This window comes from Taurulus bubalis (genome assembly GCF_910589615.1).
Source record: "Taurulus bubalis genome assembly, chromosome: 11".
Taxonomy (NCBI): Eukaryota; Metazoa; Chordata; class Actinopteri; order Perciformes; family Cottidae; genus Taurulus; species Taurulus bubalis.
In genome coordinates, this window is record NC_136599.1 from 26,389,260 (window position 1) to 26,533,438 (window position 144,179).

General features: G+C 41.1%; 4 protein-coding genes across 5 annotated transcripts in view; 1 reads left to right on the plus strand and 3 right to left on the minus strand.

The window, feature by feature from the left end:
• Positions 1-21,448: 21,448 nt before the first annotated feature.
• LOC306743747 (paired box protein Pax-7) lies at positions 21,449-82,468 on the minus strand (the record flags this gene model as incomplete). 2 transcript variants are annotated; one of them, XM_079226298.1, is made up of 9 exons in its annotated part: positions 21,449-21,564; positions 30,251-30,518; positions 50,086-50,285; positions 51,193-51,358; positions 57,509-57,708; positions 80,772-80,900; positions 81,085-81,214; positions 81,477-81,712; positions 82,384-82,468. In XM_079226298.1, the coding sequence occupies 9 exons, from the start codon at positions 82,466-82,468 to the stop codon at positions 21,449-21,451; spliced, it is 1,530 nt and encodes a 509-aa protein (XP_079082424.1). The 2 variants fall into 2 exon arrangements, with proteins under 2 accessions (XP_079082424.1, XP_079082423.1); XM_079226297.1 differs by having other exon boundaries at positions 81,070-81,214.
• Positions 82,469-102,059: 19,591 nt separating this feature from the next.
• Positions 102,060-117,048, minus strand: mfn2 (mitofusin 2). Its single transcript, XM_079226293.1, has 18 exons — positions 117,002-117,048; positions 115,461-115,642; positions 114,801-114,936; positions 114,094-114,256; positions 113,844-113,968; positions 113,309-113,417; positions 113,035-113,142; positions 111,694-111,847; positions 111,218-111,285; positions 110,583-110,704; positions 110,253-110,379; positions 109,947-110,051; positions 107,863-107,965; positions 107,452-107,672; positions 104,296-104,451; positions 103,625-103,821; positions 103,321-103,455; positions 102,060-102,264 (listed from the first exon to the last, which is right to left on the minus strand). The coding sequence occupies exons 2-18, from the start codon at positions 115,636-115,638 to the stop codon at positions 102,195-102,197; spliced, it is 2,277 nt and encodes a 758-aa protein (XP_079082419.1). The 5' UTR covers positions 115,639-115,642; positions 117,002-117,048; the 3' UTR covers positions 102,060-102,194.
• Positions 117,049-125,454: 8,406 nt separating this feature from the next.
• Positions 125,455-126,753, minus strand: LOC306743238 (zinc finger protein PLAGL2-like; the record flags this gene model as incomplete). The annotated part of the gene is made up of 1 exon (XM_079225738.1): positions 125,455-126,753. One exon carries the CDS (start codon positions 126,751-126,753, stop codon positions 125,455-125,457), a length of 1,299 nt encoding a protein of 432 aa, XP_079081864.1.
• Positions 126,754-144,018: 17,265 nt separating this feature from the next.
• asxl1 (ASXL transcriptional regulator 1) overlaps positions 144,019-144,179 on the plus strand; it is an 18,299-nt gene continuing 18,138 nt past the window's right edge. The window contains exon 1 of the mRNA XM_079225759.1: positions 144,019-144,122. Coding sequence (XP_079081885.1) covers positions 144,042-144,122 — 81 coding nt within the window. The 5' untranslated portion in view covers positions 144,019-144,041. The remainder of the gene's footprint in view (positions 144,123-144,179) is intronic.

Here is a 144,179-nt window from a genome sequence, read left to right on the forward strand (position 1 = left end):
AATCACTGAAACGGACCTCTCCTCCATAGTCTCCACCTGTGCCCTCGACCCCCTCCCCTCTTCATTAGTCAAGGCCTGCCTCCCCTCACTCTCCCCTCATCAACTCCTCACTGTCCTCTGGTCTCATCCACCCACTTAAACTCGCTGCCGTCACCCCTGTGCTGAAAAAACCTGGTCTTGACCCCGACATCCCCAACAACTACCGGCCCATCTCCAACCTCCCCTACCTGTCCAAAATCCTTGAAAGATCTGTTGCATCTCAACTCCAATCCCACCTCAATCTCCACAACCTCTATGAACCCTTCCAATCCGGCTTCCGTTCAAAACACAGCACTGAAACTGCCCTACTGAAAATCACCAACGACATACTTCTCTCTACTGACTCTGGCTTCCTCACCATCCTCATTGACCTCAGCGCCGCCTTTGACACCATCAACCATAACTGGCCCTCTCCTGGTTCACCTCATATCTCTCAGACCGACATAAATTTATTGCCATAAATAACTGTAAATCCTCCACCTCCCCAGTCACCCACGGTGTCCCCCAAGGTTCCGTGCTTGGTCCCCTCCTCTTCATCTACATCCTTCCCCTTGGACAAATCATCCGTCGTCATGGTCTCAATTTTCACTGTTACGCTGACGACACCCAACTCTACCTCTCTTCCAAGACCATCACCTCTGTCACCCACTCCACTCTCACCATCTGTCTCACTGAAATAAAATCATGGATGCAACAAAACTCTCAAACTCAACTCCAACAAATCTGAAATACTCATCATCGGCCCCAACTCCCTCATCCGCTCAGCTCAGACCTTCCCCTTGAACATTGATGGCTCCATCGTCACCCCCTCCACCCAGGTCCGCAACCTCGGCATCATCCTTGACCCCACCCTCTCTTTCCTCCCCCACGCCAACCATATCACCAAAACTGCCTTCTTTCACCTCAGGAACATTGCACGCCTCCGGCCCTCCCTGTCCTGTGCCACCACCAAAATACTCATCCATGACCTCATAACGTCCAGACTCTATTACTGCAACAGCATCCTCTACGGCTCACCCAACAAAATCCTCAATAAACGTCAATATATCCTAAACTCTGCCGCCCGACTGCTCACCTCCACCCGCCGTTATGATCACATCACCCCGGTCCTACACAACCTCCACTGGCTTCCAGTCAAGTACAGGATAGACTTCAAACTATTACTCATCACCTACAAAGCCCTAAATAACCTGGCCCCTCCCTACCTTTAAGACCCCCTCCACGCCCCAACCTGTTGCTGGTACAAACACTCTGAAGACCATCAGGACCAAGCGCCGGACCTGGGGGGACAGGGCCTTCTCAGCTGCTGTAGTCTATAGTCATGCATATATATATATACACACATATACACACACACGTGCACAATTATAGTTATGCGGTTATAATCGCTGTCACGATCCAGAGAGGTTGGCATGTTCAGGTTTACCTGGTGGAAAGATTATTCCAGTGTTCTAGACTGTTCTGACTGACGTCTCCTCAAAGTAAAGTGGAATAACAGTATGGCATAATATGGTCAAATAAAAAGGCTGGTACATTATACATGTTATGGCATATAAGTGTAATATTATGAAGTGAAACGTAGTAGTAGCAAAACTATATTCAGCAAAGTACAGCAGTATTGCATATTGTAAGTATTAAGTCTACAAAATATATATACATACATAAATACACGCACACACGTTCAAATGTTTGGGGTCACTTAGAAATGTCCTTGTTTTTCAAAGAAAAACACTTTTTCAATGAAGATAACATTACATTAATCAGAAATACATTATACATTGTTAATGTGGTAAATGACTATTCTAGGTGGAAACGTCTGGTTTTTAATGAAATATCTATAGAGGCCCATTTCCAGCAACTATCACTCCAGTGTTCTAATGGTACATTGTGTTTGCTCATTGCATAGAAGACTAATGGATGATTAGAAAACCCTTGTGCAATTATGTTAGCACAGCTTAAAACAGTTATGCTGGTGAGAGAAGCTATAACACTGGCCTTCCTTTGAGCTAGTTGAGTATCTGGAGCATCACATGAGTGGGTTCATTATACTCTCAAAATGGCCAGAAAGACAACTTTCATGTAAAACTCGCCAGTCTGTTCTTGTTCCTAGAAATGAAGGCTATTCCATGCAGGAAATTGCGAAGAAACTGAAAATTTGTTTGGGTGACCCTAAACTTGAGCATCTTGATGTTTGTCATCAACCTGGTTCAGCTTTAGAATGTACAAATTGTTAAATCTTGAGTCTTTTTTTAGTGTACACTTGGGTATTGCCAGAAGAAATAAAAACCCATAATGATTAGTTTGTCAGCTTCTTGACAAGTGACGCTGTTCGGCACCGACTCCCCCCCAAACCCCCGCTGGAAATAATTCAACTTTGGCAAAAAAGCCAATATTCGCAACGGCTCTATCGCGCCACCCGGTGAAAAAGCGAATTTTTCGTAACCATTCGTGCATTGACTTAACATGTAATCTACTCGCGCAAATATTTCACAACTCTTTTGGTGTGAACAATCATGTTTTCTCTTTACACTTTTGCCTTACGACAAAGGTGCCTCATTATATAGAGAGCTGAGATTGTTGTAAAACATGGGTATGTATCTTGTATGCAAGTGCCTTAAAAGGTGAATCAGGATGATCAGTGGGAACAGGATGCAACAGGAGGAAAATTAAGACACTTTTCGGTCCTCCTCATGTGGTTGGACATATTTATCTGAAGACTGAATCTTTCCCGAGAGTCGGCGATTACCTATCAAATAGGTATGAAAGTCCTTGCAGGTCATGTGTTTGAAATTGTACTGGGTGCACAGAATCCCCTTCAGTGATTCAACAGACAAGCGATTCCTCGCCTTGGTACATTGGGCTTGCATCAGTGAAAAAATTCGCTTAACATTTGCATTGTGAGCAGGTATTGCAAAAAAACCCTACAATCTTAAGGAGCTCTGAATGAAATCTACACTTTTGGATTTTTCAAAGAATTTGGTCCACCTCTGGTGTACTTGTAGATCACTGAAATCTTCATCACTGTTACTCAATGCATTTCTTAAGATTGGTGACCTGATCAAAGCACTTTGCATCATCAATTTCCACCCCTTTTTCAGCTAGGTGCCTGATACAGCCCTCAACTTAGCACTCAGATCCATCCACATGAAAGTGGAGAACTCCTCGATGGGCGGCATCCATCTCTCCAAATAACCAAGAAACGCACTGTACAGGCCCTGTACTTCAGCACTGAAATGGTCACACCTTTAACCAAATCCATCCTTTTGCTTTTGTGCCAGCATACCCTTGACTTTAAGAGGCATGAATCTATTTGTCTTGCGTTCCTGAAGCATGGTGTGGACCTTGTCTAGAATTTTCTTGACTTCCACAACTGAATTGTTCTCCCTCTCCATCTCCTGAATGTGCATCTGAAATATACACATGAGTGAATGCATTTGCCAGAGGCAAATCTCACTGAACTCATCTTCAAAAAACTTCTTGAGCAGCATGGGTGGTTTTTCCTGAGACAAAAAGAAAGCTTCCAAAGCTGGATGCATCTGTAGCAATCTCTCGATTCCTGGGAATAATGAAAGCCATCGTGTCTTGCTGTGAGAGAGGAGAGTTCTGTACTCAACATCAGCAAACTCACAGTAGTCCTTCAGACTCTCTGTACGCACAGTGTAGATGTGGAAGTGTTGATACATTTTAAAGATGATGAAAAACATTCCTTCCTTCCTCAGGATGCCGGATTCCCCCAAAGTTTGTATTGCAGTTGTCACCTGTAAATGCAATACATTTCGAAAATATCCCTTTCTTTTCTAGTGTTTCTCTGATGTATTCTGTAATAGTGTCAGCTGATTCATTTGGGGTGCTTTAATTTCAATTAATTTACTTTGCAGACCACCATTTTTCCAATCAAAATATTGAATGAGCAGAGGGAATAGTTTTTCTCAGCTCCATGATTGCTGCCATCAGTAGACACGCCACAGTAAGGGATTTCTACAAGTGCTTCCAGAGCAACTTCGACAGAATGTGGGGCTATCACGGCATTAACAATGGCTTCTGTCTTAATGCGAGCACTTGAGATTTTTTGCGCTGTGTCCGAATCTGGGAAAACCTTTCTTAGCATACCAGATGTGCAGTCTATTGATCTGTAGCTGTTGTGATGCTTTATTGCAGGGGTCCCCAAACTTTTTCCTGTGAGGGCCACATAACTTTTCCCTTCTCTGATCGGGGCCGGGGTCAGTTTGTAACAGAAAAAGTGTGACGATCGCAGGGGTGCTTAAATGTAAACATTTATTGTTTTCCAGAAAGCCACACAACCAAATATTAATAACCCTTTCCGGGATCTTCACAGAAAAAAAAGTAAAATTCTTTCGTCTTCTGCTGCAGCTGGGCATATACATTACCCCCGATTTCTTCAATGCGTGTGGTGATTGTACTCGCCGACAGACTCACGGCATTAAAGACATCTTTCTTCTCGGGACACACTTCTTCCGCGACAGCATTCAAACATTTCTTGACAAACTCTCCATCAGTGAAAGGTTTACCGCCGCTTGCTATCAGTTGAGCAACCCGCATACCTGCAAACTTGTCACCTTTTCGGCGAAATTCGCCGTTTTGAAATGAAAATATGTCATCCACGTGAATTGTGTAGATCCGAAGAGTTTTTGTTTTTGGGAGGGGGGAGGTAAACTCGCCCAGCGTTTCTGAGATCAGAGTGAGACACGAAAAAAAAAAAATGAAGAGCTCTCCAAATTCTCTCAGACCTGAGGGCATCGGACCCTGCAGTCCCAATGGTGACACGCCTCGAGGTGGAGAAGAAGCTGAAGAAGAGGGGTTTCCAGAAAAGGCGTTGCGCAAAAAAGGTTAAAAAGATAAAGAGACTGAAGGTGCAGCTGGTAAGGCTGGAGAGGGAGTCTCTCTTGTCATTAAGGACCACAAAGAAGCTGGCCAAAAAGCTCCGCCGTTATAAGCGTGTCCTAAAAGTGGTGAGTGCGGCTGGCTGGAAGGTGAAAAACATCATACTGGTTGTCAAAATAATTATAAAAAGTTGTGCTCTTCGACGTGTCGAGTCTTGGCCAATCAGCGTTAAGATGTCTACAGCAGCTTCATTTCCCTCCCACCAGTTTTTTTTAATGGCAAGCTAGTCAGCTAGCTAACACGTTAGCTAACGTTGTTGGAGAGACAGCGAGTGAGATTACTGGCAGCGGCGAGTCCGTGGCAGCGTGTGACGTCAGACAGGAGAGCGGCGAGTCAGCAGCACTGCAGTTCTACCTACCGACACCTGACTACATATAAGGAGAGGACAATGGAGATTTTATCCAACTTGTATTTTAATTAAAAAACAAGTGGCCGAAATGAGTTTCCTCCGTAGGGTAGCCGGGCTCCTGTTTATATTTAAGGGTTAAGATCTATGAGTAGAAAGTATATCCTCCAGTTAATTATAATCTACATATATATATATATATATATATATATATATATATATATATATATATATATATATATATATGTTAGGCGGTTTTAATTACTGTCACACTGGAGAGAGGTGTTCAGGTTTACCTGGTGGAAACATTATTCAGTGTTCTAGACTACTTTGAGGAGACGTCAGTTAAAGTGGTATAACGGTATGACTTAATATGGTCAAATAAAAAAGCTGGTACATTATACATATTATGGCATATAAGCGTAATATTATTAAGTGAAATGAAGTAGAATAAAACAATATTCAGTATAGTACAGCAGTATTGCATATTGTAAGTATTACGTCTACAAAATACATTATATATTAATATATATATATACACACACAAGCTACCGTTCAAAAGTTTGGGGTCACTTAGAAATGTCCTTCTTTTTCAAAGAAAAGCACTTCTTTTTTTTCAATGAAGATAACATTAAATTAATCAGAAATATACTATACATTGTTAATGTGGTAAATGACTATTCTAGGTGGAAACGTCTGGTTTGACCTGATGGAGGTCAAGAATCCATCACAAAATAATTAAGGTTGACAAAAACATCATGTAGAGCCGTAACAGAAATGTTTGTTTTACTCACAAAAAAGTCTTTCACTTTACTCTGAGCGCTCTCCTGGCTGCAGATGTCATGTGCTGTTGTAAACAATGCAACTAGTGGAGGTGGCAAGGTGCTCAGTGTTGCCAGATTGGAAATGGCGAAGTATCATACCAAAGGCTCAAAATGACATTTTTAGGATAATTATCGTGCATCTGGCAACACTGAGCTCGGTCAACCCATGACAGTTCTCTCTACAGTCAGAGCTCGCGCAAGAAGGTGGAACGTAAGGGAGATGCCGTTTCCAAAACTTGTAAGGGCGTAATAACTAGTTTGTGAAAGACCCAGAGAAACACAAATATCCAACGAGGCAAAATCCCGGACGTTTTTGGAATCCCTGCCGGACGCATTTTTTAGGTCTCGAAAAGAGGACATATCCGGGAAAAAGAGGACGTCTGGTCACCCTACTGTATGCTAACGGTTATGGGGGTATCGTGAAGATTAAAACACTGAGGTATAAATTGTTTATTATCTTGGTTCGTGTGGTTGTTTATTTTCTATTAGCAAATGAGTATATGTATAGTTGTCATTTAGACAGATAAGGGAGTAAAACGGGGGGAGAGAGATCTACACTTTTTGACAATATATTCTACATAACAGAATTATGTCATCCCATAGATGGCTTTATAATGTATATCCAGAAATCCACAATTGAGATGCAATTTCTTTACAAATAACAGCAAATAGTGCTCTTAGCTGAAAGACTCACTCAGGTTGACAGTAGTATTCCAAGATATACTTTTTTTTTTATTGTCATGCACAAATAACAGGCAGTTATTCTGTACCATGAAAAGCTTATTTTGCTGGGTCCACCTAATGCATAATTACAATAAACTGAAGGCTAAAAATATGGCACAACATAGTGACAGTCTTGCACAAAAATATGTATAAAGTGCATTGCTACAATATCCAAAGTATGGCCGTGACATGAAGTCACAGCAGCAGCCGTTCACAATTCAGTGTGTGTGAGCCGTTCACCAGCCTGATGGGCTGCAGGTAGAAACTGTTTGTCAGTCTCGTGGTTCTGGACTTCAGACTCCTGTGCCGTCTGCCTGATGGCAGGAGCCAGAAGAGTCTGTTCTGGGGCGGTGTTGTATCCCCGATGATGTGGTGTGCTCTCCTGGTTACTCTGGTGGAGTAAATGTCCTGTAGAGAGGGGAAAGCTGCTCCTGAGATGTACTGTGCAGCACGCTGGAGTGCCTTCCTGTCCTGGGAAGTGCAATCGGTGGATTGAGCTGGTATAATAAAAGTATGAATATCTCTAATTATAACACGGGTAGATCAAATCAAGCATTCTGATTGGTTGAGAGTGAGTCACGGGGTGTACTTTATTCAGCCATAAAAGTACTGTACAGCCTGTTTACATTTAGAGCGTTCCATATCAGTGCACACTTAAAATAACAGGTAGATTTAAATTGCGCGACCGTTAGTTGTCATTTACAGCTTGACAGTTACCAAACATGTTTCATGTAAACTTTGATATTTTGGGGGGAATGACTTTTGATGAAAATGTCAGCGGTGAATAATATATTTGTGGTCCCTGTTCCTGCTGAACAGTCAAACGTTGATACGGCTCACAATCAGGAGAGCAGAGCAGATAACGCTCTGAGAGCAGACTCCCCTAGCGGGGAGCGAGTGCATAAAACCGGAAACTAAGATGAGGAATGAAAAGGGTTCGATCACAAAATCGTGATAATTTTCAGTGAGAGATAATTACGTCGCTAATTTCCCGACGCGAGGCAAGTTCTCTAAAAATCAGGAGAAAAATGACGGAGAAAAGACGGACAGAAGCAGTGAGAGCACTTCTTTACATCGGTGGCTGAGTATCATCCTCCACCCTGCTTTCAACTTAATCATTTATTCAACGTAATCACTGCAATGCATACAGGCCCCTTGAGTTTGACAATATTAAACATACACATGTGTCATGTTTCTCTATGTGAAGTGTAGACCACATAATGTAAATTTCAAGTAAATCGGATGCCGTTTGGCCAGTTTCGTTTGGACAGTAGGTGGCGCTATGACAAACCGAACATTTCTTCATGTACATGTGCTCAGGTCCGGACCTGCATCATGTACGAGGAGTCTTGGGCAGATTGCATTGAGTTACAATAGCTTCCTCTCACATAGCAAACGGCAGAAAATGGGTGTGTCTTTGGGTCCACGCCACGTCAAGGCCGTTGAGCGAAAATACAAACAAAGCACACCCTATACTCATGAGGGTCTTGAGATCATCCTTGAACAGAATTGAAGTCGATTGCATAAAAAAATGTAGGAGTAGGCATTAGAAGAAAGGCAAATAAATGACAAAAATGGCCCAAAAATCCCAAATTGCCCGAAATACTGTAGCGTCCCCTAGTGTTTAAATCGCACGACTATATTAGATATATATAGACTTTATTGCAAGTTAGGGGATGCAATGTGCACATATACACCAAGTTTGGAGTCCTTTGTCTAAATAGTTTTAATGTTATGAGTGTTTAAAAACAAGACACGCTCCTAAGAGGTTAATTGGCCGATATCTCCTAGACGCAATGAGATTTTAAAGAAATGATACAGCTCAAATCATGATGCACACCAAGTTTGGTAGGAAAGGGACCAAGCGTGTAGGAGAAAAGTGCAAAATTGTGTTTTTCACTAAATTCAAAATGGCGGAAAATTTTCATAGGCAGCCTTTATGGGCCTGAGAGGCTTTTTTGTAGAGCAGGTGGAGATGGACATGTGTGAATTTGTTCAAGTCAATAAAACATTCTGGGTGAGGGGTGTTGCCTGTCCAACTTCTAGGGGGGCGCTAGGGAGACATTTTTGGGTACTTTTTTTCCCAGCTTTATCAGATGGCTATTTTCACCAGGCCTGACAAGTGTTCCAAATTAGTATTTGAGTATGGCAAATCCCCCCAAACGGCGTCCAATGTACAAAAATAAAAATCAGAATACCCAATACAATATCAATAGGGTCCTCTCGAATGACTACGTCAGTCGCTCCGGCCCTAATTATTGCGGGCCGGATAATATGATCATTTTGACATTATGTAGTGGGCTGTAGGGAGGGGTACGGCAATTTGAGACCCCTGCACCAGAGTGTCTCCGAGCTGTCTAGTCGTTCTCCTGCCAGGCTCCACCCATCTGGTCTGTCCTACATACAGCTTTCAGCATCTTGATCGCCCGCCACTGGAGTTTCTGTTGATCTGCCCTGCTCCAAGGCCTTTGATTTGTTTGATTACATCTTATTTAGTCTTTGTTAGTTTGATGGTTTATTTATTTATCATACCTTCACCGTTTGATTACATATTTATGATACTTGTTTTTTTTTTTACCAATACCTCTTAAAAAAAAGCCGATCTTTATGAGATCTCCGTGAGGTCGCTTTCTGCTGTTGCGTCTCTCAACATTGAGCATGAAATGAGAGTCGTATCAAATCTCCAACCTCGTTTTAAAAAGATGTGTAGAGGAAAGCAGCTCACTACAACCACTAATACTGATACAACGTGATGCTCACACATCTGCACTCATTCTGTTTTGAAAAAAAATAGCTTATTGTTCTCCACAATAAGATATTTAGTAGTAACTAAATATTAGTTATTTTTTGCATAACTTAATTTTAATTTTTCTAGCAAAAAGATAACACTTTCTTTTTTGTCTGATGGAGCGATCTGGTTTACTTGAAACACTGAATACTCTTCCATGCCAGTAGGTACCGCAATAAGGACCTACCATATATGCTGTTTTATGTTACATTTTGTAACTTTTTGGGTTGTTGGTGTGCCGTGGGTTTTTTGATTGTAGAAAATGTGCTCAAAAAACACTGTTGTATAGTATACGTGCTACCTCAGATGTAAGCCACATGCATTTCATGCTTGGACTTGTGCAACTATATTGTGTGAACATATTGCTGACAAATAGAGGCCAATTTAATAGACACTCGTAGTGTGAGAGAGATGCCTCATCCATACTAAATCTGGCAGAAGCTGCTTTTGCTTTAAATTTCCTCCATGTGTTGAAGGCATGTTGCGTGGCAAACCAATAATCCTGTCCTTATTGCCACTCTATTGTAGTGTGTTCCACCCCTGATAGCTGACATTCACTGTGCCTGCTTACACATGTTCGTCTGAAATGAAGGCCTCCCCTGATCTTGCAGAGAAAACAACTGGAGTATCAAGTCCCACCGCTTTACTATCGGAATGCAAAAGGGACTTGAAGCCAAAGGCAAGGAACACAAAGAGCAGAAGGACATGTTTTTTTTTGTGTGTGTAGGTGGGGGAGGGAAGGGGGGGTGACTTGACACAAGACAAATTCTAAATCACTTCTGGCACTTGAACAAAACAATCAAAATGTCCATACTCGAGAGACATGATGATTACGAGTAAAGAAACACAGACATGAAATTTAATTAGAAGAGATAGACGGATGTTGCTTTCTTCTTCTTTGCACAGCTTACAAGACACAGGGGAGATAGTTGGGAGATTCGCTAGCAGTGGTGGGCCGTCAGGGCCTGCTAAGCCTTCTCTGCTGGACTAAACAGCATCACAAAGTTATAGCTATTTTATAATTTTATCGTTTTTCACAAACTACATGTATTGTAATTATTTTTCCCTATTAGCTTATTTTCTCATTGCACATCTCTTGTCTTCCTCTGTTGCTTTGCGTTTCAGCTAGGGCTGCAACTAACGATTATTTTAATAATCGATTAATCAGTTGATTATTTTTTCGATGAATCGGATAAAAAAATGTTTTTATCAAAAAAGCGTTCATTTCCAACCCTTTATTAAAAAACAGAAGTGACAGTGCAAAACATCTTCAGAAAGTGCACAAACAGGTTGTTCCTTGAACATCCCTGAGCTGTTAATTAAAACAACAAAATGGACTAACACTAAAAACATACACATCTATGCTTTACATCTGCCAAATGTGAGCCCTTTTTACTGTAATTGATCCCTCCAGAGGCTGCATTTACATACCCTGCTTTATCAATATGTATGAAATACTGGGACAGAGGGAAGCTGTACTGCTCCATATAGAGCGTCCTCTTCCTTAAACTCGTTCATTCTGGGTCTCTTATGACCACGACGTCACGTTGTTGGCTAAGCCCAACGACGTGATTTGCTTCATTCTACTTTGAGTAAAAAAAACAAAAACCTGCAGCCAGATCCGCCGGTGTGCCGGTTTAACGTTAACGAGTGACAGCGTGAACTGAACCAGACCGGGGGGTGACGGCATGTTTCATCACGTTACGTTTTTTTACAAGCAAGACTGAACTGTAACGGAACATAACGGAACTTTAACGACAATACACAACCCAAACACGTTAGCTAAGGCGATAGCAAGCTGACTAGTAGCTTCCATTGAAAACAAGTTTGAGGAACATGAAGACGCTGATTGGCCAAGACTCGACTTGTCAAAGATCTTCTATTTTTGAGAACATCACAACCTCAGCTTTTCTCGTGTCTCACTCCAATCTCAGAAACGCTGGCCGGCCAGTTGCTCTGCGCCGCTCTTTTTTTTCTTCTCCGTGACTTATTGCCCGACGTAATAATCGCGCGACACAACGAATCGATAATGAAATTCGTTGCCAACACTTTTGATAATCGATTTTTATTGATTTTATCGATTCGTTGTTGCAGCCCTAGTTTCAGCACTGCTTCCATTGCAGCTGGTTTGAAAGATGGTTTCATTCAATCAGATTTTTTTTCTCCTGTGACTCTATGGAAGCAAAGCAGTTTAAGCAGGCCTTTGCAGATTAAAGTACACGGGAAGCGGACGTTGTGGTTGATTGTCATGGACTTCAATAAATCAGATCTTTAGTTTGACAAGCTGACAAGCTGCTGGGTGTATTCTTTGACGTGCAGCGCCTGCGATATGGCGTGGATGTATGCTTGGTCAGTGGCCCGGCGTGACCTCTGTCAATGAAAGAAGGAGAAGAAGAAGCTAGAAACTAGAATCTTAGGCTGAAGCCTGAGAAACGGACTTGCTGGTGGACTTACTGATGACGCCTTTCGCACAGAGGGTTACGGGCATGTGGTGAGTGAAATGCTGGTTGTGTCACATTTTTTCCATCTGGAGTAGTATTTACTCATAAACAAGCCACAGCCCTGTTGTTGCTGTTGGTCGAGCCGGGCCTGGGGCTGGTCCCGCGCCTGTCCCCTTGACAAGGTGCCAGCAGCTGCACTGGAGATGTCTTGTGTGTGCAGTATTTTAGTGCCGCGGTTTTGTTAGATTGTTTTGTTACAACTAAATGTGACTGGTTGTTGATTTGCACAACAAGTTAAAGCGTCAATTCAATTTGAAGGCCCAGGCAGAGGAAGAAATTCAGCCAACAACCTTCTCTCGTTCCTTTTGACTTATTTGTCAAGTCACGAGCAAGTACAAGCGCTGCGATTGCAATGGCAGGAGTGATCCGACCAGCCCTCATGCTGGGGGAAGCACTAATTTTATGCAGAAGACATCACAACCAAACCTGCCTGTGTACTTTGTACTTTTGTAATATGTGAAGCCAGCAGGCTCTTTGTTGGGTAGAAGACACAAGCACTTTGGCTCGTTTCGCCTGGAGCAGGAGAGCTGCTCCGGGTTCAGAGAGCTGCTCCGGGTTCAGAGAGCTGCTCCGGTGTGAGGAGCAACTCCGGTGCTCCTCACAGGAGAGCGAGTGTTGCCATCTTCACCCTGAGAGCGTTTAAAACGCAGATATAGCAGTCTGCTTTTCACGCAACATATTTTTTCCGACGCTCTCTGCCCGCTGGTGTGTGTGCTCAGTGCTTGTGTGTGTGTGTGTGTGTGTGTGTGTGTGTGTGCACGTGTCTGTGCGCATCGTGGCGGAACTCCGCCGTGCGCCATACAGAGAGCAGAGAAGCGTTAACGCAACCATGTAGAGACCGAAATGACAAGCTGTCGTGTGGATAAGATCAATAAAATACGGCCGTTGAGTTTGTTTGCTAACAGAACAAAGTGTAGACCTGTTCTATAGGAAAGAGAACCTTACTGTGTGGTAGTGTTTCCCCTATTGTTATAATAGGGGGGCGACCCGCCCCCCCTATTATAACAATAGGGGAAACACTGCTTACCCTTCAGAGAGGAGCAGGAACTAAAACTAAAGACTCTAGTTCTTTAAAAAAGTCTAATCTTCTTCCCCTGTCCTAAACATGTGTGATACTGAGGTGATGACCGACGCTATGAAGGCTTTGCAGTGTGTCTAAAATGTGTATTTATTTAAATTGTTTATTTTGGCAAGCACCAATGAATCCATTGGTGTCTTCCTCCATGGTGGACCACCAAAAGCGTTGCCTGAGCAGCGCTAGGGTGCGTCTGATCCAAGGATGAGAAAGCCAGGTGGGAAGAGTGACTCCACTGGAAAACCTGAGGCGTGAGATTGGCAGGAAGAAACAAACCTCCACCTCCCAGGTTACTGCACCGATAACGCATTCAACTGACAAGAAAGGGTGTCGGGTTTGATGTTGACTGTGGGTCGGTGGTAGAGCAGGGTCGTCCTTCAATCAGAGGATCAGGGGTTCAATCCCCAGCTAGTCCATGCCAACGTGTCCTTGGGCAAGACACCAAATTTCCCCTGTAGCTGTGCCTACGGTGTATTAATGTTAGTTAGTCCTAATGGGCAGGTGGCCCCTTGCATGGTAACTCTTCCCATCAAGTGGATGAATGATGACAAGTAGTGTTAAAGTGCTAAGTGGTCGGAAGACTAGAAAAGTGCTATACAAGTACAGTCCATTTACTTGCTTTTCAATAATCACCAATAAAAACCCAGCAGTTTTGCACGTTGTGCTGCTTCAAGTACATAAACCAAAATGCGCATGAAGATGTCTTCACTGTCAATGGGCCTACCACCTTGCACTTTGCATTTATTATTCAAATTTCAACTGATGTTGCAAGATTTTAAATTGAGGGTGCAATGCATGATTTTGCATCCTTGTAGAAACTGGCCTGTCTCTTCCTCTCCATCAGGGTGGAAAGGGTATTACCAATTGTGGCAGTCACAATTGGTAATACCATAGTCAATAAGGAATGTTCATCAGCGATTTATGTTTTTGCTTTGTGGAACCAGTTGTTCATCAGCGAGTCATGTTGCTTTTTAAAGCCAAGGTTTTCAGAGGGTCCGTCAGCTCAGACATGTTGACTCAGATGTGCTGAGGTGTTTTTTTTTCTCACAATGAGGCTGATTGAGGGCCTGGTGTCACAGAAGAGAGGTTAGTAAGACACCCTGCTTCCTCACAGCTTAATTTCAAAGTGCTACTGGAGTGAGGAGATTAGAATGAGTAGGGTGCTGGGAGTGAGGGGGCAGGGTGTGAGAGCGAGGCGCCGAACAACAGAGGTTGCTGCAGAGCTCAGTAATCGTATGCTCAGGGGACGACTGTGAGAAGACATAAAAGACACCAGACTTAAGGAAAACCCTCACTAAATGAGAGGAGGAAGAGGTTATAATAAAAGACACTATGTCTCACTTTCCTTTGTTGTCAGGGAAAATTAAATCTGTAAGGTAAATAAAAGATATAACGTGACAAACTACAGCGGCCGAAAACAACAGTTGGGGAGGAGAGATGGGGATCCAGACATTTATTTCAAATATATTCTTCTGTCTGTTTCGCACAGCTTAAGCACACTACTTACAAGCTGATATTATTCGCCAATCATATCAATCTGTCTCCTGTAAGCTGATTGTAGAAGGTGCAATCCCCTCACTGTGGGGATCAGACAGCTGGGGCCCAGGTACATAATGTATCCTGGAATAATTAGGGATTTAGTGAGATGTTAGGCTTTGTAAGTGCTTTCATTGTGACAGCGTTGAGTGTTTGACATAGCTGTACTCCCAGTGCACAATACCTTTGGGCACCACTGTCATGTCACTGCAATCCTCATGGTACTTTATTCTCTCAACAGAGGAAACATTTGGTGTGTGTGTGTGTGTGTGTGTGTGTGTGTGTGTGTGTGTCTGTACCTGGACAGTGAAGGGTCTGGGTGGTTGTGTATTTAGCTTCTTCCTTAGATCCTCCATCACACAGTGTTTATCAGTATGGAGTATGGAATTATTCAAACAGATCAAATAAAGAAAATATTAATCTTTACAGAAATCATATGTTGCAACCATGTTATAATAGCAAAATGTTGTTATTCAGTGGTAGAGCAGGGTCGTCCCAGCTCCACTAGCCCATGTCGATGTGTCCTTGTGTCAAGACGCTTGACCCCAAATGGCTCCCGTAGCTGTGCCTGCGGTGTATGGATGTTAGCTGGCCGTGATGCGTGGGTGGCACCTTGCATGGTAGCTCCTCCCATGAATGGGTGAATGACGACAAGTAGTGTTAAAGAGCTTTGAGTGGTTTGAAAGGCTAGACTAAACTTTTACCATGTTAGTTCTTAATAATATAATATGGATTCACCGAACAAGATTCTAGGCAACCGCAACAAAAAGCGGCATCTACCATTCATTTTGTCATGATTAAAATCTATTTTTATTTCAGCCGTCTTTTACATTGTTCTGCTCCTGTGAGAGACAGTCCAGCCAGTGGGCCTGAGGGGCATATTGCACCATCCTAAAAATACCCTGCTGTGGTCAGGTCTGGGTTATAAGCCCTCAGGCAGTGCCAACACTGATCCACTGTGGGCTCATGCAGCTCTCTAAATTAACACGAATCCATTCATTCTGTTGAGCTTTTACAAAGGATGTATATTATCTTCAAGCTGTCATCAAAGGCCTCAGAGCCTAGAGTTGCACATAATTATAGGGATTACTTACTGTACTTTTCCCTGTCCTTTGGCCCTCAGACAGTGATGGGCATCTCCGCTTTTGTGAAAGTTTGTTGAAGCTCAGCCCTGCTAAATATGGCCTGTGTGAGCGTGCAGTTGGTGGGACCACCCCCAAACCTACATTAGCCTGCCCCCCTCCGTGTTAAACACAGGCCATGCATCATGAATGTTGCCACATCTAGATAACAGACAAATGAGAAGAACAAAAAAGATATGGATAAAAATATACAGTAGATGGGGAAGCTGTGGCTCAGGTGACACAACGGTTATCCACTTTACACAGCGTTGAAAGTTTGATCCCTAGCAGCTGCAACCTGCCTGTCCACATGTACTGACATGTAGATGTGGACACTGGTCCCTGGACAACACACTGGCAGCTTGGTCAATGACCGTTCTCGTCAAACTATGACGCTCCACATATCCCTCCTTCTGTTAGTTTTGGAGGTGCAGTTCTGCTTCTAGTGGCAATAGTAATTATGATGAGAAGGAAGTCAGGTCATGTAGAAAAAGAGCAACACAGTCAAAATGGAAAGGAGATTGAGTTGGATGGACGGGTCACATAAACACAGGCCTTTCACAGAGGAGATTGCTGTATGTGTTAACGTAATGTGACAAACTAATATAACGTAACGCAATGTAATTAGTTGCGTTAAGTTTGTTTCATAACTTAAGTATGATATAAATAACGTATTTAGAACTTGTGTTGCATACGTTACCAACTTAACTTAATGTAACCAATTTACATTATTTTGCACTTGAACAACTAGGGCAACAATACTGGTATTCAGTATTGTTGCCCTAGTTGTTCAAGTGCAAAAATAATGTACTAATACATTCTCTAGTCTCACCATTGTTTGCTGTTAGAGGAAGAGCCTAATGATGTGTGATGCGTGGTGATCTGTCATCTGTCCTGGTGCTGTGGAAGACGTCGTGCCTTGGAGCCGGTGACACCAACAGACTTAACAAACTGGTGAAGAAGGCCGGCTCCATCATCGGATGTAAACTGGAGTATCTGGAACAGGTGGTGGAGAGGAGGACGCTGAAGAAACTACTGTCCATATTGGACAACCCGGACCACCCTCTCCACCTCTACTGCAGGACAGAGGAGCATTTTCTCCAAGAGACTCATCCAGCTCCGCTGTCACAAGGACCGCTACAGGAAAACATTCCTGCCCACGGCAATAAGACTTTATAATAAGTCACCTCTTGCTAGATCTTCTGTGGATTAATTATCACTGTACACATGTATGGGTATTACACTTCACATACATACTTTGCATTTTGCACTCTCTATTGTTTACATTTAATTTGCTAAATTAATGAATACACTCTGCAGCTGTACATATATTTCATTCCAGTTATTTGTATTGTATTTTATTTGTGTATATTTATATATATATATATATATATATATATATATATATATTAATTTAATTTTGTATATATCTTTCATCCCTGTTGCTTTTTTATATATTTTATTTTGTGTGTTTATTTGTATCTGTAAGCTGTAAATTGTAAGGCGCTACTAGGACAACAAATTTCCCTTGGGGATTAATAAAGTATTTATATATATATATATATATATATATATATATATATATATATATATATATATATATATATATCTCCAAAACTCTGGTATTTAATAAGGTACACATTTCAAACATGATGAACTGACTATTTTGTCCTCCTTACTTCCTGCAAACAACAACAACAGGTTCAGTGTCTATTAATGAAGAGCAGGCAGCCGGCACAACACTGCCTTGGTCCAGTTGTAGATCTTTAATGAACAGACAGTTACGCCAGTGTTACAATTAACACACCAAGAGGCTGAGGGGAGTAAATGCCAATACAAATTTGTCACTAGTCTAATACTTAATACAGGTAGAATAAATTATACTATGGTAACATACACACATGCCAAACAGAAAGCAGAACAAAACAAGCAGAGCTTGGGCCAAGAGGAAAACAGGAGGGGTTTGGGTGAATGAGCATATCTGTACATTTGATCCTTAATGTCCTCCTTGGTCTATTGTTAGTGGAAAAATATATATACAAGGTAGAAGGCTAACACAGCCAAATACAGAACAAACAAAGAAAGAAAAGAAGGAAGAAAGATAACTAAATAAATAGTGTAGGTGTACATTTTTATTTGTTCAAGTTTTTTTTATGGAATGATGCGATGGGGAATGATTCTCTGTATGGTCTCTGTTTTTCCTCCTGCCCAGGTTTTAATTTTTTGGAGATTGACATTTCAGAAATCTGTAATTTCTTTATGACATGTCATAGGCAAATGCATCTCTAAATATATTCTCAGATTCTGAAGTGATCCACATTATCACATCAAATCACTTTTGATTATTTGACATTAATTCTATGTCCAAGAATTTAAAGCTGGTTTTAAATGAATTAACAGGTAACACTCTGTATTTCTACTGTTAAGACATTAAACGGTTATCACTCATTATTTCCAGTTTTCCTCTACTGCAGTTTTTTTCACCACTGTTAAGCTACTGTAAATAAAACACAGCTCTTCCTGCAGTTGTTCATATTATTGTTAATATTAATATCATTATTGTTATTATCACATTGAATGGTAAGGATTATGCTATTTGCTGAACGGTGTGCTTGAAGGTTTTAATTTAAAACATTGGCAAACCCTTGGCATACGGCTCCCCCTGTGCTTTTAGAACTAGGGTAACAACCTTGTAATCTTTTTTCTAACCCACACTGTATCCGCCCTCTCATGAAATCTATGGGTACAATGGGTGGAACCCAATACATACCATCGACCCAACCTCACTGATCCTGACCGACAACAGGCCAAGGAAACTTCCATGTTTAGGCTGGATGAGCCAGATGATCTTCTCTACCTCTTAGCCACAGCTGCCCCCAGTCGAGTAATAATGTGTGCTGCCTTATATATTGTGGTAAGTATTCGGATTGGCATCTCCTGATTGGACGGTTACGCTAATTTTTAGTGGCCGAATGCGTGCTCGTGGTTGGGGAGAGTATTACCCATAGAGTCCAGTAGAGAGCGGGGCTTGTGGGAGTTTGAACTCTACATTCATGCTTATCAGTGATCAAAAGAACATTGAAAAATAATGTTTCAAGACAAGTGGAGGGAATGTTGAGTTTGCATCAACTGCAAATTAAGACCAGAACAGATCAGAAAACAGGGGTGCTTCTTTTACTAAAATATGATGAAATATACTCATAGGGAAGTAACAAAAAATGTGTATCCAATGTAAGCCTGTACCAGATGAAAGCCAGGTTCTCTTTGTAGTTGATGTCAAGTCTATTATTTGAGAACTGACTTTTATCTTCATTTACTGATACACTCTACTGACTTTACTTAATTCCCAGTTTTTCCCCTAGTTCACTTAGGAAACCTCTGGATTTCAGAGATAGGCACTATCTAGGCGCAATCTGTAACCATTGTAAACTAGTTGACATGGGCAGAGGAGTGACAACATTGATGGTAAATGCAGTGTAAATGGGAGCTTTTGGTTTGTATTCAATCCATTATTACAGCAGTGGTCATGGCAGACACATCTGGCAGAAATCTGCACACCAGTGAGTCCCCTTTTCTACTTTGAGTAGGGTCATCCTTCAATCAGAGGATCGGCGGTTCAATCCCCGGCTCCGCTAACGCATGTCGATGTGTCCTTAAACAAGACACTTAACTAACCCGAAATTGCTCCCGTAGTTGTGCCTACGGTGTATGAATGTTAGCTACTCCTGATGGGCAGGTGGAACCTTAGCCACTGCCCTCAGTGTGTGAAGGATAACAAGTAGTGTGAAAGCGCTTTGAGTGGTCGGAAGACTAGAAAAGCTATACAAGGACAGGTCCATTTACCATTTACTCATCCAAATGAATTTCTTACACAAAGAGTCATTAAGGACAGTTAGCGAGTCATAGTACAACCCAGTCGTTGTGTCCTTAGGTATATGCAAAGAGTACATATAAAATTAACCAGAATCAAACAAAATTAATTGAAGAACAAAACTGTAAAGGTTTGTACCAAGCTGCCGGGAAAATATCCGCCTGCACTCAAGTGGGAATAGAGCTTGTTTGACCTCCAACTATTGCCAAAGCTCTTCAGGAGGTCTTGTTTAAATCATCGTCCTAAAAATTGTATAATGCACCAATTGCTGAATCTGGAGTTATTTTCCTTCCTCCATTCAAGGGAATGAGCCTGTGAACGAGGCTGGACTGAGGGCTGGGAGGCCCGGTTAAAGAAAACACTGGTGCACATGATCTATGGGCCACATAATGCAGAGGTTTTTTTCTGAATTCTATATCTTGAAGTTGACATTTTTTAGCATCATGTGCCATGGAGTTTTATTAACTTTTATGGGAATGAATGGGATGCCGCCTTCAAAGCTGTATCCAGTTCTATGTTTACATCAAAGCTCTAAACTGGGAGATGTCTGAGCCAGGTGCTGAGAAGATAACGGTGCTAACAGCGTGAACATAACTAACAATTGCAACAGTGTTGACAGAGCTAACCATGTTAACTTGGGAGGTAGGGGGGTTATTACGCTTCAGCTACAACACTGTAAATCGGTGGATGGTGTTATCAGCAGTAACTAAGCAGTGGAACACATGCACAGCTTGCATAATTAACATGATGGGTATCAAATTAAGTAATCATTGTAATTTTCTAAACGATACCTGGCCGTACCAACCTATTTGGGTCGCAGTTTCTTCAAGACAGGAGTTTAAAATCTTTTTTTTTTACTGACCATCAGTTGTTAAAATTCCCCCTACTCATCTGTGATGCAGTGTGTGGTCAGAAGTACAAGACACTTGAATTTGAGGTAGAATTCATGAGCTGTAATCAAATCACACATGCAGTTGTCTTACAACACAACGAGAAATATGTCAATGAATGAAACTCAATATTAGTGATCATGAAGGTAACTTAGCAGAGAAACCGGACTGTGTTCCGTTATGTTGTGTTCAGAATGAATTTAGGATTGTATTTAATATCAAAGACCTAATAGATCCAAACCGATGGGAATTCCTTCTGGATGCCATGGATTGAGACAGAAAAAGAAAAAGAGACATTATAAAATGACATTATGCATAATTTTGTTAAGTTTGCGAACCCACAGAAAAGCTGTTTTAGTCTAATATATTTTAAATAGAAAGTAATTGATTACACCCAGTCCAAAATACTTTGCTCATGGTTCACGAAGTAATTGTTTATATCAATAGTTTATTGTTATCCAGTTAAGTTAGAATTCACCAATGCTGTGTAAAAAATGTACTGCAATTAAAACAGTGTTACAGTGGAAATCCTTGTTGTGGATTTGGTTGGTCCCATGGGGAATGTTTAAAGCATTATTCAATCCTTAACCACTGGAGAACCACTTTCATGAAATATAGTATAAAAAAAAGCTAATTATCAGCCCAATGCACTGTATAGTCAATCTATGACTGACACACACACACTGACACACACACACACACACACACACACACACACACACACACACACACACACACACACAGGGTATCTGGGAGATTTGTATGGATGGTAGCAGGAGGTGCGAGTTGTGCTGGTGACCAGGTGTCAAGTTGCATGCATGTCTGGTAAGTACTAGTAGGCCTGGCCAGTCTCGACCTGCAGCAGTCCCAGTACAGCTGAGTGGTCGGCCAGCTTCATCCTGCGCTGACTGGACAGGCTGACGTTCTTTGCCAGGTAATCCACAGCAGCTGGAGAAGATCGGAGACAGGAGACAGAGTTAATGTATATACTACCACTTGAATCATTCCATTTGTTTTGCTTTGGGGCCCAAACTATTTCAAATGTAAATAATACATTTGATGTCTAAATTAAACTTTTCGTTTCTCTCAAAATAGTCATTATTGAAGGAAAGAAGAGAAATATAAACGATTGTTTTGCACGGGGTGTGTGGACCAACCTGCGGAGGTATTTTAACCACTTTGACAAGAAAAAAAGGCGCTTCATGAGACAGCGAACACTCCGTGGAGCAATGTGCAATTACATAGCGCTTCTCGGTCGGATGCTGGCTGACCCACTTGAGGGCTGGTTAGTTATATCATGACAAAACAAAACAATCTAAAACTGCAGAATAAAACACTGCACACTCAAGACGTCACCGGCGCAGCTGCTGCGTGGCACCGTGGCACGAGTAACAACTGCTGCCCTGCACACTATTTGAATTCTAGTAAATAACACGGAAAAATTCAGCACAAATATAAAAAGCGCTAGGTGCAGCAGCTAGCTCCCCAACAACCACCAAAGGTAGCGGGACCAGCCCCGGCTCGACCAGCAGCAACAACAGCGCTGTGGCTTGTTTATGATTAAATACGACTGCAGATGTAAAAAAAGTAACACAACCAGCAGTTCAACTCACCAGATGCCCGTAACCCTCTGTGCGAAAGGCATCATCAGTTAATCCACCAGCAAGTCTGTTTCTCAGGCTTCAGCCTGAGCTTCTAGGTAGCTTCTAGGTTCTAGGTAGAAGCTAGAGGTTTCTAGTAGCTTCTTTGGTTGACAGATGTCATGACCAATCACAGCGCATGTTAATGGTCACACTGGGCCACTAACCAATCATACATCCACGCCATTTCGCAGGCCCTGCACGTCAAAGAATACACCCAGCTTGTCAGCTAAAGATCTGATTTGTTAAAGTCCATGACAATCAACCAAAACTGTCCACTCCCCGTGTACTTTAATCTGCAAAGGCTTAAACTGCTTTGCTCCCATAGAGACACAGGAGAAAAAAATCTGATTGGATGAAAATAGGCTACTAGGGGAAAATAATTATAGTATGTAGTGTATTTGTGAAAAACAATTACATTATAAAATAGCTATAACTTTGTGATTCTGTTTAGGCCAGCAGTGAAGGCTTAGCAGGCCCTGACGGCCCACCGCTGCTCTATCGCACAGAAGAAGCAAATGTATCAGGCTGATTCGCAAAAAAATACTTCATAGCAGATATATTCTATTTTGTGCTGCACAAGATGTGTTGACAAGAAGAAGAAAAAACACAGAATATCACTATACTTGAACATGCATTGTATTGCAGCAACATTTGTCCAATCATACTGACTGACAAGAGAACAATATGTTTGACAGACACACAAAAGGACCCAACAGTGTGGCTACACAGACAGAAAGACAGGCAGTCACCAGAATAACTGAGGTTCTGCAAAGCTGGCATTAATGCTCAGCATATTTTTCTGTCTGAGTGGTGGATGTCGCCCCTCCCTGGTTTAGCTGGTGATAACTTCTCTTTCAGGGCAGGAGGAGGGCTGACAGCAGAAATGATGGTGTGTTTGGGTGTGTGTGTTGTGGCTATCAGGGCAAGATAAGCAAAGCATTTCAGTTAGGATGCTAGCGTGCACAGAAAGGAAACTGTCACTCTGTGCTGAGAGATGAGAGAAAGAAGAGCACTTATGGGTGGGAAGGTCTGTCTGCCAAAATGCCAGTCAACTCGACAGCAAGTGTGGGAGCAGCATGTGTGTGTGTATGTGTGTGTTTCACAAGGGTTTAGTGAGGCCCTGTAAAGGAAGCTGTTTTTCCTGTCAACCAGCTTTATACCTTAAATCCCTGTTGAGCAGTCACGCTGAGAGTCCTTTGCCTCCAAGATTGAGCCTATCTGATAACACACGCAAACACACATGAATGCATGCACAAACACAGGTGCACACACTCACACGTCTCAGCTATTTTGACAGTATATACTTTAATCTGTCAGGAGCTTCCTGCATTAGAACAAGAGAAGAGTCAAATGTCTGAAGTAAACTGTTAAATATGTCTGCAGAAGGAAGAGGTGGGGGTGGAGGGCCACAGCCAAACCACAAACATCACAGAGGATCAGTTGTAGCATCAGAGATATTTTCTTAAAGAAATGCTTTTATATATATAACTTGAGTTGTTTTGCTGTAGTGTTTTAGCAATCGTACTGGTTATCAGACTCAGTTTGAAGGAAAATCTCAGCAGTTACTTTGGTGAAAAGGATGTGTGGCAGCACCGAAGGATTGGACAATTCCACATCTCATGATTTACATTCAATGCCAAGTAGAGGTTTAAGCCTATAGGGACGTCTCACCGTGACATCTTACATCAGGTTATTGTGAAGACGTGTGTGCCGACTTAAACATTGTGTACATACGAATAGGCAAAACATGTCCTCCTAACGTCTATTCCCAACCAGTTTCATTGACCTCTGTGGAAAACGTTACTGGGTCAAGGAAAGATGGGAAAGAAAATTCATGAGGAGTTAGGAAAAGATAACCACAGGGTTTAACAAATCCGACTCCACTTTTACAAAGCTACGTAGTTATGATGTGACGCAGGCGGATGTCATACAGACGGCATAAACAGGGACCAGGTTCAAAGTATTACTGTATTAACGAGGTTGGAATTGAAATTAAAGAAGGAATATAAAAGTGAAACCAAGGTACTAAACCGTCTCATTGTACAGTTTCAAACATTATCAATGTCTCATAACCCTTTTTGTTGTTATGGTTTATATGCAGACTATAATCTAATCATAAGAATATGCAGACAGTTTATGAAACACCACACAACTCAGTGTGACCTAGATGTGTTGACTTGATAGTGTTTTAACATTGTAACGTGACAAAATAGTTGATTTAAAAGATGATGATCAAAAACATGACTCAGACGTCCCACTGAATAGCTCGTCCAGTTTGGTTTCAGCATCTGTAAGTTAAGTCAAATAAAAGAATGAGGGCTGAGGCTGCAGTACAACACCAGAGAGCAGATCAAATACGTCAGTTGATCAGCAACAGCAATGTAACGTTAGTAGTTTGCCAGCAGGTTTAACAGATTATTGAAAGTTCACAACATCTAAACAATATATTGGCAACGGTTATTGACATGATCTGCGTTTGTCGGTCATGATCGTTTGTTCTCGTAAACGGCGGAATGGTGTGTCACTATAAATGTTCCAGCCGCAAGGAGTTCTGCTCATCAACTGGATGATGAGCAGAATATGTTTTAATGCAGGCTTGTTAAGCTCACATTCACACACTTCACCCACTCTGATTCCAAAATCCAACGACTGCCTGCACCCTCCACCCCACTGATCCCCACATTTACTCAGGATCAGTGTAGAGGATGTGTGTCAGCTCTTTCAGAGCCGGAAGGTCAAGAAAGCACCTGGCCCAGATGGCACGTCTCCCTCCTTTTTCAAAAATGTCTGTGCTGACGAATTGGCCCCCCATCTTCACACAGTCCCTGTCCCCAAGAAACCCACTATCACCAGATTAATTGACTAAATGTATGCTTCCTTTAGCCCAGTGGTTCTCAAACTATGGGGCGCACCCCTCTAGTGGGGCGTGGAGGTATTACAGGTGGGGCGCGGGGGGGAAATGCAGAATGTATTTATTTCAAGACCTTTATTGAGAACTTCACATATTACACAAGTATACGGACACAAAACGTCATAATAAATACATGGCGAAATGCCTGTACTTTCGTGGAAATGTTTACGTTACGCCGTTAACAGGTTATGTTGCGCATGTGCGAGCGCGACGTCCAAGATCCTTTGCGAGTTGCGACTCACACGTGTAGCTTAGTGTGCAAAATGAAGAGACATTTGGCAGGAGAGAAAAGAAAATCAACCGCAGGCGATGCATCAGAGACCAGCAGTAAGACTCCAAGAAATTACGCTGACGCCTATCTTGCTCTGGGTTTTACAGTGAATGCTGTAGGAGATGAGGAGAGACCAGTCTGTGTTGTATGTCTGAGAACTTTGGCAGCGGACAGTAGGGCTGGGCAATATACTGGTTCCATACGGTATGATTTTTTTTTTTATAACATTACACCGCCGAACTGCATGCTGGGTACAGCTCGACCACTATCACAACAAGAAGAAACTCCGTCGCTACATAAAAAAACGGAAAAGAGCGATGCAGGAGGAACAACAAGAGACCAGAGATGCATCAATACAACTAGACACATATGCAACGCTGATTACTGTGTGGTATTTGTTATAAATGTACGTTGGTACATAGAGGGTGATAAGAAGCTGAACCTGGAGGGACTTAGGACCCAGGGGAATGTAGGTGAAAAAAACAGGAAGAGACAGACTGGAAGACGCGCCACACAAACAGCTGTTCCCGCCCGCTGGCCAGTTGTGAGCGGTGAACAACGAGCGGCGAACAGCTGTATAGTTGGCCGGCGGTCCTTTTTGGCGATGTGTTTACTCGAAAAAAATACCGTGAAAATTCCAGAATATTGCCTAATACCGTGATATGAATTTTCGGCCATAACTAACGGACAGTATGAAGCCCAACAAGTTAAAAAGACACTTGAAGACATTACACATTACATTACACACATTCACGTAAATAAACCACTGGAATTCTTTCAAAGGAAACTGGATGAATACCGCAAGCAGGCTAATCACTTTTTAAAAGTGGCATCAGAAAGCAACAAAGCACAACTGGCGTCATACAAGGTCGCATACAAAATTGCACAATACAAAAAAACGCACACCATCGCTGAGGAGCTCATGCTCCCCGCAGCTCTCGATATGGTTTCAACGATACTTGATGAGAGTAGCACCGCTATATTGAAGACTAGCCCTCTGTCCCAAGACACAATTGCAAGACAGATAAGTGACATTTCAAATGATCTCGTGGAAGAACTCAATGGACAACTGGCAGACACATGGTTTGCGAGGCTACTGACAGCAATAAAGACTGCTTACTTATTGCTTATGTTTGCTTCGTTACATCAGAGTCACTGAGTGAGGATTTGCTGTTTTGCAAGTACGTAGCAGGCAGAGCAACAGCTGATGAGCTCTTAGGCTTCTGGACAGGTACCTGACAGAACACAGGCTGAAATGGGAGAATTGTGGGGGTTTCTACACAGATGGTGTGCAGACCATGGCAGGGGAAAATAATGGCTTGCAGGCACTGCTAAAGAGTGTCTCTCCAGGACACACTGCGTCATAGGAGGGCTAGCAGCAAGACAGATGAGCCGTGAACTAAACAAGGTTTTGACCGACGCTCTCAGTGTGGCCGCTACATAAAAAAACTCAACGCTGATTGGCTGACGCAACTTTGCGTCACGCGATTTCTCTGCCGGAGTTGGGATAATTCAACTCACGCGAATTTGCGCCGCATCCTTTACTCTGTTCGCCCCGCCTCAAGCGTGTCTATCGCGCCGCCCCGTGGAAAAAACGCTTTTTCGCGAGACGGCACGTCTATACATTCATCCGGCGCAGCATCAAAACGGACGCGTATTTGTCCTCCTTTTTGCATACCTGCAAACTTGTCACCTTTCGGCGAAATTTGCCGTTTTGAAATCAAAATATGTGAACTGGCCGACCAGCGTTTCTGTGATTGGAGTGAGACACGGAGAAAATCTGATGTTGTGATCTTTGTAATAAAATATCTTTGATGTGTCGAGTCTTGGCCAATCAGCGTTAAGATGTCTACAGCGTCCGTTTCTCAATACGCGTTCTTCTCTGTACTTGATGAGGAAACTCATAACTGAAAGTTGACGTTCTCTGAATGCTACTGTTGTTGAGTCACAACATGTACTTTTAGGATGTTTTCAGGCGAGAAGGTAGTTGTTCAAGCATCAAATCTGTGGTCGGTTAATCAAGAATCAGCTTACTTTAAAAGATACGCAGACGAGTTGAGGTCCTGCTCGCGGACCGGTGAGTCCCGTCGGCACCGGGCCGTCAGCGCTCTGCTGCCCGCCGAGAGCAGCCTGATCCCGGCAGGACTTTTTGAAATGATCCGCTGGCTCCGATTTCTCCGTAGTGGTTAAACTTGAGATATAATTCTGTTTTGAGGGTCTAACGAGCAATCTTTATTAGTTTATTATTTATTCACAGTAACGTTACATCAGTTTGACGGAGGGAAGGGTTAAGATTCATAACTTAAGATTTTAATTGAACTTTTACTTTGAACTACAGCGGTCTTATTACTTTTTACCGAATTGATTGCAATTATATAAAAATATTTAAGTATATATATATATAAAAATACATATTAATTCATTGTTAACTACAATTACAGTTGTCCCTCACTATATTTTTTTTTTTTACTATACTAAAAGGTTCACCTTTTTCGCGGCCTCGCTGTTTCGCAGATTTTTTTCCGTGTAATTTTGCATGTTTTTTTTTTACAATTCAATTCAGTTCAGTTTATTTTATATAGCCCAACATCACAAATACAAGCTTGCCTCAGAGGGCTTTACAATCTGTACACATGACATCCCTGTCCCGGGACCTCACATCGGATCAGGAAAAACTCCCCCAATAAAGATAGTAAAAACCCTTACACAGGGAAAAAAAAAGGGGAAGAAACCTTCAGGAGAGCAACAGAGGAGGATCCCTCTCCCCGGATGGACAGAAGCAATAGATGTCATGTGGCCAGAATGAATAACGTAACAGAGTTACAGCACATTACATGAATGTGTTACAGTGTACAGTATGAACGCGCATTGTGTTCTGTGTCCTGATTGGCTAAGGGACTGTACTGTACACCATTGTCAATCAATCTCCTCCGTGCAGTGTCTCCTGTACAGCACAGAATGCTTCTGCTAGCCAGATTTACATACATGTTCAATCGCTAGCAGTGTGACTCTGAAGTGCTGTATTTTTGCAAGTTTTCTATCCGAAAAAAAAAATCGATGAAACGAACTGCAACAAAAAAGGCACCTGCGGTCGCACCCAAAAGGCAGAGGAAGATGCTAGCCATCACAGAAAAGTTGGACTTCTGGACATGCTAAAGGAAGGTAGAAGTTACGCGGAGGAAAATAACATAAGGACGACAGCAGCAATAAGTTTTAACAGGGATGCAAAACGTGTTGTAACTGTCCGCAACAAGACCATCGTAAGGATGGAGTCTGCTTTAGCTCTGTGGATCAGTGACAGCAGGAAAAAGAACATTCCGCTGGACACCAACATCATCCGCACAAAAGCTAAAAAACTTTATGAAACCTTTGCTTTGAGAGTGTTTAAATGAGAGAGAAATGTGAGAAAATGTTAATGACTGTCTGAGAAAAGTGTATAAGAGTGTGTGGTTAGGGGTTTTACGGCCTTAAAACATGTATAATAATTGTAAAAAATAAAACTTCACGGATTTCGTGTATTGCGGGTTATTTTTAGAACGTATCCCCCGCGATAAATGAGGGACCACTGTAATAATTACATATTAATAATATATAAGATATATATATATATATATATATATATATATTACATATACATATACAAAAATACATATTAATTAATTGATAAAGCAGGGTATACTTCAAGGAGATCAAATACAGTAAAAAGGGCTCATATCCCCTCTCTTCACAATAAAATCAAACTGCACCCATCCTATGCAATTATTCACAGCCTCACAAAATACCGCATAGTGTCCTCCTTTTTGTGTTATGGATATGGTCACTCTAGCCTAGACAGCTTTTTGACTTCGTCTACAGGGCCCATGTGAAGGGATCTGTTGCTTCTGTCTTGCTCCCCTACTTGACCAATCCTGTTTAACAATGAGGTTCGGACCGCCCCAGCTCATTTGCATATAAGGACACAGAAATACAGGCATAAATAAATGAAGAAATACATACAGACATATAAATACAGACATAAATAAATGAAGAAATACAGAAATGTAGAAATAGAGTTAGTTAATGATGTCCTGTTTAGGTATCAACTTATATTTAGTCATTTTCGGTCCTCCATATACGGGGAGCCAGCAGGAAGTCAGCTCGCTATGATCCAGAAGATGACCCTAACGTGCATGCTCACAACTGCCTTGGTTAGAGAAGAGCTGTGCATGATCTATGAGGCGGGCCGCCAGGCTTACAATATCACTGCCTGATCTTCAGAGCATTTGTAAAAGTGGTTGTTGGAAATAACTGCACCTCATTAAATTGAATGGAATACATTATCAAATTATGTTAGCAGGTCTCATACCTGTTATTTGCTGGTCCTAACTGAAATATGCAATGAGGATCAAGACGCTCCGTCACAAATGACACACAAACTGTGACTCCAGCTTGGTGCATCTGGTTGATAAAATAAGTAAATGTGCATGGGACAGAATGTGTTAAATCTACATCTGCAGTAAATCTGCCTCAGAGCGCAGGCAGCACACTAGTCAGGTGTGTCGTGCCCAGTGCACCGAGGACCTGCACTTGGTATTTTATATGTTTGTTTCACAGTGTATGTATGATGCACTTGCTGATATAAGGCAGGCGGGTAGGAAGAACCCACTGTGTGTGAATAAGTTCAGTTAAGAAATTGAATTATAGCACTACAGCATTTAAGCCAATGAATGGGATACTTGTGCTATATCAGTTAGCAATAGACAGTCTGGAAAAACATGTTCTATATCAAAATGTTGCCGTTGTTTTTTAGTCTGAACTCGTGGGACTCACTCTGGCCATACTGACTGTACTGGTAGCCGGCAGCAGCCACAGCTGGGTCCATGCTGTAGCTAGTGGTGCTGTATGTGGGGGGGCAGTAGGACTGGGATGATGAAAGGCTGTCCACGGTCTTAATGGAGGCCTCAGCTGAACGCTGGCTGCAGCTAGCTGAGATGGTGTTGGATTGAGAGGAGTCCAAGGCACTGTGGAGTGGTGAGATGGAGAAGTCATGTTGTGGTTGTGAGGATACACCGCTGGGGTTGCTCAGGATGCTCATCACCTGCAAACATAGAGAAGAAGACTGCTGTCAGGCAAGCTTTTTCAGTCTGAAACTGGTGCAGCACAAAATATCCCTACAATCACTGGTCACATCACCAGTGATCTACCGGTGATCTACTCTGAATATTCACAACAATCATTTTAGTGTCAAAATGGCAACATTGCTCTGAAATGATCTGAGAATCTTCTCCCAAGTTGATTAACTCTTTTGATCTTATGATTACATGGCCTTTTCTCAATCTCTACCCTCAGGTCACTTAAGATTGTATACACACATCCAATCAAGCGTTAAGAATAGTAAAATGCACAGTTAATACTGTGGGCTAGAGGGATAATATTGGCTAATTTCTAAGGTCAAGGGGTGGGGCAAGAAATTGACAGACTATCAGACAGGTTGGACACAAAGCATCTGGTTACACAAACTTACTTAAAAGTGAAAATAAAGGTGAACAGTAAAATAATAACCCAAAGTCTGAACTGTCGATAAGTGTCTGTTGTAAACATCTGTCAAAGTTACAGATGTATTTCCTGCTTCAACTTTGACCTACTTCCTATTCCTAGCTGATGTAGTATATTTGATACCATTCTGATAGTAGTGCAGTCAACGGGAGTCAATAATCAGTAAATGTGCTAGCAGTGTGGCTCAGTTTGGTCTCTGTTCCCCCAACAGCAGCTCGATGATAATAACTCGACTCCGTCAGTGAACCCTATTTTACCTAATTTGTTTAATCATTCTTGGGATTTAGTTTTGGCATTATTTTGTAACTGTTGGGTTAACATTGTACTCAACAAAGTCATGTGTATGAGATCTGGAAACAGTGACATCAATAAAAATGAAGCACTTATTGCCCAGTGGTGGCTGTGGCTCAGAGTTGGAGCAGGTCATCTACCAATCAGAAGTCGGCATCTCAAGACACTTATGCTGCGTTCACACCAAACGCAGTGCGAATCTGATGCGCGATCAGATTACATGCAAAGTCAATGCACAGACGCGACAGGTTGCGAATGACGCATTTGAGGCAGTGTGAATAGCGCATTTGACACGGGGCGAACAGAGCGTTTGATGCAGAGTGAATTCGCGTGAGTTGAAATATTCCAACCAAAAAAACATCACCGCCATCCTGCCGTTGCTGAATCAAACTGATGCTGGTCCTGAAGTAGCGCTGGTAGCGGCTTCATTCAGACGCTGTTGTGGGACTACGGATAATATTATGAACCCAGACACCATGGAGGTTGATGTTCCCACGTATGTGGAATTTACTCAACAAGTATAAAGCAGAACTAGTGGTTATTTCCATGGTGGTTGAAGGAAACGTTAACTGTTTTTATGGAGATAAGCCAGACGCAGTTCCTGGAGGAGTCGGTGAAATTCACCGAGCTGTGTGCGGCTACGGATGATGTCATGAACCCAAACACGACGGCGTTTGATGTTCTGACGATTTGGGACTTCCACAACAAGTATAACAAGTAAATTTCTTCCATGGTCGATAGCGGAAAAGATAGCTCTTTTCACAGTGATATGCAACAGAGATAAGCCACGCCCCCTTTGACGCAGCACGAATATTTGCGCCGCTTTTGGTGTGAACACACTTTTATTGTCGATCGAGTAAACCGACGCAGTAAACGTTTGGTGTGAGCGCAGCATTAGGCCTAATCTCAATCTCCACCTTATGGACTCACAGACTTTGCGGTGCGCTCCCGCTAAGTCCGTGAGGGTTTAGGGGTGTCCCATTGTCACATCGTAGAGTGCTTGAGGTGCTCTGACAGACATTTTGAGCCCTTTATGAATCCTTTCCCTAAGTCAGCAAAGGAATTACCCACAGTTCATAGCAATGGGATGTTAAACACGCAGTTCCCAATGGAAGAATGGAGACGCACAAAAAAAAGGTGAACAAAGAGACACGTGGGCGTTCAGCCCGATAAAATACCTTTACACTACAACATTACAGATTAAAGATGGAACATAAAAACACATGAAAACGGAAGCAGAAATTGTATATTTATTTTGTACATTCATCAAACATTTCTTTTTGACAAAACGAGTAAATAGATCATTTATAATGACTTTGAAGACGTTCAAATCAGTGAATAAAAAGTATAAAATAAATACACAACTGTACACAATAGTTTGTTATGTAGTCACGTGGTATGTTGCAGCAAAGTGCTGTCCCATTCATATTTACACCAGTTCAAGCCCTCACAGCCTCTCACACTCAGCCACTCAGCAGCTGACATCAGTAAATCCCTGAGGGTTCAGGGTTTGAGGGTTTAGGGTAGAAATTGGGATTGGGCCTTAACCCCAGATTGCTCTCAAAGGCTGTGCCTTTTGTGTATATGTGGTGTGAATGGTGTCACCTTGCATGGCAGCCCCTGCCATCAGTGTATGAATCGGTGTGAATGGGTGAAGGACTATTTCCTGCCGTTCACTCCCTTGCACGTCCCTCCACACCTCATATTTATATTCATATTTAAATACACTTGCTACTTTATTTTACACTTGTCACTTTCACATAATCACTTCAGTCCGTGCACTTTATTTTTATTTTAACTTTAATTTTTATTTTCTGTAGATCCAACTGTAAACATTCAGTACACCCAATTGTAAATATTAATGCTCCCTTTTTATTGCACTCTGTTTTATGTTTATCGTTAAATGTTTATTGTTAAATGTTATACACCTCCCGCCAGGACAAATTCCTTGTATGTGTAAACTTACTTGGCAATAAATGGTTCTGATTCTGAAGTGTGGTTGGAAGAGAAAGGTGCTAAACAAGTACAAGTCCATTCCAGTAAAACTGTGAGCACCCAACTGTGTAATTAAGCCGTAGTTCACATGTGTGCTAATCGCGAGTGTGCTGAAGCTTTGAATGTCTACCATCATATTTTATAATGTTATCACTTTTAAAAACCTGGGAGAATATGATTTTGTGTTATTGTGATTGTATACATGCCATTTATTACTGTTAGAACAGTATTTATTGCTGTTGAACAGTTTGTTTTGCTCAATGTTGTTTTTTAATGGCTAAACGCCAACACATTTGTATTGAAACAGAGTTTTGCTTGCTGTGTGTGTGTGTGTGTGTGTGTGTGTGTGTGTGTGTGTGTGTGTGTGTGTGTGTGTTTGAGAGAGAGTTACAGAGAGAGGGAAAGAGAAGGTGGTGGGTTACACACAATGGACCTAATGTGAGTATATTTTTGGATTCTTATCTTAAAATTGTCTTACTTTTATTTATATGTTATCATATATGTTGTCTAAATGTTCTTTTTTAATATATTTTGCACTTTATTATTATTATCTGTATTCACTTTATGTTGGACAGGAGAGAAACGTTTTTTCAAATCTTCTGTACATTTGCACATGTGAAAGAAATTGACAAATAAAGCTGACTTAGATTTATACTATGGGCTTTACGAGTGTGCCACGTCAGATTCAACAAACACTTTGATATGAAAATTACCCTCGTTTTTTTTAACAGCTCGCCATAGCAAGGTGATCGAGGAGTGCAACAGGAGGGGGTCCCGGGAAAGTCTCCATCACGGAGATGGACGAAATAATGTATGCTATTATAGATGATGTTGCAGCTATAACAATAGAGGATGTGCTCCTGGACCATGCATGTGGAGAGACATTAATCTGTCCCTGTCCATGTCAGGATGCTGTCTAAAAACACACTCTCTCAAGGGCCTGATGCTAAGGTTTCCAAAAAGAAGTAAGTTTGCCATGATACGCCTGGTTAGACTTCTCACTGGCCTTATTAAAGACTGGTACAAATGAACCTTCAATTTGTATCACATTTCAGTTGTTTTCAGCTTGAGATCTTCATATTGATATTGTAGTATTATACAATAGCATCAATTGCCAATTTTGAATTATATTACATTTCAAACTGCAGAGAAAAACAGGTTATTGTAACCATAATCATGAAGTGTTATTTCTATAGGATTTTGTTATGCAAAATTGTAAATAAATATACAATCCATTAGAGAAAAACGTAGGCTGGACTACTCATACATTATGTCCATACCTAAAATAAAATTAAAAACACGAGAAAATTAAAAAAGTACCCCTCAAGATCATTCATAGCCACAACCGCAAATGCAGTCCAACTTCTGAAAGACGTGTCCACTTACACAGTCCACAAAAAGACTTCTGAGAGCAGAGTATCAGCAGACAGGGCAGACACATACAGTGCATGATTAATAATCTTTCAACTTCTAAGAAGCAGCTAGTAGCAGTAAATGAAGGACTGAAGTGTAAATGAATACATGTGATGCATATCCATCTTTCAGATGAATCAACATTTCAAACAAAGAAGTTGCCTTTTATATAATTTGAATGTCCTCAGCTGTTCTAATGAAGCTTTGTTTTGTTTGTGCTCATGTCAGAGGAAACTCACTTCTTTGTTAGTTCCTAAGCTCAGTCTGCTTTTGAGGCTGCAGCCTACTGATAGCAGTATCACTTACAGATACTGTAGCCAGGAGCTAATGCTAGGGCTTCTTAGACATTCCCAGCAAGCATTTCAGTGAGACAATATCCACAAGGTTTCCAGTGGCGTCAAAATATTTACACAGCAGCACACATTTTCTCAACATGAATAAGCTCAGTTCTATCAATGGAGACATCCACGTTGAGTTTTTTTACAACCTAGGAAATATTTTTCTGGTTTTAACCATTCTTTTGGATGTTATACCAGTCTAACTGCAGTGTTCTTAATTTACACTGAATACGATAACCTTACCAGTGCCACCCCTACAATTTGATTGGCCATCCAAGATACCAATGCAAAATATTAACTGTACTAACTGGAACTGATGATCCAATTGCTGGTCTTTATTTTGTTTAGTTTTTTAACTGACAGCATTCTCTAACTGCTATTCCCTCCCAGACAGACCTCTTATTTTGTGGCCATATATGCTGGAGCACCCATCCATCCTTTGCTGAGCCCCGCCCCACAGAGATGTGGAAGCTAACGGCTCGTTCCAGAAGAGCCGGTCCTGAACACGTGGGCCACGATAACCTCATGAGAGCGAAGCGGCAGCAGTTTTTTTTTTTGGTAGTCAAGGACTTGTGCTTCCAATGGTACACATACAATGGGCCCTCCAAGCACATCTATCTATTAGCAAAACATGTTCAACACTGTTCAACAATTCAAGAAGCTTTGTTTGAACAATGCTGAGGCCTTAAGATATACCTGAAGTTTTACACGTCAATTCAGGAGCAAGTCATTCTTATCTGGATCGTGGTCCATGCCTACTACTCATTATGTGAATAATTTCTGTCATATTCATTGAATTGTGCTGTTACACTTTTACATTGGTCATTCTGGTCACATGACATCTATTGCTTCTGTCCATCCTCCTCTGTCGCTCTTCTGAAGCTGCCTTCTGCAGGCACATTTTTATTTTTTGATGTTGGGCTATACAAAATAAAATAAACTGAATTGAATTATTAACTGGGGTAATATACAATACATACCAGATTGAGGGTACAGTGTATAATGTAGTGAACAGTAATACATGTTTAATGTGATTGTTTGGTTTTCCAGCCGCCTGCCAGATTTAAGCAATTAAACTGTATCTACACGTTTGCTACTTACACAAGATCAACCTGACCAGAAATTGACCAAACCTACAGTAAGAGTTAATAAGCAAAAATCTGAGCTATTGTAGATACATAATTAATTTGAGATATTCTGTAAAGACAGAATAAGGATTGGCTGTATGTCAATGGCGGGCCGTGCATTTCCTACCTAGGCCTGCTGTCTGATATCGTATACATAAATACGCACATGACGGGATGCTGTTCGGCGCGCACCCAGGGTGCTTTGCTGTCTCTGTGAGGAATCACATTATAAAAGTTAGCTGGCCGTCACCATGTGTTTAACCGGCGGAGAGAGAGAAGAGAGAGACACATAGACAGAAACAGAGGTGAGATCTGATTGGATAAAGAGCGTTAAGGAGGTGAGGTGGTCAAGGGAGAAAGAACAGACAACACTCATTCTTGGTGTTGTGTTAACTACACTACATAACCGTATAATATTTGAATATCAGTCATAATTTGCTTCATTATGATTTACCTCACAGTGTCAGGTTGAGCTTCTGTTGTGGGCAAATACAGCTATTCCATGCAATTTTAAGTTGTACAGTAATTGCAAAGCACACTGAGCATGTCAAAGTAGGATGCAGAATATCTGATGCAATCAGAGGTTCTTATGTGATCATCTATTGCTATTTTACTGTAAGCAGATGTGTATTTTGTCAGAGGTCGTAATCCTGAAAATCCCAACTTCATCAGTGATGAAAAGAGAAATCAAATTCAATGTCTTAAATATATAAATATGCAGAGCTTTCATTAAAAAACAAGTGCATTCAGAACCTGATCAAACTGAAATATCATATTTCATTCATTTTATCTGAGGAAATGAGACCAGCCTAGAGACAAGTGACTTTGGTGTGTGACTGTATGGAGGCGCTGAAAACAATGACACAGGCACCCAGGTTCACTACTTGAAAATAAACAACATCACCCTTGATTAGTGATCGACTACTGGTGGTTAATTAAACATGGATTACGGATTACAGGCATTGCTGATTTTGTTGTCTATGCTAGCAGTTTGCTATGCAGCTCAATTCTGCATTTCATAATTCTCCTACTACCTACATGTGCAAGAGGCAAGCTATTTTTGGAGCGCTTTATGTCTTATCAGCCCTACAGAGGATTTTCCTTTTGCTTATGTTGTTCTGCATAACTATTGTGGAGTTTACGAAGAAACTGTAAACGAAAAGTGCTCTCAACTACGACACGGAGTTGCCATCATCAGAGCTGTGATGAGAGAAGAACAGACGAGTAGCGTTGACCTAATTCTTGACCCATAATGTAGTAAAACTTTGATTTGTAACTGATCATTTTTAAAGCAAATGTGATGTGTTAGTGAGGGATACAGAGCAAGACCTATGGGTAGCCTTATAACTACATTTGAAAAATATAACTTGCTTTTTTTCACTAAAACGAAAATGAAAACGGAAACGTAATTGTACGGATGTAACCCTATCCATGTGTGCTTACACAAACTTGAAGTTCGTGTCAAACATTGAGATGGGAAACAGTTACTTTACCAGAGTGAAAAGTAGATATGCCATAGTTAGTAAGAGAATGAAAACAGTAGATCTGTTAAGAAAATAAACTCAGTGCAGGTGAGTGATGAATGGCATGACTCTTAAAATTAGTTCCTAATGTATCATCACAGAAATTATAGACTTTACCATATATAATTATACTCATCTGACAAATTAATCAATTAAAAAAGCTATTATAATAAAAATGTATACATTTGCACCAAAGTGATGCCTTTAAAAACCGTTTGACTAAGAATGTATTCACTTTTAATTGTATTACTTCCATAGATAAAGTTCAGCCCACAGAGCAAGAAGGTTGGCCAGGCCCCTGTCGTAATCAAACAGCTGGCCAATCAGAGCTCTGCTTCTTCTCCTGGTTTGGACTTCAATCATTAGGCTCTATCGTTAGAGCTGCTTCTCGCCTGGAATCCAGACGACAGCAGCGGCAGCAGCAGGAGGTGTTGACAATAAACTGTGGTCAAGTCGGACAGTTGTCAGCTGCCTTCAAAGTACACACAGGAAGTCACAGAAAAAATGACTTCCTGTTAGTTCCGAACTTTTGGCTACTTGTAGTTTACAGATCACGTTTGGATTTGTTCATATGTGTTTATAACTATATATTTATGTAGAAATGTGTGTGTAGCTGCATCCTTTGTTATTTTTATATCTGCCTGTGAAATACATTACTACTGGTTTTGATGTGTTGTATAAATAATATTTTGTAATAACAACCACACAATATATGTTTTCAGATTAAACATGAGACTAATTGTCAACAATCCAGCGTTAAATATTACAACTATAGATAAAATAAGGATTTTCTACAACACGTGGTGTTTGCTGTCAGATCTAAGAGCCAATCAGTTCTCTGATGTGGCGACAGCCAGGCATTTCCCATCATGCACTGGGCCACGCAGTTGGTGGAGAGCCGCTGCGGCGCCTGAGTCTAAAATCGGCGGCGGAGAGTATTGTTGACCACGTGTGCATGACGTCAGAGCAAGTCGGGACCAAGTCGGACACAAATCTAACCAGCATGCATTGTGCACCGATCGCCGCCGATCGATTCTGCGCAGAGCTCATCTGGAACGAGCGTTTAGGCAGGACACGGTTTACACATCTTGCTTTAATTACACATTAAAGAAAGCTGTCTAAATATATATCATGTGACATATTAAATTGTTATAATAATTGTTGTGATGTTATAATAGCTTTTCCTTTTTTAATTGGTCAATGTATTCTCTGATTGTGATTAAATATGATAAATGGACTGTGCTTGTATAGATCTTTTCTCGTCATCCGACGACTCAAAGCGCTTTAATGTCATCATTCACCCATTCACATAGTGATGGCAGGGACTACCATGTAAGGTGCCACCTGCCCAAAAGGACTAACTGACAGTCATACACTGCAGGAACAGCATGTGGGAACAATTTAGGGTTAAGTGTCTTGCTCAAGGCAAGGGTCGATACATTATGAATTCTCTGATTGAAGAACGACTATGCTCTACCACAGTCGCCCTAAGAATTTATAATTATTCCAGTGGCATCCTCCAGACTTCATATTGTCGTACTGAGGGAATTAGTGCTGCGGAAATGTATCAATACATTACCATTACCTTTGTGATTTTACCTGGGCTTTTATGAGACCTTTGTTTGAATATTACACCGCCATTAACTATATCATAACCGTAAAAACATTTTGTCTTTGTTTGTTTGTGTGTGTTTTTTGACTGTTGTTAAGATATTGTAGTCAGTTCTCAAAATGATCAGACTCAACCACTGCTGCAAAATGTTTCACTGCATGCCTCACTTTCAGTAACTGTTCATACACATTTTACAGGTAACCATACGTGCATCATTACATCCAATATTGGCTATTTCCTAACAATGTGTAGCTCCCACTCCTGCAAGGCCTCGAACTGAGCCTATGTATACTGACTCTCACTACCCACTGCATTTCTACCCTGCACCAACTTCAAAACCTAATGGTGACCGTTATTGATTTCTGGCCAACAGGCTGGGCTTGAGTCAGAGGATGGAAGCAGACAGAAGCTGTTTTCTCAAGCAGGGGAAGCCTATTGAGGGATGTCAGGTCAAACAGCTGCTGACAGTGTTTTTATCAGATCCTCCTCACCATAATGACATTTAAATAAACAGAGATGGCTAGGTCCTGAATGCACAGTAACATGCCTACAGGTAGACAGTGCAGTAGGGAATACTTGCTTTGAAATATATAATAACATATAACGGTATATAATAACACAACTGTAAAATAGATCTCATAATAGGTCAGCAAAGGAAACACAGCCTCATGTTCCCGGCTTTGTTCTGTTTAGTTCATCTTATTTTGCTTATTAAATCTTAATCTGTCAATCTGACTGCAGTTCTTTTTTTCGCTTTTTTTATGTGAATGTAAAAATGTCGAAATAACACACACCCTCAATCAAAACAGTAAGTATTCACTGTGGCAATGGCACAGGTGTTTGTAAAAATTGATCACATAATTAAAACAGCAGATGTGAGTTCCAGGTTGTAGTGCGCTGCAGCCAGTCAACGCCTACATTTCATTCAAACCACAGGAACTAAAGGGGCTTAACACTTTTCTACCTACTCCTTCAGTCAGACAGCACCCTGGGCTCTGTTTAGTTTCCACTGAGGGAGGAGGAGAGGAGAGAGAACACTCTGAGTGATAAATAAAGAAAAAATATATATCCTACAAACATTCCATCACTGGGTATGATTTAAATTCCTCAGCTTTCTGGCAGCTTTCTTGAGTAGGTCTTGTCTTTTATTTATTTATTTGCTATATAGCTCCTTGCTTTGCTTCTTGCCAAACTGAAGCAGCATCTGTTTTTCAGGCGATTTCTAATTAACATCTACCCCCCTGCCCCCACTCTATTCCTCATTATGGGAATGATGTAAATATATGTGCTCATCCTTTTTGATTTGTTGACATGGGAGCGTGCCAGTTGACAGCATGCCCAGTCAAAGAGCTTAGTATTGCAAATTTTAATAGCAGCTGAGACTAATATTAGGCACCACACTCATTGACATTCAGGTGCAAAAAGCCATGTCAACACACTGAACTGGGGGGCTGCAGGAAGAAGGGCAAATGAATAGAGAGTCTTATATTTGTATCCCCTCTCTACTCAAGCTTCTTGAGTATAATTCAACACATTTCCTCATTTTGAAATAGGTTGTTGTTAATGTTAATGGCAGTGTATGTGATAGTGGTGCAGTGTGAAGGGGGCGCATGGAGGGTGTGTGTGTGTGGGGGGGGGGGGTTGAAGAGCCCCCCCCGCCTCCCCCACCCTGCCTCCTTATCTCAGGCCGACAGTTGTCAGGAATCACGGGCAGAGGCCTGAGTTAGCGAGGCAGGCAGGCCTGGGGATATGGATCAAAGAGACAGAGCTGGAGAACCAAAGCAGCTCTGATCCCCCAACACTGAAACCCACTCTGTTCTATCCTTACTTGCCTGCCCGCCCTCTCTCTCTCTCTCTCTCTCTCTCTCTCTCTCTCTCTCTCTCTCTCTCTCTCTCTCTCACCCTGACATCAAATAGCAAGCTAGAAAACTCCACCATTCCAAAGCAGGCTAAATCTTCCTCTCACAACAAACCGGAGAAGAAATTAGAACGCAAGAGGAGAAATGTGTTCTTCTTTACTCGTGTGATGTGTTGGGGTCACTGTGGGAAGTAATAGTTTCATCTTCATTGGCAAGTCACTAAGTTGTCTGACCTGACAAAAACAGATTAGTGGTCCAGCGTACTGACTGTCTCATTGAAGAAGAAAAAAAACTCCTTACCACTTAGAGGGCTCTGAAGCAAAATAGATTCATGGGAATTTGTCAAAAAGTATCGCTGAAAAAAAAAAAAGCTTTATTTTTTTAGGCTTTCTTAGGGTAGAGGGGGGTTGTAACAACTCTGATGGTGAAGCTGTGAAAAGGGTTTCTATTTACAGGGCCAACATAGGGATGGAATATCATACTGTCATTTTGTCTTTCTGTCAATAAGACTTGGAATTGGCTGCACACTCCATCTCCACATGAAAGTCAGCCTCTAATTCTTTCCCATTCAATTTGAGAGGAGGAGATGCAGAAATGGCGTGTGTGAATTACATTTCAAATGCAATATAGCTGTTTCAAATTGAATTATTGCCTGTCAGACGTACGGCATATGGTCTTCCTGTAATTTTGAAGTGCGATCTTAGGAAATTCATCCGACATTGTTATCTCATGTAAATGCCTGGGAGCATGATGAAAGGGTCAATGGCAGTGAACCCATAATGGAAAAGCTTCAGCTGAGACTCGGAGCCATTCAGGAAAGACTGAGAGTGCAATAAACACAGAATGCAGCAGCATTCACTGAAGATGCATTTCATGTCATGAATGAATACTATTTCAATCAAATGAATTGACTGGAGCTGTTTTGACTTAAATTTGATGGGATTCCTTCCACAGCCAACTCATATGTTGGTGCGCTGTCCAAACATAGAACAGTGGATGGTAAAAATAGTCTCGCCTTCAGCTCATAAAAATGCCTGACATCTGTACAGGAGGATATAGCCATGAAAGTCAGTTTTTACTCTTTAAAATAAATCAACAGCAGGAAATTAGAAACTGCAACATATGATGAATGGTAATAAGATTGTATTTAATTTTTAAAGGTAGTACACAGTATAAAATAAAAAAATATATACTGTTGTATATATATATATATATATATATATATATATATATATATATATATATATATATATATATATTTGGAGTATCGCAACAATGGGAGAAGTAAAAACTCTTTGCAAACATAATAATAAACATAATAATAAAGGAAATAAAGGAAAACTACTATCCAAATTGTGCATAATTTATATCTAGTACTTAGTACTATATATATAAATATATATATATATATATACTAATATGTACTATATATATAATAATAATAATATGTACTATGTATATATATATATATATATATATATATATATATATATATATATATATATATATATATATATACTAATGGTGCACAATTTTGATAGTCGTTTTCCTTCATTTCTTTTCTCCAAATCTAATCTGCCTGTTGGGAGGATCTTGTTGCTTGGGGTGTTCTGCACTGCTCTGTGTTTGTGGCTAATTGCATCTTCTTCTGCCAGTGATGTGTATTGATATGAGTCAGTTGTCTATTTTACCACAGAAAACAATCCCTCCTGAGCACAAAAAGTCTCATTTGGAATGGCTATTGTTCAAGAGACCAAGACGGGATAACACATGCAATCCTTCCCTCCAATACTCCACTACTGTTGGTGTGGACACACAAACACATTGACTGCTGCCAACTCTTTGTAAATGAGACAGGCTGTGTTAACATCTAGCAATGAGGGATTTAAAGTGAAGATTCATGACACTGCAGTCACACACTTCATCAAAACACAAACCTATCGGCAGACAATATCATTTATATTAAATTATTCTTTAAAGTGCTGTATATGCCCCTCATTGACAATGGTCCGTAATGTTCAGTCTACAATTTTTGCATGACAAAAGCATTGGGGGTATATAGTGAGGTCAAAATCATCCATTATGCATGTACTTCCACAGACCCTTTGAAACGAATGAAAGAAAACTACTCAAATGCACAAAAGAACATAATGTTGATATTGATCATCTCATACAATATGGCAAGATATTCCAGCTGGGACCAAAAAAGCTGCTGCTTTGATTTAACCCTCAGAACAAGAAGACCGAAGCCAGAAGACCTACAGAGGCCTGTACTGCAAAGCAGGATTAAGGGTTAGTGAGGTAACTTCAGGCTACCTCTGGATTTTCCGTCCTACGACAGAGGTTCACTATTTACCGGAGTGTATCGCCATGGTTACTTATGCTGAACGCCTAACCTGCTCTTGTATAAAAGCTCCGCCTACTGACCAATCAATGCTCAGTATGTGGATTCTTGGATAATATTCCACAAGTAAGAAGAAGTTAAAGCCATAATTCAGACTAAAAGCAATTTAAAAGCAAATTATGAAAGGAAACCTTCCTCCCACTTTTTTCAGGCACGTCCAACTGGTCGGAGACCCCGCGGAAGACCCAGGACACGCTGACCCAGGACACGCTGACCCAGGACACGCTGGAGGGATTATATCTCCCGGCTGGCCTGGGAACACCTGGGGGTCCCCCAGAATGAGCTGAAAAGTGTTGAGGGTGAGAGGGAAGCCTGGGTCAGCCTGCTGGGCCTGCTGCCACCGAGACCCGACCTCCTTATCAGGATGATAATGGATGGATGGAGGAAACCTTCCTACTGCTTTGAATTACGTTTTTATATTTATTTTTTATATTTAAGTCCTTTTCACACCAAGACTAAGAATACAATTAAGCAACATATGAACTAAACAGACTAAACTCATGTAATTATAGTCAGATCTATCGTGTTCTATGAACAGATCTGTTCATTTACACATTCACACAGTCGGTGATTTTTCTCCAGCTGTCCTTTCTTCGTTTGTCAGTTTAAACTGTCTACGTATTTCTCTCATATTATAGTTTTCTCTTTATTTGTAAAAAGTGACAGCAGGCTTGTTCATGGTTGTGATTGGTCAGAGGCTGCAAACAGGCACTTGATTTACCGAGTTGATAACCATCTTTGCCCACTTAGCAGGATCATGGTTAAGGTTAGTTAAGCCGGATAACTTTAAGATATTCTCGGTATCTCGAACTAACTTGATAGTACAGGCCCCTGGTCTGATCGGTTCACATAAGTGGGTCAGAAAGTTACTGTGGAGCAAGGTGGAAAATGCTGTAATAAATTGTGGAACTAATTGGTAGCCAATTCAGAGATTGGAAAACAGCCTCTCTTTGCCTCTCATTCATCCATTCACACACACAATCGCACACCGATGGCAGCGAGCTATCATGCATTGGGCAGGCCTGACTATCAGGAGCAATTTAGATTAATGGCCTATATCCTGAGCCACCGCTGCCCCATACCTAAAACAAGAAGCCTCTCAATCTGGATATATTCATCAACTTTTAAAAGGCAATGTTTGTGATGTTGATAAAATGGCTCTGGAAATGTTAGGTTAGAATCAGTGACGACAATGAGTTATGTCCTGTGTTGCCCTATTCGGTGAGAAAGAGGCTAAATGGGAGCATATTTCCTGCTGCAGAGGCTTAGCACCAATGACAATGATTTCTGTCTTGTCACTGTTAAGTTGGAGAAAGTTGTGAGGTATCCAGTTGTTTATGCAATGTTTAAAAATAGCTTTACTTAATGTCAAATCATTGGTATTTTAATCATTTACCTGATAAGGGATTTGAAGGAATACAACAATGACACAATGACCATTTCGTGAAAAAACTCTACTATTTTTAAATTCAGACCTAGCAACCAGGTTTGCAATGGTGGAGAGGGACATTTTGCGTCTAGTCAATTCAAAGCTAAATCATCCAGCAACTTACTGTTGTATCATATTTCATAGTCTAACCTGTACCAGAATATACATGCACACAACACAGCCCAACACAGCCACTTATGTCGTTTGTGCTGTTTTTGGTCTAAGCTGCTGATAAATGGTAAATGCAGAAGTTTCTCTGACGACATGTCAAAATTCACCCATTCACACATAATCATACACTAATGGCCGAGGCTGCGATGCAGGGTCCAATCTGCCCATTAGGATTTAAGCTAATGCTCATTGAAGCACACTCACTCACCAATTTGGGAGAACCTTGGGGTTCTGTATCTAATAAACACTTTGACACAGAGGAGCTGGGGATCGAGCCACAGCCACCCCGGTAATTCTTCAAGAAAGCAAACGGGCCCACTATTACACCAAGATATTCTGTGAATGTGGGCCGTCAGAATCACAAAGTTATAGCTATTTTATAATTTAATTGTTTTTTACAAATACACTACATGCATTATAATTATGCTTCCCTATTAGCTTATTTTCTCATTGTACAGCTCCTGTCTTCCTCTGTTGCTCTGCTTCCAGCCTGCAGTGCTGCTTCCATTGCAGCTTCTTTTAAGGAGAGCTTTTATTCCGTCAGATTTCCCCTCTATGGAAGCAGAGCGGCTTCAAGCTGGCCATTGCAGATAAAAGTACATGGCGACATTGTCGTGATTGTCATAGTCTTCAACCAGTCAGATCTTTAGTTTGACATGCTGGGCAAATTCTTTGACGTGCCAGCGCCTGCGAGGTGGCGTCAGCAATAACATGCACTGTGATTGGTCACTGGGCCAGCGTGACTTGTGTCAACAGAAATCTACCTAGCTGCTAGCAGAGCTAGCAGGTAGGAGTAAGAACAGTTCAGGCTGAAACAAGTTATGACATTAGTGTTTTGCTTGGTGTAATTTGTTTAACACTAAATGGCTGAAGGAGGAGGAGAGACGGACTTGGTGGCGGATTTGGCCTGTTTGGTAGTGACGATCCTAATATCGACTGCCACTGTCGAGTGGACATTTTCAGCCCTAAAACGGGCGGCTTGAGTGTCCTTACTGGCGTGCATGGCCATCGAGAAGGACCTGGTATTGGGACTGAGGCGTACCGATAAACTGTACAACCACTGAACTGTTTAACAAAGAGAGGAGGATGGACTTTGTCTTCAAGTGAATAGCATGTGGTGAGTGAACTGCTGTTTGTGCTACTGTTTTGTTTTTAGATCTGCAGTCGTATTTAACCATGAACAAGCCACGGCGCTGTTGCTGCTGCCCATGTCGGGCGTCGGGCGTCGAGCCGTGGCTGGTCCCGCTACCCAGGAGCTAGCTGCTGCATCTAACGCTGACAACACTTTTTATTTTTGTGCTGAATTTTCAGTGTTGTTTACTTGAGCTCAGCAGCTGCTACTCGTGCCGCGGCACCTCTCACCCTGCCACGGTGCCACCCGGCTTGGTTCTCCACGGAGAGGCTAGTGCTGTGGAGGTGATGGGAGAGGCACGGGTTCCCTCGCCACCAGCCTATCTTCCATCGCACCTACTTGGGTGAGCATGGTGGCGAATTTTACGGTAGTTAATATCGTTCCTTCTGATCGTGGCTCGTGCTCTTGGGTGTGCAGTGTTTTAGTGCCGCAGTTTTGTTGGATTGTTTTGTCATGTTTTGTTATAACTAAATGTGACTGGTTGTTGATGTGGACTACATGCATTGTCCGCAGCGTCGGAAATACACGAGGGCAAAGGGCAAAACTGCCCCTAAGAAATATAATTTTGCCCCTGATATCACTTGGAGAGGGGCAAAAAATGCCCCCATAATTTCCTATAATAATTATGATAATTTAATGAATTTAGAAATGTAATGAACTTAGAAATTAGAAATGCGCCGTCCGCGTTTAAATCAACCGTCTGGACTTCCTGTCACTCGTAGCGCCGCTGCTCTCACAGCTGTTGCGCAACACACAGGACAACATTTGGACACGCCTCTGCTCAAAGACGTTAGAAAAAGCATCAAACTGGCTGCTGGTCCTCTAGCAGCGCTGGAAGCAGCCATCTTTCAGACGCACATCCTCGCGTGACATCCACCTAGCTGTGTGGCTACGGATAATATTATAAACCCAGACACGAGGGCGTTTGACGTTCCGATGTTTTTGGGATTTCCACAACAAGTATAAAGCAGAAAGAGTGGTTATTTCCATGGGGGAAGGCGTAAATGAAAACTGCACAGAGATAAGCCCCGCCCCCTCTCCAGCGCATCCAGCTCAATGACAACATTGATGACATGTTGGTCATTTTGTCTGCTTGACAATCACATTTTGCTGCAATAAAAATGATTGAAGTGAGATGAAACTTGATCTTCTTAGATACAATATGTTGACGAAGTTTTCCTTAGAGGACAATTTGCGGTTGAAAAAAAGGGAATAAATCGCAATACTCAATATATAAAATAGAATCGTGGGACTTCTGGTAATCACAACGTGATTAAGGTAATAAAACAAATCAATAAATATAATTTTGAATTATAAAAAAAGAAAGAAAATTATTGTTAATAGTTGTTTAAAAAATGTAATAACAATGAATTACCACGAAGAAATAAGAATACAATTGATTGATTGTTATGTTTTCTGTAAACACTGTAAACACTCCGAATCTGTAGACTACTGCCTAATAGTCTTATTGTTGCCATTTGATGACAATTGCTCATATACTGTAAGCCTAAATAAGTATATTTATTATTTTGAACAAAGGTTAAATGTTATTTCACAAGTTTCAAAAAGTGCCCCCAATTTTTATTGAAATGCCCCTGAATTTCAGACGGTAGGGGCAAAAATTGCCCCCTAAAAAATATGTAAATTTCCTACCCTGATTGTCCGTTAATAACGCAGAATCCCGTCATGTGCCTATTTATGTATACGATATCAGACGGCACAGAAGGCCTAGGTAGAAAATGAACGGCCCGCCACTGGTGAATAGCATATCTTTCACCTCCACACGGCTCTCAACATGGCAACCCGCTGAGCCAGCAGCTAGACAGCACGAACAGTGCAAACAAGAGCTACAGTGCTTACAGAGGTAACAGTGTTTACTTGGGGGGGAACTGGAGGGTGGTCTCTACACTTCCGCGGCAACAACATGGGTCACTGTATCTTTACATTGCAAATAGTTGTTTTCTGCTATATTAACGTTGAATTGTAGCACCTTTGCACAGACCTGTATTTAAATGAAAATCTTCAATATAATTACTTTAAACAAGGTGCCACATAGTTTGAGCCTTTTAAGTGGTTAATAATACAATTATTAACCACTGTGCATCTTGAAGCTGCATTTATTTGGGGCATTTGTCCTCACAAATTGTTTTTATCCACAATTTACTCTACAGATTTTAAGGCATTTTTTCTAAAGACAATCAAAAGATAAACAACATTATCGATGTTATTGTAAACCAGTTATTTATTCAAGAATGCAAAACATTTTGCCTCATATTCTGTTGCTGTAAAATTGGTTAACTTGAGACCCAGATAAATCATACCTTTTTGAGGGGTCATTTTCAGCCAAAGAGTTTACCAATGCCCATGGGTGAAACAAGGGACAGGAGAGCTAAAGACATTTCAGTACCTGAAAGACAATAGCTTAAAATCCTGAATAAGTCTAATGTCTGTAACCTTAAAGTGTCCTGTTCAGTATGAATGTCCAGCTTGAGTCTTACAATTAAAAACAAATTTCCCTTCAAATTCATGAAAAGAATCTGCAATAAGGTTAAATGCTCCTGTAGCTGTTCCTACGATGTGTGAATGTTAGTTAGTCCTGATGGGCAGGTGGCACCTTGGTAGCTCCTCCCATCAGTGTATGAATGGGTATGATAGGGTGAATGATGACAAGTACTGTTAAAGAGCTTTGAGTGGTAAAGAGATGTACAAGTACAGCCCATTTACCATTTACCCATGTAAATCCAAGCTATTATGACTAACACTTGAATACAATAATAAATGACTGTATTATTTTAACTTCACTTCAGCAAACGGGTATTGTGTCCACAATTATGACTGCACCCTAACACCTCTGTAACAGCAAACGTTACTCAGCAGAAGCACGGTTCACAATGGTTAGTTAACCAATAGTAACGGCCCAAAGTGGTGCAGCCTGAACAGGACTTCTCTCAATCCACGACTGCAAGAATTTACTTGGCTAAAATCAGTAAACTGATCCATTGAATACTAAATGAAATGGGATGCTGTAAATTACAGAAAGTTGATTGCAATACATTTTTTCAGCTCTATATAGCCACCCAAGTATAATTGGTCCAGTGAAAAGCTAAACATATTTGACTCAGGGAATCAAGTTCACCACTGTCAATGTCACTCTGTGTTCACATAAAATATCCACTCATTTGTAACAAACCAAATGTGAAACACAAACAGAAGGACTACAGGATATGGTTCTTGGATATCAACTATAATTCATTAGACCAGCCTCTAGTCTATGCTAACCTTTTTAGGAGCTGCCATTGTTGTTTTGAGCCAACAGTCTGTGAGGTCGCACAGCACTCGTAGCTGCCAGTAGCTCCTCAGAGGAGGCCGATTAGTCTGTGCTCTAGCTTACCAGACACAAATGCATTACTTATCATTAGCCTGATAAGAAGGATTTTTCTGTCATATGTGTCCCCGCGATTCTCACATGATCTTGTGACAAGGTAACAACCAGCCTACCCTTTGAAGCATTGATTTTGGAGAAAGAATTGCAAACAAAATTCTTCTTCATGTGGAGGCTAGCCACCTCTTCCCACCCTCAGCCCATGTGCTGAGGGCCGGGAGACACATCACTGAATGCACAAAGATGAACCTATAGTATGAATTGTCAAACCAACTCTCTGCAAGGTGGCCCACCAAGATGTCAGCGCAACAATTATGCATGATTGCCCAGCACTGGTGAGGTTGAAGTTTAGTTCTATCTACTTTACTTGATTCACTGAGTTAATATTATACATCCTCATGCTTAAGTATCATAGTAGTCCTGCAGGTCTTACCTGTGGGGAGAGTCCGTTGCTGACAGGGTTAACGTGGTTGCTAGGTGCTGCAGAGCTCATAAAGGAGTCAGAGTAGCTGGAGAAGCCGTGGCGGTTCGAGGCCAGACCGTAGCCAGAGCTATTGTCAGTGCTGGACAGACCGCTCTGGTGCATGGTGGACGGAGGCAACGGCTGGGGACGGTGAACTGTACCACCGCCGTCTGAAGGGAGAAACACAGCACAGCACATAGCTGAGCACGTAAAGATACACTGGTCAAAACCTTCATTCCCCAGTCTGTTGTTGGGTGAAATAACACAGATCTATTAGGCTAGCAGTTTCTCCTTGCTACCAGTCTGTGTGCTAAACACAACCAGGATATATCGATGAACGGCAGCAGATGACAGCATTGTTTTCAGGTGCGAAGGGGACCTAGCATCTTGATTTGCAACATGTTTACTTGTCTTCCGATTTAAGATGGAAATGACATTCTCAACCCAAACAGGTGCTACCTGACAATCAAGGTTTTTCAACAGAGTATGGAGTTTCTAACGTCACAGAAAGAAAGGGCATGTAAAACACTGCAGAGTATTACAAAGTACAACTAATTTACAAAGTAAACATAGGTGAGTAAAGGGAACCACACAGGTGAACAGGGCTCACCGAGTGGTTTGATGAGTGAGACAATTATATCATATACTAGTATGACCTTCACCAGTCATCCGACCATTCAGTAGGTTTAAATTATGTTGTTTGTGCATTTCTGTATTGTGTACTTGTTTGTTTCGAGTTTGAGTTATCTCAAACAAAGTGTTATCTCCAACAAAGTGCAAATAATTATGACAAGTGTAAACTATGATGATTTTAAAATTATCAAAAGATTTTGGAGATGTGAGATTGTGGAGCCACATGTTAAACAGTGCCCTCCACTACCACCATCCCCTAACACCAAAACAAATGGGGGATTTTTTGGTTTTGGAAGAATGCTGTTCATTGCTCCAGTAGAGTTCCAAACTCCTGGAGAATCTATGACGAGCAGCACTGATCCTTCTAGTGGATCGACGATCACTCTCACTCAAGACACTGCATCACTATCATCTGTCACCCATCTACAATGTTGTCTTCTCTACCTTGGGACAGAGTGTTGGATGGGTAACTGGACTCTGGCAGCTGGTATGTAGGAAGTGTTGGCATCCCTGTGGGAGGGAATCCACCCGGCAACAGGTGGTTGAAAGCCGCTAGCTGATTAGCTCCTGCTTGTTTTCGCCACCTGGCCCTTCGATTACTGAACCAAACCTGAAAAGAAAAAGAGCAAAAAACAAAATAAATCTGTTTTATTAGTCTTTCAACTTTATCTCAGACTCAGAGTGGGATTTTCTGTTTCATTTTAATTCATTAGAATTTAACTGGCAGCTGAAGTTGTGTCACAGTCACAGTCACAGTGTGGTTGGATGCACACAATATGTGCTCTTTTAAAGGAACCACTGGAGGACAGCAAACAAAAAATATGTTTGGCTGTATTTCAGTAGCTATAATCATCATAGTTGTTTCAGTTTTACTACATCAGAAGAATCAAATGAGGAATTCTGAATTTCCACCAAATGGTAAAAACTAAAAAAAGGTGAGTGATTGTTGGCATGGAGGTCAATGGAGTGTGTGTGTGTATCTACAGCTACAGTAAACATTTCACACATGACTGATCAAAGCAACAAACACACTTAGTTTTACATTTGATAGAGAGGAATCCCCTTATTTTTGGAAACTCAAATGTAGTTTAATTGTGTCTGACTTTCAGACAGGGACCCGCATTTGAGTCCAATATCAGATGTATTATTTACATTGGCCTATTTATGTATAGCAGGGGTGCCCACACGTTTTTGGCTCACAAGCTACTTTTAAAATGTCCAAGTCAAAAAGATCTACCTACATTAATAATGCTTATATCTATATAAAGCATTATTAATGTATGAATATACAGAGTATACTTTATATTTACAATATTGGTGTACCTTGCATAACTGCATGAACCCTTATGACACAATACAATTTTGTACATTTTTGGTCATTACATTTTGCTCTGATGACTTCACTGCATGGAACCAGCAGGGCTGCATAGTCCGGACAGTAGCTGCTGGTAGTCAGCGTCAGGCAGACCAAAGGGTCATCAGTCATGGTGGAACGGTGTTTGGACTTAATCTTTTTCATGTGGGAAAAGGCTGACTCTAGGGCTGCAACTAACGATTATTTTCATAAACGACTAATCTATCGACTATTTTTTCGATTAATCGACTAATCTAATGACTATTTCCCATAGCAAATTAAGAATAGTAACTCAAAATGTTGGAATTTGAACTTCAAATGTATTTGAGTAACAAGATCTGAACATCAGAACATCATCATAACAAATAAATTAAATAGTAATACAAATTAAAGTGCAAATATGCTTTAAAAGTAAAGAAAAAGTACAAATAAAGCTTTAAAGGTAACTCAACATAGCAATCAAGCCTCTGAAAGTGCAAAATAACTAAAGAATAACTGGGCTGCAAGTGCCATTCAAAGTCCAAAAGTTTAAAAAAATTGTCCATCCTACCCGATAATAAAAGCGCAAGGGTTTAAAAGTAAATCAAAATGACTCATTACAGTCCCACGTCTTGCTGCTCCCTCCTTCAGGGGAACACACAATTGACACACGTTTTAAATTGTAATTCAGAAACGTGAGCATATTGACATGCTCTTAGTTGGTTGTATTCTGCATGTTTAACAACATGGAGAAACTCCTGTATCTCCGGACAGAGCTCTATAAGCCGTCTCTCATCAGTGTGCAGCAGGAGGTCAGAGTGGCTGCAGTCCTTCTCCAGATGCGCACGGAACATCCGTCTTTGAAGAGCTCTCGCTCGATTAGACGATCTTTGTTGCCACATCCGTGATCTCTTTCATGTTTAGCGTTGTAGCGCATAATGCTTGTTGGTGTATTATGCAGTGGTAATTAAGGAAGTCGGGGAAAACATCTCCCTGTACTTGGCAATACATCCATTCAAGCGGCCAACCATTGCGGGCGCAGCTTCCGTAGTGATTGACATTAATTTGCACACTGGGAGCTGGGTTTTGTCGCTAAAGTTTTTTATTATTTTTTTTTAAATGGCATGCGATCTACCCGCACTACCTCCGTGATCGACTGGTAGATCGCGATCGACGTATTGGGCACCCCTGATGTATAGCATAATAAAAAATAAAAAAACCTCACTTGAACAATTTCTTAGTGGCAAACCTGAACCATATCTTAAGCATAGTGTAGTAGCCTTAGATATGTACTGTAGGAATAAATGTGATGAATTAAACTTGAAGTCACAGGTTCTTTGACCAAACACCATTGACTCATTACATGTACATATAAAGTATTCTCTCCCTAAGTTTAACAAAGGAATTTTAAAAAGCTCTGTTAGTTTTTGTGTTATTACATAATGCATTTAGTGTGAGTGATATTGGGAAAAGGATCAATATAGTTGTGGTCACCAAAAATCATCTTTTGTCTCAGGACCATCAACTTCCACTGCCTTTACTGTAAGAGCATTAGAATACCCCAATTACGATAACGCCAATGGGCTAAACCCAAGCCAAACAAGTCCATAGTACAGCTGCTGTTTGAGTTGTTCTAGTGAAGTCAAGGCAACAACTGAAGGCAACCTAAAAGTACACATGCATGTAATACAAACTCAAGTCCAACCAGCAGTAGTTGAATCAGTGCTGTATGGTTTTACAGAGATGAGATGATTACCTGGCTAGATGATCATAGCTGACCACCTGAAAAAAATACATAAAAAGACAAACCCAAAACATTTGCTGTGCAGTGTACTGGTTTCAAAAGAAGAAGAAAAGAATGTCAAACATGAGGACATGTCTACCACACACACACACACACACACACACACACACACACACACACACACACACACACACACACACACACACACACACACACACACACTCCCCAGTCCAGTAAAGGGAGCCAAATCAGGCAGATTGTGAAATGACAAAGGGGTGTGTATTGCCAAAAGCTAGACTGTCTTCTTTTTCAACTCAGCAGGGCACTCATTTCCCAGTTCTTAATTTAAGCCAACAGAAAGACTGAAGCTCAGGGCAGGTAACAGCCTGTCTCTTTCATTTGAACCAAACCATAGCATACCAGTCACATGCCACACACACACACACACACACACACACACACACACACACACACACACACACACACACACACACACACACACACACACACACACACACACACACACACATTCAGAACAGTGGCAGGAATCTATGTATTGCCTCCAGCTTTCAACCCGCCCATTTTCTCCAGGAATCCTCCTTTTTCATTTGGAGCAAATGGAAACATGCCTTTCAAGTGGAGAAGACCATTTGGACTGCTATTTCTGTAGAGGAGACTCAAATAATTAGAACAGGTGTTGTCCCCTTGAGGTACTACTGCAAGAGGAGCAGAAGAAGTGGAGACTGACAGATCAACTCAACAGAATGTCACCGCTCACCACCTCCTTTATGTCTTTGGTTCTGGAGGAGAGCAGAAACAATGATTGGACTGATTGATTATCAATCATCAGAAAATAATTGGACTGTAATGGGGATGGACATGTTTTTATTATTTCATACAATAAATAATACGGATTAATCAATAATAAATAACACCAGTAAATCTGTGTTGAGGTGCCTTTAATGTTAGGACACTATGTTTGGTGAAGCTCTCTCTATGGAACTATACAAACACACACGTCATTTTGATTGACACACCTCTTTCTGTTGAATGTGTGCACAATTATTTCTTCAGTAAAAGCCTCTTTCATCCTTCTATTTTAAAACCTTTATACAACCACGTTGTCTTCATTTTTTTTTGCTTTTGCTACCACACCTGCTATTAGGTTTGTTGACAGGGGAACGAATTCCATCAAATATCTGCATTCTATCGAGGAGACAGCTGCGTCACCTGTCACTGGCATAACATAAGCCAAAGATTACTGACACATGCCCCTCAAACTACTATGTGTTACACATCATTTTAAAATCATTCGGAGTCTACTTGAATAGTAATGTACACTCAATTATTAAAAAGCTTCTTATAGTTGGCTAATTATGTATTTTTAATTTTGCTACATATATCTGGCAGCCTATAAAAAGTAAAACTGTATTCTGTAATACAGACAAATAACAGGAAACACATGAACACATGAGTGTTGAAACATTCTGAATACTCAATAGCTCAGTTGGAGCTTTAAGGAGGATGACAGTGACTACGTTTACATGCACACTCATTTTTCCCAATATGTCAATGTTCTGCATTTTATATGGCTCATGTATACATCATATTCTATTTGGATATTCAGAATTAGACTTCATTCTGAATGGAGCACTTCCCGAATAAAACATGTAGGACATGCAGATATTAATCAGGCTTTATGAGGATTCTTTGGACATTTATACAGTGCATTCAGAATATCAGTCTCAATATTCTCGGTTTTTTAATGTTCTTTGCAACACTAACCGTAACCAAAACCAAAACCGTAACCCCTAACACTAACCCTAACCCTCTTTCCTGTTTACGACCAACTCTGGCCAATAGTTTGCAAAGCTGGAGTAGTGATGGATGCAAAACAGAAAAGGAGAAACACACCTACTTTTAAGCATCATGAAGGACTTGGATATCAAAAGGTTTCGGATAAATGCAAATATCTCAACAACGACCTTTTCAAGAAGGTGGTTGAAGGAATGAAGAAGGGAAGCTGTGTCCAAAAATATGAGCATTCGTTCACAAAACGAAATGGAATGGTGCAGAACACACTGGTGAGCTAGCACTATGCTACTGACTACGAATGCACTATGCAAAATCAACCCTGACCACAACAGGTACACACTCTCCTCCTCTGCCTCTGTGCATTAATTATAATGCATAGAGACACCAGCACTGTGACCAAAGCTTGTTTATTGTTTGTTACATATTTCAAAACATGAGAGCACTGCAGAAGAATGACGCAAGTTGATGACATGTCTCAGCTTGCATCAGTTTTTCTTTTACATTTCCATCAAAGAGCTACATTCATTGCACCATGTGAAACTGAAATGGTCCAGTTTGACACAGACTTTATTCAACCTGTCTCGCCCTGTGAGAGTTTTGTTGAGGCGTCCGGTTAATCTATGCCAAGAAGCATTGAGACTCCTGCATTTGTCATCCATCTGGAAATTAATTATATAAATCACCAGTACTTCCAAAATGTGCAAAATGGTGTTCTTCAATACATGCAGTTGACTCCGTTGACTTTGGAAACTGCAGTTGACAACACTGGTCTCAGCTCAAGGTCCCCTTACTCGCTTCTACTGGAGCTTTCCACAAAATCGACCCTTCAGCCGACTGAGTTTGCTCAGTTGCCATGGAACTACAGATGGTTAAACGTAATGCATCGAAGCAATGCAAGACAGCCAACATGGATGAGGGTACTGCGATAGAGTCAAACGCTCCACAACAACTGAGAAAATTGACCTTGAGCTGGGATTGTACATTAACTACATTAACTTATACTGAAACCTGTGTCAGTGAATGCAGTAAGTTTTGTCTGTCAAGCAGAGCTTTGTGTTGGTTGCCATGCCCCAGTGTTGTGTCACTCTAAGTTTTCCTTGCTCTTGATGGATCCACGTTGCTGTTGTGGATTAAAGCTCCCGTGAGACAGCCCAGACCCTTCAGTGATCTGCTGTGTATTTTATCGAGGGGTGGGCTTGAAAGTGGTGGGAATAACAGATTCCAGCCAAGATGTCAGGGAGTGAGACATGGATGAGGAATGCAGCCCCCACCCCACTACTGAACACCTAACAGCTGTTGTTAGAGATCCACAGTATTTCCTCCAGCACTACTGGGACACTGGGGAGCTGTCAAAACCCAGACCAAAGAAAAGGTTCCGTAGCTAAGATGTGAACAGCTGGCAGAGTCTCTCGCAATATGCTGTGTATATGTGTGAACAATAGTTGAACTCAATGGGTAAATATGGAATTTGGTCCATTAAGTATTGCAATAATATGACATCTTGTACATACAACAATCAAATCAATCCAATCATACAGGTTAACAAAACAATTTGAGAAGAACTGATTTTTGTGCATGTTTATCACAGCAGAATAAAAGTTCAACTGGTTTTCACCTGAAATCACATGAACGCTCCCTCAAGTCAGAACAACAAGTCAAAAACAGCTAACATGTTGTTTTAGCAATAAAATACAACACACAGTCTTTGAGGCATCTACGTTGTTTCCACTTTACAACTTAAGCTCATGCACACACCAAACCACTTCCCAACTTGGGGGATGGGACCTTCTGAGGTGCACTCTGAGTGGCAAGTGCCATTCTAGTTTTCTTATACATATCTTCTAATGGATGGGTGGTTAGTGTATTACCTGAACCCTGGCCTCAGTGAGTTTGGTCCTCTGGGCCAGCTCCTCCCTGGTGTAGATGTCGGGGTAGTGAGTTCTTTCAAAAGCCTTCTCCAGCTCCTCCAGCTGCTCCGCTGTGAACGTGGTCCGACTCCTGCGCTGCTTCCTCTTCAGGGGGAGGTCAGGCTCCGACTCCACGTCTGACACTTCGTCCATCCGACTGCCTGGACAAACACATGGAGGGGACGCAATAGACGTTACTCATCTCAGCATGTTTCATAATGTAATGACTGTAATGGCTGAGATGTACGTGTCTCAAATCAGCTCCATGGTTGGTAGGAGACTATAGTCATCATTTTGCACAGTTCAACAGTATGACAACGTCATACTACTTTCCATAAAGATACTCACAATTAGCTGATCAAATCAAAAGGCTCATCATTTAAAAAAGTTAAAAGATGTTGATTTTGATCAACTGAGTTTGATCACATGGTTATTGGTGGAAAACTGTCACTTTCAAATGAGACATGTCATGAAACATGTGTATTCGCATATCATTCAGATATCAAATAAAATGGTATGCAGGTTATTTTATTTTTCAACTTTGCACGTAATATTCAGTTTAGCAGGGTTTAATGTCTGATTTACACTGTCCACTGGATTATAAACTGGGAATAATCTGAAACAAATGGAGGCGTTTGTCAAAATTGTCGATCCATAGCAAACAACAGAACAAATATATCAACACAAACTTGTCAATATCATATTCAACCAGCATTTACCAAATGCTGGTTGAAATGTGTGCGAGGTTGCTCATTTTTAGTGTTTTGGATGGTGTGTTTGGTTTACAACTAACAGAACTGCCAGTACACTGTTCCACCTTATCAGCCACTACTACGCTTACTTGGCTGTAAAACCATGAAAACATTTATTAATGGTCTTTTTTTTTGGATCAGTTTATAAGTGAGATATCGCCCTTCGAGGTGTCCAATATCAGGAGTTAGTAGGCTTTGTATAGGTCTGTTCTGGCCTCCACGTCGTCCATTAATCCCTGATAACGGATCTCGTCAGGCATCATTCCTTATGCTTACACAGTAAAAGGCATGTTCACAACTTCCTACAACTACAGAGAGAGGCAGGCAGAGGAATGAGGGACACATTTTGCTTCAAACAGACCTCCGCTGTTTTTTCTGTGTGGTTATTTATACAACAATACAATTTTCTTGTGCTAAGTACAACTAGATATCAAAACCTGCATATACCAGCATCCCCTAGGGCCCGGTGCTGAGAGTTACAGTGGAATAAGGGGTGCTAATCTCTCCAGACCACCTTGGTGATGTGTGTAGCACCATTCTTCCACTGTGGGCCTCAGGGCAGCCCAGATAAACACACTGGCAGGATGCAAATAGTCCCAAAATATTTATTGTGCAGCTGATTTCATTCACACACAATATGTTCATGCTACTGTTCAGAGGGAGCCATGGAAGATTATCTGACATGCAGATATTCATTTCAAATGAGGCTGCCTACCTCTTACCCGGACTGGAGAGCAGTAATGATACATACAGCTCTACTCTGTGTGGACCGGAGAGGACGTATAAAAAGTATGACAGCTCAGGTGACATCACAGCTCAGGGTAGGACAGTTCAGATGTCATACAGGAGGTTGGCAAAGTGGCAAACAATCTGAACACAATGATCAGGACAATTGATAAGCCTTCACAGTGCCGGGTGCTGCAACATATGACCCTACAAAATTGTGAGGCATAAGAAGCGATGGCTTTAGGAGACCAAAAACGATTTCAACACTAAAATCCCACGATGTTACTCATGTCTACAAATTATTCAATCAAAGTAAGGCATGCAATTACACAAATACATCAAATATATTATATCATATATTATATATATTATATAGAGCATGTGAATTCTAGCTCCATGGCTTTTGGATTTGATGTATTTTAATGTACAGATGGATGATGTGAGTTAATGACACGTCTCAGTCTGCAGACTGCTTTGTTTTCCAATCTAAATAGTACGTTTATAATTCACCCGGCATTATCTCACAGTCTGATAGACTGAGACAAGGATTTTAATGCTTTTTACAGCTTTTGATGAATCAGGTGTGTAGAATCTGTTTGAACAGTGAGGAGGTCTTCAGTGAACTAAAGGTCTGCAAATGTGCAGGTCTTTATATCTGATGTGTTCGTAACATAGTTGTGTTGTAGTGAATTGTGGGTATTGGCTATAGACAGTGGAGGGCAGACATGGATATTTTCTCGCAGTTTGTTTGTTTGTATGAGTGCCTTCATTGTGTGCAGAAGTTAGTCATGTGCTGGTGCAGTAGGAAAGAAAAGGCCCATCAAACTGGCTTAGACAACTATGGGTTGGCTCTGTAGTTTAATTAAACAAGGAATTATGGGATTAGTACGAGGCTCCCATTACAGGCCACTGGAAGAGTCTCAGGGAGAATATCTTTTTGTATTCCCCCTAGCTGCTCCCCTTGAAAGCTCCCGCTAGAGAACTCTCAACGGATTACATGTGGCCGCAGGACATGCTGCTGCATTAATTAAATCAATTCTTTCACCATTTACTCCCTGCAAAGATTTGTTTTCTTTAAAACCAAGGTAAGAACATACACATGCATATATATATCCATATATACTTGTTTGTAGCTGGTAGGTTCGTGTGTGTGTGTGTGTGTGCGTGTGTGTGTGTGTGTGTGTGTGTGTGTGTGTGTGTGTGTGTGTGTGTGTGTGTGTGGAGGGGGGGTTGCTGCAAAGCAATTTGGCACTAACTCAGCGTGACAACACTTGAGGCCGCTGCAGTGGGCTGGGATCACTTTCCAAAAGGCACCTCGGAGTCCTCCGGGTGCTGCTGTGACATTTGTTTTCCCTCCACATGCTGCTGGATTTAGGGGAGGAGAGGGGCAGAGGTGGGAGAGAGGGAGGGATGTGAGAGAAATGAGGCTTCCTCTCCTCACAGTATGTTCTGCCTCTTCCTCTCACACTCTTTGGCATCTGAGCTAGAACAACGTCCGTAAGGCTTGTTATGACTTGTTTACCTATTTCGTTCTTCTTTTGAATCACCTTGCTACTTTGCTATCGCTCTATTTTCCTTTCCAGAGTTTTACATATAATGTGGGTCAATACATTTTAGAAATCTCAATCAAATCAGTTTTTTTGTTTTTAAGGAAATAATTAATTTAATATATTTTTACCTCTATCCCAAAACCAGAGAGCACAATAACATATACATTGGGGAAAATTTGATAATTCAACCGAAAACAATAATAATTATGATAGTAAAGTGTCAAAGACACAGGCAGCTGTTTTTCCATCATTAATAATGAGGTAACACCCTCTCATGGAATAAGCAGATGAGAACAGATTCACACATCAGATGAGAACGAGGACATGCCTGTGTTTTGGAAATTAAATTGCATTTGCAGTTGAATCAAATGCATTTTGCCTTTAAGTTTGTCCTGCTAGAATAAAGACTTTATCAAAACTGGGTCATCTGAGAGCAGATTTGAAAAGCAGAGCTGAGAACGAAGCACACCATAATTGGACATGTAAATGCCACAGTGTCTGGGACTGACAACCTGAACAGCATTGGTGGTTTGGTAATGCATGCTTGCAGCAGCTCCACGCTCAGTTTGGATGGCAGCACAATAAGGATCCCCAGGATGGAGGAGAATAAAGTTTGACAGGCCGGTGGATCAGGAGGGTCAGCTCCTCTCTCCAGCTGATAATGGAAAGCAGAGATTATGGTAATGAGACAGACGCCTAGAGCCGATAGAGGGGCTAAACCTGGACTTCATCTTTGTCTCCACCAGATCCCTCGATTGGCATGCTATGTCTTATCGGGAGCATGGTGCACACACACACACACACACACACACACACACAAACACACACACACACACACACACACACACACACACACACACACACACACACACACACACACACACACAGGGTTTGCAATTGTGCTGCGGTATAAATAACAGCCTTGTTCTGTAACAGAGAGAATACGATTAGTATAGAAACACATCCACGCTTTAATTTTCTATCAGATCACTGCCATCATGTGCAGCAACTGCAACACGCACACACTTTTATCTGTGATACCCTCATTGACACAATGCATACCCTAACCATCCCAACTAACCCTATAAACCTCATTCTAAACTGAACCTTAAAACCAAGTCTGAACCTGAGGACTTTAAAGAGGTGAGGAATGGCCAAAATGTACTCAGTTTGCAAAAAATGTCCTGACAGCCTTAGATAAATAGACAGACACACACACACACACACACACACACACACACACACACACACACACACACACACACACACACACACACACACACACACACACACACACACACTCTTCCCCTGAAAACAAATCTAATTAAATAATTATGGTCCAATACCATCTTAAGCCAGTTGCTCATTGTTGCAGAAAATGAAACATTCTGATACTTAATAATGATAGCTGTAATTCCATATGTTCTAGGGAGAGCAATTTATCACCAAATTAATACCCAATTATGTTTTTCAGAACGAGTCCCTCTTAGCATACGGCTTTCAAATGTTTTTTTTTCAATCTAAAATGTAATCCACTTGAACAAAGTATCTTTGTTTGGTTGTGATCAAATAGCTCTGAGTATTTAAAAAAAAAAAAAATAGCAAAAGTTATATATAGGGAGACACAAAATACTGGAATCAGCTGGTGCAAAATCCACTACGTCTTACGTTGTTCATTGAGTTCACATGACATCTATTGTACTTCTGCCATCCTGATGGAGGATCCTCCTCTGTTGCTCTCCCCAAGGTTTCTTCCCTTTTCCCCCTTGGGTTTTGGGAGTTTTGTTTGTGATTTTGGGTTGTAAAAAATTAATTGAATTGAAAAAGGCCGTGACCTAGTCTACAGTTTTCTGTGTTTTTAATGATATCTATATATTTTGAACTCTCTTCAGACCGATGAAGACCATTGAAAATCATTTGGTGTTTTAACATAAATGTTTTACCATAAATGAAGGATTTATTTTTTTCTTTGAGACCCTTCCTCATGAGCCACTTTAGATTGTGTGAACGTAAATGTGAAAGTGACTGAGGTCTTTTGTGTGTTTGGAGGAACATACAAGATTGTTCGGATAGTGTTTTTGGAAAGGGCAGGGACCCTTTGTTCATCAAGCTGCTCAATAGATAACACAAGTGTGCTGACTCACTTGTGTAAACAGTGGCTTCTGGTAGAGAATACTGAATACTGTTCCCCACTTCGACCAAGACATGGGGACAATGACTGACAGAGCTCTGGAGAGCTGTATGAAACTAATTATGGGTCATTTTGAAAATCATATTAGTTCCAGTATAATTACACTCAGGATCTGCTTTCAGTTTAGCTCCATAGGCTCTGACCAGTCCAACAGACTACATTGGCTTAACAACTGATGAATTTATTAGTGCAAAACCAATTCTTGCAAAATGGCGTGTTGATGCTACAGTTCTGTCCATGGTTGTTGTGTTTGTGTCTGTTAAAGATGAAAGAAGGAGAAAGTCTCCATAAAAGTCTTTTCTCGAGTGCTGCCTCTGATAACGATCTATTTCTCTGCTATCTGCTCAGCCTGAGGCAGGATTTAACCCACCTGCCTGCTCCTCGTTCTCACACTATGAGCTGCCACACACCTTCTTTCTACATTACAGACTGTCAAGTGAAGTCACAGAAAAAAAGTTATAAAAATCTGTATCAAATTAAAAACTGTTAAACTGGTTCTGGTTGTACAGCATTCTCTAACAGAGGAACTGTTTTCCTGACAAACGTGAGTTGGATGAGTAGAAGATGGCTCAGTACAGCAGGACCAGAGATGGTTTGTGTTCTGAGTGTGGTTAGCTTGAATTAAGAGAGTTGACTTTTTAGGGTGGGTGAATGAACCCTTTTAATCGACACGGCAGCTAATTCTTTTCAACATATTTACCATCCATTCCAAAGACCACAGAGCCCCTAGCAGAAGGACTACAATCACAATGTCCACTTCTGGAGCTTTTGCTGGAGGCGTGTGAATAGATGTGGACAGAGAGAAGTGGCTGTGGCTCTTTTAGTCATCTTGTCTTGGCTGTGAAGGTTCTTTGGACACCTCTTTCTGGTCAGCTGCCTCACTGACAAAGTAGACTCACCTTAAACAACAGAGGCCCGGGACTCTCCCAGCGCCTTTCAGGACCAATAGATGCAGCACCTCGGGGGGCTACTGGCCATGAAAGACCCCGAACAGCCCCGCTGCACTCTGCAAGACTTCAGTAAACACTTCCAGACTGAGTCACTAAAGCTGAGCAGCCGAGCAAAGTGCCGCCTGCATATTTAAGAGTTAAAGAGGTCAAATGGTGCCGAGGCATGACATGGAACGGATAGATGGGGGAGGTTGTTGGAACATGAACCAGATTTTTTTTTAATTTAGGTATCGCATTTTAACATTGTTAAGTTTCACTTTCCTGACCTACATCAATAGGGTTAAAATAATTAGTCAAAATGAAGCTCAGGATCAAGGTAGTCATCTTTCAGTATAATTTCACCTGGGGTCGTACATTTCTGCAAACCTTTGTGTATTAGTATGAATTAATGTTGTGCCTGCTCATACAAATCACATTGAGATAATTCATGTCACCTATTTAAAAGGGAATTTAACTAAAATATTTCACAAAAAGTCAATGCAGAAACATTCTCAGTTGCTACTGAACATTTTTCGTCAATAAATAAGCATTTTGTAACACAGCTTACTGTAATAACAGGCTCATTTAATTTTTGCTGCAGTGGCAATTTTTCGTTTGACTTGAAGATTTGTATGCCTGTACCAACAATGCAAGGCCTTGAATTGAAGGTCTGAACATTCAACTAATTGAGGCCAAAGCCAAAGTTTTAAAAATGTATTCAAACAACACAAAAGAAAGTAAAGTAAAATCTGCCAGTTGGCAGCAGGAGCCGCTCCGTCAACAAAGGCCTCGAATTCAAGCCCAAGTGAGCAAAACTGAGCTGAAGCCGAAACCAGCGCTGCAATGTTGCTGTGCCTCTGCACACGCTCCATTCACACAGTTCAGCATTGTTCCTGCCTTTGTTCCAATACATCTCTAACACAATGGTATTTAGTCACAACAACAAATGCAGCAAAAGTGTATAGTAAGCAGCAGGAGTGGAGTGTGTGCAACGTAGGCAGTTTTACAATGATGAGTAAAATATTTGCCAAAAGATTTAGGGAGTCTGCAGACTCTCTGTGCTGAAGAAAATGAATGGAAAAATCCCAACTTTTGTTGTTTTACTATAAAATAAAAATACTTGACTGCAGCCACAAGCGTATGGTCTCACAGAAAGCTATAGGATTTGCTAGTTGGAGGAAGCTCTGCTCTTAGTAACCGCTACATAGAACTGGCACTGAACTCAATCCAGCCCACACAAAGATGCTGGCTTTATCAGGGCATTATGTCTTAGCAAACTGTATTAATGCAAAGTCTTTATCTGCTTTCCTCCCCAGGCACTGGCATGCATGTGTCTTTATTTAGTAGATAAAAAATAGCCATAAACAAAAATTGCCGACTGTCAATATAAACACTGATAAAGATTAGAGCTGGGAGCAAATATAATAATAAGAGGCACTCTTAAGATATATTCGACACAGCAAAGCCCTCAGTGGACAGCTGCAGGCTTAAAGAAAGCAATTGCAGAAAGTTTTAAGGAGCAATAGAATAATCTCACTTTGGAAGAAAGTGGATTAACAATCAGAGCAGTGCAAAGAAAATGAAGTGATCTGTGCTTGTTAACTCTCTACACAGATTTGGGTTGAAAAGATTTGAAATGGACTCCGATATGTTTGTAAGAGATGGAGGGATCGCTGAGCTTTGCACCTGATGCTCCACACTTCAGGGGAAAAAGCTATCCTGTCTACTTTCATGCCAATATGGGCCAATCAAGTATGGGCCGGTTTATATACAGTATGTGCAATACATTATATGATCACAAAGCAGTCTAAATCACCTATGAAAAAACATAAGAGGGATCTGCAAATTCCTGGTATTGTTTCAAATTATTCTTATTGACAGTGAAAGTTAACCCATAGATTCAGACATTATATTAGCTGAAAAATCGAAATATTTTAAATTTAATTGTATGCATCTTTCATGGGTGTTTGTTTTATATTGTTTGAGTACCAAACCAAGGTTCTATCATTATGTGGTAGACAATAACGTTTTGTTTCTCTTGAGGGTACACTTTATATGTAAAAATATGGTTTTAATTATTTAAACCTTATCTCATGATTTATTTTGTACATTAAGGACAATTACAGCATATTTTAAAAAAAACAAATCAATATAGCAAATGTGGTATTAGATTTGTTCATATCGCCAAACCTTACATCGGTTGTCGATAAAGGAGAGCGTTTTAAAGGAGACGGCGGTGTTATTCTATACTCCATGTTATTCCATGTACAGACCCAAACCTACTGAAGCCACCAGCTGATGGTTTTTAGGGTTTTCTGGCTGTAAAGTGAACCAGTAATTAGGCTTGAAATGAAGGCATGACTATTGTAGTTCACACCCAGATTCTGAGATCAAATCTATCTAGCTAATCATTTTTCAACTAATTTGGTTTGCAAAGGTTGTAAATGAAATACAACAAATATGGGAAAAACCAGAACATCCTCTTGCTGTAACCTGAGGTCAACAACCACCCAACACATTGAATCCGTGGACCTGTTGATCCCACTGCACAACATTTGGTAAATGTTCCCTGTCAGCCATTTTTGCAAGGAGATCACTGAGTAACCTTCCACTGAATATTACTTGCAGAGACTGGAACACTTAATTGGCAATAAAGGAAACAAATTAAACTGGTTTAAGTCCTATTTATAAGATAAATCTTAGTTTGTTTATGTAAATGACGAATCCTCAATACACACCAATGTTAGTCATGGAGTTCCACAAGGTTCTGTGCTTGTTTTATTCTTGATTTTATTCTCCATTCAGGCAATGTTATTATGAAACACTCCACAAACATTTATAAGATGGTGCCCAATTATATCTATCTATCAAGCCAGATGAAACCAACCAGGTTAGATAAAGCTCAAGCATGTCGTAAGGACATCACAACCTGGCTGACCTGCAACCTCCTGATGTTGAACTCAGACAAAACACATTTTCAGATATATTGTTACTCTGGATGACATTGCCCTGGCCTCCAGTACCAAAGCAAGGATTCTCTGAGCCATCAATATACATCAGAGCTTCCTGATAAAACACATTTCAAGGTGTACCAGTTTTCACCTCCGTGATATTTCAAAATTCCGGCACATCCAGTCTCATAAGGATGCAGGAAAACTAGTCCATGCATGTGTTACTTCTATGTGGGATTATTGCAATTCCTTATTATCAGACTGCTCGAATAAGTCTCTTAAATCTCTCCAGTTGATCCAGAATGCTGCAGCACGTGTTCTGACAAGAACTAAGAAAAGAGATCATATTACTCCTGTATAGCTGCTCTGCACTGGCTCCCTGTAAAATTGAGACTAGAATTTATAATCCTTCCCCTCACCTACAAAACCCTAATTGGTTAGATACCATTCTATCTTAACCTTTTAAAAACAAGTTCATAGTATTACATTACCCCACTAGAATGCAGGGTTACTTTTGGTTCTTCATGTTTCCAAAAGTAGAATGAGAGCAATGCAGCTCCATTAGCGATCAACCTCCTCTCCTGTGGAACCAGCGCCCACTCAGGGTTTCTGGATGAATTCATGTCCCATCAATGCACATTACTGACTCTGCTTCTTCCCCGGAGTCTTTGTGCTTTCTCTTTACATGGATAGTGGTTCTATCTATTCTGCTACTCTTATTATGAATGATTATTAGTTGCATTGCTATTACTATTGCTGACACCATTACTGCTTTTATTATCATTTTTATTCTACTTTTTCATTGTTGGTAGTTGTAATATTTCCATCATTATTCTGCTTACGACTACTCATTATATTAAAAATGCCTGTCATATGCATTGAATGTGTTGTAGCTCTGTTACGTTGTTCATTCTGGTCACATGACATCTACTGCTTCTGTACATCCTGATAGAGGGATCCTCCTCTGTTGCTCTCCTGAAGGTTCCTTCCTTTTTTCTCCCCATTAAAGGTTTATTTGGGTGAGTTTTCCCTGATCCGATGTGAGGTCCTGGGACAGAGGCTGTACAGATTGTAAAATCCTCTGAGGCTAATCTGTAAATTGTGATTTTGGGCCATACAAAATTTAAATTGAATTGAAGTGGCGGTAGGGCAGCAAAACAGCCTGGCCTAGGTAATTTTGGAGAGTGCCTAAAGTCAAGGTAAAAAAAAGGGTGCATAATACGATAGTTGATGCACTGAAGAGCTGCCTTCCAGGAACACAGAGGAGTACAACAGCCAGCCTCCTCAGGCATGTGGCAAGGACTAAGGACAATAACAGAGTGCTCTCCTCCCCATCAGCCATACGATGCACCCCATAGACCACTGGTGTCAAACTCAAGGCCCGCCAGGTAATTTTATGTGGCCTGCGACGGCTTCGCGGACCCGTTTTCAGTGAATCGCGGACCTTTGCACGGGCTTTTATTTTGAAGGCAGTTTTTTTAATGCAGCGGTATGCCATCTATTCACACTCGCGTGAGTTTACACTGGACGATTGGACTATTTGTGATAGTTTGCTTTATTCCCAACCTTTTTTATTCCATGTTTGTGCATGAAAACACTGAGCCTTAAAAAAGGCTGAAGTTATAAAATGATGTGTGTTGTATTGCCTCCTGTCCTAAAGATGCACTTTTGGGTTTTTAATTGAGTGTAAAAGGGAATATTTCAAACTATTTTGTTTTGTGTTGGCATACTGTGATATTGTGTACTTTCTCAGGTTTAAACTGCACCATATCATTACATTAATTTGAGAAGTTGAAAATGTTCCTCGCATTGGATCTCAGCTTGTCATGAAGGGGTCAAGGTGGGTCCTGCAGCCAGACCAGTTCAGAACCACTGCCCCAGACCAGTTGAATCACTTCCCCAGATCAGTTCAGAACCACTGCCCCAGACCAGTTGAATCACTGCCCCAGACCAGTTCAGAACCACTGCCCCAGACCAGATCAACCACTGTCCCAGACCAGTTCAACCACTGCCCCAGACCAGTTCAGAACCACTGCCCCAGACCAGTTCAGAACCACTGTCCCAGACCAGTTGAACCACTGTCCCAGACCAGTTCAACCACTGCCCCAGACCAGTTCAGAACCACTGCCCCAGACCAGTTCAACCACTGCCCCAGACCACATGCATGTCTTTATTTGCTCACAATTATTTGTTGGACCAGTTATGTCCTTCTCAACTGTGACAAAAAAGATTTGAAGAAAGTTAATGGCCGTTTCTCAATCAGCGTTCTTCTCTGTACTTTCTGTGTTCTCTGGACTCGTGAAACGTCATCAGTCGCGGCCCAGGTACTGTTCCAATTCAAAAGTTTGCTTCTCGCCAAGCACGGTGAAAATCCCGGATGTGACTTGATCCGCCCATTTTATCGGGGATGCATCAGAGAAGACTTGAGCGTACTTGAGAGAGTCAATATCCCAGAATGCATTTCGGACCAGCAAACGGGGAACAATGGTGGATGAGAAAACTCACAACTGAAAGTTGACATTCTATGAATACTACCGTTGTTGAGTCACAACATGTAATTACAGGATGTTTTCAGACCAGAAGTTAGTTGTTTAAGCATCCAATCTGTGGTCGGTTTGTCCATAATCAGCCCACTTAAAAAGATGAGCCCTGCAGCACCGGGCCGCCAGCGCTCTGCTGCCCGCCGAGAGCAGCCTGATCCCGGCTGCTCCGATGTCTCCGTAGCGGTTAAACATGAGTTATAATTCGGTTTCGAGGATCTAACAAGCAATCTTTATTATTTATTATTTATTCACAGACCCATTAAATCAGTTTGAGTGAGGGAAAGGTTAAGATTTATAACTTGAGATTCTAATTTTACTTTTACTTTGAACTACAGCGGTGTCTTATTCCTTTTTACCGAATTGTTTGCAATTATTGTGTATATATAAATATATAACTATAAATATATATATGAAATACATATTTATAAACATATTATATATACAATGAAACCAGTGCAAAAAAAGCACGGTTGTCATATTTTGTTTCACTGTAATAATACTTTACAGTGAAGAATCAGAGTAACTCATGACAAGAACAGCTGAGGTGGTGACGTCATCAAGTCAGCTGCTGTTCCAAGTGCAGAAAGACCGTCCTGCGTCCTCCTGTCCTTGGGAGTCTGGACTCCCAAAGTCCAAACTTCCAAGTCCAAACTCCAAAAGTACACAAGTCTGGACTTAGCGTACCTGGTATTGAGAAACGGCCAATATAATAACGTGCGTTTGATCTTTGTCTTTGTTATTTTCTTCTATTTTAAGTTTGATCTTTTATAATTGTATATTTATTATAATTTAGTAGTATGGGTTTCTTAACCCTAAATTAAATGGACTTCTGTCATAGTAACAGAGAAATTTGCTTCCATATATTTTACATTTATATAAATGCATGTACAATATTTTTACACTTGAATAAACAATAATCTAATACAAAGACAGTTAACATTATGTTCGGGAGTTAAATGTCTACAGTGTTACAGTTACAACCGGCCCTTTGAGGACGACCATGATGCTGATGTGGCCCGGGGTGAAAATGAGTTTGACACCCCTGCCATAGACTGTGAATGGTTCAAGCCCCTCCTCCATTGGTTACAGCAACTCAAGGTTAAGGTGGCAGATTGGGGAAGGCGTTGGAGATATCTTAAACTTCGACGCCAACAAGGTTCTGTCATTCACGCAAACTAGTAAATAAATATCCTTCATTAAAGGACCAGTGTGTAACATTTGGGGGGGTTAATTGACAGCAATGGAATATAATATTCAGCTAATTCCAGTGCTTCCTCTTCAGGTATGGCTGAATTTTCTTTAGTATTTTTTAATACACACACCTTTCAAACACTCCAAAGACTCAACATGTTATAGGACACTGAAACAGTTTTAAATGTTTTTTTCGACTGTAAATGTTCAGCTGCAAGAACATGTCAATGTAGCCTTTCCAAGAGTTCATCTGTTTTTACATTCATTCCTAATTTCACTCATTATGCTCCACTCAGTTCAGTAAACTGAGCCCAGCATCAGACCTTCAGTAAAAGTATGTTGTCTTCAGTTCTTTTTTCTGTTGGCTACTTTCTCAGTCAGAAGACACCTGCAGCATGCAGCGGCTATATGAGGCACAAGGTTATACTTCCACCCAAACAGCAGAAGAAATGTGTAGTGAGTGGCCCACAGCAAACCCTCCCACTGCAGATGTACATTCATTCAAAGCAGGAGCGCTAGAAATGCCGATCAGCTTGGCAGCACAGAGGAGAAGCTTTCCTTTCAGCGTGCTGCTGTTGTCGAGCTCAATCGTGTCACTTTGAGGGAGTCTATTCAGAGGTATTCATGCATCTGCCTTCAGGCCACAATAGCCGCCACTTTATAAACTGTCAGACTGCTTGCCACAAGCCTTTGGTTCATATTGTTTCCGTTTCTTTAATAAACTTGGAGGAGTTCATCAACTCTTTCAATGGCAAATGCAGGCATGAAATACCGCCGGGCCTCCTACTCCATTTTATATTTATTTTTCTCCTTTTTTTCTTGTTAGCAACTGTTTGTGTATCAGAAGACCACGCATGAATGCAGAATACTGGTTGTTTTGTGTCAACATGTCTCTGGCAGCCTGAACAGGGCTAAGCATGTTAAACAATGCTGACTTTAAGGCCAGCCTTTGTGAAAAGGGTCAAATCTTCATACCAAGTCACAATTTTTTCAGTTTTCCAATCAGGCTGTATGATCACATCACCATCCCTAAGGGCGGTAACACCTTTCTCCCAGAAACAAATCATTTTGATATAATAACCAGTATACTTGGTTATATCAAAATAACCAAGATACCCCCCAAACATTTTGGAGTCAACCACATTGCAATTAAATGGATTTGGAGGTGTGAATTCATTGAACATCTATGCATTATTTGTCTACAGATCATGTCGTTTTGCAGCAGTACTTTAGAAAAGATTGTTTCAAACATAACATTTTGTACATGATTTTGAAGTATATTGGCACACAGCCGCATTTCAGTGATAACATCTTGCAATCTATTTTGTACTAAGCAATACTCCTTGAAAATAGATTAATATCAGAGAGACACAGCTGCAATATGATTGTTTTGGTTTGGTTTGTATTCACTTCATTTAACTGTACCAATGAATATTTCAACAACATGATTACATCTCAGAATAAACTACAAGAGTCCATTTGCACTATTGTTATTTCTGTGGTATAGTTTTCTGGAAAATAACATACAGTTTATGAATGTGATGACAATACAGGTTTGTCTGTTGTGCACAAATCCCTTGTATTAAAAACCTGATAAATGATTGTAGTTTATCACATTATTGCAAAGACAAACTGTAAATCTGTCACATCCATGAAATAGTTTTTCACATTGATTTGCACCATTGCTTGAAATGACCTAATACAACCAGAAATAAAATTATGAAAGAAATGTCATTGTAAACAGTGTGACTAAGCTCTGAGAGTTGACCAATTATATATTATACATTGTTTTACAGTGCAAATCCTTATTTAGACCACGCATTAAATAAATGCTTTATTTGAAAAGTAATTTGTTCATTTTATGTAGTAGTGTGTGTTCCCAAATTAGAATGTAATGTGACCTGTGTATAACAATAATAACTACAGATCATATAGAGAATGGATCAAAGTTCCCTCCCTCCTCCTATCAGGGTATAGGCTTAACCTCTCTGAAGGAATATTATTCACAACCAATATTCAAGCATGACAGTGTACAAATAATGAGCTCCTTACCATTTGCAATTTTAAATCAATTGAGATCTACATCACACTTTACATTACCACTCAGTCCAAGGCAAATAACAAATATGTATATATAGATTTTTTTTAGTAGACAAAAGTAGTTATTCCATAGACTATTTAATTATTGAACTACCAGAAAACATGCTATATTGTGGCAAGTATCGTTATTGAGATATGAAATTACTTATTTTGTGATAGAAGATGTTGACATATCGCCTATATTCTTATTCTCATCAATAAGTACTTTCTCAGAAATGAAAATCTGCATTATTTTAATTTATTTGGAACAAAAAAAAATAGACATGTTTCTGACAAAGACTCTAGGAGGTATGGGATTGCCTCATTTTTGTCTTTATCATTTGTTCCATATCATTTTGTTTCCCCATATACAAGGGCAATTGTTCTACTAGCAATGTTTTTTTTCCTAACCTAGTTTATGAATCCAATAGTCTCTCCAATAGATAAGGAGACATTTTGACTGGCAGAAATGCTCAGTGCTGACCTGGTTAACAGACTCTCTGACTCCACATTCAACACACTGTTCCTACAATGACAAGACTGTCCAGACCAGTATCATTAGCACACATGTTTTCCAGGCTAGACCCAGTCCAAGCAGTTTGTTTAACAAGCGGTTACCATAGAGCTGTCAAATAACCAATATATTATGACACATTTTGTGACATCATGACTTCATGTGTCAGCATGAAAACATATTTTATTAAATTGCAAAAAGGTCCATCAGCCGAAATATGTGATGGAAAATGTTTCACTAAGAGGAAAGGTGAATATGTTCTATTTTATATAGCAACCATTTATAGTCTATCTCTATGTTATATAACCGTGACTTGCAATTTAAAATGAGTGCGAGTCATTTAAGGTATGTAGTTTCTACACTTCACAAAGACATGACCAAGGTCCAATAAAAATATCTCATTTAATATGAATGTATCTGAATGTAAAAACAGCCTCTAGTTAAAGCAGCTGACTGGACTTTCACATTACATCCTGAAATAAAAACAACTATTTAACTTGTTTCTTTTCAAACAATATGTTTTTGGATAAATGCTTCTAACCGTTAAGAATGAAATATAGAACTGGGAGGTCAATAAAAAGAATACTGATACTGTCATATGAGAATAATTATATTATCTGCTTGGATTTTGGTTATCACACTATATGACAATTTGAGTTTGTGTTTCCCTGCACTTAACATTACATTACACTTCAGTGTGCTTATTATTATTATTATTATTATTATTATTATTATTATTATTATTATTATTGGTGTTATTATTATTATTGAAGTTGATATTGTTATTATTACTAAACTGATATACAGATGGGTGTGGTCTATGACAAGCAGCACTGAAGCTGCTCCTCACACACCGCATGTTTCAATCGAAGCTATTTGTTCAAACTATTCATAATCAATTCAGTACTGTGGAGGTCTAATCAAACATGCATTCTCATGATTACAGACAATTACATCAAATAGAAAACAATACAATACATAATTGTCATTGAATGTGAAGAGAACAAACAGCAGAGCATTCTGTGAGAGCTCCTGTACACAGCGTCCTCTGATCTATTTCCACCAGATGCTTGTGAACAATGCTCAGTTCCATCATGTGGCTCAAATCATTTTAATGCAGTGACGGAGAAATGGCCATTAATCCACTTTCATACCTTTCAGTAGCGTGAACATTTACTCTACCACCCAAAATTGCTGGGCCTTTATGCCCCAGTAATCTCTGTATATTTAAGGTCATTTTCTAACCAATTACACTGGATGGTTGCATTCTGTGAATGTGATTTCCTCCATGGATTGATGGAGAAACCATGAATAAGCCATTTAATAGATCCAAGCACACAGCCCTCTGTATGGAGATTTCAAACAGGATTTTAGAGATGCATTTAGCCACTCGCTAAAATAATTCCTTCAACCATTTCCCCAATATAGGATCTTTACATTCACTGGCAATATGAATACTAGTTATACACATTTTCACTCTGTCTCTATGGACATATTTGGCCAATTTGTTTGAAATAAAGAAAACAAAATACAAAATACAGTTTGTAAGTACATTATTTATTTTCCTGCTTAATGTTGAATATGTTTACCAAGTCCATGACTTTAAGACACTGAGGTCAGGTACTCTGGATGTTTTTTCCTGGATATATGGGGTATAATTATTTATCATTGAGCTGAGAGGAAGAACCCTCTGAAGGCGTTTCTGTAGCGTCTCTCTGGTCGTGTTGAGCTGCACCGCCAGATGAGGATTAAAGCAGATCCTGACATCCTGGCAGACAACAAACTAATCAAGTACAACTTATCATGTTAACCTCTTAAACCCTTGATTATCTTTCTCTTAAAACTTTCCTTGTATTTTTATAAATAAGAAATGAGTTAAATCAACAACAAAAAAACACAATTATGACTCCATTTCATCAAGTTGAAATATTCATAAATGATATAAACATGTCCTCTGGTCTTGGTTTCTGCAGTAACCCACTAAATGACTTTGTTGTGACCGTCTCTATATAATGTTGATTATAATGTTGACTGTGGACTAGCAGCATGGTGACACACAGCAGCAACATGAGCTCTGGGGGTCTAACACAATCCCCAGGGCTCGGTTAAAGACCAACCAACGTGTTCAAGCTGTATTCATGTGTTGATGCCATGTTGTTTGTGCTGTTTTGTCATTCCTCTGTTTGCCATTGTCTTGTGTGTATCCTTTGCAAATGGGCTGTTAATGGGATGCTCGAGGCCTCTGACTGCCCTCAACCCTGTTTTGCCTGTTTGCTCTTTGTGCAGCGCTCCTCTTTTGTTGGCTGATCAGCTTCCCATTGGGTCACCAGACAAGATTCTTGGCATTTGTCGGCGAAATGAAAGGAGGATTAAGGGATGGCTACTGAACACTCCATGGCAAAGAAGTGGGCTACTATTCTCCTTTCAAAGCCCCCTCCCTGTTCAGCAGCTCCCCTTTATATATATATATTGGTTTTCTCAAAGACATCACTGAGAAGTCCAAAGTGCTACTAGAAATAAAGGAAAATCAACAAGTAGGTCAGCCCACACAAAAATGCTAATGCCCGCTGAAAAATAATTATCTGCATTCTAGGCTGGAATCGCATGCAACGCTTTAAAACAACTCTTATTTCATTAGATTAATTATCTAAACTACTGAACTGATTGACTTACATTCAAAAATAGTGACAAAGACCCATCAATGTGATATGTCAAATGAATTAGTTTGTCTGTTTGATGAGCAGGAATAATCATATCTGCGCAAAATGGTCGGTGTTTATTTCATAAATGATAGTTGATTATGAAAACTGTCCTTTTTCTTTTTGATGTCTTTTAAAGAGCGTATGGATGTTTCTGTATTTGTTAGGTTGATGCTATTTCCTTTTATTATTATTAAATTATGAATTATTATTATGAACTAAGAAAAAATATTATTAATTATAATTATAATAATGTTGTCATTTCAGATGTGACATTTCTGGAAGTCACGTGAGAACTGAGCATCAATTCCGTATCATCATTAATAAGCTTTCAGCATAATTATATATGATATGATCTAAGCATGTAATTGTGTTTAACTTTTTTCTGTTTATTGATTCAATAATGATCCAAAGCAAGCGGAAGCAAGTGATTGTTTGACAATTTTGCATTATTTTGCTAAATCATGACACATCTTGACATTGGAAAAAAATCATTATACATAAATATGTCGATTTAAATTTTTTTTTATATTGCACGTGAAATTTCACATGCAATATACAAAAAATAAGTGGGACACATGTAGTATTATAATTTAAATTCTTGCTTTTGCATTTCATTCCATTTTCCTATGTGAAATGTGATAAATATGTGGAATGTGTTGCTCATGTAAGAGTTACCCGTGTATTTTGGAATTAATTATTTAGCACTTTAAAAAGCTGAAACCTTTCACCTAATATACTTTATAACCATATACTTTTCTATATTCATTCACTCATTATTCACAACCTTATATATTTTTGTCATTATTTATTTGTTGATGTTTTTCTGCCGAAGTTATGCTAAAATTCTGTATGTTACACATATTACCAACTTATTATTATTATTATTATTATTAACATTCTACCTCACATGTTGGAGGGCCGCTACTCCTTCATGCTTGTTTTCTCATATTTCTCACTGGTGTACGTCTCCTCTGAAGCTGTGACCCAGATCCCCACGGGGAGCAGGGGGTGTCTTCTGCTTCCATTTCCAACCATTAACCTCTTCATTTTAAATAAGGGGAGGGACATCTTATTATAGGGAAGTTTGACCTAAAGTGATGAAATATTAAAAAAAATATATCAATTGTAACTGGGAGCATTCATGATGCATTCTATTAAAAGCTCCAGAGAGGTAGTAAGAGTTTGCAGTATGGATGAAGCTACATCACCATCACACACATTGTAAGCGTGTAAACATATTAACTCTTTGTTTGTTTAAAGTGCGGTCCAAGTGGACAAAATGATGTCATTCCAACATTCTAAGAAGATAATCTGTCCAGAGAGGGACACAGAGGCCGAGACAGGTTCTGTCTCAAGTGGTAAATGGGCTTTAATTAATAGACAGACAGGTCTGAAGCAGCGCTGGCACCAGCTAATATGAAGAAGTCTCATTGTCACCGCAAACGTCTCTGATAAGCAAAAGCAGCAGAGAATCAAAGCCTCTCAGCGGCTCACTTTGCTCTGCTATAACAGTCTCAGGTCCGCCTCAGGTCAGCTGCTGATGAACCCAGGCATCACGCTCACGCTGCCATACTCCAATGACAACATACTTCCCGGTATGGAATCCATGCTATATGTCACTGCTGTTATAATAATAACACAACATAATATTCCTTGGGGAGTCTAATTTCACAGTCATTCCACAAAAGCCCCACAAAAGGGAAACAATCCCATTCACTAAACCCTAAACCTCTGAATCTACAGTCATGTTCCACCAAAACAACCCAAACCTGCTGATGGTCCACGAGTCCGCCTGATGACGTATTAGTGGTTTAATAAATGAGTAGAGATGAGAAGACATTAGTTTTGGGGTTGTGGGGCTACTGAAGAATTAAGAGTTGTAAGAACATGATGACGATAACAATATGATGACACACACCATGAGTTGACATGACTTTGTCTATTGTTATTCTATTCCACTTATACCAACTAATATGGTTATGAGAAATGTTGCAAATCAATGGTCAGATTTCTAGCAATACTGTATTTTTGCATCAACGTGATAAAGTACCTTTATTGATTTATTTCCACATCGTTTACTCTAGTCAAACACAATACTTTGTTATTATGAAATAAAACAACATAATATTTGAGTATTTCATCCAAAACACCTAATCCACTTCATACTGTTTCCAAATGAATTTGTTAATGCTCTGGTATGAAACATATATGAGTCTTGATTTATTAAATGAATGTTTCTAAAGATCAGGGCTGCAGTTAAAATGTATATTAAATACAGATGAAGAAGACTAAACAGTCTTATTAATTCTGCAATTTTACACATTTACTGCGTCCCACAGTCAAACCGAACGCTGTTCAGTTAAAGAGAGAAAAGCAGCAGATGCTTACATAGGAATGGAATTAGAAAACATTTGGGATTTTTACTTGATAAATAATTTCAATAATCAACGGATTATTATAGCAGATAGGTGCATTTGTTTCAACACAATGATTATCATGATGACAATGAGAATCAGCATCGTTGTTGCTGCTGATACCATTCCTCTATGTTCCTCATTGGCTTCCAGCCCCCTCGGTTTTTTTTTCAATATGTCTCTTAAAAATGTGAATTTTTGGTGCGAGGCAGCGGGGGAGAAAGGGGAGGTTAATCCCAGTTTAATACACTGATGCACAGCCCAGGACCGCGGCTATGATGATTGTGTTATCTCCAGCCAACATTTGGGTCTCCCTCAATTTCAACCCGGCAAAATCTCTGGGAGAAAGTGCAGATGGAGTGGAGTAAGTGTGGATGCCCGGGGAAACGTGTTATTAATAGCTGCAATAGAACTTCCCACAGCCTGTGCTTCTTTAAAGCTGCTTCTCGTCACTTTCACTGGATCTGTTTGAAGTGCTCTCTCCATCCTCACTGTCAACCTTTTTTTCTTTCAACCAGGCTTATTCTGGACTCCAAAATTGACACTGTTATGTTTTTTCCCTACAGGTTATGCATATCTTTGGCAAACAGCACGTTGACTACATGCTGCCTTCAACTGCAGATGAAACGAGTGTGCATCAGTCATTGTTAGGTGTTTATGGTGAGCCGCCTCACTGTACCACAGAGGTACCGGTACTCCTGCCCTTATGAAGGAAATGTATTTACTACTATATTAACAAACAGCTTGTAAGATTTTTACAGTGTATTCGGGAAATTACCACACATATTTACGCTGTGACAATCTACTGAATATGATCATTATTTTGCAGCTTTTCACATGTATAGTTAACAAACATTAACATCTCTCACAACTGAATATAATATAAATGATGACGTATTTTTGCAGAGAAATGATGATATAGTCACAGTATTATGTGTAAAATATGCATGTATGTGGAGTCATGTCCCAATATGCAAATGTAGGAAAATGATAATTGAAGAGTAGAAAATAATTGTATTCACTAATTATACATTGGTTCAATATAAAGATTGAATTGAATAATGATCATAATGCATTGTTTTTTGTGTGTGTTTGTAAAACAGTGTGTGACGGTTTAAACGCTTCTTCAGTTGCAGTTGACTTCCTGCTGTATATCACGTGGACAAACAGTAGCTTATCAGATGAAAAATTCAAAATGTATAAACGAGGCCTCCTCGTGTGTTCAGTCACACCTTCTCCCTTCAGCCTAATACTGCTGCTAAAATACACTCTGGCTCTCCCTCAGATTCTGCCAACATGCCACCAAAAACAATCCCTTAAAAGCAAATGAAATGAATATTTAAAAATGCAATCTAAACAACACGAGAGGAAACCTTAAAATCTCATGAATTTGCGCCGCGGGCACCACACCACGAAGTGAGCTGCTGAAAGATGAAAGTGAAAAGAAATAAAAGGCTCAATTTAATCTGCTTTAAAGCCTTTCAACAGAATGCATGTGCCTGGAACTGTGAGAGTGAGGTCTGATAGGGGATAAATATATTTCTTACCATGCCTTGGAGCTATTACACCGCTCTGCAACATAGACGCCTTTCACCAGACACCGGTTTCATTACCAGCTGTAATAGGCTAAGTCTTCAAATTATGAAATGCCAGGCCCGAATGACAGAGAGACACAAGCTGATCTTTTGAAGAACATGAAAAGGAGGAACGTTGATGGCATTGGAAAAAATAAATGTAGTACCAGTGAAACCAGTGGTCAGGAACCACTGGGAGCTACAGGCCTACAGTCTAATTACCAGACAGCTGATCCTGGTGGAACGCACCAATCAAACAGCCAACAATAGTTCAACAATATGAAAAGTTATGTTTACTGCGTAAAACTTAATAAACAAAATAAATAAAAAATGGTCTTAATAATATATTAACCTGCCAAGTGCTGCATATGTGTCTCGATTTTAGAATTGAAATCTGAGATAAATTAACCTTAAATTACATCTATATCATTATTGCTATAAAATAGTTATAGAATCCGCTTTTAGCCTATAAACGATCACATTTGATCATTTTGCTAAAATGATTTGTTCTGTGAACTTCTCATGAAAATCGTGCTTGCTAAAACGTTTAAGATGAGTGAGTTTGAAGTGAGATCAAGTGGATCTTTTGTTCTCCAGGTGGCATTCAATTGTGTAAATTGAACATGAGTTTATATTGTCGGTTTATCGCATTCGTTTTTCTGTTTTCATTTCATTAAACGTTAGGCTTGCTGCCGCAAATCAGACATTGTTTTCGGATGAACCTGACGCGCGCACACACACGGGCTGCTGTGAGGTCGCGGCCCGGCTCCTGCTAGAGGGTGGTGGCTCCTATGAGGGGGGGTCCCTGTGGTGGCTCCTGCTACTGAGGGGTGTCGCTGTCAGGCCGCCTGTAATTGATATTGACTGGCACATCGGTCATCTGTCAGCAGGCTTTCAGGAGCGTTTAAGCGGCGCCACGGGAGCCCGACCCGCTGCGCGCTCCTCATAAATAATGAAGCCTCCTGGTCTGCTGGGAGAGCCGCTTAAAGGAGGACAACCCCACGCGACAAAGCGCTCATTTAGGCCCAATTTGTAGACAACTCGAGGCGTAGACAGCAGTCCAACCCACAGTTTCCACGCGGCCGGCCGCGCGCTCCCTCTGGCCTACCTTTGTCGCCGAGGATGCCGTCGATGCTGTGTTTGCTTTTCCTCTCTCCGTCTTCATCCTTTTTATCACACTCGTCCTCATCGTCCTTTTTTCCAAATCGAGCTCGAAGGACACGGCTGATCGAACTCACTGCAAACACAGAGGCAGCTTCAGTCGGCGAAAAGCATAATCATATTATTGTTATAATTATTATCATAGTAGTAATAATAACAATTATAATAAAGCCCAGCCTTGGCTTCTATTTTCAACACAGTTTTACTTTTTATTTGAATGAAAGGTTTAATTAAATGCGGCTTACCAGAGGAGGCCTCACCTGAAGGGACCGTGCTTCTGTCACACACCCCGTCCTTCAGCAGCTTATCCCGGATCTCCCAGCTGAACATGCCGGGGTTGTCCCGCTTGTACTCCTCGATCCGCTTCTCCACGTCCGGTGTGGCTACCTGCTGCAGGTGAGCCGCGGGCCCGGGACAAACAACACACTGCGATAAGTAGTCGGCTACAGGCGGGGGAAATGTTTCGGGCCGTAAACATGTAGAAAATATAAAAGGCAGTTCATGTGCAAGAATGGGCTACTCAAGCAGACGTATGGCTAAATATAAAATAGATAAATATAAGCTAGACTAATCACAATTCTGATTTAATGTGGCATGTGTAATATAACAATAATAATAACAATAATGTTGATTATGATCCGGTTCTTCTCACCCTGGGCTTGCTGCCTCCTATCGCTCCGGGCCGGATGGACCCGGTCTCCTGGTAGCGGCAGAGGATTTTGGAGACGCAGCCGTGAGAGACCCGCAGCTGTCGGGAGATGACGCAGGGCCGGATCCCGTGGTGGGCCATCTCCACGATCTTGTGTCGGATGTGGTTGGGCAGCGGCCGGCCGTTAATGAAGACGCCTCCAAGCTGGTTGACCCGTCCCTGTCCCAGAGGAGTGGACACTGTGGGCGACACATCGCACTCAGCATGGAGCTTTAGCATTATGAGGCATTTGGTATGAAATAGTTCTATTGAAATGCTGTGTGGCCTGATTGGAATGACATGTAGGCCTGATCATATTCATGTGGGCCTATACTCCATATATCAGGTATTCCACTAACATCCGAATATAGACACAAATGAGCAAGTGTGTTAGCAGACTGCATTAATGGATGCTCTTCACAGTTACATCTGACTGAAGAGGAGGTGAAGAGCCCCTTCTACCCGTCTTCATTATTCACCATCACGCTTTCAAAATATTGATGTAATCCGAAGCTTCTCATTGTCGTTTTCTATTTTATTGATTTAATTTCCAGGCGCAAGGCGCTTTGCGTTGTATTTATTTTAATTTAGGATTTAGACGATTGTATAAATATGTTGAGGACATTATCACTGCATTCTAGGACCGTTTATATTTAGCCACTAAACTAATATTATAACTTATTATTATCATTTTTGTAAGATATAAATACATATTTAATGTGTGGGAAAAAAAGTTAGGTAGGCTACTGTATTCTATTGTCAAGTGAAAGTATTTCATGTTCAGCCTATATTTACATTTAAATCTAAATGATGAGCAACATCTCCTCTCCGAGTGTAAAAGGCCGACAGCTGCTGCTCCGCGGAGGCCTACCTTCCAGAGGGAACCCAGTGCGGGGGTAGTTCTGTCCGGGAGCCGGGCGCATCATCCGCGGTACCGTTCCTGGCAAAGACGACATGGTACCATTAAAAAAAAAAAAAAAAAAAAAAAAAAAAAAAAAAAAAAAGATAGAAAAGGAAAATAAAAGCAAAAAAGACGGACACGTGTTAGATGTCCAGTTCAAGTGTAGACTTGTTGGTCACACGTGTTTTAAAGGTGGCAATGCGTGACGGGTCCAGTGTGCGGCGGAGGAGGATAAGGAGATTAAATAGGCCGTGCAGGATGAGCGCAGGTTGAGGAGATTCTGCGGCAAAGTGCAGCGCTGTGTGCGGAGCGGCAGGGAGCCTGACACTGGTAATGTGCTCACGATACAGAAGTGCTCTGTCTCTGACATGAGTTTATTTAACCGGTGTGAAGGCTGGACTACTTTGACGGTCCCCCGGAAAAGTGTGGACCAGGCGGGCTCGAGAGGGGGGGACGGGTCGCGCGCGCCGATAGGTTCTTAGATCTTTCTCTTTTTCCAGAGTGAAAAGCTCCAACAAGTTTCAGCAGCCAATGGGAACGAAGGGATCAAGATGCGCACATACCGCCAGCACACCAAACACACACACACACACACACACACACACACACACACACACACACACACACACACACACACACACACACACACACACACACACACACTGAAACTACCCGATAATGGGGTGCACACAAAACACGTGTCACCTGTCAAATATATTGCAATCCAATCCAATAAACAGCTACAGGCTATTGACCAGCCCTGTGAGACGGAGGCAGTGCTGTTTGTCTTTTATTATTATATTATCTACAGCTGGAGGCAAACAAAAACGCCTTATATGAATGCATCAATATAACAGCCTAACACTAATGCAGTGCAATCTAATGATGTGTAGCCAACCCCACTTTGACAGTTTAAAATTGACTGACTTGTGAATTCTCTAGATCAAGGTGTAAGGCAAGGCAGGCAAGGCAAGTTTATTGGTATAGCACATTTCAACAACAAGGCGATTCAAAGTGCTTCGCATAAAACCATTAAAAGCATCAAAACATAATGCAGATTTAAAAACAGTTAAGAAAACATTAAAACAGTCAAAAAGCAAAATAAAAGTTGAATAAAGGTTGCAGTGCAGTTTAAGAAATAAAATGCAGTAGTGAGATGCAGCAATTGAATCTGGATCAATTAAAGGCAACAGCAAACAGAAAAGTCTTCAATGTGGACTTAAAGGAGCTGAGGGTCTATGAGGGTCTCAGCAGACCTGCAGCTTTCAGGGACCTTGTTCCAGATGTGTGGAGCAGAAACATGTGTAGGCTAGAAACAGAATACTCATTCAACATATATCGCGATATGTATTGATGCTATTATAAAAGGGTTTTCTTTTACTCATAGTTTCAGATACAGATATTATGTATCTGAAAACGGTGTGTGTATTTAGTTTAAATGGGACCATGTACAGTTTAAAACATGTCATGATCTGATACAACATATACCAGAACATACCTTTAAATAATTTGCATCTTTCGTCCCTTGGCAGGTCAAAACAAGCCTGTAAAACGAGTGCACACAAAGTTACATAAGAGGTGCCAAACCTTTTAAAATGTTATAAAGCAGGCACAAATGTTGCTCCTTGAACATCTCTGAGCTGATAATTAAAAAAATAAAAATGGACTAACACTAAAAACATACACATGTATGCTTTACATCTGCAAAATATATCGCCATGCGAGCCCTTTTTACTGTAATTGATCTCCTTGGAGTAGATGCTGCATTTACATGCCCTGCTTTATCAATATGTATGAAACACTGCTTTATCAATATGTATGAAACACTGCTTTATCAATATGTATGAAACACTGCTTTATCAATATGTATGAAACACTGCTTTATCAATATGTATGAAACACTGGGACAGTGGAAAGCTGTACTGCTCCTCTCACGTCTCTTTTGACCTCCACCTTCAGCTCCACTTCATCTCAGCCCTGCATCAAGCTGCCCTGCAAATAGAGCGTCCTCTTCCTTAAACTATTTAATTCACGTCATCTGACCAATATCTGGGCCTCTTATGACCACGACATTACGTGATTTGATTCACTCTACTTTGAGTAAAAATAAATAAAAGCCTTTAGCCAGATCCGCCGGTGTGCCGGTTTAACGTTAACGAGTGACAGCATGAACTGAACCAGACCGGGGTTACGGCATGTTTCATCATGTTACGTTTTTTTACAAGCAAGACTGAACTGTAACGGAACATAAAGTAACTTTAACGACAATACACAACCAAACACGTTAGCTAACGTGATAGCAAGCCGACTAGCTTCCATTAAAAACAAGTTTGAGGGAAATGAAGACGCTGTAGACATCTTAACGCTGATTGGCCAAGACTCGACACATCAAAGATGTTCTATTGCAAAGATCACAACCTCAGCTTTTCTCCGTGTCTCACTCCAATCTCAAACTCGCTGGCAGGCCAGTTGGTCTGCTCCGCTCTTTTTTCATCTTCTCCGCGACTTATTGACTGGCGTTATATTCGCGGGACACAACGAATCGATAATGAAATTCGTTGCCAACACTTTTGATAATCAATTGTGATCGATTTTATCGATTCGTTGTTGCAGCCCATGAAAGTATAATAGCTTTTTGTCCAAAGTTTTTAGAGTTTGTTTGTATAAGGACTACACATTAATCAGCCTGCCCCCAACCTGTACTAAGTCTAAGACATATGGGAAAGGATTTTCTATGATGGGAAAGTATCATAGCATACTTAATATTTTTGCTGTATTCAGAGAGAGGCAGTTTCTAATATGTCTCCAATTTACTTCAACACATTTTAACCATCTTATTTACAGGGGTTTTAAGTTTACATGTTGGATCCTTTATCATGCCAAGTTATTTGACATCAGCTGTAAGCCGGTAGCCTGATCCCTGTTCTCCATAGTCTGCATGTTGAAGAGTCCATGAGCAAGACACTGAACTGCAGATGCTAAGGATGGGTAAAATGCTTTACTGTATGTAATTATGTATTATGACGAATGTAATCAACTTTAAGTTTTTAAAAATCCTTTCACTAAATATTCACAATAGAAGACTGTGACATGGTTTTAGAGAACATTGTACCTTTTGTCTGGTTGACATTGAGACCCAGAAATGATTGATCAAGTAAGTATGTGATCCTTTCCAACAGAACTGTTTTGCATGTATGTCTACAACAGTGTCATCTGCATACATTTGCAGTTCTATATCAATACACTGTTGGAGGAGATCACTTATATATAGGATAAATATTAGGGGACCAAACATTGACCCTTGCGGAACACCCATCATGCACTTCATGTCACTGGACAGAGCATCAGAAACTTTAACACATATCTGATAAGTATGAAGACATCCATCCAGTGCTCTTGATGAAAGCTTAGATATTAAGACATTATGATTCCCTGTATCGCATGCTTTGCGCAGATTTAAAAATACGTTATCGAGCACCGATTTAATTTTTTTTATTGAGTGTAAGGTATATGTTTTGGTGGAATGATTTCCTCTAAAGCAACATATGATGTAGACGTAGTGTGAAACAATGTTGTTAGTGGTTGAACGATAACCTTCTCTACCATCTTTGACAGTACTGTAGTAGTTACTGGCTTAAGGTGGTCTCCATATTTAAAGATAGCTGTGACAATGGCACATTTCCAGACATCAGGGAAGGAGTTTTGTTTAAAGGACAAGTTAATTAAATGCGTCACACAATATATCAAAATACCTTTGTGTGATGGAAACACATGGTGTTGATTAGGAAAACACCTCAACATTTGGAGCTTTTTAAGGAACTGATGAAAGAATTGCAATTTATATACAGTATTTGCAGTTTTACAAATTGGGTGTCTGTGGCAACATTCTCCAAAAATAATGCTATATTACAGTGTTTGGCCATTATACACTCAAATGAAAATGCTGTATCAATCAGGACTGAATACTTTAAATACATATGCAATTGCATTTATGTCAATATTGAAGAAATAAATATGGCTATAAAGTAAATTAAAAATTAATAAATGGGGCAATACAATAGTAAATAAATGAGTCTATATATATTGCAAGTTTTTCATTGCGATGAATGCAAGATATACATTTATAAGCTTATAGCCTATATAATAAAACATTTAAAATAATATTTCTATTATAATTGTTATAGGATGAAGATTACTGTATTTGTTACCGTTTTGTTAACTATGTTCCTGGGGATCAGACAATAGTAATAGTATAGTAAATCTAAAGCAATATAGTAAATCCAAACCTTAATTTAACTCAAAAAGCACAAGGCTTGTTCTATTGTTTAAGACAAGATGAAAGCACAATATATCTATCACATTTACTTTTTCTAGTCACAAGCACTTGGATCCTGACCATATGTTATGCCCCTTTGCTTGTTTGTTAGTGGGTAACAATAAAAATAACTCAACATAAGCATTCACAAGTCTGTGGATCATCCTGACTAATCATGATTTCAGGTCAGAGATCAACCTGTGCTTTTGGGCACATCACAAGACGTCTTCAAACCTCATCAAATCACACCAAAACTATAGATTATAGATTATATAATGATATCATATTGTTATATGTAAATTGATATATGTTTCACTGAGTTTATCTTTTTATATCAGACTGTCAAAACGTAACTAAATTTTGGTAGCAGATGTATTCTTTTGAAAATGGACATTTTCGGGCCATACGGGCTGATATGAAATTTGGATGACATGCAGTTCATGTGGGATATCGATGAATGTATCAGTCAAAGTATTTTTTGTTATTCTATTGTCATAACATATTCCTATCTGTCATTAGGAAGGAAAACTATTAGAGAAGGTCAAAATAAGGGTAACATTACATGTAGCATAACAAAGGCTTCTCAGTATTTTCCCCCCAACTAACCATTGGCAACCTACTACTGTCAAAATAACCACTCTCTCAACTGCATGAAAGCATTATATTATTGATTTTACAGGAATAAACATGATAAGGTGAAAAAGTAAGAAACAGTGCAAGTTTAGACTGTGCTTAAAAAAATCCAACCATACAGGATTGATTATGTGAGGAATTGCAAAGAACATTTTGAATTGCAAAATTTTCAGTGTTATTATCAAACAGCAAGAAGTGAAAAGGTTGAATCAGGAAACATTCTGCAGCCAATCAGAATGTGTATCTGAGTTTTGGGAGTAGATACCAAGTGTAAATATGGAAGTATACAACATACATACAGTATACAACCTATGGGTGCAAGTTCAACAGCACAACTGTCTGCAGCACAACTGACTTCAAAAAGACAGACACAACTGACTTAAAAAAGACAGACACAACTGACTTAAAAAAGACAGACACAACTGACTTAAAAAAGACAGACACAACTGACTTAAAAAAGACAGACACAACTGACTTCAAAAAGACAGACACAACTGACTTAAAAAAGACAGACACAACTGACTGCAAGAAGACAACAGTTGTGTCTTCAAAAAGACAAAAATCGACGACAGGAAATGAAACTTTCCTGAAAGAGGACATTAATGCTTGTGATTTGTTCCAAACCGAACCAAAAGGAAACACAGTAATTGTATGTTGTCCATTGTAGATTAATGGACAGTGGGCTACTTTAAACCTTCTTGTATCAGTCTATGCTCTCAACAAGTAAACCTTCTAATTATTTCGAACATCGTCAACGGTGGGAGGAGTTAACGATCAAAAGCAGTGGGACATTACAGAGGAGTCAGTGTTGGATTTTCTACATTTTGGAAGATAAGATGGACTAGTATTAAATATCCAGCAATGGAGGCAAAATGGCTATTAATGAAACCATACAGTCTTTGGTCTGAACCCAGGTTTGATAAGGTGGACAAAAAGACATTACAAGAGCACCAAGTGTGAAATTGTTTTCTTTCTTATAGGCACTGTGAACGCGGTAACATTTTAAATATGATGTCAATAATGGCAAATGTTAATTTTTAGTCACAGCTCAACGGAAAACGTGCAATTTCATGACAGGTATACCGAACTCAAGCTTAGAAGCTTGCTAACTATAGCTTGCTACTTATGGCACTTTGGCTTTGACATTCCTCCGGCTTGGCAAAGGTAACGTTGCTAAATCTGTATGACCTGTCACATTTCATAGAGTTAGATATTAAGCCAAGTCTCTCTTCTCTTGTTGAGTGGAGAGTTAGCTCGCTAGCAAAGCTAATGTAAATTTAAAAAGGGTGATGTGGTGTTAGAAAAACAAGAAGAAATTATCCTTTATTAATCCCATTGGGGAAATTATTCTCTCCATTTAACCCATCCTAAGTAGTTAGGGAGCAGTGTGCTGCCATGAGGCGCTCAAGGACACTTCCACATGCAAACTGTGGAGAGACCTTGTGGTTTCAGGACAACCACTCTCCCCATGAGCTACAGCCGCCCCAAGTTTTTGAAATGATCCAACTATCCAATTTTCAGTTTTTTCTTTCTCTCACCAGAGAAGATGTGTGAGTTTTCAAGGGGTAAGCTGAAAGGGTGAAAGCTGAAAGTACACTTGTTTTTGTGAAAACCTTAATATATAGGCCAACTTCTCAAGAGCTACATACAAATGATGCACATATAGGCCCTATGCATGCTGTATAATAGGTTGAAAATCTCAGTTCAGAAATCCCCTGATCCCCTCTCTTGTGTGTATGTGTACAGGAAGGCCTCTGGCAGCAGAACACATGTTATCTGTGGACCAGACCATTGAGATTAGCCACATCCCTGTCTTCAGTGAAGCTGTTGTGTTGACGTTTGAGTTCTATACTGCCTGAACGTCTCTTACCCAGCAGACCGAGGAGCAACATTGGAGTTCTTGTCAAAGGTAAGAAAGCAGGTGTGAAACGTATCCATCATAACAGATAAAGAATGGCTTGAAAATGAATTACACCTCTATATCCATCCATCCATCCATTTTCAACCGCTTATCCGGGGTCGGGTCGCGGTGGCAGCAGGTCCAGCAGGCCGACCCAGGCTTCTCTCTCACCCGCAACATTTTCTAGCTCATTCTGGGGGACCCCGAGGCGTTCCAAGGCTAGCCGGGAGATGTAATCCCTCCAGCGTGTCCTCGGTCTTCCCGGGGGTCTCCTACCAGTTGGACGTGCCTGGAAAACCTCTAATGGGAGGCGTCCAGGAGGCATCCTGACTAGATGCTGAACCACCTCAGCTGACTCCTTTCGACACGAAGGAGCAGCGGCTCGACTCCAAGCACCCCCCTGATGTCCGAGCTCCTTACCCTATCTCTAAGGCTGAGCCCGGCCTCCCTATGGAGGAAGCTCATTTCGGCCGCTTGTATCCGAGACCTCGTTACACCTCTATAATCTAATGCAATCCAAATACAACAGCTCTGCAAAAGCCCCTCCCTATACCTATCAGACTATGTCGGGGAGGTGTGGATTCAACCGTGTGGCAATTTATTTATTGAATATAGTATAGGTCATGTTGCCCAGTAGCACCCTCATCTAATCCTCCCCGCCATTGCTGGCTGGTTGGAGTTGCTGAGGCCGAGTGCTCTCGCCGCAGAGGACGAGATGGAGGTTTGGGTTGTTCTCATTTCTGCCACTTTAAATTTAATTCAATAAACATCTCAGGGTTTCAGCAATTTGGTTGAATTGTGTGTGTTCTAGTCTTGCTGTTAGTTAGGCTGAATTTGAATGACTGTAAATGTACTGTAGATTGTTTGAACCCAGTTCAGAGAGAGGTGACATGTTGCCCTCTATTTCTTTAGAGTTTGACTTGGCATTTGGCTTTTTAAGTTTTGCATGCAAGAATGTTGCAAGAGTCTTTCGTCAAAAGAATTAAATACACGTTGAGAACATTAAGTAAATGTGTTTTTACAAGCTGCCCATTCAGTACCCGTTCAAACACACATTATCTTTTTACCGTTACATTTCATTTTAGAACTTTAAGTGTTCATTAAACTATTATTATTATAAAACTGATTATCTGTGTTGTCTGTGTGTTTTAAATAGTTTTTGGTCCGCACACTTTTTTAACGTTAAAGATATATAGTATATATAAATGTACAATATTTTGGCGTAAACTTACATGTACAAACTCATATCACACTTGATGTGATCTTAAATTAACAGTATATTGTTGCAATTTTGACCCTGATTACAAATTTTACAGCATCAATTTGACATTTATTTTTAAGGTAAATAAATACATTATTTGATGGTTGATTTAATATTTTATTTCATTAAATATAGGTTAATTATTATTATATATAAGATTTTCTCCATAAAATTATATAATAAAACAGTAATCTCCTAAAAAATACTATATATATATTATTTGTACCTGTGTGTGTGTGTATCTATATATATATACAAATTGTATTTTAAATATGGAGACAAATTGTATTTTAAATATGGAAAACTACTGTAATTGGTCATTTATTGGAATATTAGTGTTTCTTTCAAAAACATTTTTTTTTTGCAGTGCAGCGCTTCACTTCTTATGACCTTCAGTGGGCTCGTCGATGTCGATGTGTCCTTGGACATGATACTTAACCCCAAATTGCTCCTGCAGGCTGTTTCTGGGCATGAATGATTAGTCAGAGTCCTGATGGTCAGGTGGCGCCTTGCATCAGTGTATGAGAATGTGAATGAGTGAATGAGTGAATGATGACAAGTATTACAGAGCTTTGAGTGGTCTTGAAGAAATTGTACTTTCTTGATTCTTGTTGTTCTGAGTTTACAAGTACAGTCAATTTACCATTTAGTGAATGGATTTCCATTTTACCAAATGATGAGCAATGTATATACATATTAATCTCTACATTTTACACACACTCGTAGCAGCCAATACCAGAAAACAAGATAATCACAAACATAAGCCAACAAACAAACTAAATGAGAGAAAGAAATAACTCAACAGAAGAGGAAAATAAATAAATCCCATCTTTATTTAAGTTATTTAACAATAAAAAGAGAAAAACAAAATCTCAATACATTATGGCGGTCCGAGTGGAGATGGACCACCTAACAGCAAGCAGACTGCTTGAGTTTGATGTGTAATTATAATCTTCTGCGCACAGAGAGACATTTTTATAGCTGCTTTGGCAATTAGGGTTTTCTCTCAGCTTGAATCTAAATCCTTTTTTAGGAAGTCTGATATGGTTAATCATTTAAAAGTGAATAAGTCATTGCGTGTGTCCCTTAACACTAGAGTGATGTTCTTCAACAGGTTGGGCCATTCATTATCTTAATGTTTTACATAGAGATTAAAAAGCAACTGATTTAATAGATGTGGGAAGCAAGATCCCTGAAGAGATGGTAAGATAAATATGAGGGCTTGCCAGATGATTGCCAGGAAATTATATAATTTTTTTCTGAAGTTCATCTAATTATTAATATTAATAATCACCTTTCAGTTGACTTAATGTGCAGAATGGCAGCTGGAACATTTGTCCTCGATTAGTTTGAGCCGACCGTGGGGTTTCTTCTGTCCCCACATCCTTCGCTGACATGCTGCAGCAGCCTCCACATCATGTGATAGGCTGGTTGCTTGTTTTTGTATTAATCAGTTACATCAGACGCGCCTTCACAAATGCCAAAAAGAAAAGAGTCTGTGTGAGCCACATAAAAGTAGCTGCCCCCATTTACCACGCAGTGTGTCAATTGGTTTCACTTAATCGATCTTAGTGACCAAGCCATGAAGCGCTCGTCTGATGCCCCACAATGCCCCAGTTCACCAAACAGCAAAAGTCAGGCCTGCCTGCTCCAAACAACATGGTGTTTGCCTGTTTTGAAAAAACATAAAAACAATAAATACACCTAAAATATATCAGTTTTTCTGTCGAATCCATTTTAGGATTTGGTTCTGTGCATGTTCTTTAAGAAACAAATCATCAATAATAAAGATAAAGATTTGATTGTGACACAGGAACCCTCCTCGAGTCAAGGCCTCAAGAGTAAGGATCCACTTTAGTGCTACAATTGAATTAATTTAGTTCGAACCGGTTGGAACTGTAAAACCAGGGCCTCAACCTCTTTTCCTTTCCTGTTCTTCTCTTCTCTTAGTTGTATCCATGTCCCAATGCCTGACAGGATGTTCCATACTCAGTCAGCGTTATGCTGCTGAATTGGCTACTATCCCTTTGCCTCTGCATCAGAAAGCATGAAGGTCTCACTAAACAAGTGAAACCCAAACATTAGCTTAAACGCTAATCCAATTTCAAATGATGGGAATTATTTCCATACAATTTCAACACACTTTTTCCAGTTGTGTTAGTGTGTGGGGGAGGGGCGCGGGGGGCACTCACTGTTTTGGCCACCAAAGCCAAACCTCAGTAATCAAGACTATTAGTGGGCATTAGATACAGAGAAATGGTGTAAAAGCAGTCGGGTTGCATGGGCTTTGGGTTTCAGAGTTCCACAGCAGTTTTCCAAACCAAGCCTGATGTGTGGCTGACATCTAGGTTCAAACTGTGAGTTCACATGTAGTGGCTCAGGAAGCACAGATACCTCCCATCAGGCCCCGAAGGCCCCTAGAAATGACTATACACAGACGACAGCACTGGATCATTCTAAACACTGAGGTTCAGACGAATAACGGAGACTGTAGGTGGTCTAAATTTAAATCAGCAAATAAAGTGGATAGCATTACTGAAGAGAAGAGATACAAATCAGTCATACTCTGCCCAGTGACAAATACAAAAATAAAGTCAAAGATTTCCAAAAGTTAAAGACGCCACTGGAAACATAGCTAATTTCTTATGGTCGGGTATTTTTTACTGTTTGCTGGCGTGTTATGGCTCTGACGAGAGCATCGCTAACTTGTTTTTTCACAGGCGATTACAGCAAGAACAAGACGGGCTCACAGGCCAGCAGAGCATGGGACCTTCATGAGGCTGAGAGCCACCTCTGGGATCAATGTTGCCATTTTGTTGATCAAGCATCACAGATCAACCATGCAAGATGCATTTCTTTTGCTAAATAGCTGTCTGAAGTGCCTATTCATTGAGCAATTTTTCACAGGAGTAAAAGTGGATAGCATGATGATGCTGAGCGGTTGAATAACATCTCCAGTCTGCACGAGATCCATTTGGTACATTTGGTACAATGTTTGCATTATATGATTAAATGAATGAACTTAAAGGTTTTCAATTTCTTTGTGACTAAGTTGGAGCCGTGCTTATGATAAACCACATAATACTTATTAATAATAATAATAATAATAATAATAATAAAAACCTAAGGGTTGTCCTTAAAGTAGAAACAATAATGAAAGGCTAAAGGCTAACACAGAAGTAAGCTACAAATCAACATAATGAAAGGACCAGGATAATAAAACAGGCTAATAAGATTAAACACCAAAGCTTTAAAACGTCTCCAGTGTCCTCCATTGTGACATAGTCTGGTCACTCATCTTTGTGTCTCTGATTCTTGACATTAGCTTAGCTGAGCTAGCTTTCGGGCCTTGGGTCTGGTTCTGCGCATGTGGCTAACTGAACAGCACCTACGTCTTTAACTGTCCTGTTTATTCACAGTTAAGTGAATGATGATCACGACTTTTCAAGATGAACCCCAAACATCAACTCTCTTTTAGAAATCTCCTAAATGTGTTGATGCGCATCAACAAAACATTTTACAATGAGAGAAAAACATCTGTACATGACATACAGGCTAAAGACCTACAATAAAATCAGATCAGTGAATTAAAAAAGTGTCAATCTCAAATATAGTTTGGGATACTGTGAACTAAAGAAATATACATGTACAAATATACAACTAAACGGAGCTAGAATAACATTTGGGGATTTCTCATTGAAAGACTAAAATGTACAAATTGTTGCATCATCATTTGTACAAAGTTGGAATAATTACTCAACTCATTTTGCTGGACGTTTGTTATACAATTTAAAGTTTAATCTGCAAAATGTTGTAGTTGTAATATATTTAAGGGAGTTCCTCAACATTAAAAGACCACCACCCTGTAAAAATGTGTTGGCCACTCCGGTCAATCACACACTCATTTGATCGTTGCTAATCAAATATCTTTATTTCAAAATAAAAGCACACTCTTATTCAAGATAGCTTCATTTAAAATGAACAACCTGTGTTCAAAGGAACAAATTAGCAGGATGATGATTAACAGGATCATATATTTGTGTTACATCAAAGCATCGACTGATCAAAGCATTACATCATATAACATTTTGATTTATCAGCAAGTGTCAGTCCTGAAGAAAAGTGACAAGAGAGCTTAAACTGAGTGAGTACCGTGAACAAGCTTGTAATGTAACTGATCCAAGTCATCCCAGTGTTTCTGATCCCCAAATCTTCCCGATTGTGTGTGAATGAGGTTCTTTGTGAAGATATGAGTGGGAGGAAGGGAGCTGAGACCAATGAAAGCCCACTTATTGAGGACATCTTGTCTTGTCACTGAAACACTGAAAGATTGGACACTACAGTCTTTTTGATAACATATCATGACAGGGTTGACAGCACACACCAGAATGTGCTTGAAGAAATGCTGCAATTTCATTCATTCATTTCAATCATTGAAGACACCAACGATGCAAAACAAATCATGGTAACCGCCAGCGAGGTGAGTGGCATGACTTCCTCTTATTTTTGTTGCCCTGCTGGCTGAATGGGACAGAATGAATGGGACAGAATGAATGGGACAGAATGAGCACTTTTAAAAACACTCAAAGTCGGTTTGAAGTGCGTCAGTGTTCTAAGAGTAATATGATATTGCTCTTATTCCTAAAATGATAAATGTGATATTTTTCATAAAAGTTGATAAACAGGTTATGGGTGCTGCTTACATCTAACCTGTGACATGTTGTCTGATGAAGACGTCCTTTATGTCTAAATGCTACCCGCAGCATTTTACTAAAAGCTCTGACTGTAACCATGTGATCACATCTTTCCAGATTCTTCCTCAGTTGTCCTGTCTGTTGAGGCATGTCCGACATACACACTGATACATTAGGCTCGTTCCAGATGAGCCAGTTCTGCGCAGAATCGATCGGCGGTGATCGGCGCGCAATGCATGCTGGTTAGATTTGTGTCCGACTTGGTCCCGACTTGCTCTGACGTCATGCACACGTGGTCAACGATACTCTCACGAGATCAAGCCGGCCGTCGATTTTAGAGCCAGGCACCGCAGTAGCTCTCCACCGACTGCGTGGCCCAGTGCATGATGGGAAACGCCTGGCTGTCGCCACATCAGAGAAGGCAGCTGAAAACTGTCCGACTTGATCGCAGTTTTTTGACAACACCTCCTGCTGCGGCCGCTGCTCTCGTCTGGATTCCAGGCGAGAGCAGCTCTAACGAACGAGCCTATTATCTCTATGGTAAGTTCATTTGGGCTTGATTCACATACAAACATTCCAGGAGCTCCAGAAACGAGTATTAAACCTGAGCATTCATCTCCTTTGATGTTTCAGTAATGTGGACACATTTTCATTTACAGTGTCTGGCACAACTCAAACTTAATGATTCCTCATCAGAAATAACTGATGATTTAACTTTTGAAAACCGTAGACCCCATCAAGCGGTAATGTGTTTCCAACTCCATGGTTCAGGGTCTTAACAACATCCCACCTACTAATAACACACCTTTTTGGAAAGATTAGAACCTAAAGAATCCAGATCTGCAACAAATAAAATCACAAAAAAAAAAAAAACCTTGGGGTGTTACGAAAGAGTGTTAGTAAAAAAACTGTGTTGTTCGGTTCAAAATTGGAAAGGTTACTTATTTTATGCCAAAGAAATTGTCTGACTGGTGCATGCTGGGTCTTGAAATGTCCATCTGCTTCTGGCATTGCTCTATGATGTGGTTTTAGAAACGTGAGACGAACAGGAAGCCTTTGGGACCAGGAAACGTGAAACGGAGGAAGAAGAAAAAGCTCCGCCCGTTTTGTGATTTTTCAGATCTATAAGGATTATATATATATTTTAAGACTCCCACAAGCCAGTAGAGTTACTGAGATGTGTTTGTTAGTGAAATCAGACTTTGTAAGGGGTACTGATTAGGGTTTTTTTAAACCATACGGTCCGCCGCAGCAGTTGACGGAGTCGACGGAGATTACGTAAGTACATCAATTTAACAGTTACTTTAATTATTTTTTACACCACATGTCTGCATATTGTAGCAATTTAAATGATGTTTTTTTGTCCGATAATAGGCGCGGGGGGCTTGGGGCGCATGGTACTTATGTGGTTAAGAAATCAAACAGAAACGGAAACGGAAGTGAAAAACAAGCAGAAAAATCAGGTAGAAAAATCCTGTAAACTCAAAAGTCCATATCTTTCTGAGCTCTCTTGCAACATCTCACAGTTTTCATTTTGCGATTGAAAACTCAGATTTTAAGACTCAAGACAAAAGTTAATACTTAAGGGCCGATCACACCAGATGCGTCTTTTCAAGTGCAGCCGCTTCAATAACGCCCGGTGCGCCTGTGGAGCAGGCCTGAGTGTACGACTCCGCGCCTTGTGCTTAAATGTTGATTTTGACTTTTATGCGCGCCTAAAAAACGCTACAAAAACGCGAACACTGTTAATACAACAACAGGAGCATATGAACTGTACAGAGGCTTTACTTTATGCAACATAATAATACAACAATGTGAAAAAAATGTTAAAAAGTTGAAGTAAAAAACATGTGTAGCCTTTTATTGTAACCACAATTATTCAAATAGTCCTAGTGGTTGCAGCGATACACCCTTTTTAGTTTGGTTATGCAATTTTCAAGGAAAGGGCCTAAAGATATGTGGGGTTTTAAAGTGTTAAAACTGAGGTATGTCACTGCACAAGAATACACAGAAAATAAAAGGAAAATTGAGAAAACACTCAAATATTTTCACTTTAACCTGTTAGGACTCAATTATAGACTAAATTGACTTGATAACAAAATTGTTGCAGGGAATTAATACATGTTAATGTAAGGCCATCATGTGTTTTGTATGAGAAATATTATTGACAAAGTACCAAGCTGTTCAATACAGCTCAGACATGTACTGGAGTAGAAGTATATGATCATGGAATTGAAATACTCAAGTTAAATATATGGAGCGCAAAACTGTACTCCGGTAGTACTTGAATAAATGTACCGAGTCACAGCACCCAGTCACTAACAAAAGGTTCAAGCTTTATGGGTCAATATCCGGTTGATTAGGAAATAGATCACCATGCATTTCTCACTCCCATTGTACATGAACATGTTTAAATATGGGTCACCAAATGGTTGCATGTCTGTTTCCAGTCAATTATTTTAGGAAGGAACAGCTTGAACTAAAGATGTTTCTTCCATTTCTATGTTTAATTTCAAGTTTTTTCTTCGAAACTCCAATAAATGAGGAGGATTGAAATTACATTGAACCCCTTTCTCGGAACGTGTGAAGAAAGGGGCTCTGAAATGCTGTCACGTTGTGTCAGTTTTAGTTTGCTATGAACTGGCTACCTGGATTTGAGTGATGTGGCCAGTGATGTCATACTGCCATCTGCTGGCCGAAATACAATGATCCAGTTTTAGAAATGCTGGAAGTACATAGGTGCAGTTTCTGTCATAGGACGGGTGTGTGGATATTTGAGATTCTTGAGAAATGTCAGTATCTGTAGGACTAAAAATGTGCTTTCATCAACCTGTAATGATTTAATGGGTACAAAAGATCTAAATTAGATTTTTCTGACAGAGTGAGAGAGAAAAAGAGAGAGAGAGAGAGATTTTTGATTTAACACAGGCATACAGTTTTAAGCCAGCTACATAGATCGACTTATTTGCACCGTTGCTGAGTTACATTTCCCATCCATGTTCAATGGGTCCTGTTTATATTCAAGGGTATATACATGTCAAAAAAAAAAAGAAAGTGTATCCTCCAGTTTATTAGAATCGATATAGTTGTGCGATTATGATCGCTGTCACACCCAAGAGAGGTGTGCAGGTTCAGGTTTACCTGGTGGAAGAATTATTCCAGTGTCTAGCTTAGACTAACAGTGCCATCTCCTCAATTATAATACGGATAGATCAAATCAAGCATTCTGATTGGTTGAGAGTGAGTCACAGGGTGTACTTTATTCAGCCATAAAGTACCGTACAGCCTGTTTACATTTAGAGCGTTCCATATCAGTGCACACTTAAAATAACAGGTAGATTTAAATTGCGCGACCGTTAGTTGTCATTTCAAGCTTGACAGTTACCAAATCTGCGATTTACTGACCAGGCAGTCAGTTTTATAGTCCCTTATGTGCGTCCCGGCACTATTTTCTCTGTCGCTGGTGTCTCGTGAAATAAAAAAAAGAATTCAATAAAACATTGAGACACTTTTGTGTCTTGTGTCATTATAACATATTTCTATAAACATTCCCAAACACAAGCAGATTACGAAATGAGATTAATGGTTTAGCAGGATAAACCGAAGTAACACAAACTTTTAATTTAATTTTTATTCTGTTAGTCTTTACGGACTATATAGCCTATACTTTTTTAGCGATGGAATACAATACACAGGTCTATAGTTTATTAAGCTTTACGTGTCCAATGCTATGTTGCTCCATCTATTTAATGACTGAATTCAATGAGGGTTACAGGGATAACGGCAGCTGTTGGTTTAAACCAGGGGTGGGCAATTAATTTTCCCAAGGGGCCGCATGAGAAATTTGGACCGTTGTGGAGGGCCGAACCAATAGTCTGAACTTAATTCAATTAACTCAAAATTAATGTTATTACTTTATTAAAAAACTGTAAATTATATTGTTTTGAGCTGCTACTGGTAAGAATGCATGTTACAATAAGGCTATGAAAATAAGTTCAAAAAAGGAAACTGTACCTTAAATATGTATGTTAAAGACCAGCAATGTATTCACTTTAAACAAAAGCAATAAGTGCTTCTGATGTTTTCCAGTTCAGTTGTTCTTACTTAGTCCAGTCTGTGTTGCTTGAACAAGAGCGTGAAGTCTGGTTGAATGAGGTGGAGATGAAGGACAGCTGAGAGAGGATCTGATCGGTTGAACTTCATCACTAGAATGTTGGTTCTCATGTAGGTAGATCCAAAGAGAACCAACATCTTCTGAGCATCTTTCCTCATGTGAGGAACGTTCTCCTCTTTGAGAGAAGAGTGAAGATACTGACTTAAAGTGCTCTGCCATAGTGGCGGCTTTGCGCAATTCATTTTCAATCTGGAGGCGGAGACTGCAGCGCGAGGCTCCTTGGGAGGCGGGGGTCTCGCGGCAGCACCCGCTGCTCGCTGAGGACAGAAACTGCATAACAATGCGCTTTCACTTCAGTCTCCAAGTCGGCAACACTGCCCGTAGTGAGGCTGCATAAGCGCGCGCGCACACACACACACACACACACACACACACACACACACACACATAAATAAATCGCCTTCAAAGTAAACGCAGTGCCGTTTGTATTGCATTCATGGCGTGCACCTTATTTATTTATTTTTCATTTTTGATTGACCTCAAGCGGGCCAGACTGGGAGATGCCCAGGTCTGGTTTAAACGGAACGCCTTCACAGCACATTAGAAGATTTGGTTTAGAGTCAGAAACTATTTCATAAATGTTCAACAGACAGCTCTCTTGCATGATGTCATCTTTATTTTTTTTACATTCATACACACACACTAATTAAAATATATATATATATATATATATATATATATATATGAACATTTTAACTGGACAACAAACCACAATAGCCACTGCATGCAGGTACCTTCACCTTTCCTGAAGCAAAACACAACTACTTTGAGGAGGGTAAAGTAGATTTTGGGTAAAAACAATGGAAGAAAAATAAATTCAAAAAGCAGCAAATTGATAAAGTGCATATCTTCACTCTAAAAGAAGTGTTGTAGCGTCTGCTCCATGGCAACACAGTGTATAGATATCATTTACAGCATGGCCCAATCCACCAAGACTTGTGTACACTGGGCAGATTCAGGCACATGCACTGGTTTTGTCTTCTTCAGTGCTTTCCCCATTGTTTCCAATTGAAAGGCAAATTATTAAATTACATTATATACATATTTTAGAAAGCAAGAGTACAATTTCACTTCAAACAGGGGAACTTTGCTGGATTTGGCCACTCTTACATACGGCATCACATGTAGTTCAGATTCCAACATCTTCCTCTTGAAGTGAAATCCTACATGATATGGAGACAGAGCTCTGCATGGCCCACATCTACATTCAGTGCAAGACAAAAACATTACTACGCACAAGATGCTGAGGGAGCCATCGACAGTGCATCCACCTCGCATCAAAACATTTGGTTTAAGAAAAGAGGGTTTATTAGATATGTATGGGAGATAATTTGTTCTGCATGAAAGACGTTCTGAGGCCTGAGATCATTTGCGATTAGTGAGAGAAGTCAGGAATTAAATCTGAAAAAGAAGTTGCACACCCTCATTTTTTCCCAGCGTACCTGACAAACCAAATTCCCTCCGAACTCCACACTGCTGTTTAGAAAACATCTAAAGCATTTTGATGTTGAGAACATCAAATGTAAAGCGTCAGAGCAGAGACCAACCACTACTGCATTTTATAGGCTCATAATGATATCAAAGCTGAAACCAGAGCCGTTCATTCACATAAACATATTTCTGATGAGAACCTCTTCAATTTGGTCATTGGAGAATAGTGACCTGTATTCCTGCTAATTGGGACATTTTACAGTGTAAACATAAAATCCAGTGCTCTCTGGTGGACAAACTCTAACGGAGACAGTGTCCAAATAACCCGACATATTTGGCATTACTACGGTGTTACTTGGACCCTGATAAATCTCATAGCCTCTAGAAATTTGGGGATGCCACGAGCACTAAAACAACAATAATGGAAATGCACTCAACAGATGTCTACAGATCTGTTTGAATAGCCACCCATTAGTATGTGAAGACTCTACTCAGACCATGAACAGCAGTGACGGGGTCAAATAAAACATTCTGACGTGTGCACAGACAAGATCACTTCCAATGCTCCTCTCAGCGCTCATAGAACTAAGCTTAAAGAGTGAAAACTAGTTTTCCTTCTTGACGCGTAAAATGACAGTTATTTTTCCAGTGATAACCTTCAACTCCACCAAGATCATTTCTAACTAATTCATTCTGGAAGAAAGGCCTGCAACAGGAGGAATACAATATGTTGCATTATCCCACTAACATAAGATAATTTCTTTCATTCCCTCACGTGAACTACCTTTTACTTCAGCATGGCACTTGCCCAGTGTTCAACATGTTTTTACATAATCAAATCTACACAAGTTAATATGGCGGAGGTAACTGGAGTCAGATTTAAAGAAGTGTGGGAGTTCTGACAGAAGCTGGAACAAGTCACTCAACAGTGTTAATAAGAGAGCTGAGACTGTACTACTGCTCTGGGGTCAGGTCGACCAGCCATCTGGAGACCTCAGGTTCATGCTCTTTGTAAACAACGCAACATGAACAATGAGCATCAGGATATACACTAAGGGCATGTTCAGGTCTGGGGTCTGTGGTTAAATCATGTTGCGGCTTATTAAATAGCTAATTAACTTATTTGTGTGTGACAAGTCACCAGCAGACCACAGGACTCCATGTATCTATATGACAACCACCCGGGAACTCCTTCACTCCTAGATATCTTAACTATCCCTTATATTTCTCCTTTTTTGTACACAGCATTGTGGAGGATTTCCGCTCTTCAGCTTCACAATACACACGCGTGTCAACTGGAGGGGAAACTTCAGCAGGTGTACCAAGTGTCCCTCTGGTCTTGCTTCGTCCCTCAGATGGATGCTCTGTGCGGGTCACTTGCTGTGGTGGAGGTACTGCTGCGTGAACATGTTGAGCTCGCTGTCCAGCCAGCCAGCCTTGTTTCTAACAACAAAACACACACATTAATATCTAGACGTATGACACAAGGTGCATGTCTGAAAGAGCTATAAATACAAGTTAATGACAACAACTGTACTCATTTAAACATGATAGTGATCACAGAGAGACTAAGATGCAATGGAAAGCTTTCTTCTGAACCCAACAGTTTCTTAGCAGGTACACATTTGACATACAGTCTTTCAGAACCTGTGCTCATAGTCCACAGTAAAATATGAGAACAGCATTGTCGGGTTTGTGCGCTCTGGTAACCGTTTTTACAAAGCACTATTTTTGGGAGTTGTTGTTTTGGCTTAGTGTGGATGGAGGTCCAAAGCAGAGGAAATGTAGCTGGCTTAAAGTCTGTTTCTTTTGTTTCATAAATGCTATAGTAGGCATTTATCACACAATCTCAGATGCCCCAAACACTGAAGTCATACAGTATGGCACAGATTGAGATCCACCTCACACACTGTGACATAGACATGACATTAGGTCACTCTGTGGGTAACACTAAGAGCCCTATGTGGTCCAGCCTGCTCATAAAGTATGAAAGAAGTAAACAAGCATCAACCAAATGGGCATCATTAAGCGAGACCATAAAGTTATCCTTATCATGCTATGGTAACGGCAGCGCATGTACGTACATGCTGCAGCCGGTAGCGATCATGAAGGTCGTTACGTTTTTGTCTTAAGTCGAGCCACCTAGGACCTGAGGCTACTCCACTACCCAGCATGCTGCTGGCAGTCTGATGTTTAGTCGCAGGAAGAAAAGATGGCCGAAATAAGACTTTGGGCGAACCCAGCGACAGGAGGTCGGTGACTGTTCACTGGCACCGTCCAGGTATTCCAGCTCAAGCAGCACTTCTATACATCAAGTCATTTGATTCGATTTTTTTCAGCATGCAAGAAAAACAATAGTTCCTTCAGGATTTCAAGGTCAGACTGATTTTCTTTAAGTATTCAATGTAACACACGGCGAGTCATTTAGTTAGTATTCCTTCAGGATTGGCCCCAGCACCACTCCCCCATGGATGCGTCTGTCTGTGGTGAGGTTCTTACCGCAGCAGCTTAGCCTTGCTCTGTAGGCTGTCCAGCAGCTCGATCTTTCTGTTCATGTCAGTGACCTCATCCTCCAGGTTCTGACGGGTGACGTCTACCTGCTGGCAGAGCTGAGCAAACACACCTGCCAACTCCCTTTATAAGCAGAGACAGAGGGGACACAAACAAGGTCGGGCAGCATTATAATAAAGAGATTCTGCGTTTTGATTTCCTAGTCAACACCATTATATCTTTTTCTGTCTGTATTTAAGAGTTTTTTTATTTCAAATGCGTGACATAAATCTGATGCATTATTATTGCTCACTGCTGGACTTGGTGGCTGCAGTTGGATCCGGTGTAGCTGACGATGAGCTGAAGCTTCTCGCTAGCGTAGTCCACAAACTGTCTCTTGAAGGCCCTCTCCTTGGCCCTGGTGGTCCAGGTGAGCCGCTCGTAGATGTAGAGGAGCCCGTACAGACCCACTGACAGAGCGATCAGACGCCAGCCCACTGCCTTCCAGACCTGCACACACCAACCAAGCTTTAGGTCTGGCTTAACGGTGCCCTCCTACCTCTGATATCCAAACACACACTGGAGCTCATCCAGCGCCGTCAAGATTACGGTTGGATGATGGGTTGTCCTGGTGTACACAAGCTATTGAGGGTAATGACTTGAAAACAACCAAGCATGGAGCATTAGGTCAATACTTCTCCATGCTTGGTTGAAAATATGGGTCAATATTTAGTTTTCATAATAAAGAATTATAAAGAATAAATAAATGATGGACATAATAAATGTCATAAGATGTGCATCATGGAATTCAAATGTATATGGTAAACTGAATGTGAAAACATGCATCATACATAAAAAACCACAACAAAGAAATAAATCAAGATCAGTCTTCTAGCCTTTCCCAGCATTTTGTCTACTTTTACACAGGCCTTCAGAGAGTGAGTGAGTGAGTGAGTGAGTGAGTGAGTGAGTGAGTGTCCTTACCACTCCGCCAACCACAAGGACACCCATGGAAGTGCGGGAGGTAAGGGAAGCGAGACCAGTCACCATGGAGACCATCAGCTCCTCCTGGGTCACGGAGCTTTGTGGGAATGGAGGCATGCTGCTGCTGACTGGAGTCAGGGCCATTGGACGAGGGACCTGCATGGAGAACAGAGCTGAGAACAGCGCAGTGACAGGCTCTACTGACAGTCCTGATCCAGCACAATGCTACTATGAAATATAATATAGCTAATGAACTAAAGCAGCCTATGTATTATCATCAAAAACTAGATCCAGTTAGTTTTTAAAGTGGAACATTTGGCTACTTCCAACACAGTGGCTACACAGAACAAAAGATACAGACAGAGAGAACGACAGTCCTGCTCAGCCAGTAATATGACATCTCTGTAAGATTCCCAAAGTAAACAGGAACACATTGTGAACTCGTCACAGCCGAGTTTAAACCATAGTATATTAGCTAGTTACGTTTTGTATCATTATCTTGAAAATGTTTGAAGTGTTGGACAGTACCGGTGTACTACGGCACAATTTGCAAATTGGATATCCACCTTTTACAACAACCCCCATGTCATTTAGAAGATAACCAAAATGTTCCTCCACTGATGACTTAGGCCTCTTCTTTTGGTTGGTATAAGGCTGGAATGTCGGTTCCCTCTGAGCGGCGCAAGAGGACATTTCATCGCTGCCTCTCTACTAGATATTATCAATGGGTCTTTACTAACTGGTCATGTACCACAGTCTTTTAAAGTAGCTGTAATTAAACCTCTTCTTAAGAAGCCCACTCTGGAACCAGAGGTGTTGGCTAACTACAGACCGATCTCTAACCTTCCCTTCCTCTCTAAGATAGTGGAGAAGGTAGTCGCAAACCAGTTGTGTGACTTTTTACATAACAATAGTTTATTTGAGAAGTTTCAGTCAGGATTTAGAAAGCATCATAGCACAGAGACAGCATTAGTGACAATTACTAATGACCTTCTAGTTGCATCAGATAGGGGACTTGTCTCTGTACTGGTCTTGTTAGACCTTAGTGCAGCGTTTGACACCATTGACCATGACATCTTATTACAGAGACTAGACCAGTTGATTGGTATTAAAAAGGTACAGCACTAAGCTGGTTTAAGTCGTATTTATCAAATCGATCTCAGTTTGTATTTGTAAACGATGAGGCCTCGGTTACCACTGCCGTTCGCCATGGAGTTCCACAGGGTTCTGTGCTTGGACCAATTTATTCACCTTATATATGCTTCCTTTAGGCAATATTATCAGAAAACACTCCATAAACTTTCACTGTTATGCCGATGATACTCAACTATATCTGTCGATCAAGCCAGATGAAACCCACCAGGTCGCCAAACTTCAAGCGTGTCTTAAAGACATCAAAACCTGGATGACCTGCAACTTCCTGCTGCTGAACTCGGACAAGACTGAAGTTATTTTACTCGGACCAGAACACCTCAGAAATCAAGTATCTGATGATATGGTTTCTCTGGATGGCATCGCTCTGGCATCTACCACCACCGTAAGGAATCTCAGAGTTATTTTTGACCAGGACCTGTCCTTTGGCTTTCACGTGAAACAGATCTCAAGGACCGCCTTTTTTTTACCTACGGAACATCTCAAAGATCCGGCACATCCTGTCTCAACGCGATGCAGAAACATTGATTCACGCATTTGTTACTTCAAGACTGGATTACTGTAACTCCGTATTATCAGGCGGCTCCGGTAAATCCCTTGGATCTCTCCAACTGATCCAGAATGCTGCAGCTCGTGTACTAACGAGGACGCGGAAGAGATCACATTACTCCTGTACTAGCTGCTCTCCAGTGGCTTCCTGTAAGATTGAGAATCATATTTAAGATCCTTCTCCTTACCTACAAAGCCTTAATTGGTGATGCACCATCATATCTTAAGGACCTTATAGTGCCATGTTACCCCACGAGAGCATTACGCTCACTGAATGCAGGGTTACTTGTGGTTCCCAGAGTGTAAAAAAGTAGGTTGGGGGCTAGAGCTTTCAGTTATCGGGCTCCTCTTCTGTGGAATCAGCTTCCACTTTCAGTTCAGGGGGCAGGCACGGTCACCTCATTGAAGAGTAGACTTAAGACTTTCCTCTTTGATAGCGCTTATAGTTAGGGCTGTTTCAGGCTTATAGTTAGGGCTGGCTCAGGTTTGCCCTGGTCCAGCCCCTAGATATGCTGCTATAGGCTTAGACTGCTGGGGGACATCTTAGGATACACTGAGCTCCTCCTTTCCTTCTCTTCCTCTTTCGCTCCTCCTCTCCTTCTGGATAAATGATTGTCTCTTCAATGCATATTACTAACTCTACTTTCTTTTTCCATGGATTCGTGGCTGCGTGGAACCAGGGGGAGGACCCCGCCCTGCTAATGCAACCATGGCCCTGCTGATGCAACTGGCCTGGAGCCGTCCTGCCAGCTGCCATGGCCCTGCTTTCTCCTCCCACTGCCCCTGGGATGTCCCTCCTCTCTACCTCCTTCTGCTTATTGGATCGTGGCTATCTGGTTCATGGACCATGCCTACTACTCATATGAATAATTTCTGTCACATTCATGTAATGTGCTGTAACTCTGTTACGTTATTCATTCTGGCCACATGACATCTATTGCTTCTGTCCATCCGGGGAGAGGGATGCTCCTCTGTTGCTCTCCCTCAGGTTTCTTCCCCTTTTTTCCCTGTGAAAGGGTTTTTACTATCTTTATTTGGAGAGTTTTTCCTGATCCGATGTGAGGTCCTGGGACAGGATGTCATGTGTACAGATTGTAAAGCCCTCCGAGGCAAACTTGTATTTGTGATGTTGGGCTATATAAAATAAACTGAATTGAAAATCGCTCACACAAACAACGCGTCTCCTGAGATTTGTTTCCCAACATGTAAGCCAAGTTTCCCAGTAAATACATTTAGAAAATTATTTTATTTTATGTCTGCATCTGCCAGTGGGCTACCAAGATAACAGTAGTTATAATAATAATTATATTCCACTAAAAGAGATTTTCTGCAATACGGTGAGAATTAGGTGGATCAGGTGTGCTCTCCAGAAGCTTCACTCCCTCAGGCCAACCAGAACATCCAGGTACTGCCTCAGTGATCTGGGAGAGGGGGGTATATTTCTGCAGGCATTACCTGGTCGTTGTAGCCCATCAGGGCTCGGCGGGTGTTCTTGGGCCCAAGGAAACGGTTGACTAGCATGGTCCAGCCCAGAGAGAAGTGGAAGCTGATGTCCTCCTGAAAGTCACTGCACAGCTTGTCACAAGCCAAGTCATAACTGAGGCTGAAGCACTGACGAGGAACCAGCTTGTCCACCTGCTCTCTGACCAGGTTGGGCAGCAGAGGCTTCAGACCGTCTGCGCACACACACACACACACACACACACACACACGCACACACGCACACACACACACACACACACACACACACACACACACACACACACACACACACACACACACACACAACAGTGTTACATGCATTATGCTCATAAATTAAAAGCCTTTGCAGCCATTTGTCTCAGGTGTCAACAGGAGGAGTCGTACCGATCATGTCGGTCTGTGTGGCCTGCAGGGCGCTGGTGATGGCAGTGGAGCATCGCTCCGACATGTTCTTGCCCAGACCCTCCTCTATGTGCCGATGGAGCTCCTGGAACAAAACAAACAACCACAACGGAAAAATCAACTGCTGACAGAGGATGTCCATCACAGAACAGATGAACTCTACATTTCTGTTCCACTGACATGTTTACCTAAACCTGTATCGTGTGAGTCAACGGTAAACTAATATGGCAAATTTAAATTAATTATGTAAATCTGATGAGAAATTTGTGAGAAATACAGTGAGCCATGCTGAGCGCGAGATTGGGCTGTGCAATTATTCCAATTAAGATTAAGATTTTGGCTTCCAAAGATTGATTATATATATATATATATATATATATATATATATATATATATATATATATATATATATATATATATATATATATATATATATATATTAGTATAATAGGACTATATATACACAACTTCATAAACTGTGATATCAAATAGCTTTTGCGGCTCCAGATGATTTTTATTTGTGGAAAATAGGGCAAACTGGCTTTTTGGATAGGAAAGGTTGCTGACCCCTGGCCCAGGGTGAAGGTGGCCCTTCACAGAACTCCTCCCCCAGATCTCCTTGCTAAGCGTTCACTGTGCTTTCTCTCCCTGGGAGGGAGGTGGAAGCTACCACCGGGATATAACAAGTAAACCGTCCTCCACCTGACCCGACAAACCTTTCTTTCTAAATGCTTGATGTTCTCAATGTAAATATGCGAAATAACTGTGAACTCAATTGTGACAAAAATAATGATTTCTGGCCAGTACGTACATCAATCACAGGAAGAAAGGCTAGAGCAGCACTTTTTTACCTCCGAGCTAACAAATGAGTGCCGAGTTGAAGGAGTGCCGAGTTGAAGGAGTACATGACAATTCAGTCTGGACTGCTCTTACATTATGCACATTACATGGGCTTAATACAGGTGTATTGAGCCAACAAGAGGCCAGGGATGTGCTTTACACTGTGCTGCATGTCCATATCAGACCGACAGAGTTGTAGGAGAGGAAGATCTTCTGTTGGATGCAGGAATATTTCAAGATGCACACACAGCGGAGTCATCTCAGACCTACCTATTTTAGCCTTATATAAAATGTGACTTATCAAACCAGCTCATGACGTGGTCAGAACCCAAATAAAAATCTGGGGGCAATCTGCAGACTCAACAGCTGTGTGGAAAAGAGACTGAGTCTATCTTACAGCCAGCACAAAGAGCACAAAGCACAGCACAACTGTCATTGCTAGTTTCAGACTGATGCCGTTGCATTCAGGGATATACAGTGTAAAATATGTGGCATGTGTTACAGAAAGATCAGTCCGTGCAATGAATGAAATCATCGTAGAAGTACCAATGAGACGTAGCTTTGTGTTGTGTGTGTGCGCGTGTGCATGTGAGACAGACGCTTGTTTGTGGTGAATCGAATGCATTGTTACTCTGGGGCTCAGAGGTAGAGCGGGTTGTCTTTCTATCGGAAAATTGGCCATTCGATCCCGAGCTTCTTCAGTGCATGCCGATGGGCACGACATCGCCAAAATTACTCCTGAAGGCTATGAATAACTTTAGTCCTGATGCACTTTGCATGGTAGTCGTAAAGTAGTGTAAACATGCACTTTATTAGTCCCCTTGGAGAAATTCTTCTCTGCATTTGACCCATCCCTGGTTGGGGAGCAGTGGGCAGCCCTTTGAGGCGCCCGGGAGCAGCTGGGGGTTGGGTGTCTTGCTCAGGGACACTTCGACATGTGAGCTATGGGGGGACTGGGGATCGAACCGGGTACCTTGCGGTTTCGGGACGACCACTCATCCCCCCTGAGCTACAGCCACGTTTTGTGTGTTTGCCGTGCGATTTGAATTATCCTTATATTTCAAATCGCACGGCAAACCCACAAACTCAATGGATAACAAAACACATGTGAATGTGCAGGAATAAAAGGATTGAGTATAGACAGACAGAAGGTGTGGCCTCAGTTTCAGCCTGTGATGCTCACATTAAGGACAAAGATTTCTGTTGAATATCTGTGTCAAACTCACATTCTTGTAGACCTTCAGCACCACTGGTGATGGGTGGAAGTCCATGTGGTAGTCATCTACCAGCACATAAAGCTTCCTGATCTCCTCTGACATGGCATTGGACACCTGAACATGAGCAGACAGCAGGAATTAAAACTTTCCCTCTGTTGGAACAAAGGGAAACAAAACTTGAACATGAACTTCAACTTATTTCTTTTTCTGACTTTTACTTGATAAATCACCACTGAAATTTAGGAACTAACGCCCGGCTGTTTCAATGCAGCTGCTAAAAAAGCAGGTATGTTATGATGTCATGTTGTGGTTCACCTGTCTCTCCACCTCCTCAGTAATCTTCTTGATCTTGGCTTTACAGTCCATAGTCAACAAGTCCAGCTGCTTGTCTATAAACTCCAATCGGTCCTGGCGGTCCTCTTTGGTCTCAAGGCAGTAGATCCTACCAACACACACACAGTCCATCGCTATTTGATAACATTGAACATTGAAGATGGTGTCTATTTGAATGATGTATCCAATCATTACATCTCTGGATGAAGAGTGCTTAAACGAACTGTTACTCCTGCAATCCAGATGTTATATAACAGTGTAAATGAGGGCAGATGATCAGTCTTTCCAGACTTTGTTTAATACCTGACCTACCTCTGCTCTTGTGCAGCAATATGTACAGAATCCATAATGCGGCGCAGGGCTTCAGAGATCTGTTTGGCCCTCACGGTGTGCTGCTCAAACTTGGTCTTCACTGCTGACTGGGAGATGCACTCCTACACAGCAGACAGGCCAACAATCCAGACATTAACTCAAAAACAATGGATGGGCTGCCTGACTCACTGGATACTTCACAACTCTATATCCAAATCCTTCTGATTTCTGGATTATTTCATTTGTAACGTTACACAATGAATAACATACAACTACTGCTCCGTCAGAAAATGTTGTGAAGTCGCAGTAGTCAATAGTTATTTTTGAAAGAAGCACTAACATTCAGGAAAATGTTAGTTTACCATCTTAGTCAAGTCCTCTCTGTGCTAATGTAGGCTGAACACATCTTGCGCCTTTCTCTGTACACATACACTGGATGCGGGGGGGAACTGCTCACCCCTGGTTATCAACGCTGTAGTGTCATGAATGTCACAGTGATAAATAAAATGGATCCCCGGTAAGACCATGGAAGTAAGCATAGCTGGTAGATGACTTTCTGTTAAATGTATCTTCATATTGAGATATGTGATCTATTATAATCTCATTCAGAGTTGGTACAGGCATGAGGATCTTACCTCAAATCGCCTCTCAAAATTCTGAAACTCAAACATTCTGGCTTGAAATCCCTCAGCAAGCGCTCCACCTGAAACAGGACAGCAATACGTAATACTGTAAAAAACTGGAGAATATTTTCACACACAGTCCCCATTTAGAGTGGTCTTTTCAAACTTATGGTATGTATAATCCATGTGTATGTCACTCCAGTCACTGTGGTCTAGTACACCACTGACCTGAGGGATGGTTTGTCTACTATTGTATTGTTAATACAAGAACAGCCTGCAGGGGCAAATCAGGGTTAAGTGGCTTGCCAAAGGAAAACATCGACATGGACTAGCGCAGCCGGGGATCGAACCACCGATCCTTTTATTGAAGGATGACTCTGCACTACCAATGAGCCAAATTCACCACTCAAACCCTTTCATGATTTAAAATTCAAGTGTTTCATGACTGTACAAATGCCATCAGAATCCATACAGACAAGCATCCCCACCTGCTTCAGGCATCCCTTGAGCCTTCTGTACACGAGCCTGAAGTACTTCCTTGGCAGAGACAAAGAAGATGCGGTCACTGGCCTGGGCTCGGTCCACCAAACCCAGCTCATCCACCAGGAAATTGGTGCAGCGGTCCATATGTTGCCTGCGGACCTGACACAACAACAACACACTTTGTTGAACATTATTAAAGCAACAATGGTAACCACTGAGCCACCAAGCTGCTGGCATACATTTCTGCCTGTAGAAAATGTGTCGGAAAGATAAGACAACCTGGAAGTTAACTGTTTTAGTCTTTGTGTAGCCTTCCGCCTAGTCATTTAAGAAACTGTGAATGGAACCAGAAACTAATTTCAATTGAACTGGGTGCGGCGTCAATTCTGAACTGCAAATATTTCCAAATCGAGGCAAATAAAGCATGTTAACTGAAGTACCAACATGGCTACATAACACTGGGAGTCACTGAGAAGGCTTCAAAACCGGATACAGGATATTAGTCAGGGAGTGCAGAGGACTGAAGCAGGACATGAGCCTTGGGTCACTTCCCACTGACCCACTGCATTGACTAGTACTAGTGGTGGAAGGAGAACTAAGATCTTGTACTTAAATACTTAAAAGTATTATTATCACGATTTGAAAAAGATTGTTCCAAGGTGAATTCCAGCATTCACAACATCCTTTCCTAAGCAAAGGTATGCAAGTATGGAATCAAGAAAATAATAGATTAATAACATTGATGCACTAACATGCAAGATGCATTTTAAATGTTGTAGCTGGCTGCAATAGAGCTAATGTTTTGAGCTCAGAAGCTTCTTTTTGTTGCTCGTTGTTGTTAAATTGACATGGGGTCTCATTTATAACACAGTGCATAGGATCCATGCAAAATGTTTGCGGAAATGCAAAAGGAGGAAATGCACAAACGGCATAAAACATTTAGATTTATGAAACCTTGCGTACGCCTGGAGTGAGTTATTTCTTTTTATAAATCCCAAACCTTTAAATGTATGGAGCTGCTTCAGGTTTGTTTTTATAGATCGCAATGTTTGCGTGGGAAGTGGCCTCTTTCAGACCCTGTTTTGTGCGTACACAATGGATATAAATGAGACCCCTACCGACTGTAAGTTAACTAAAAGACCAACATATGTAACTGGTCAAAATATTGTTAGTGGGCAACCGTTGACATCACGACTATGAATCAAGAAGGGGCAAAAAATACCTGCAGCATGATGCTGCATAAACAACCGGTATATGGTGGCACAACAGCCATACACCAGTTGTTCATGCATACACCATACAAAATGTTAAATATGGTGTCTCGTTTCCAGTCGTAGCTGACTGACCTCCTCCATGTATTCAGGCTCTGAGGCTGAGGCATCCCAGCGGTTGTTAAGGATGAAAATGTTGGGACTGGAGAGTCGCTCATTGACCTTGTGAAAGAAGGACTTCTCCTGTATGAAGATATAATTTACAACCGTTTTAAAAAGACATGGATGTAAAACATTAGCATTGCATTGACATTAACTACAAGAGTCTGGCAGATTGTTCCACTATCTCATCATACAACAGTTCTGAAGTTGATGTCTCCAACTACAGTCTTCAGCTGTCATGTCTCACCGTCTGCATCAGTGTGGACTCAGAGTTTGCCACCAAAACAAATACATCAGCATCCAGGCAGAACTTGTCGATCCAGCTGTCCAGTTCTGTGGTTACATCGATTCCTGGGCTGGAGGGGAAAACAGAAAGTAGATATTGTGAGTGAGGCAGCTTTTAGACAAGAGAAAAGTGAAAGGCATTATTCTCCTTTTACAAACAGCTTTGTATTTATCAGATGTCGTAACCTTCTAGGTCAGGTCTATGCCCTACACATGCCAAGTACACTAATGTATTCACAGCATAGTATTTATTAAGGAGGTGAACAACAAGTGCTAGAGGAACAATTTTTAATGCAAGACATTCCCGTCAAGTTGTGTGACATACACCTGTAATATTACTACCATCAATTTTACCACTTGATTAATTGTCAACTGTATAACTACGTTCTGTAGTTTTCTTAATTGTATTCTACCATTATTGCATTAGCATAACAAGCAGGTAATAATAGCACACAAAACTGAATTTGTTGATTATAGAGTGATCACTTGTGTCTGACCTGTCCACCAACACCAGATCATCCCTGAGCAGAGCACACTTGGCTTTAGGCCACATGACACAGACCAAGCTGCCGGCATCCAGGTCCTCATCCTGGTGGAGCGCGTGGGCCAGCTGGTTCACCGTCTGTAAACACACACATCAGCAGCATCAAATGGGTTAACGTACACAGTAAAGACCTACATTCAACTCCTGTGGAGTCTGGCGTTAGGGGGACAATTTGACCGACATATTCAGTGAGCTCTGCTGACCTTTATGCTCTTCCTCTCCTCCGAGCCTTCAGTAAGGAGGAAGGCCTCATTGCCATCTGTGCCCTCCACCCTCAGGAAGCAGTTGGTAGTGTGTCCTATTCCAGACGGCAGCACCTTGTCACACAGCATGGCATTGATCACTGAGCTCTTCCCATTGCTGGTCCTATAGAACAAATAGCATACCGGTCAGCAATGGCTGCAGTGTTTCCACAGCTTTACTTTAAGTTGCTTTTTTTAAATACTCTAGTTTCAGGTCTTTTTTTTTTTTTACAGCTATACAGAATTGGAATGAAAATCAGTTTAAAGGTCACATTCTATGCTAACTTTTAGGTTCAGAAATGCACTTGCGGTTTCTTGTAGTGTTAACAAGTTTACATGCTGTCATGTTCAAAACATACTTAATTAATCTCTACTGTCTGTGGGCAGGGTCACCAAGCTAGAGGCGGTTCTACTGATCCACCTGAAACCTGATCTGCTGGTTTTTACACAGGTTTTCTGATGTAGTGGAAGGACGGTCTTTTTTGACACTTTGAGGGTCTGTAGAAAAACCGAGCACACATACTTATGTTTAAAAATATGTGACCTTTAATAAAACAAATTATTATAAAACAAAAAGTGTCTGCAATAAAACCCAAGTCATTTTTAGTCAATATAGTTAAAGGAAGTTCTAAAATGTGACAGAGAGGCTAAGAAGCATATCTACAAACCTCCCAAAGAAGACCACCTTCATATGCCTGCGGGCCAGCACTTCTCCAATTCCTGCCACTTTAGCAAGGTAACCCCGGACCTCCTGGACCTGCTCCTCTGTGGTGACTGGATCCAGCTCTTCATTTTTGTACGTATCTAACATGTGGAGGTTCAGATTACATTAAAATGTGAAAATTTCAACAAATCTCTAAAAGGAAAACATGTATTTGTTTAATTTAATTAAATAGGACATTTTCAATGTGTTGTATAATCATTTGAGCTGACTTTCCCTGTATAATAATCTATAATTAAAAAAATGGAGACCACTGCAATCCAAATTGTTTCTCACTGACCCAGACAGATTCAATGCACTAAAAAAAAAACTTGTAAATACTTTCTGTAAATGTCATCTTGTGAAAGAATGAGAGCAATGTCTGTTGTGCTAGTCGTATCGAATGTGATGTTGAGGTCTTTCTTTGATGTAACTGACATTGTTGTATTGAGCTAATCCACTATGCTGTACCGAAAGAAAATTCCACCGACCTCGGTCGTATGGTCAATAATAAATCATTGATTGACTTGAGATATGAGCCAAAAAAGTTTAATTGTCATAAATGCATATGACAATAGTGTGTAATGTGTAAACAAAAATAAGAGAGAAAATGCAGACAGGAGGGTACCATCTAGAAAGGAAGCGCTTTCCTTGATGTAGGCCCCCAACTGTTCAAAGATCCCGTTGATCTTCTTTTTTGCTGTGACAAAATGTTTGAGTGGCGATGCATTCACTTCCGCCATCAGTCTCTTATCCTTCTTGCCGTGGACTGCGTTGGTATTGGGTCGAGGGAAAACCAGAGACATGGCACTGGACATGGAATAAAACATCACAAACACCCTTATAAGCACATCTGGCAAGTGTGACTGAAATCAAAAATCCTCTTATAGTGAAAGACAATGAGATACATATTTACAGCAGGGGTATGGCAAATGTGATATACATGTTAAATACCTTCACCTTCTCACTGTAGACTGGATTGACAAATGCTGATAATTGTCAGCCCAGTCCCTTCATGTATATGGTCATGATCACTCAATCTTAAGAACCCCAACCACATCAGTACCATTTCTACCTTTCAGCTTTCAGAACACTACCTGGGTGTAGCTGAGGATTAATGGCTTAATGTTAGTCTCTTTAAGGGCACTTTCCATTGTAATTACACTTAAGAAACTGACATCTTTACATTCTATAATTAAATAAGACGTTTTGGGTTACGATTAAAACAATTAAAAGTGTGTATGTCTGTTAGTTTTTCACGTTAGCTTCCTCCTCTGGAAACTGCTTTAACTGCTCAGTTCTAGTATTGAATGCGTTGAAACTTACTGAATGTACAAAACAACAACGGCAGTATAGTCAAACACAAACTGCGGCCTCAGACATTACTATCTGGGATGACAGTGTCAGGAAAAACAGAAACGCATAGACGAATCTTCTTGAGCAGTACACGTTACCTACCTGTACCTGTCCATTGGGCTGAACGGGACTGTAACGTTTCTAGAACGTGTGTCACCTGGTTGGTGAGGCTGCATGGAGGCCATTAGCTACTCAGCTGTGACCTTTCACACAGTTTGAAGGTAACTGTCGTCACGGTCTGGGCGTCTTCTTTTATTTGTTTAAAACCCGTGTAACGTTAACTTACTGAAGCACAGACCTAGTCACGTTGAAAAGCGAGACTGACACATTCTGCTGAAATCGATTAAATTACGCAAGCGGTCAATACAATCAGCGCAAGCTAGCCTTTGTGAAGGTCCATCCCCAACGTCACATAGCTAACGCTAACGTAAGCTAACGTGTCTCATGTCAGTCAAATGACCACCAGTCTGTGTTCTTGTGTGAACTTTAAAAGGCAGTAAATTCAATTCCCCTGACTGCATTGCAACGCATTTGAAGTGGGGACGATCCTGGTTGACTTACAAGCGAACTAACTTAGCCTGCCAGGGAAGTCCATTTGGAATAGCAGCTAGCGTTAGCTAGTGTAACATGACTTACAGCCCGCCGAACAGACGGTCAACTGCTTGGTCCGGACTTACCGTGGATGGGGTCGTTCCTCACAAATAATCCTCTTGCATCCTGGCCCCTCGGCTTTTGGAATATCTACCAGCTAACTAGCTGCTAATGCTACTGTGCCACTGAATGTGAGTAAAGCGTTAGCTTTAGCTAGCTTACCTGTGCTAGGTTAAAGAGACGTCGCGCTTGATAACAAGCTGTTCTGCAGCGCTGCACTGCGTCAGCTTGACTGCTAACTAATATATGGAAATGAATGTATTCCAAACTCGTTGTTTCCCAACGCAGACTGCTCGACAGTGACAATGTTGCCAGATCAGAGTGACAGTTTCTTCTTCTTTGAGGTTTATCGGCGGTTGGCAAACAACTAACTAATTGTTACATTGTCGCCACCAACTGGTATGGAGTGTGGACCAGGATGTCCAGTAATACGTGTATTATTAACAAAACTGTATTTACTGTATTCATCCCCAGGGTAAATATAACTTTAAATATATAATACCTTAAACATTCACCTGGTGCGATATCCAACACGTGCAATACGTTTTAGTACTTTTATATACTTTTTTTATTCAGTCTGTATATTTAATATTCTTCTTTACTGTTTTCTTATTGTTTTCTATTACTGTTATTTATATTACTTGATTTTTGATCTTTTATTCACTTGTGTGCAATGCTGCTGTAAAATTTCCCAACTGCGGGACTAATAAAGGATTATCTTATCTTATTTTATAAAGATATTAATTATGGCTGATTTACATATTTCACATACTCTGCATGCTTTTATGTTCTGTCTCTGACATGATGTTTTTTCATGTCTAACAATGCAGCATAATCTTGTCTTTAGTCTGTTAGTACTTGACAATGTCTAAGAGTCTCCTGAATGATGATACTATGTATGTTTTCACTCTATTCATTGTTTGTGCACGCATTGTAAAGCGTCAATATTGTATAACCTTGTATATTTAATCTTATTTTCTTTTTTTTAAGATCCTGGACTACAGATAAAAAATAGCCTCCTGGCTAACTCTGGCACATTTACAGAAATGTTTTTATTAATGTGCACTGTCCCCTTATCAAAAAAACCATTACAAATAAAAATAAAAGTGATTCATTGTAAAGTGTAATAGCAGTGGGCAGGAATGCTCTCCTGTAACGGTCCTTGAATCGGTCTGTTGGAGAAAGTGCTCCTCTGTCCTGCCGTAGTGGTGGAGAGGGTGGTCCGGTTGTCCAATATGGACAACCATTTCTTCAGTGTCCTCCTCTCCTCCACCTGCTCCAGACCGTCCTGATTGCAGCCAATGATGGAGCCGGCCTTCTTCCCCTTCTTCACCAGTCATTCTAAGATACTGAAATAGTACTTGACAGCACTTACTTCTTGAGTTATTTTTGCAGAATATCTGTTAAACGCTACCTTTTCCTTCCCAAGCTTTCAATTAGCTGTCTTCTTTCTTTCTCATATTTCTGTCAGTGTCCAACATGAACATGTTCCACTGTTTCCTCTTGTCCACAATAGTCACATTTGGCTGTATCATGTTTTCTTACTTTTTGAAGTGTACTGCTAAGCCCATTGTGTCCAAATATCTCTCCTGGTCCTTCCTGCACCTCTCATTTCTCCCACTTTCCTCTGAACTCTGTAAAACCATCGCCCCTTTATGTCCTCCTCCCTAAGCTTCTGCCAGCTTTCCTTCAACTTCTTTTTAATAATACTTTTGGTTTCTGATTTGCTGAAGTTTACAGCAACATTTGTGCTGCTATTTTTTGCTTTATCTGTCATTTAATTTCCTTTGACACCAACGTGTGCTGGTCCCCATAAGAACACTACTCAGACCCATCGTTTGAAGTCTGTATAATGTTTGTTGTATTTCAATGAGGATGTCTGGTACTGTCTGATGCCTTTTCTGTAAGCTGGCTAATGATGAACTGGAGTCTGAACAAATGATTGCTTTCCCTGTCCTTGTGTCTTCTATCCACTGTAGTAATAACATTATTGCCAGCATTTCTTCTTCTTCTTTCTTACATGGGTTATAAAAGTTTGCTATTCTGATCGTTCCTTCTCTTGTCTAAACTTCAATTATCACATATTCCAGCTGTGTTCCTTTCCCCAAAACGTTATTCTGTATTCCTTGTTTTACAAATATTATGCAGCCTCCTCCTCCTCCATTATCCCCCACTCTATCCCTGCAAATACCATCATATCCTTGAATTTCACATTATAATGCTGGTTTAAGCCAAGTTTCCTGAACACATATGATTTCTGGTTTCTTTTTAAGGTTTTTTAATGAATCCTTCAAACTCTTGGCCCTTTGATAACAAGCTTCTTGCGTTCCATTGTAGTACCTCCTGGCTTCCCGTCTTCTCTGAGTCTTTTATTAATATGCTCCCAGGATGCATCTTTTATCCCAAAAGATGTCTCAGCTCCCCTCACTATTATTTTTAGTTTTCTCTGCTTTGTGTTTGACTTGATCGGTACAATTGATCACATGGACATGGTCAGAAACAATGCTCAGGTAAGCCGTGGCATTTAAATGATGCCCAATTGGCACTAAGGGGCCTAAGGGGCCTAAAGAAAACATCCCCCACACCATTACACCACCACCACCAGCAGCCTGCACAGTGGTAACAAGGCATGATGGATCCATGTTCTCATTCTGGTTACGCCAAATTCTGACTCTACCATCTGAATGTCTCAACAGAAATTGAGACTCATCAGACCAGGCAACATTGTTCCAGTCTTCAACTGTCCAATTTTGGTGAGCTCTTGCAAATTGTAGCCTCTTTTTCCTATTTGTAGTGGAGATGAGTGGTACCCAGTGGGATCTTCTGCTGTTGTAGCCCATCCGCCTCAAGGTTGTGCGTCTTGTGGCGTCACAAATGCTTTGCCGCATACCTCGGTTGTAACAAGTGGTTATTTCAGTCAAAGTTGCTCTTCTATCAGCTTGAATCAGTCGGCCCATTCTCCTCTGACCTCTAGCACCAACAAGGCATTTTTGCCCACAGGACTGTCGCATACTGGATGTTTTTCCCTTTTCACACCATTCTTTGTAAACCCTAGAAATGGTTGTGCGTGAAAATCCCAGTAACTGAGCAGATTGTGAAATACTCAGACCGGCCCGTCTGGCACCAACAACCATGCCACGCTCAAAATTGCTTAAATCGCCTTTCTTTCCCATTCTGACATTCAGTTTGGAGTTCAGGAGATTGTCTTGACCAGGACCACGCCCCTAAATGCATTGAAGCGACTGCTATGTGATTGGTTGATTAGATAATTGCATTAATGAGAAATTGAACAGGTGTTCCTAATAATCCTTTAGGTGAGTATATATGTATATAGGTGAGTGTGTAATATATGTACTGTGTGGTTGGGAGGTCTGGATTTACGTTTTTTTTTTCTTCATTTTACTGCTCCTATGGGTAATGGATCTTATAAACCACCTTCAAAAGGTTTTAATAAAACACAGGGACACAGTGGAAATCAAAAGATTAATTTATTTTGTATTACTTTATGTTCAGACAATCAGAAAAATGACAACTTCTTTTCACTGTCTTCTAAAATCTATCAAGTGATAATACAAACACCTAATTCAAAATATATCTACGTTAAAAGGTGTCAAAACCTGCATTATAGTGGTTCTCAGAGCCGACCTAAATGCAAGCAACACAACAGTACTGGATGATCATTTGGTGAAATGAATCCTGGTGTCCTCTGCACCGCTTCTCCACCCTCAGTCTGGAATGCTTCAATGTGCCGAGTGTTGTTGTGCAGACAAGCTGCCACCGCTTCAACATGTCCTCAGCTGTACAGCAGACATGTGGCCCATAAGGGAACATGTTCATGACTCACGGTTGCTTTAAACCATCGTAAATGCACTGACTTGCTCAAGCCACAGGGGGTCCTTTTCAGTGAAACGTAAACTGGGTCATTTCAAGGGTCTCGGCATGCTTCAGAATAAGTGCTTGTTGGATCACCTAAGCGCATAAGGGAATCAGTCAATATTGGTTATTTTAAAAATTATACAATTCAACAATCACAGCAACTTTACGCAGTGATTGGCCAGCTGTGTGGAGGTATACAAGTAAGCTGGGTCAGAGCTTCTCTCCCAAGATTCACACAGCTACTGCTGTCCCTTTCATGTGAACAAAGCAGCAGAACCTATGAACGCTCTGAGGGGAGACCGTCTGAAAGAGTGTGCCGTTATCTCCATGGATCCAGTATTTAAGTTGTTAGTGATCAGAGGGGCAGTGGGACGCATTGTTCATGATAAATCTGCATCACCTGAAAGAAGCCGGTGCATGCCGGTGAGTTGTAACACATCTCACAGCTGAATCTACAGGGTGCGGCGCCATGCGCGCGCACACACAACACACACACACACACGCGCACACACACACACGCACGCGCACACACACACACGCACACGCACGCGCATGCGCACACACACACGCACATACACACACACACACGTGTTAGTACCCGGGTAAAACATCATTGTTAAAAAGGCAAGACGATAGTAATAAACTACTTCTTTGTAATTTCATGACTATTAGAAAATGATGACCTAGTGCTCCGAGTGAATAAACAGAGAGCCACGATGTTGTCTGTACATTCCAACATGCAACTGTGGAATTCCTTCAGACTGAGGCCCAGATTCATAAACAGAGTAAACATTCCAGACTGAAGAGGCAGAACATGAAAACAGGACTGGTGCAGTGGGACCGGCAATGTGGTACTTGTTGCACTAGACATCATTCTGCTGTGAGCTAACCTCAGTAAAAAACTATGGAGCTACAAAGTACATGTGCTTGTTCTGACAAAAATAAAACTCTACACAGACATTTTCTCTGCAGTTAGATGGACAGTCGCCTGTCTCTTCTCTGAGGTAGTAAATAAGTAGAAATATCATTAAAGGCAAGTATAGAGAACAATGTTTGACTCTGTAATGCACCACTCGGACTTGTGTGTATCCTGTCCTTCAAAGTTGAATTTGGAGCATACAGCCATCTTCAACAGTGGTCAAATATGCCTAACTGTTACAGGTTAAAACTATAACTAATGAGTTTTGCAAAAAACATATATGACAAGGTAGAGGTAGAAAATTTGACCGAATTATAGTGTCAATGTCTGTCTCTAGATAAAATCTACCTTTATAGTTTCAATCTAATGGCACAGGTAAGAGCCAAAATAACTAGAAGCAAATGCAAATAAAAACAGAAACCCACAGTTCTGTGTGTTTGAGGTACAGATCAAATTCATCTGTTTTTAGAAATGTTATTAAGTGCTTAAACCCAGTCAGGAGATTAGACACTCTTAGAGAGGCACAACAGTAGTATTTTAAGACATTGGTGCAACACTTGGGAGGCTGGTTGAAAGAAGTCCTTCAACATACAGTTCTTGGAATTAAGACAGAAAGGAGAGAATCATCTGAATCTCTCTCTCAAAGACATTCTTTCCAATATCACATCCATCACTCACAACTTCCAGCTGGAGGACTCTTCCATCTCCACTAGACCAATTTCACGAGTGGAGCATCCATTATTGGAAGGCTGCTGGTTTAGATGAATTATTCTTGCCATGCTGCACTGTGACTGACAAAAGGAAGCTTGATCTCAACAGACCAACTCCTCCTCAACTGCTTCCCTTCTCTGGCTTTCCTGAGCCTCTACAGCAAAGAGGAGGACGGGGAGAGGTCACCTTGTAGTCCCAATTACATCCGATACTCTTGAGATCCAAGACCACAACCTTATGGAGAAATGAGTGTCAATACCAATAGTGATAGTAAAAGCTAGGCAATGGGAACAAGTGCTCTTGAAGGCCTTTTAGAATCTACGCTGCATTCTATTCAAGAATAAAGTCTGAAATTCACAGCAAGCAGGTCACAGTTACAACCTGCTCCGATCCAGTAAAGAACAAAGCGGGTCCCAGGGAGAGCGTTGAGACTTCTGTTTGCCCAATGACAATGCTGTTCAAGTGCTCCAGGTCACATTGTGTAGGGTTGCCACCTTCCATTATGGAAAATATGGAAAAGAGGGAGAGGCCTGAATGACCTCTACTCAAAAACAGCTCAATCAACATATCGCAAAGCACTTCAGTTTCTTACCATGACACAAGGTGTGAGCAAACCGGTGTACTAGAATATGACTATGACAAACATTTTATATTTTCTGTTTCCCATAGGTTCAAATGAGTTTTTATGTATTTTATGGGACAGGCAGCCATTCTGAGATCAGTGACCTGGTTAGCACAGCAAATGCTCATTTCAGAGTTCACTGTCTGACCTTTTAACACGGCAGATTCAAGGGATTTAAGGAAAATACAACAGCTGCTGCACTGCTCTCTGAGGCCCGTTCAGACGGAGGCTCGAGACCCTGAGGATGCTGGGAGCGCCGCAGGAGGAGAGAGACGAGTCGTGACTGAAAGCCTTCAAAAGGTCTGAAGGAATGTCAGTGGTACCAGGGCTGCAAGATATTCTTTTTCTGCGATATATACTGTGATATGAAAAAATACAGGAATATTTACCCTAAATTTTATACATTTTAATGTGTAATGCATCAATTTGGTGCATTTTAAGAGGCTAGATAAACAAGGTTGTGCTCTTGTAAACAATGTTGTGCTCTAGTAGCCTAAACAATGTAATCATAAAACATTGGTTGTCGTATGAATGGTGATGACACAGCAAAAAGGTCACACCTCTAATGTATTGTTAACAAGATGGGTTTCATGTTTCAAGACATGGACGCAGACCTGCAGGAGGACAGTCCGCCCGGTTGAGTTTCACCAGGCGCTCGCAAGGAGAGAGGGCGCAGCCAGCACTCAGTCCACGGCCCCGGGGAGCGGCGAGGTCCCAGAGCGGCGCTGTAAAGCCGCCAGTCGCCTTCATCCGGGGCCATTCAAAGCCGACCGAGTAGAGCCCAACACGGTGGTGCACCGCCATGGAAGGAGGGCCACTGGGAAAAGGATCCTCGCACACCGAACGGCCAACTCTGACCCGCTGAGTTGAATCCCCCAGGCAAACGCGGACCCAACTCTTTAAGAATAGGGAGGTAAGGCAATTCTCCAAATCCACGTACGGATTAGACTTTTTTGACAGGGGAGTTGAGGCAACCAGACTGGTTGCTGCAGTCCCTAAATCTTCTGCAGCCTACAAACACGTTTATTCTTTACATAACTCACGGGAAGGCAAAACGGGAACACATGACTTAAGGGAAACAGGATTTTACACTTCTGTTGCTTTTCTGTCATCTGACTCCATGAGTGGCATTGGTGTCTCAAAGTGCAGCTGCAGGGCTACGCTGTGTCGTCTATGTAGTGTCTTACTGATTTGTTTTTCTTTGGCTAAGTAGGCGGGGATGGAAGCTAAAAAGAATGGGAAATCTGCTTTTCACTTCGAAAGGTCGAAAATGAAATCAATATTTGATTTCGAATCAAAATTGTGACACCCCTAGTTAAGTGTAAAGATATATGCATTTCATTATGGAACTGTGGCGGGCCTACGAACTGTAGCTATTTAAATGGGAAACACTGAATTAGTCCTTAGAAATGAGAACCGTGGGTAGTTTCCTTTTGTATCAAGCAGCAAAAAGGTTGTAGCATGACGTGTTGCAAACATCGCAATGTTGATGCTGAAATACATCGCGCAGCCCTAATCGTCACACCCGTTGTCCCTTGCAGTTCGCAGGTGAATACAGTCAAAACATTATTACGAACAGTTCTATGCAACACTTCTGTCTGAACGGTAACTACTGTGTCGAGTGTTCCGGCCAACAACAAAACTCAAAGGCTTTTGCAGTTCATTTTCAGTAACACTGTGTGACACTTGATTTACTCCTTGTTCTAATAATAGTAAGTGCAGTCAAGCTTTACAGTTATTTACTGTAACTGCTATTGACTGCAGTTACGGACACTTAAAAATAGGCCAAATTCTAACAAGGTCTAATTCTGACAGACACAGGTTAGATTTACTTCAAACAATGGTTGATGATAACATTTGATTATTTCATCAATGGCCATTTCCCATCTTCTGATATGTTTGGACACATCAGTGGATGTAATGCTCGATGGTAAGCTCTTTACTGCAGATTTTAGTGAGTTAACCGCAAGATATGAAATACAGACAGTGCCGTTTGCATTATCAATAGTTTTTTGCACTTACTCGCTAAATGAAGCAGAGTACATCTTACACCAACTTTTCTCTTCAACTGTAAGGCTGCTCATGATCCAATATTCTAAAGTGAGAACGTCTCATTCCTTAAAACAGTAGCATCTTCCATGAGAACCTAGAACCGGATAACTCTCAGCATGGTGCAGCACGAGCGTGTTAAGTGCATCCACTGTTGGTAACAGGTCTGACAAAAAGTAGTTCTCCACTTTGGTTGAAGTGAGACCACCTACATATCCTCAAATGTTCAAGCTTCCTTTTAAATAATGAGGTAATACTGATGAGGTGATTTGTTGTGTTAAAAAAAAAGAAGAAAAAACTAAGATTAGCATAATTAGCAGTGACAGGCTAAAGTCATACATTTGCTTTACAATAAAAAGATGCCGTTCTCATGTTTTACCCTTTTTCGTGAAAAAGCATGATCAAGTGTGAAGGCAACATTTGTGGGGATAGAGCTGCTTACTGCTGAAAGGCCTGGTAGTAGTGAGGTAGGGAGCTAGAAGTGCTCATAGCAGGACTGCTGTATGCCTGAGGTAGCTGGCTGTGGTTATGGGCTCCAGGGCCTTGTGGTACAAGAGCCTGTGGAGGCTGGAAGAAGGTGAAAGGCCCTGGTGCCGGGGAGGACAGCCCAGAGGAAGAGGATGAAGGTGAAGTGGTGGTGGTGGCCGGTGGATAGCTCATCACTAACCCTCCCATCCCCATGTGAGGGCTGTAGGGTGGCAGGCTGAAAGGCAGGAAGCCCAGCAGAGGCCCGAGGTCCATGTTAGTGGTGCAGGACAGCTCAGTTGAGGAAATAGCGGGGCTCCTGGACAACAGGTGTGGGTCACCGCCAGCACCCACGCCGTCACCCAGCACCTCCCTCTGAGGGGAGGCAGAAGTAGAGGTAGAGGAGTTGACTGCACTCAGGTGAGGTGGGGGGGCACTCTGCAGGTCCAGCAGGAAACTGTCCACGTCGGCGCGAGGGTATGAGGTAGATCCATGCTGGTACCTGGCCATGTTGCTGTAGGGCTGCTGCTGCGGAGCCACCGGGGGCTGCAGGTGGTGGTGGTGGGGGTGAGACGATTGGGGGGGCATGTGGCGAGCCACACCCATACTCGAGGACAAGGAGCCCTGCATGAGGCCATGAGGGTGGCCCATCCCAGGAACAGAATTGGCCATGGGGTAGGAGTTGTACATGTCCCTGGAGAAAGTCTCCATGGGCTCCTTGGAGACCGAGCCAATATCAGACGCCACAGGGCTCAGTTCGTCCTTCACTGGGCACTGGGTGGCAGGGGTCGGCGTAGCCACAGGAGTGCTGCTGGGTGTGCAGGGTGGCATCAACCCTGACTCCTGGGCGTGGCTCTTCTTCAAATGGCGAGTCAGGTGGTCTCTGCGGCCAAAGCGTTGTGCGCATCGCGGGCACAAGAAGTCACGGCGCCCGGTGTGCACCACAGCGTGACGCCGCACATCCTTACGAGTGTAAAACCGGCGGTCGCATCGTTCACACGAGTACTTCCTCTCTCTCACTGGCACAGTAGCGTTAGAGTTGCCCTCTGATGGGGGAGGCCTGTCAATATGGCTGCCCAGGTGCTCCAGCAGGGATGGCGACCCCTCTGGACAGGGCAGGCCCGATGCAGCGCTGTGGGCCGCCACCAGATGGCGTCTATAACCCAGCTGGGTGTTGTACTGCTTTCCACACTCCTGGCAGTGGAAGAGCTGCCTGCTGGCCGGGTGGCTCTCCTGCAGCTGGCTCTTCAGATGGTCCTGCTGGTGAAACATTGTCTAACAGAAGGAACAGTACTGGCTCTGCTGTTGCACAGGGACTCTGGCCAAGAGCCGGAGCAGACACAGGCAAGACTCATGAGGATCCTCCAGAGAGCTGACCATCAGCCTACAGACCTCTTGTCGTTTTGTTAACTTAGAGTGCTCGAATTAATGCTAAGTGCTGTTTGTTGACTGTTTGATGGTCTCTTGTGGCAATGACTAGTGGTCTGTCCTGCCTCACTGGGGCAAGCCTGTGTCCAGCACTTGGTTTCTGTGACAGCAGCTGCCATAGCAACCCCAAAAGGGCTGTGGTGATGAGGAGCTGTGGAAGCTCTGACTGGGTCTGTGTGTTTCCTAAGAAGAGCGCTTGTGTTGGCCCACAGTCTATTTTAGTATTCAGCAGCCCTGAATGCCACAGTCACAGCGGCTGAATCACAGAGGCAGCGTGATATCTTTACAGACCTGCAAAACAGAAAAAAAGTGTCACTTTGTGCAAATGATAACATTCATCTTAAACGCTATGGCATAAGGCAGTGGTTCTTAACCTTATTGGAGGTACTGAACCCTGCAAGCTTCATCAGTGCATTCACCGAACCCTTCGTAATTGGAAAAATAAAATATGATTCGTTCAAAACATAGGTATATATTTTGTTAGTGCACAAAATGAACCATGCATCAGTTGCACACAAAATCACTGTGTTCAAAGAACAAAATCAATAAAACATGAATTTCACACAAAAACATAACTCAATGAATCTCAACTGCAAATCAATGTGACGAAAAGAAGAAAAAATGTGTGTTGCGGCCCGACATTGCTAGTGTGAACCGGGCTATACTGTGTGTGTCTTGACCCCTGCCGAACCCCTGAGAGTGACCCACCGAACCCCTGGGGTTCGATCGAACCCAGGTTAAGTTAGTTAGACCCGTTAGTGGAACAAACACAGCTGTTGAGACTTCAGGTCCAAGTGAAAGTTAAACTACGGAACAATTTGACATTTACCGTTGATGGTCTACTGCACTACATATCACTATAGTTTTATCACACAGGCTTAGGACATCATATTTGTAGCTTATTAGCAAGGCCTGTTCATCACTACATGGTCGCCTCAGCACAATTATTTGACCACAATCATCTCCAATCGTTAGATTCTACAATCAAGTGAAATGCAAGCCTTTTTAGAAATGTGCAACAAATGGAATGTGAATTATGTGCATTTGCATCAGCTGGGTTAAGGCAAATAAATGGTCTGAGCACAAGAGTCCAATTCTCAGCACATATGTCCTGGTGCAAGTCAGGACCCAGAGTGGGTCTCCTATTCAGGTGCAGCAGTGTGTTTGACTTTTGATTAATTTCAATCAATTAAAAAACATATTAGAATTGTTGATCAATGTACTCGGACCCAACAGCTGATGCTATATCATCATTTATTTGACAGAAATGATATCATCGCATACTTGTCATATACATGTGCAGCTGTGGAAGGTTGGTCAAATGTTCTCCCTTGGATGGAAGCATGGCTTTTCATTTTCTTGTTGCATATCATCTTCATAAAATCAAGCTTCCTTCTATATACTATTATACTATATACTTTTTCGTTACATTAGGTAGTCCTATATGGAGGACAGAAAATGACTTAAGTATAAATAAATAAATGTAGGAATAAATACAGGAATTAATATATATATATATATATATATATATATATATATATACATACACACACACATACATACATACATATATTTTTATATAATTGCAATCAATTCGGTAAAAAGTAATAAGACCGCTGTAGTTCAAAGTAAAAGTTCAATTAAAATCTTAAGTTATGAATCTTAACCTTTCGACTCGACACATCAAAGATCTTTTATTACGAAGATCACAACATCAGATTTTCTCCGTGTCTCACTCCAATCTCAGAAACGCTGGCCGGCCAGTTCACATATTTTGATTTAAAAATGGTGACAAGTTTGCAGGTTAAAAAGGAGGACAACAAATACGCGTCCCGGACAGGGCATTGAAAATCCAGACTTCTGCTAACGGTTAGCTGAGCTTGCCAACTTCAACAACATATGAAAGCAGAAGCTGTAGAGCATAACATACCAGGTGATCACACTCCTGTGACCAATCATGCTTTAGACAGAGGTTCGGACCGCCCAGCTCATTTGCATACACATAAATACAGGCATAAATAATTGAAGAAATACAGAAATGTGGAAATAGATTTATTTAATGATGTCCTGTTTAGGTATAACTTTTCCTGTATTTATTGTATTTATTCCTGTATTTATTTAAGCATTTATTTATTCCTGTATTTATTTATACATTTATTTAAGCATTTATACATTTATTTATTTATTCCTGTATTTATACATTTATTTAAGCATTTATTTACTTATACTCTAGTCATTTTCTGTCCTCCATAGTCCTATGCAACACAAGTGCATTAACATAAATCTATGTGCCGCAGAGCGAGAGCTGGAATTGAGGCAGGCTTAGAATAGAGACAGTCTTTTACAATCTATTCACTCTGGTACTGTACATTTGGTTCTATTTTAGTATGAAGCCTATTTCTATTCTGATCTGCTCAAATTTGCGCCCTTACATTTTTGCACTACATGATGTTAACGCTTCCTAAACGCTTCCTCTAAAGTTTCATCGGACAGAATACCTTCATGTCCTAACAAGGCGTTAATGGCAGAAAAACTGTACTTCAAATGGAGCTATTGCAATCTTGTGACGGATGTGTGTGTTAAAAAAAACAAGATTACTTTGGAATGTATTCAATTAAAGTGATGGAAGTGTACATTCTATGACAGGCACCCGGGGAGAGATGCATGAAACTGTGTTGATTCACAACTAAGACAAGAAGGGAAAGATGTACAAGCATCCTTGTCAATGTATAGACCCCTTTGATGTTGCTAATATTTAGCTCAGCCTTCTCGGACCTCACTGCTCAAAGAGACACCATAAGGTGCATTCTAAGTCTCTAAATTGTTGCTCCTCGATTGAACCGGAAGTTGTTCTGCGTCGTCATTAGGGATGGGTATCGTTTGGGTTTTTTCCGATACCGGTGCTAAACCGATACTTTTAAAACGATACCGGTGCCTAAACCGATACTTTTTTATTGCCAAGGCATTTTTTTTTCTTCAAATTGAACAATATTATTAACTGTTTAAAGTATACTATAGATATGAATAAATAAGTACATACAAAACACACTTCAAACTACAGCTTCAAACCTTTTAACTTCAAACTATAAAAATATATATTTAAAAAAAGAACAGACACCAGTCCCATCAGGTGGCCTGATGGGGACCGTGTGCAACAGAACTCAGACTCTGTTGGATCCTAAAACTGCTGCTTTACTGGACTACACGTCATCATTAATATCAACTGGAGAGATTTGTTCCATCAAGCCGAGGACGGACGTTCAAAAGCTCGTGCTCGTGTCTGCAGCGATCTCTGTGTGCGCGCACTGTGTGTGTGTGAGCGCTGGAAGCCCCGCCCCCTCGAGCCCCGCTCTGCATGCAGGCAGACAGAGAGCAGAGCAGCGAGTGCGCTCTGATCCGCGCTATTTTAATAATCGTTTTTAGCGTACGGGCACCTTGCTACCTTTTTAGTATCTATATACCGTGCAACTTTACAGAGTAGTATAAAAAAAAAAAGTATTTAAATCGGCTCAGGCACCGGAAGGAAGCACCGAAATCTGCGTTGCTTTTCGGTCCGGTAGGTACCGGACATGTTGGAACCGGTGCTATACTGGCACCGGTTCTCGGTACCCAACCCTAGTCGTCATATTGACAGCCGTCCCAAAGCTCTTATTCTGCTCTGAGGAGCGAGGAGGGATTGAGGTGGAGTCATGATCGAGGAGCCACGAGAGCGAGCTTCCAGGAAGTGTTTTAACCCTCACTGCTCATCTGTTATTTGATTGGACGCTGCAGCTGAGCGGACTGATCGCTGGAGTTTCATACCAGAGACGACCACAGATTAAACTCAGTTATATATTATATTGGTTTTCTGATTCACCATCTGTTGAAACACTTTTTACAACATATAACATCCTTCATTCAGTCACGTGAGGCGAAAAATGTGTTGCGTGCTTTTCACAATGGGATTTGCTGCTTTAAGCTATCAGTATTTGAAGCTATCAGTGATCACTTTTAAAGCCCAACAGTGAATGTATTTGTAGGTCAAGACAAACAGCCTGCGGAGCTCCATCAATGACGTTTCTGGCTGCGCATATCGAGGCTCTGCAAATATTCTTAAAAAAGCCGAAAAACCACACTGCATTGACAAAGCCTGATCACTTTGTGGTTGTCATTAAAATAAATGAACACTATGTTTCCTTAAGTCAGTATTTATCAAACTGGAACGGTATTTAATACAGGTGGGGCGCAAGAGATTTTAAATGTTCACCGTACGCCGTTAACAGGTTTGCACATGCACAACTCTTTTTCCCATGGCCCTGCTGATGCAACCATGGCCCTGCTGATGCAACCATGGCCCTGCTGATGCAACTGGCCTGGAACCAGGCCTGCCAGCTGCCATGGCCCTGCTTTCTCCTCCCACTGCCCCTGGGATGCCCCTCCTCTCTACCTCCTTCTGCTTAATGGATCGTGGCTATCTGGATCATGGACCATGCCTACTACTCATTATATGAATCATTTCTGTCACATTCATTGAATGTGCTGTAACTCCGTTACGTTATTCATTCTGGCCACATGACATCTATTGCTTCTGTCCATCCGGGGAGAGGAATCCTCCTCTGTTGCTCTCCCTCAGGTTTCTTCCCTGTGAAAGGGTTTTTACTATCTTTATTGGGGGAGTTTTTCCTGATCCGATGTGAGGTCCTGGGATAGGGATGTTATGTGTACAGATTGTAAAGCCCTCCAAGGCAAACTTGTATTTAGGGCTGCAACAACGAATCGATAAAATCGATAAAAATCGATTATCAAAAGTGTTGGCAACGAATTTCATTATCGATTCGTTGTGTCGCGCGATTATTACGTCGGGCAATAAGTCGCGGAGAAGAAAAAAAAGAGCAGCGCAGAGCAACTGGCCGGCCAGCGTTTCTGAGATCGGAGTGAGACACGAGAAAAGCTGAGGTTGTGATGTTCTCAAAAACAGAAGATCTTTGACAAGTCGAGTCTTGGCCAATCAGCGTCTTCATGTTCCTCAAACTTGTTTTTAATGGAAGCTAGTCAGCTTGCTATCGCGTTAGCTAACGTGTTTGGGTTGTGTATTGTCGTTAAAGTTCCGTTACAGTTCAGTCTTGCTTGTAAAAAAACGTAACGTGATGAAACATGCCGTCACCCCCGGTCTGGTTCAGTTCACGCTGTCACTCGTTAACGTTAAACCGGCACACCGGCGGATCTGGCTGCAACGTGACGTCGTGGTCATTAGAGACCCAGAATGAAAGAGTTTAAGGAAGAGGACGCTCTATATGTAGCAGTACAGCTTCCCTCTGTCCCAGTATCTCATACATATTGATAAAGCAGGGTATGTAAATGCAGCCTCTGGAGGGATCAATTACAGTAAAAAGGGCTCACATTTGGCAGATGTAAAGTATAGATGTGTATGTTTTTAGTGTTAGTCCATTTTGTTGTTTTAATTAACAGCTCAGGGATGTTCAAGAAACAACCTGTTTGTGCACTTTCTGAAGATGTTTTGCACTGTCACTTCTGTTTTTGAATAAAGGGTTGGAAATGAACGCTTTTTTGATAAAAACATTTTTTTATCCGATTCATCGATTAATCGAAAAAATAATCAACCGATTAATCGATTATTAAAATAATCGTTAGTTGCAGCCCTACTTGTATTTGTGATGTTGGGCTATATAAAATAAACTGAATTGAACGACTCGCCGATTCTTTGAATTTTGCCAAAAGCCGATTTATTAGATCTCCGTGGTCGTTTGCTGTTGCGGCTCTCATCAGAAAACAGATCTAAGCTCAACATTGAGCTGTATAAAGTCTACAACCCCGTTTAAAAAAGATGTGTAGAGGCAAGCAGCTCACTGCAGCCACTAATACAAGAGATGCTCACACATCTGCACTCATTCTGTTTTGTAAAAAAAAAAGCTAATTGTTTTCCACAATAACATATTTACTATTAACTCAATATTAGTTATTTTTACTTAACTTTCTTTTCATTTTTCTAACACAGTGATAGCACTTTCTTTTGTCTGATGGAGCAATCTGGTTTACTTGAAAGTGATTGTAATGTTCTTTATTCTATTACTGTGAGGTATTACTTTGTAGTACTGTGAGGTACCACTATGTAGTCTGTCCGTCCGTGTCCACCCCACGACCCTGCCACACAATGCACTCAATGCAGTTTGTTTAACAGGTAACAAACTACAGAGAAAACATCTCCACTCATACTAATGAAGATACAGTTATCATCACTGTCAAAGTAGTAGTTGAACACCATTAAATCTACTGAAAACTATATATGATCATTTTTATCAATATTTGAAGTGGATTTTTCTTGGAATGTTCAGTAAAAACTGTCCGACCAGAAAACAACTCTGTTACACTGATCATGTGTACAGACACAAACTCTGTTCAAAGTCTCTCCAGCTGTTAAAGCCGACGGACAGCTGTGATCAGCGGCCGCAGTCATCAGAAACCGACGACGCTTCAGAGGAAAGGATGTCTCATGTCTCTTAAAACATGTTTTCCTTGTATCTGACTTCTGTAGCCAAACCAGGTCCAAACGACAGGACTAGGGGTGGGGCGCAGAGCCCCACCCCTAGTCCTGCACCATCACTTGATTATTTAATATAAATATTGAACCGCCCTCGTCTTCGAATTGCAAAATTCAACACTGCACGGTTCTATAACAGCCTTTATTTTTTGTAGTTAATACATTGATATGAGAGATTTGACAGATGTCAAAGAATATAATTTGAATTCTTAGACAAAATGATCTATAAAAGCTCTGAGTCCAGCACCAGAAGAACATGTTGTACCTTCTGCATCAATCTGGTGCTATTGGAGAGCAAACTTAAGAGGCTATGTCTATTAACCCTCTGGGGGCGGACAGGTGTTTAAGTTTTTAATAAAATTAGATCATCACAATAATACATCACAGAGATATGGTTTCAAATCTGGCGAATATGGTTTCCACTTCCGCGTCTGAGCATCTAAACATGGACGTGTCTTACGACGTGTGCAAAGTTCAATGTGAGTCAGAAAATGCCAAGCAAAGAGTCCTGAGCAAAGCTATATTGGAGGGGACAGACAGCGCAGCTCCAGTGCCTGAAGGATTTGCTAACAAGGAGCTAGCCGGAGCTAACGGGCCAGATAGCTGGCTACAACCTTTCTGTGAGACTGAACGGTGAGTAATCAATTGTTGCCCCTATCACCTTTAACTTTCTTACAGTGAACTTAGTACGACCAGTAGTGTTGGACCTCCATTATGTGTTTGTAAGACCGTAACTAACGTTTGTTTGTTGACGATAGCTTCGTAGCGTTAGCACGTCACGAGATAGTTCACTTCTGGTAGTAATCAACAGTGAACAATCTGCACTTCGAATGGCGTGGGCGGATGGGCAGCTCGACCAGGAGCCACAATGAGAGACGATGAGAGTCCATGAGTGACGTTTTTCAGTCACGAATATCCTAATTCCAAAATGTTCATAAACTCATTAGTTGTATTGTCATGAATGATGACAGCAAAATATTCACACCCACGAAGCTCGGTAAAGGAGACCAGCTTCATGTTTCAGGTCGGGTCAGGTGAGACGCAGACATCGCCACACGGCAGAGCCAGCATGAACGACTCGGCCCCAGGCAGCAGCGGTAAAGCTCAGGGTCGGAGCCACAAGTACCTTCACCCGGACGGCTCCAAGCCACTAGAGCCGCTCGCTATTCAACAGTCTTCTGTTGAATAGACAACAATGGTTTTAATATGTACATAAATGTCACTGTCATTATAAATCCTGAACACTGTACCTATAGTATTTAGATTTTACAATATGTCCTTGAACTATTTACAACTTACACAACCCTTAACTTGTATATAGACAATTTAATTATTATGTTATTGTTGGTGCTTTTTATATGTATATATTTAATACTTATGTAAACACCTATAGAATTCCTGTCTAGCTTTTACTTTATTCTTTGTCCCTAGCTGTTATTTATATGTTGTCTCAGTACATCAAGAGAAATGCAATAAAACAGCATTAAATTCCTTGTATGTGCACACACACTTGTCAAATAAAGGCGATTCTGAGCGGCTATCTATAACTTGAAGGTTGACCAGGTTGACCCCACCCACTGAAAGGTGTAAAGATATATGCGGTTCATTATATAGCCTACCCAGACTGATTGGTCATGGGAAATGAGCAAGCAACCGTGCAAGTTTTCATTTCGTATCAAGACGCAAATGACCTGAAGCATGGTGTGTTTGAGTTAATTTGCCGACGCTGCACATCCTGCACTGACTTTTGCACATGGATGGACACATCGCATCGTCTATGCTGAAAATATATATTGTACAGCCCTGTCAAGGATGTGCCACCGACAAATCTACAGCAACTGTGACTACTGATGACATCAATATGGACCAAAATCTCTCAGGAATTGTTCCAGCCCCTTGTTGAATCTATGTCACCAAGAATTAAGGGCAGTTCTGAGGGGAAAAGTGGGTCGATACCAAAACTAGCATGGCGGACCTAATAAAGTGCCTGGTGAAAGTATGCACATGTACCGTTTCAAAATACCTCACAAAAGAGATTTCCATCTTTAGAAAAAGGCTCAGTAGTTTCCTATGCAGCTAGTTACTGTAGTTTGTAATCGTTATTCAAAGTTTACAGAAGGGATAGTGAATTTGTTGGAAACTATTTACAGCAACAGATTAATCCACTTAATTAATTAATTAGATTAAACTGTGCCATTAATATATATGCCTTTGATACACCCACTATACTTGTTATGCCGTGTTCACACCAAAACAGTTGCGAAATATTCGCGCGTCCAGATTACATGTTAAGTCAATGCACAGCCGCGTTAGGTTGCCAAAAAGCGGATTTTTCGCCGGGCGTCGCGATACAGGCGAAACGTCGTTGCGAATATTCGCAACTCCGCTTTTTCGCCGGCGTTCAAATATTTCAACTCCAGCGAATAATTTGCATGACGCGGAGTTGCGAAAGCCAATCAGCGTTGAGAAGCTCCGCCCGGCATCACCGCCGTTACTGAATCAAACTGCTGGTCCGCTGAAGGAGCGCTGGAAACGGCTTCATTCACACACAAGTCCTGGAGGAGTCGGAGCTGTGTGTGACTACGGATAATATTATGAACCCAGACACGGGGGTGGTTGATGTTCTGACGTGTGTGGGACTTTTTCAACAAGTATAAAGCAGAACTAGTGGTTATTTACCTGGTGGATGAAGGAAATAGTAAATGTTTTCAAGACACAGAGATAAGCCCCGCCCCCTTTCCCCAGCGATGGTTGCGAAAAAACGGATTAACCACATAGTGAGAATTTTTCACCTGCGGCGCGATATAGGCGAAGTGGCGTTGCGAAAATTCACAACTGTTTTGGTGTGAACACGGCATAATGCCGTGTTCACACCGGACGCGACGCGAATTTGCGGCGCGACCAGTTTACATGTCAAGTCAATCCACAGACGCGCTGCGGCGCGAATTTGCGGCGAGATAGACGCGTTGGAGGCGGCGCGAACAGAACGTTTGACCTGGGGCGAACAAAGCGAAGGACGCGGCGCGAATTCGCGTGAGTTGAATTATCCCAACTCTGGCGGAGAAATCGCGTGACGCAAAGTTGCGGCAGCCAATCAGCGTTGAGAATCAGCGTTGAGAAGCTCCGCCCGTCACCACCGCGTCTCCCCGTTTCTGAATGAAACTGCTGCTGCTCCACCTGAACTTCATTGAGACGCTGTTGTGGGACTACGGATAATAGTATGAACCCAGACATCATGGAGTTTGATGTTCCGACATATGTGGAGTTTACACAAAAAGTACAAAGCAGAACTAGTGGTTATTTCCATGGTGGATGGCATAATCGGTATCGTTTTACGGAGATACGCGAGACGCAGTTCCTGTAGGAGTCGGTGAAATTCACCGAGCTGTGTGCGGCTACGGATGATGTTATGAACCCAAATACGAGGGCGTTTCATGTTCCGACATGTTTGGGACTTCCACAACAAGTATAAAGCAGAACTAGTGGTTATTTATTCCATGGTCGATAGCGGAAATGAAAGCTTCGTCGCTTGTCTCTCACAGAGGCAAGCAACAGAGCTAAGCCCCGCCCCTTTGGTCGCGCCGCGAAGTCGCGTTTGGTGTGAACACCCTCTTTCTACTCGCGCGAGTAAACTTTCGCGGTGGACGCGGCGCCGCAAATTCGCGTCGCGTCCGGTGTGAACACGGCATAAGTCGATAGATTGTTGGTTCACATGGCATTTGTTGTCTAGAAGAAAGATAATCCTACAACCTCTACCGTTTGGGAGAAGGCAATCACAAAAAGTAGCCTACCTGAACAACTGCACTTGTTCAGTCGAGTACTCTAATTCCTTTTGTGACAAATTTGTGATTTGGGGCTATAGATATGAAATTAATTTAATATATACAATATAAAATCTAAGTTCAGAAATGTAATATGTGGTATGCATGTAAACTACTCAAAGAGTGTACATCCAGTATTAAGACCAGGAGCTGGACCACCATCACTAATGTAACACTGAACAGGACCATACCTTTACTTGTAATAGTTGTTGTAAATACTTTTGTTTTTTCATGCAAGACATATCTGCACACAGGACTTTCACTTTAAAATGGCCCAGTCTTCCATTCTAGTTAAACCAGTGTTACTGGAGTGTGGACACAGCAACGTTCTCCAGGTAGTTCTACAGAAGCGTCTTGATACAATGTCTACATGACGACTGTTAAAGAGTTCGGTGATGGAGCTGGTAGTGCCATCTTGTGGGTCCTCACATGGCGCTGCAAGGCTTTAAACCCCACACCGTTTCTGCTCTAACCTTATCCCCTGGTGTTAAACTCTGCGAACATTATTGTCCCGTTGGAACCGAATGAAGTGGAGAAATGAGCGCGACTGAAATGATGAAGTCCCCGCTGGTCGCGCGAGTGAGCGCCGGGACGGGTCACTGCGGAGCGGGGCTACATTTCACTGCTAGCCCTACTCCGTTCACACATTTCGGCGGCGGAGGCGAAATTAGATTTACTGCTCGGATGTTTGGGCGTAAATTACGCGAGGTGTATGTGGAGAGAACCCGCATACTCGCGACAGTGTGGCAGTGGGGGAAGTTCGAGAGTTCGCTGAACCAGCATGCTGGTTAAAAAACAAAAGATGAGCGGTTCACTAAGTTGTATTGGAGTTCGTCTTGCGGGAGCTAACTCCTGCATATGTTACCGAGCAGGGTAAAAGTCCAGCTCCGGTCAGCGGACACGGACACAACGCTACTCACCGACAAAACCTCCGTCCGGCTCTCCGTCCAGCCTCCATTCCGTATTGATATCGACATTTTGTAACAAGTTTTAAAGATGTTTCTTAGAGTCCGGGCCTGGACTGCTGGGCGCCGCGCTGGAAGCCATGCATTCTGGGAGAGTGACGTCACACCCGAGCCATCCATCCACGCACGCACATACACACATCCATACGTACGTACACACACTTCTGATTATACTATGAAGAATAACTTGCTTGAAAAGTCAATTAACATGGTTAATATATGGTTCCTTTTTTTCAATTCTTTTTCTGCGATGAATTTTTCCATCCAACCAAATAACACCTCCACATATATGCAAGTCCAAAAGAGCTTGCTAATTGCCAAAAAGTATTAGCCGAATACACATGAGGGACACGGACAGAGCTAGGGACACGTTCTATAAAACACAGAACAAAGTCAACCTTAAAATTTTATTCTAAAATAAAACAATGATGAAGTATTCGATGTTTAAAGAGGCAATGAGGTCCACAGATCTGTGAAATCCCCTATAGGCCGATGGAGTATTTGCATGTCTCCTTCTTACAGCAGTAATTAAGTTTTACCTTGTAGCATTTCCCAGCATAATATCATTAGCTATTGAAACAGCTGTGTGGCAAAAATATTTGCTCTGTCTTTGAAAGGTGTTTCATTGGAAAAGTAATTTCCAATTTTGACTCTTCAAACAGTTCCTTCAGATTATATGCAAACTTAACTGAGCAATGAACATTTAAAAACAGATTGATTTCCCAACATTAGAAGGATTTTCTTAAATATTATTGACTTGTAATACACACACACAGTCCATGATATATATATATACTTTTTTTTTTTACAATAATTATTTACGTTATTGTATATACTACATAGCATTTTCAAAAAGTACAAAGTTATTCACAAAAGCATTAGATACAAAAAGAAACACAAAACAATCAAGTCTTCAGTGAAAAATGTAAATCTTATAACTCAAAACTGAAAGGATTGTGGCGATATTTCTGAGGTGGTGGAGGCAAGATTTGATTACTTTGCTCATATGAAATTAAAATATTGATGCTGGAATCAAACATCATGCCTAGGTGTCTGACAGAACGCCGTACATGTTACTCATGTTGGGTATTGGAGATTTAGACATAGCCAAGAACATAACAGGGGTCACTTTTGCTCATGTACCGGGACGTATCTTGCTAGCGGGCACATCAAGGTCTGGATGGGATGGGATATTACACCTATTTTACTACACTGTCACAATTCTGCAAACATATATTTTAATAAGGATAATATTGAACATACATCTATGTAAATTAATAGGTATCCACATGTGAGCCCATCCCAGCAGACATAAGACGAAGGTCAGGGGACATATTGTTTACCTATCTCAATTGCCCCAAAGCGACTTGTATAGCAGTTTTCTAGTCTTCCGACCACTCAAAGCGCTTTAACACTACATGACATCATTCACCCATTCATGAAAGGAGCTACCATGCAAGGTGCCACATCAAGATTATCAACCATTCATACACCGTAGGCGCAGCTACGTGAGCAATTTAGGGTTAAGTGTCTTGCTCAAGGACACATCGACATGGGCTAGCGTAGCCGGGGATCGAACCGCCGATCGCAGGACGACCCTGCTCCCCACTGAGCCACAGTCACCCTAATCCCCTAGTCGGTGATGTCATCAAATTGCACAATTGTTGCAGAACTGACAATGTGAACTGGCTCCATCTTGTGTGTGGATGGATTCCCTTTGTTAAAGGATCAGTTCACCTCAGATACAACAAGTAATGTATTTCTTGTTGAGTATAAAGTGAATTTTTGATGGAAATAGATATTCAAACACATCGAGTAAGGAACATCCTTCAGCCATAGGACTGTGTACATACATTACCTACAACTTCCTGATGTTAAACTCAGACAAACCTGAAGTTTTTTTACTTGGCCCAGGCCACCTCAGAAATCAATTATCTAATGATATAGTTTCTCTTGATGGCATTGCTCTGGCATCCAGCACCACCGTAAACAATCTCTGAGTTATCTTTGATCAGGACTTGTCCTTTAACTCCCACGTAAAACTAATCTCAAGGACTGCCTTTTTTCACCTACGTAACATTAAAAAAATCCGGCTCATCTTGTCTCAAAGCGATGCAGAAAAATGTATTCACGCATTTGTTACTTCTAGACTGGATTACTGTAACTCCGTATTATCAGACTGCTCTAATAAGTCTCTTAAATCTCTCCTGTTGATCCAGAATGCTGCAGCTCGTGTACTAACGAGGACGCGGAAGAGAGATCACACTCCTGTATTAGCTGCTCTGCACTGGCTTCCTGTAAGATCAAGAATCATATTTAAAATCCTTCTCCTTACCTACAAAGCCTTAACTGGTGATGCACCATCATATCTTAAGGAGCTTATATTAATATTACCCCAGAGAGCTGCGCTCACTGATTGCAGAGTTACTTGTGGTTTCCTAGATTCTTAAAAAGTAGGATGGGACCAGAGCTTTCAGTTATCGGGCTCCTCTTCTGTGGAACCAGTTTCCACTTTCAGTCCAGGGGGCAGACACAGTCACCTCATTTAAGAGTTGACTTAAGACTTTCCTCTTTGATAGCGCTTATAGTTAGGGCTGACTCAGGTTTGCCCTGGTCCAGCCCCTAGATATGCTGCTATAGGCCTAGACTGCTGGGGGACATTTGCTCCTCTCTCCTCTTCTCTCTCTCCTTCTGGATGAATTCATGTCTCTTCAATGCACATTACTAACTCTACTTCTTCCCCGGAGCCTCTCTGCTTTCTCGCCTTAAGTTTCCATGGATTGTGACTGTGTCTGGAGCCGGTCCTGCCTCCTGCCATGGCGGCCCTGCTGATGCCCCTCCTCTCTCCCTCCTTCTGCTGACATGGCTCATGGTTATCTGGGTTGTGGTCCGTGCCTACTACTCATTATATGAATGATTTCTGTCATATTCATTGAATGTGCTGTAACTCTGTTACGTTGTTCATTCTGTAGACATGACATCTGTTGCATCTGTCCATCCGGGGAGAGGGATCCTCCTCTGTTGCTCTCCTGAAGGTTTATTCCTTTTTTCCCCCCTGAAATGTTTGTATCTGTTTTTTGGGGGAGTTTTTCCTGATCCGATGTGAGGTTGTATGTGGATAGAATGTAAAGCCCTCTGAGGCAAATTTGTAATTTTGGGCTATATAAAATAAACTGAATTGAATTGAATTGAATACACTCCCCTGCTGAAAACTCTAATGCAACATCCTTGTTGGAAATCTTTAACTTTGTCCTACTTGACAAAAAAAGCCTCAGTGTTTGTTACGTCATGTAATGGCTTATAATGGCTATACGTCATTGTATTCACAGTGTTGTGGCTGCTGGGTGTTTTTATTTTTCACTTATCTAATTTTGCTGTTGTCTCATATCATCCTTAAGTAAAGTCAGTCAGCTAAAGCTCTGTATTAGTTTTAGGTTTTACATTATTACAAATGAAATCACACAACATTGTGGTGTTCTAACAGATGGACTCTGTTGTTATACAGTATGTGGTTAATATATACTATCTGTGTGGTGGATGATGGAGGGCTCAATCTGAAACAATAGAATATGATTATGTGGATGCAGCATCTGTTCAAGTGTACTATGTGCATGCGGAGGGCCGGACGTTGTTTTGTTGCATTCCTGCGTAGTGTTTGACCTTTGACCTGGTTGTTGCATTCCAAAGAGGCTTGTCCTGCAGCAGCACCAGCCCTGCACTCACACTGCTTCTGTGCTACAGAGAGACGATGCGTGTTGAGCTAGTTTAGACGAGGCACTGGACGCTGTAGCAAGAATTATCAGACACTAGCCGACACCATAGCATCGTCTTGAGGTAAAAGAAACGCCTTGTTCTGTGTCTACACAGTTAACCTAGAACGTAGTTAGCCATTTTGCTAAGCAGCTAAACCGCCATCGCATTGAGGTTGCTTTGTAGACACACAGCAGGACAGCCGCAGACACCAGCGCAGAGGAAATGAAGGACAAACAAAAGAGAAAGAAGGAGCGGACCTGGGCTGAGGCAGCTCGCATGGTAAACACTCTTATTTTGAGCATTTAACTCGTTGCATGTAAATGATGTATGAAGTGATGTGACGTGATGGACCCAGGTGTGTTGTTGTGTTCATTCTTCTCAGGACCACTGCCGGTTCACTACTGTAATATCAGCTAGGTTAGCTAAGAGGTTATGTCGGGATTACATGTAATAGGGTACATAGACATGTGCTGCTTGTCTTTCTGTCTGCTGACATAAAGACCGAGCGTTAGCGACGTAACGCAACATGCTAACGCTCGCTAGCACGCTAACGTCCACCTCTCCTGTTTTGAGCTCTTTGTTTGCTAGGAAGCAGGCTAGCTAGCCCGACGCTAATTACCATCTGAGCAACCTGAGTATCTCGAGATACGCGACGGGTTTACGCACGCCATGTGAACGAACCAGTCAATAAAACGTAGTCTTGTTACACTCCTAACATTACTGAAACGGCTAACATTGTCCAATAGTCGCTATATGCGTTAGTTAGATGATTATGCTGACCATAATGCACGCTAGCGTTAGCAAAGCTAGCAGCTAACGTTAAACACTAGTGTGAATACAGATTGGCACGGAATGGTGCAGGATCAAATAAGTCCCTTCAACGTTAGTGAACGTTACATCAGCCTGTGGCTCTGTCGGAAGATCTGCAAGAAAGCAATTGGACAGATATTTAGGAAAGAGGTGCTGTCACATGAAACGGTTAAAGGCAAACGCTAACCACTAGCCGACTGGTGGGGTTATTTTTCAAAACTCAAATGTACTTAAGAGCTAATTAATTGAAAGCGCACGGACAATCTGGACAGTCCATGTAGGATTGTGTAACATGCTGGTCAGGTGTGGTCAGTGTTCATCCCCAGTGTGAGGGCAATGGGTTCACTAGCTATTTGGGTCTGTTTGCCTGGATAGGCCCTTGTTTTCTACTCCTGCAGCTGGTAGAGAAGAGAACCACATTCACTGTCTCTTAGCTGTGTACAATTACATACGTTGTGAATCATGAAGGCGCTGCATACAGTACAATGAGTTATATTTACTCCTGTTTAGAATGTCAATTAAAGGAGTAGTTGATTCTTTTTGAAAGCACATCCCTATTTTATACTGACTGCGGATGAAGTATATGATAAGGATTGGATTTCATGGTCCTTGTTCATGTTCCCTGTAGTGGTCTGGCAGCAGCTGCTCACCACATACACTCTTGGCTACTTCATTACGTACACCAATACAATCTTAAGTGCAATTCCGTACAGAAGCTCAGCCACATATTCTGCTTTCATGAAGCGTATAGTCACCAGTTTCTGCTAAACCTTTCACTATATCTGTATCACTGAGCTTGTGGTTAGTGGTGTTGTTGTAGAAATTAGTTTTGATATTCTTCGCCCATTTTTGCAAATAGGATGGGCAGAACATTAGTTCACCTCTCAATATAATGCAGGGGGGTGTTACCAGAGCCAATATCCACTATGTGCACTAGGGTCACATCAGAAACAAAAGAACACACATGTTTTTTTTATTATTACAATCATTGAAGTACTACAAATACTGCATCCATCATGTGTAATACATTAGCAGAAACATGACAAATTCCGTTTCGATTAAATGGCTCAACTGTGTTAAAAGTATGACTCCAATATGACGCTGCGGAACCATGGTTATTCTGTGCATAGTTACCTGCAGCGCCGTGTCAGTGCTGGAGAATGGTTTGGATGCACCCTTTAACATTCTGCTCCGTCTTGGGCGAAGCCAAGCCCAGGGTGCAGGGAAGGTGCCCGAGCAAAATAGATGGCGCAGATAGCGAAAGGGGAGGAGGGTGCCATGTGCCGACGCGGCCAATGGCAGACTTATACCCACAGTCTACATCCGGTGAGTTCGACTAGCCGTGTATAATGTTGAGCAATAGCATAATTTATGTTTTGCGTG

What these genes read in the sequence shown, in the direction of transcription:
- mfn2 (XM_079226293.1), bottom strand. Translation starts at nt 115,638, where the DNA reads ATGTCTCTGGTTTTCCCTCGACCCAATACCAACGCAGTCCACGGCAAG. An exon ending in AGGAGAGGAAGAGCATAAAG is followed by an intron (nt 113,969 to 114,093) that starts GTCAGCAGAGCT and finishes GTGTGTTTACAG; the next exon opens with ACGGTGAACCAGCTGGCCCA. An exon ending in ATTGCTGCACAAGAGCAGAG is followed by an intron (nt 110,380 to 110,582) that starts GTAGGTCAGGTA and finishes GTGTGTTGGTAG; the next exon opens with GATCTACTGCCTTGAGACCA.